General features: G+C 43.2%; 3 protein-coding genes and 1 long non-coding RNA gene across 6 annotated transcripts; 2 read left to right on the forward strand and 2 right to left on the reverse strand.

The window, feature by feature from the left end:
* The first annotated feature begins 3,432 nt into the window (after positions 1-3,432).
* On the forward strand, positions 3,433-7,192 carry rpe (ribulose-5-phosphate-3-epimerase). The gene is made up of 6 exons (XM_086221277.1): positions 3,433-3,655; positions 3,973-4,052; positions 4,169-4,308; positions 4,836-4,970; positions 6,367-6,453; positions 6,541-7,192. The coding sequence occupies exons 1-6, from the start codon at positions 3,534-3,536 to the stop codon at positions 6,661-6,663; spliced, it is 687 nt and encodes a 228-aa protein (XP_086077403.1). The 5' UTR covers positions 3,433-3,533; the 3' UTR covers positions 6,664-7,192.
* Positions 7,193-17,882: 10,690 nt separating this feature from the next.
* igsf3 (immunoglobulin superfamily, member 3) lies at positions 17,883-107,083 on the reverse strand. 2 transcript variants are annotated; one of them, XM_086220523.1, is made up of 9 exons: positions 106,261-107,083; positions 83,395-83,775; positions 55,066-55,485; positions 50,578-50,964; positions 46,925-47,332; positions 41,506-41,931; positions 25,459-25,869; positions 23,107-23,553; positions 17,883-22,093 (listed from the first exon to the last, which is right to left on the reverse strand). In XM_086220523.1, the coding sequence occupies exons 1-9, from the start codon at positions 106,295-106,297 to the stop codon at positions 21,843-21,845; spliced, it is 3,168 nt and encodes a 1,055-aa protein (XP_086076649.1). In that variant the 5' UTR covers positions 106,298-107,083; the 3' UTR covers positions 17,883-21,842. The 2 variants fall into 2 exon arrangements, with proteins under 2 accessions (XP_086076649.1, XP_086076650.1); XM_086220524.1 differs by lacking the exon at positions 106,261-107,083 and adding an exon at positions 84,504-84,602.
* A 26,173-nt stretch (positions 107,084-133,256) lies between these two features.
* LOC147252275 (immunoglobulin superfamily member 3-like) lies at positions 133,257-141,420 on the reverse strand. 2 transcript variants are annotated; one of them, XM_086220526.1, is made up of 10 exons: positions 141,240-141,420; positions 140,410-140,778; positions 139,912-140,322; positions 139,370-139,774; positions 138,436-138,801; positions 135,965-136,336; positions 135,481-135,882; positions 134,978-135,391; positions 133,713-134,105; positions 133,257-133,641 (listed from the first exon to the last, which is right to left on the reverse strand). In XM_086220526.1, exons 1-10 carry the CDS (start codon positions 141,307-141,309, stop codon positions 133,439-133,441), a joined length of 3,405 nt encoding a protein of 1,134 aa, XP_086076652.1. In that variant the 5' UTR covers positions 141,310-141,420; the 3' UTR covers positions 133,257-133,438. The 2 variants fall into 2 exon arrangements, with proteins under 2 accessions (XP_086076652.1, XP_086076651.1); XM_086220525.1 differs by having other exon boundaries at positions 140,410-140,781.
* Positions 140,362-141,778, forward strand: LOC147252276 (uncharacterized). Its single transcript, XR_015118738.1, has 3 exons — positions 140,362-140,543; positions 140,644-140,808; positions 141,245-141,778. It is a non-coding gene; the product is annotated as an uncharacterized LOC147252276 (long non-coding RNA).
* Positions 141,779-144,179: the final 2,401 nt, after the last annotated feature.

Genomic DNA, 144,179 nt, shown 5'->3' on the forward strand with positions numbered 1-144,179 from the left:
ATTTATACTTCACAAGTCAAGAAGAAGAATTTGGAACCAAATACACACACACACACGCGCGCGCGCACACACACGCGCGCGCGCACACACACGTCCAAATTCCAATCATCCAAGGTTACCCCTCATGATATGTGGACCCACCCTACCTCCAATGTGATATAAGATATAATTGTGTAACAGTGAGGAAATGCTTATTCCTCAATTAAAGGAAAATAAATCAGTAAACTAGAGGACACTTGGTGAACGCCCACCTCAGAACAAGCAGGGCCCTTGCGCACGCCGGGAGTGTGGTTGTTCTGTAGAGAGAGAGGAAGGTGAAGAAGCAGACTAATGAGGCACAGCGGGGGAGATGTCACTTCCTGTATCTACGAGGTGATGCAAGAAACAACACACAATACAGAAACAATGTGTGACGTTGCTGTACATCATGTGAAGACAACCCGGTGTTGTTTTGATGCACATCAAAAGATGTTTCTTTAACCAGGAGGTGGCGCTATGACTTCAATTCAGCTCGTTGATGTCGTCAGGCCAGGAATTTTACAAAGTTTTTGGAAAATATCTGACTTATGGAGTCTAGTCATGACAGTTCAGAGCGTGACGCCCCGCCCCTCTGTCCGTCTCCAGCTGCCTCCTGGATGTCATACTTCGCCGTGTGGGAGGCGGTGAGCAGAGGGGGGGTGGGTCATCAGTCCTATTTGCCTCACCTGTGTGCTGGCAGGCTGAGTTTTTTTTTTTTGTATGGCTAAATTGTCAGTCACGACCTCTCTTTTCTGCTCCGTGCTTGACTTGGTTTGGCCCTCCGCCTGCCACGTGGGGCTGAGTATTTGCTCCTCCTGCACTTACGTACCATCCAGCCACACACTGCACACCAGACTGACCTCCTATATCTATACATATCTACGTAAGTTTATTTACTTTAAAATGTTGATTGCTTTAAAAAAAATCTAACTTATAATATGAATTAGGATCTGTGGACTCCCTTTCTGCTGCTCTCCTCCTAAAATTCTCCACCTCACCACAGTAACAGGGGTTCTTCCTTCTAAACGTCTCCACTGCGTCGGGTGAAAATTGGCCCTTTAACTTTTATGTAATCCTGCCGAGAGCTAAAAAGACAGACTGACAATCGCCAACAAAAACATGACCTCTTTGGCAGCGATAACAATGAGTCGAAGTAGTTTGTATTCAGCTAGTGTATAATTCAAAGTTTATAAAAATGTGCCTGAGGGGCTCAATAATTCATCCATGAGTACTCTACATATCACAGGAAACTACTGATGTCAACAACAATGAGAACAGCTTAGTAGCATCCTGAAAATGAGTGTGCGCTCGCTCTCTCTCTCACACACACACACACGCACGCACGCACGCACGCACGCACGCACACAAGGTGTCTAGCAGGGAGGTCCTACAGTGTGCCTGGGGTTTACAGCTGTTTACAGTAAAAGTGAAGAATGTTATAAAAGTGTGTCAGCTGCAGAAAATAAAAAAATACTCAAAAGCAATCCCCCCCTCAAAAAAACCCCACTGACTCAAGATGATTGTGGCAAGGTGAGCGTGAATCATCATTGTTCCCTGTCTCTTATCAACGATGTTCCACAGTGTAACGTTCTACAGAGAAGCACAGAGGACCTTCATGGACAGGCTTATAAAACTGCTGCTCCGCTGTCAAATCCTGAAGTTTATTTACGAGCTCCTCCTCCTCCCAGACTCTGGGGGCCCCGCTCTTCTGTGACACCAACTTACTTCACCTGAACCCTGCTTCTAAAAGTCACATATATCATCTTCCTACGTGCATGGCGTGCCACCATGTGTTTCCATCACTGCAGCAGTAATGCAGGACACGGGCAAAAACTCATAAATGTCACGTTCTGTTTACTCAATCTGGGTAAATGTGAGTAAGGCTTCTTGTGGGCTGAGGCTCGGCAGAGAGCTGCAGAGAGGCTTTTTAGAAAACCTCAGTCCTCTGCTTCTTATGAACCACAACAGCTCTCTCTCTCTAGCTCTCTCTCTCTCTCTCTCTCTCACACACACACACACACACACACACACACACACACACACACACACACTTCTGAAATCTTCAAAACACAGTGAGAGATAGTGAAAGTTATCTCTGAGGGACACCCAACAGCAGATAACATTATTCTGGAAACATCAGGGGCGCTCATTAAAACATATCCTCATCAGGATGTTGCCCACGCGGACGATAGCTCTTCAAGCCGATCTGATCCGTCCATCCTGACTCACCTGTTTTTCTAGATTCAACTTCTTCAAAAACAAATAACCGGATCCACCAACTGTGAAAAATCTGTTTGTTTCTGAATCTATACTGACGTTTTACTTCTATTTGAGGCGATGGCACAACAGAATGACAAATAGATGTCAGCTCATGAGGGCATTGGAACGTGAAATTAATAAGCATATAGAACCAGGAAGCATATCAATGTGAGTTAAGATAGAATTTCAAAAATGTTTGTCGATTCATTGGCTTTTACATCATTTGAGCCATAAAACTGTCAAATAACTTTCCAACTATGTAAGTTAACAAGAAGTTTTAGGAGAACATGTTTACCACAATATAAGTGATACATTTCCAGCACGTCTCCAGTCCAGTGGATACAGTATGTCGAGGAAATGAGATGGACGTCCATCTCCAATATGAGCTGTGTCTCCATCAAGTGTCAAGGAACAGCTACTGAAGGCGGAAGTGAAGAGCCAGAGTGAGATTAAATTTGCGTCAAGTCACACCTGTTCACCACCAGTGCGGAGATAATCCTTTCAAAATAAAATTACGGTTCAGAATGCGAGAAGATATAAGAACTCCAGATGAGTGTTCACAACACACACACACACACACACACACACACACACACACACACACACACACACACACATACACACACACACACACACTAAAAGTCATTTGGCAGGCCGATCTAATCTAGACAGTATGTATTGACAAATACACAAATATTGTACAGTAGTGCTAAAATTTAGTTTGTTATTGAAATGGGAGATTGTTCCTGTTTTAGGGGGTTTGAATAAATTATTTATAAATAGTATTATTCACTCTCAAGTGTGTGTGTGTGTGTGTGTGTGTGTGTGTGTGTGTGTGTGTGTGTGTATCCATCCATCCGTTTTCTTCCGCTTATTCCTGTTAAGGGTCGCGGGGGGCCTATCTGTACCATTAATATTTCACATTAAAAAAAAAACAAATCAAAAAATAAAACAAAATCAAGTCAAAATTGTATTAAGAAAATAAAATAAAACAGTGGCTTGTTTTCTGTCCCAGTCATGGCAATTTTATGACTGCACCATATGGCAGGATTTCTTGAAAGCCTCGCTTAATTTTGGAGTCGTATTTAAATTTACAGTAAATTTAATGTGATTTTTTTATGAGAGAAATGCAGCCACGTGCATTTTATTTTGAAGGTGTTAAGCGGTAGCGGCACATTCTGCCGGGTGATTAGCCGGCTGCTGCAAGCTACCTAGCTGCACGCTGACAACAATTCTAGTGACAGACGTACAGCAACATGTCGTACAGTGCAAAGATCGGTCCGTCCATCCTGAGCAGCGACCTGTCCTGCCTGGGCAGCGAGTGTGTGAGGATGATGGAGTGCGGGGCGGATTACCTGCACCTGGACGTCATGGACGGGTCAGTTTCACTGGAGTTGGAGTAGCTAGCATGCTAGCGGAAGCTGGAAGTTCGGTGCTGGAGAGCTTAAGTTAGCAAACACCACCAACAGCAGCTAAGCTAGCGTGGGGGGAACCTAAGCTTTTTTACAAATAAATAAGCGTAGTTTAAGAGTGTAAGGGGGGAGGCTCTTGAACTAAGTGTGTTGAACATGATGCAGTGTTCTTGCTTTTAGCTTAGCCTTCTAATTTCCTATAAAGCCATGCAAGTTGCTGGTTTGCAACTCCTGAATTTAATCAAACTGACATGATAAATGTCTCGTTTGTTTTCTTCTCAAGTCATTTTGTGCCCAACATCACATTTGGACATCCCATGGTGGAGTGTTTACGGAAGTCAGTGGGCCAAGACCCTTTCTTTGGTAAAACGAGTGCACACATCCACACTCTCTCTCTCACACACACACACACACACACTCACAAACAACTTCAACTTTTTCGTTCGAGTTCAGAGTGCAGTGCTGTGACTGTGTTGCAGATATGCACATGATGGTGTCTCGGCCGGAGCAGTGGGTGAAGCCCATGGCTGCAGCAGGAGCCAACCAGTACACCTTCCACCTGGAGGCCACCACCAACCCTGGAAACCTCATCAAAGAGATCAGAGAGAGCAGGATGAAGGTGAGGAGGCCACGATGGAAACCAGGGAGAGACAGCAGCCATCGCAACGTTTACATGGACGACTTATCGTGTTCAGTGACTTGGCAATAGGCTTATAAATAATATCTTAATCTTTTAAAGCTGTTGCACTGAAACCGTTGTCTCTCTGACTCAGTTAAGAATGACAACAGTTAGCCATTTAAATGGATGAATAAGTCATGAAACTTGCTGTTAAGGTAAGTAGAACAAAAAAAAGTCATGCAAGTTTTTTTTGTCCAAGCCAACGTTGAGTTGTTCGCGATGGAATTTGGTGATGAATAAATCTGAATGCAGAAGGTCAGACCAGAGGGAGAAACCAGGCCCAAAAACTCACTGCTAGCTTGACTAGAGAGGGGGCGTCCTAAATACGCTTCTGCTTGGTATGCTTAAACAAATATGACAAGAAGTAAAAGAACCAAACACAAAAAAAGGGCAAAATCATGATAACAATGGGAGGAAAGCACAGAAATATGAGGTGACTGTTTCACGACAGGTGTAAATTCTCTCAGGTGGGTTTGGCCATCAAGCCTGGTACCAGCGTGGAGGACTTGGCACCGTGGGCAAACCACATAGACATGGCTCTGGTCATGACAGTGGAACCTGGCTTTGGAGGACAGAAGTTTATGGAGGACATGATGCCTAAGGTAGGTGCAAGTAGGGCGGTAACACAAACTAGAGCTTTAATCAGGCCCTAACAATCAAGCCTGTGCTCTCAAAAACTTTGGTTCAGCCCAAATCGGGTTTGGTCCAACAACCAAAGCTCTTAACTCAAACTAGATTCTCAGAGCTCACTGAAGAGTACAGCAGCTCCGTTCTGACACCTGCAAGTTTGACCTGCTTGGTCAATGAACAGTTGCTCTAAAAGCTGGACGTTTATTGTCATTACCACCCCTCAAAATGAAAGCCACAGATGAAGGAGGTAGAGCTAGAAAAGCGCTGGAGCTGTGCAGCACAGCGTCCCTCCAGTGACGGCCAGTTTTGACTGTTTGAAAAGCATTGATTTATTTTACAGGCCGTTTTTGCAGCTCCGTTATTGAACGGCTCTTCGTCACATGGCAGCTCGGTTATAGAAAAAAAAAATCATAATATGATGTTAAATTCTCTGATTAAGCAAATTGATTGATTTTCATTTAATGTGTTAATGTCAGATTTAATAGACACCAGGAACTGCGGCTGCACCACTCACTCTCAATAAGTCAGTCGAGCGTGACCACATCTCTCTCTCTCTCTCTCTCTCTCTCTCTCTCTCTCCCTCCCCTCCCCCTCTCCAGAAATCAGAAAGATCCTCTAAAATAAATCAGCACCAGTTCCCCCAATAGAATAAACGTAACTGAATGGGTGTGTTGGTTGACAAGTCCAACAGCAGAACATCAACAGGATCTGGATCTACCGTGTTTAATCTCTTCAGTGTCATACATGGGCGGGACTTTATTTTTTTTTTTACCTTAAGTTAAGGCGAGCGTATATGTGCAGGGAAGCCAGATCAGACCGCCAGCGGTCACAGGACACCCGTTTTAATGCGTGATTACATTAATCTGCCTTGCTTCTATGTAACAAGTCTTTACACTGTTGAAGTGGAACGTGTTTCCAGATGACTGGATCAGAACCTCGCCGCGCCCCCTCCTCCTTGGAGGAGAGCGCTCAGCAGTTCCAACACCAGACTAAACACAACACAGCTTCAGACACGATAAATCATTTAATTTCGCTTGTCTTGTTTTTGTGATCACGGGAAGCAGTGATTGAAATTCACAACCCAGGCCAACACCGTTGTGTTGAGAGGTGTTCCTAATATTTTGACTTTTTCAGTCAGGTGAGTTTGAGTTGGTTACTATTTTGGGAACCTCTCTCATAACCCAGTAACCAAGCACAGCAGCTTAACTGGGTTTAGTCTGAATTATGTGTGTGTGTTCTTGTTCAGGAGTGTGCAGCTCCACCCATACTTATTGCTTGGTTGCAGCAGTTGTGTCTGGCAGATTCTTAGCTTGTGTGTGTGTGTGTGTGTGTGCGTGTGTGTGTGTGTGCGTGCGCGCGTGCATCCAGGTGAGTTGGCTCAGGAGTCAGTTCCCCTCTCTAGACATCGAAGTCGACGGAGGCGTCGGCCCTGACAGCATCCACAGGTGTGCTGAGGTAAGGAGTAGAAACACAGTAGAATAACCTTCTACAGTGGAAACAGAATGGGAGTTGGTCTCATGGCGTTTGTGGTATTTGCTCCAGGCAGGCGCCAACATGATTGTGTCGGGCAGCGCCATCATGAGCAGCGCCGACCCTCGTTCTGTCATCGCTCTCCTGCGAACCGTCGTAGCCGAAGCAATCCAGAAGCGTTCACTAGACCGCTGAGACGCCCCCCCCCCCCCCCCCGCCGCCTCACTCCACCCGCCTGCCTGTCCCAGCAACACACCGCTGCACCCGGCGGCACAGACTCCCGTACAGACATTTCTGGGGTTTAGACGTGGAGGGACGGGTGGGAGGGGCTCTGCACAGGCGTGGCCTGATCACTTAAATGGGAGTGGAGCTGCAATGTGCCTCTTGAGAACAGTTTGAGCCTGAACCTGTCCTGCCACACTCATCTACACTCACTCAAACGAGTTCCACCGCTGTAGCAACCATGTAGAAGACGGGACTGGAGGTTTCTCACATCTCTAAACATTCCTGATTATTGCTCACTCTGTCGGTGAGTCTGATGAAGAACGGCGATAAAGCAGCCGGAGGAGCGCTGTGTGTATGTCTTTCGTGGTCATTAAATCCTGTCTCACGTCATAAAACAGTCTCGGCTCCTTCACCGTCTTACTGTAATGGACTTTTCTAATGAAAAGACAAATATTGTACTCTTCTGAGATGTGGTTTATGAATAAAAGCCTCAGTGTAATCTGGTGTGGATTCCTTGCAGTTTCGACCTTGACTTCATCTCATGAAACAACGTAACAGAAGTGTTGGCAGAGCTGCCAAGCTTATTAAACACAGCAAAGAGCCCAAATGAATCCTAGAGATCTTTGAGCCGAGGCAAAGAGAATGTCGTGTTCTTGAAAGGAAGCAGTAGAATATTTAAGAGGAGGTAAAACTGCATCAATAACATAAAATCATGATCAGTTTGGTATTCAGTATCTTCTACACATGAGTTTAGAAGGTTGTGATCAGGAGCTGCCTGTAGGGTAGAGACGCTACACTACACTGAGAAATATCTTGATTTTATTATCTAATGTCTCGAGAGGACCGTATTGTGCAGTGGGAACTGATTTTCTACGATATTGGCAATTTTCTTATGTATTATGTGCAAATGAAAGAGCTCAGTATCTCATTTGATTTTGTGAATGAGGAGCTCAGTGACCTTGTGGGATGTGTTGCTGCCGGCCTCTCTGATTGGCTGGATTGTTCCTGAGGGAAAACGTGTTTCATGCTGTTTGCCTGGTGACGGTTTCAGGACTGAAATGTACAGAGGGGCCGGGAGCGACACACTGATGTAACTTTATCCCACTATTTCATTTGTGGCCACGTGATTATCAACTTGTTGCCGTGCTTTGATTAATTTTTGACCATGGGACATAATGTTGTCCTTAAATGTGACGATTAGTGATCACAAGATATATCTGCACAATTTGTGGCAAATAGACATAACTTGCTCCTAAAAATCTGACATTTTAGGGCTCCAAGATAAGAACTTGTTCCCATGCTTTGGTTGATTTGCAGCAAATATATTTAACTTGTTTAGGCTCATTTGGTTAATTTGTGGCGTAGCGCGGTGGTGCAGTGGTCAGCATTGTCGCCTCACAGCAAGAAGGTTCCTGACTCCAGCACGGGATCTTTCTGTGTGAGTCTCCATGTTCTCCCTGTTCCTGTGTGGGTTCTCTCTGGTACTCCAGCTTCCTCCCACAGTCCAAAGACATCAAGAGGGGACGAGGCTGATTGATACTCTAAATTGACTGTAGGTGTGACTGTGAGTGTGAATGGTTGTCTGTCTCTATGTGTTGGTCCTGTGATGGACTGGTGACCTGTCCAGGGTGAACCCCGCCTCTCGCCCGTAGCCGCTGGGATAGGCTCCAGCTCCCGCCACCCTTAACAGGATAAACAGTGGAAAATGGATGGATGGTTAATTTGTGTTCATGTTCATCATGTTGTCCCACAATTTCTATCCTTCAGCTTCATGGCTCCACTGTGTTAAAAAGAAAAGATGAAATGAAGGAAACTAGCAACACCATGAGTGCTTGTATTATATACTGTAGGTATTTTAATGCTTTTTGAATGTAACTGACTTTTTCCTCTCTTTTTTTCTTCTCCCTCCATTACAAACAAATTTGGAAAACAGACAAAAAGCTGCATTTTATGAAACATTCAGAGGTCACAGAGTGAGAGCAGAAGTGAACATGGTTGTTCTTCCTGAATTCCTTCAGGAGAAACTTGTAGCAGCCAGACAGTACATTTAGAATTGATATTATTTTAACCCTGACATCAGTGGCGTCACTGACTCAAAGCAACATGCGTTCTCCAGGAAATCAATATGTAATACTGCATTTGTTGACTCAGACCTGAACGTGCAGCCTTTTTACCGAGGACACACACGTGGAGGCTAAAGACATGTCGACAGTATCTCTCATCTCTTTTGCTGAAAGAATCGCTCCTGTCAATGAGAATCACCGATGACATACTTCAAACTGCGAGCAGCACAACGCTCAATAATGCAGTACATGTCTGGGAGGCAAATCACAGACCTGTAAAATATTGATGTCAAAAATCTGTATTTTTATTTCCACGTCACACGCCATCAGGAGACAGGACCTTTGTATACATGCTGGTTTTTGTGACAGGGGAGTTTGTGTATGATACGTGCTGAGACGATCTCCTGTGACCGATTTCTTCTCTAATACAGGATGACAGGCCTTTTGTATGCCTGTGTCACCACCGCCTGGTAAACACAGTGACACAATATAGTGTGAGGGCGCAGGCAGCACCTACACAAACGCCACACTCATTACGCCATGTCGCACTCTCATCACCGGCGAGGCCTCCACATTATTTTGCGCTCCTTGTTTACCATCTGCTGATTCATTATGATTTTCAACATGCAGGAGAGGAAATGGATGCAGCGGTAGCAGCGGCAATGAGGATAAACTCACGTGCTTCGGTTCTGGCGCCATGACAGTCACATCTACAGGTTCGGGTATTTGTAGATGGAAGTGATAAAGAAAGAAATGTGACAGCATGACTTTTACTTCAAGTCACTGCTTACGTCTTTCACAGGATGTCGCTATACGTAAGAAAACACTGCACCTGAAAACACACACACACACACACGTACACACACACACACACACACACACACAGAGGAAGAAAAGAGGAAGATATCTAAAGTCCCGAAAAGAATTTACTCCTGAACTGAATCAGACAGCCATCATGGTTTTCATCTTCACAGCGCTGCTGTCAGGATCCAGCGTATGGAAACATCCCCCTATCGTAAGGACGGGCTGATCAGCAGCAGGCCGCTCCAAAAGCTGTGGAGTCCAACCGCAGCCTGTTTTGTTGGTGTAATATCGCCAGAGTCTAAAGCAATACCAACTTCTCCAGCCATATTCATGACCATGTGAAATGATGAAGAACCCTTGTATAAGTTGTCAAATATTCAGCAAGCTCATCCAGAGATACTGTTTGAAGTTTTCCTCCCAGGGGAACACGGTTTCCCTCTTCTTTTTTGTTCCTTGCTCTTTCTGCTGCCCTCCCTCCATGTCTTACCCTTTCCCCTACTTCTGGAATCATTATAAAGCAGTATTATATCGTTCTGCTTCCCTCCTCCTCATCCTCAGCACTAAAGGCACATTAGTGAACTCTCTTTGCCTGCTGCTCCTCATTCATAATTACTCGGCATCCCACAGGAGAACAAGATGCACATCCCTGATTAGCTCGCTGTTGTTACCACCCTTACTTATGCATAAAGGCCTCATCCGATTGAGTGTGTATAATCTTATTAACAATTAAAAAAAACAACTTGCTGAAGATTCATGAAAAAAGATTTCTGTGTTTTGCCCCGCAGCCAAGTGGACCACAGTACAGTATACTGTATATGATGGATAGTGGAGCTGCGTCTGCACTGAGGGTGTGAGGCGAAGCAGGGCAGCGACTGCCCTCGTTGCTTCTCGGCTTCTGTTCATTATACAGCTGTGTAAAATCCCTAAAGCCTTTCTCCTACTGTGGTGTTTGTATCCAGAGCCTCTCTTTTCTCAAAAATATGAATACCTCTATATGGAATTCCTATAGAAACATTTGCTTGACAGCTTTGAGATGGATTGAAGCAAAGCACAGTCAGCGCCTCATCTTAGCTGTACATATTTGTGTGGTTTTTTTTTAATTTCTTAAATAATTTCTTGCTGTGTTTGCCCAGAACTCATAGAATCTTGTGAATTGACAATGATGTGTTAACACTTAATTACACCACATTGGCTTTACATGGTGGGACACACAAAATCCCTGGTTCAACAACATGATAATTCTCCCGGGGAGCAGTTAATAGTTTTGCAGTTTAGAGAACTACTAACACGTCCTGAAAAGACATTCAGTGTTGAAAATTACTTCGGAACAATTCATCTGGTTACAGTTGGGAAGACATTGTGGGCCAAGTCAATGTTGTGAGTGTGTATGTCGTGTTATTAACAGGAATTCTCTCCGCAAAGTTTGACATATTTTACAGTCATCCCCCAGGCTAACCCTCCCCCTGATGCAGACATTTTATTTTAACAGCAGTCACTTGCATAATGTTGCTGTACCAGGAAATTTGTGTCTATCATACAAAAAGAAGAGAAAATGCATTTATATCGGCATTATTAATTTTGGTATCAAGAGATGATTATCTTTTTGGGAATTTTCTGTTTGATCACCCCAACAATTCCCCTCAGTGGGAGGTTAATACGGTTTTTAGTGAAACAATTTTGGAACGATTGCTTAAGAATCCAGCAACGGTATTCATGTTCCTCTCAGCTGTACAGCTTTGGTGATTCCTTATCTCCTCAAGTAGTGCTATTGTCAAACTCATCCAATAAAACCCCTATAATTCATGAAGTTGGACATGTAATCATAGTGTATTCATGAGCAATTAGGATGGTTTGACATCATGTGACATTCTAGCTAATTTAGAAGAATGTTCCCAACTTGCTCTCCACAAAGTTGCTAATTTACTTATTATTAATTCATTTTCTTCAGCAAGTTTTCATAGTTAATGTGACACTAGCTTATTGTCTCTCTATATAACTATTCCTGTCAGTACTATAACTGTTGACTGACTATAACTGACAGACATCAGCTTAAATTTTGAGCCCCTGAGCCTCATTTCGTCCCTGTTTGGGATATGTGCTTGATGTCACATTTCTGTATTTTGACAGCAGGAACACAACAGACTTTTAGAGGCCACCGTGTTGCTTCTTTGTTGTTGTGTGAACACTCGACCGGGAAGTGGATCATTTGCAAAGGAGAACTTTTCCTCTTCCTAGCTGTGCTTTGCGTTAATTCTTAGATGCTCGCATGCTAATGAGCTGAGCCAATGCAATAAGCACGGTTATCATTACACATACCAAACGGTAGCATCTGAGCGTTTTTATTGTTTGACATAGGTATTTAGCTCAAAGGCTCACAGAGCTAAAAGTGTAGCAGTGCTTGAATGACAAGAGCACCTTTACTTTTTGTCTTCCCCCATCTGCTAACTGCAGCTACCACTGGTAATTGCAGCTACTACCGCTAACTGCAGCTACCACTGCTAACTGCTGCTACCACTGCTAACTGCAGCTACCACCGCTAACTGCTCTCGGATGCTTTTAAAAGTCCTCCATGACAGCTGCTTTAGTAGAGTATAAGTAAAGACAAAATGGCCTTGAAAAATGTTTGGAATAAATCATACATTTTGCAAGGTCGTCCCATCTATCAGGTATTAAATGTTCATTTATGTTCTCAATAAACCAAAGAGAACAATGAATGTCTGGAACAGTTAATTAGCTCTACATCTGAATCTTCTCTGTGCCTGGGAGAATAGCAGGACTAAATGCAAAGCTCCCAGGGGAGTGTTTCTTTGGTAGCAACCTTAGCAGTTTAATCTGCCTAACACAGAGCCAGTTGAAGCACAGCATACACACACACACACACACACACACACACACACACACACACACACACACACACACACACACACACACACACACACACACACACACACATATTTCATTGTGTATCAATTATGAATGTGTGTGTGTGTTTGTAAATGTTGCATGTTTGTGCATGTTTTTAATCCATAATAGATGATGTGAGGCCGTCAGTGTTTTCATTGTTTGAATATCAGTTCAATCAGGAGAGACTCGACTGAAAATGAGGCTCAATGAAGACATTATGGGCACAACAGAGACAGAAAATATTTGAGCAGTCCTTGGCAATTTGTGATCGTCATTTTAAGCGGAGGGCCATGAAACGAGATGTGCAGGAGTATCACCAGATGGAGTCTTCACACTGGAAGTGGTGGAGAAGTCGGGGAAATCATTGGCTGCAGATATGAACAAGTAGATGTGGTGGAGAAGTGTGGTATTGATCTGATGTGAAAATGACAGCTTTGAGGACAGAATGGTTTTTACATTTTTACAGGTAAGAAATCAAGGGCGTAACTTTAGTTTGAGCATCAGGATGAAGCGAGATTTTCTGTGTAAATCTCCAAAGGTACATCATCCTGGAAATAACCCCCCCAAAAATTCCCTCAAATGTGTTCAGACACACCTCGTGGATTTGTTTAACCCTCATTTTAGCATTTTAGTCTTAAGGAGAGGAAGGGAAACCTGATGGCTACTGTGTAACTCCTTGCGTCTGAAAACTATCGGGTATTTCCTGTAACTGTCAATCACTCAGGCTTGCAAAGATTTTAATGCTAGTGCTGGTCCCCCTAAAAAAATGTCAGGAGCAAGGAGGCACAAGAGAGAGGATGGGGTAATCAGGAAGTACTGATAAACTACAATATTACTCACTACTCATCATGATGTATTACTTTAGTTGGGTGTTAAATAAAAAGATATGACGGTAATTGAGGAGTATACAGGAGCAAATTCCTTTATCATTTCCTGATGATTCATTAATAGAGAATCTAGCAAGTATCTGATTAGTATCTATTATCTACTAGATATTTCCTGATGGAGTGCTAACTAACGACTCCGCTCATTCCTCAATGTTCCCACTTCATTCCATAGAAACTATGCAGAATTTTGTCTGCCATATACAAAAGTGTTACCTTATTTTCATGGTTATTTGATATTTTTGAAAGTGTGTGTGTGTGTGTGTGTGTGTGTGTGTGTGTGTGTGTGTGTGTGTGTGTGTGTGTGCGTGCGTGCCTGCTTGTGAGGTGCTCACCCAGGTCGTGACCAAATCCGACCGTGTTACCTGACAAAACTCAGTGCCTCAGGCGGCTGTTTGTGGGAAAACAAAAAGAATAATTGTGTGTGTGTGTGTTCCAGGATGAACTCTCGCTGAGCTTCATCAAGTGTGTGTGTGTGTGTGTGTGTGTGTGTGTGTGTGTGTGTGTGTGTGTGTGTGTCAGCATTCCGTGTTTGCTTATTGTTTCCATTATAATTACCAGCAAACTTGACATTTTCCAATCGGTTGCCTTAATTAACAAACTCTTAGTACAACCATTGATTATTTTCTTCCAGCGGAATGCACTCAGATCATACCGCCTTGGAAATCAGCAACTGCAGCTGTTACATCAATAACACATTTCAGCACAGGTACTGCACATGTTCTCCCCTCCATTGCAGTTCTTCAGTTTTCTGTTAAAACCATGGCAAAGGAAGCCGTGTGCTACTTTTGTGGATGTTGCAGTTAGAGGTAACAGGATTTCTCCCTGTTATTGACTCACACTTACATCACTAAGTGAGTCATACCACACAAAACAGAGCGGTACCATACAGAGGTGAGGGTGCAGGCTTCGATGGACAAGTCACACTCTACGACCTGTTAATTTCCTAGCTGTGGCTCCCTGAAGTCCTCACCTTCTTGAACAGAACAACCTGTCCTCTTTCTGCTGGATGCTGCAGATTGTGAGTTTTTGCACAAGCAAATTCTCTCTATTGTGCTGCTGTTGATCTGGACCCAGATTTTAGGATTTGGCTCTTGTTATTCTGCATCCAAGCTCACCACAGCGAAGAGAGATGTTCCGTCTTTGCATTCTCTTCAGCACCTTCTTCCTCACTGGTAATAAATCATAATCTATTTGCCTGCCTGCTGCCCCGGCGCTCTGGATGGTTAAGTGCTGTCAGCCTATGTTAGCCCTCCGGTGTCCTCAGCAAGGACTATGGATTTGTGAGCCTTACTTACTTTTATGCAAAACAGAGCTTTCCTTACAGGGTGCCCGCTTGAGAAAATGGAGACGGAGAACAAAAATCAGGGAGAAAGTGGGACGAGGAGATAGAGCTCAAAGGGGGAGGATTCAGTGTTTTTTGCATCCTGTGAAGTTGCGGCAGAGCTGGCTCACAATAACATCAGTAACATCAGGGCGTCTGCTATCAGCGCGAGTGGATAGATCTTTTGAGTGTGGGGGCTTTTTTCAGTCAAGACAGATTGTTTTGTCAAGAGCCACCCAAAAATCTCTTGCAGGGGAACCCGCATGCATCACAGGGCCCAGAAAACGATCTAGCAACTCCACAAGCAAACACCAAACTATGATTTATCTTGCAGCGAATGCTATTTTCCCGTTGTGTCACTGTGATGTATGGAAAGGGTGGCGCAACATTTGTTCTTGGCTTTATTGGGTATGAGTGCATCAATATGAGTTCATATGAATTCATGGGAGAAGGCAGAGTCAGAGAGAAGTTTATGAATAGCACAAGCTGTTGAAAGGCTGCTGTTTACTGCACAGGAGTTATGTGAGCATTAAGAGAGAGAGAGAGAGAGAGAGAGAGAGAGAGGTGTGTGTGTGTGTGTGTGTGTGTGTGTGTGTGTGTGTGTGTGTGTGTGTGTGTGTGTGTGTGTGTGTGTTTGTGTGCTCCCATTTGCATTGGATGAGTTATGAATGGTGAGATGTGAAGTTGCCAACGAAGTGTTGGGTTAACTTGTAGGAAACCCTCTGAGCACCATTTATCCTCTGACATGCTTTCCTTTACTGCTCTCTCTATACACACACCGACGTACAGAAACAGTAAGTAAACACTCATGTTGCTGAGGGGCTCAGAGGTCAAAATCCCACGCAGACTCCACAACACCCTGCAGCCCACAGGGCCCTGACCTTGGTTTATACAGTTGAAGCTGCATGGTTAGGATGGCTGCTGCTGCTGCTGAAGGGAAAAAAAGGGACTGATACACTGTTTTGAGATTATCTTTTTAAAAGAGACACATTATGAAAAATTCACATTTCAGGGATTGCGCTTATATATTTGTTTCACTGATATGCCCACCAACACAGAAACTGTGAAATAAGAAATCCCAGTCATTTTGACGCGGGCTGGCTTGCTCTATTGTTTTGTGACTCAACGGGCCGTTCAGAATCGAGGCCCCATTAGGCATCACAAGGGGGCTTTAATGAAACTGTAACCACCCCTCTTTCTTTATGCATGCTCCACCCACAAGACTGCTTGCATGGCTGCAGGGGAGGTGTTGCCAATTGTGGTAAAGCGTGCAACCTTTCTAATAAACACCAAGCGGCGGGCCAATCACAACAGGCCAGACTTTTGGAGGAGGGCAGGAGCCCAGATAGCCTGTTTCTGACTGATTGATTCTGTAATTGAGAGCTTTTTGACTGTAAATGCATGCTAAGTTGGTCACTAAATCTCAAAAATGAAAACAATAAATTGAGGAAGAGTCATTATGTATCCCCTTTAAACTCTAATGGTGTCTCTTGAGGCACTATCTCTGAAACCCTGCACACTTTTAGTTAAGTGTGCCTAACTGAATCCATGTTTTTTTTTGGCTCTTAAGTTTAATGTGAAATTTGATATATTTTTGCAACACTTAAATGTTGTAAAATTTATTAACATACCTCTTGGAAAACTGTTATTTGCCACACTCTTTTTGGAGAATCGCCTTCTCACACTGAAACATGTGTAATACTTTCCATAATACTTTACTTATATGGTTTGTTTTTAACCTTATTGACGGAAACCCTCGTTTTTTTTAAGGGCTGGAAGAGTTTTCAAGAATTTTATTCTTCAGCAAGAAGATCTAAAATTTTGCTACTTAGGTGTAAGTTTTATGTTACGTTTGTTGACTTGGTCTATACTTTCAGAGACAGCACCTTAGCAATTAGAAGAAAAAAAAATTAAGGGAAACTTTGGCATTTTTTAAAATCTGGGCCATTTTTCCCTGTGCGTGTGTGAGAGTTGAAATCATCAATAGAGACAACAGATATTTGAACTGCTCCAAAACTGAGTGAGTACGGTATGAGAAACCAGCTGCAACATGATGATGTCAGGCATCCACCCGTGTCAAAGTCCATCCCCTAAACGTGTTTACTTTTGCCACTGACTCGTCATTTGCCATGTTTACTGGAGAAGTCATGCTGAAACATAGCAGAGCAGCAGCGTCAGTACCTGCTACGGAGAAACCACGATAAATGAATTTATTTCACAGTTGGAACATGGAAATCAGCTCAGCATTTAGCTGGTTTGAATCATGTGATGGTCGTGCGTCTATGAGCCAGAGCGTGGCAACTCGAGAGATGAGGCAGAAGCAGGTGGGGGTGTTTGAGTCATCCGTGAGGCCACGGTGCTGATGATGGTGTTGTGGGTGCTGTGATCTGACACCCACAGAGGAAGAATGCTGGTGTTTGAAAGAGTGGGACCTGTTATTATACTGTTGATCTGCATGAGTCCAGCAGTGATTAGGGAACTGGACACGACACTGTAGGAGGATATTCTTTCATGTTTCAGGAGAGTTTCACACACACACACACACACACACACACACACACACACACACACACACACACACACACACACACACCATTACTTTAATCAACAAATCAGACGTTTCAGACCATGGTGGATCTTCATTGATGGAAGCTGAAGAGTGACTGGAATGAGCTGCACCAGTGTCCAGTGACATGGGCAGGACAAGTAACATGGAAGGACTGAACAGCTTTGGGTTTTTTTTTTCCAAAATTTTTTTTTATTGACCCGAGATTATGTTGAGTTTTTTTTGTCTTCCTGTGGGAAGGACAATAAATATGAGTATTTCCCAAAAGGTTGCAGTATTCCTTTAAACCTGCACTCCGACGCGTATTGTAAATTCTTCAACATTCTTCCACATTCAAAATAAAGTTTAAGAGACAGTTGAGACAAGATCACGGGAAACTATCGAGTGTGTGAGACGGTTCGTCTGATGATGTTGTCAGACAACGACAAAACAAACTTTAGTGGACGGTTGTGTTTCTCCTGTATGCTAGCGGTGGCTGCTTGCCTTCAGCCAGTATTAGAAGCATTCAAATAATTTTTGTCCCATTTAATTATTCTAACACACACACACACACACACACACGCTTTGGTGCCAATTGGACCCCAGTTTGAAAAATACCAGCTTATCTCCTTAACTACTGAGAAATGCATGTGGAAAACATGGACTTGCTCGGTATGTATTTTATTGCAATAAACCAACAATAGCAAAGTGCCTTTTTAATGGTCACAATGGCAACTATTTGACAGAGTAACAGAAGAAAACCAAATCATAGTCATATAAAAATACATCACTGGGCATCACTGGCTGAACTGAAAACATCACCACAACCTATTTTACACTTAAATCTGGAGCCAGCACACAGTCGATACATGCAGCCCTCAAAACGCAGCTACAACACCATCAGGACGCCTGAAGGGATCTTGGGAGGCAGCTATGGATGATATTTTTATTATCATTATTATTATTATTATTATTACAAAAACACCGATCAGAGCACTTCTGTCTGTACAGCTCCGATAATGGTGGCGGCATTGTGAGACACACACACACACACACGCACACACACGCGCGCACACACACACACACACACACACACACACACACACACACACACACACACGCTCACACACACTGTACAACTGCACCCTCCACTCCCTGGCTCAAATCTAGAAAGATGAAATGGTGAATGAAAAAAATGATGTCCAGGAACATGAGAGTAAAGCTGCGATTAGTGGCACCAACCCGCATCTCTGGGAATGTTCACGATTTAGAAAAGGCAACAAACAAGCTTCTGAATTTTTATGAAAAAAATAATAATAAAAAAAGGCTACCTGTCAGTATTGGAAGTCAATACAAATGCATGACTAGACTGTTTATCATGGAATAAAAGAGGTAATCCACAGTCTGCTCACTGGATATTGCCGTTTGAGAAGGTGAGAGGAGATACAAGCTGTGCAGTGTGAACCACCTATAAATGCAAAGAGATGACAACTTCACCTTCATTTACATCACCATGCAAGAAAAAAACCCAGACTCAAAAAAAGATTTGCACATTTCTATAAACGTATTTGTCAAAAACATGCATCCCATAGTGTTTTTACCCTGCAAAGGTGTCATCTGTAGGAGAGTTGCCATGTGAACTTTCTATATGGTGAACACGGTTTTGTTGCTTTATGTATTTTTCCAATCGTGTGTGGGGTTGAGTCCACGGCGATGGAAACATCTGAACTAGGGCTGCACAATTAATCAAAATTGAAGGGAAATCACATTGTGGACTATTGCAATTTTTAAATTGCAGGAAGGTGCAGTATCTGCTAAAGGTTAATTACGTGTAGGAATACGACAATAAATGAAATATTGGGATTCTGCAGAGACGCCCTGCCTGTGGGTCATCCTCTACAGACTTCCGAAAACATTGTTTGATGACGGAAAAAAAAAAAAAAGTCACACCATGATCTTTTTTTTCCCCCCAAAAAACAGAATGATGTAAAACATTTGTGAACGTTTTTATTATGGAGATATTTTTATTGCACATCTTATCGCAGTTGCAATATCAGTCAAAAATAATAGCAATCAGACAATTTATTGAAAATTGTGCAGCCCCAGTCTTAACCTACAACAGCAATATTCAGTGTTAAGTACCTCTCCTTTTCCGCTGAATGCTGCTTTTGTGGTGCAGCGTGTACAGAAGCTGCAGCCGACCATTCATCTCCATCGATAGCTCTGCTAAAGACCCATGTAATGATGCCTCCTCAGACGTGTAATGAAAGGGATTTTCCTTTGACTGGATTGATCTGTGTCCTCAAACTCCTCGCTCGTGCATCAACATGTCGAACTTTCTTCGCTTAAAAGCACCAGCTGCGCTTCACACGTGAAAACAACAACAACAACAACAACAACAAAAAAACTGTAAAGGAAGTTGGAAAAAGACAGTTATTCAGCAAAAGAACAGCATTGAACGAGTTCACAGGTTCAAAGGGGCAGTATGGATTTGGCAGTCATAAATGACGAGGGTCTCGTGTCGTGTTGTGACTTAGTTTTTGGGCTCAGGATGTCGGGGGGCGGTGGGGTGGGGGTGTCGGGCACCACTCGGTCACACAAACACAATGCTCAAAGAGTTCAAAGTTTACAAAACATCAAAAATTCCTCCTGCGATATTGTCATGCAATATACATGTTGACACGATCGAGACAACAAAAGTGTTCATGTCCAGTCTGGCTGTGGAAGGGTCGATGATGTCACAGCTCGGCTTGGCTGCTGGATTCCAGTGATTTTACAACCCTTTTGCTGTGTGTTGGGGGGGACGGGGGGGGGGGGGGGCGTGGGACTGAGGCTTCCCTCAGTTAAGAAATATCCAAAACATTAGAGGACATTTTTAAGAGTTCAGCTGCAGACGTCTTCGATCAACCATCCTACCAAGGCGTTACGTCACATGTCACAAAATAAACGCGACTCAAGCAAAAAAGCATCAAGTGAATCCATTATTGTGATTTGTCTTTTTAACTATTGTACATGTAAAGCCACAGTTAAGTTTCATTATAGGTATAAGATATACAGTGTTTTGACACTGACCAAACTTGACAATCTGGTATGAAATGCTTTTAAAACTGCACTGCGCAGGACAAATCTAGCATTTCTACATCTACCACATTGCCGTCACACAGGCTATTGACATAATCTGCTTGGTGCAGTTGCCAGGCAACTCAAGCAGCACAGTTCTTGGAGAATTTCAAAAGCGAAAGAAAAAAAAAAAGAGAAAAAGAAAGTCAAACAAAGCGATGCAAAGTAGTATAAAAACAATAAATAGAAAAATCTTTAAAATAAACAAAAAAGTCAAACATCATCAATTATGTGATGTGTGTTTTCCTACATACTGTATATCTACACACTTGTAATCTTCAGCGTGGCTCTTCATAACTCGTCTTTTTTTTGTTGAAACCAATATGAAGCATTTCTGATATCTTTTAAAGACACGATGAAGTGGTCATACTGGGCGACTTAAAGAAATGTGCAAGAATTTAATTTCAGTCAGTAGCCCCCACTGTGTTATTTAAGCAGGACAATTCAACTGATTTAAACAGGAGTGGGAAAATGGCCATTTTTTTTTTTTTTGCCCGCAAGACCCCTAAAACCCTCAGCAGGAGGTAAGCAGACATATTTACAATCTGCCTCAGAACCAATCAGCTTTCCCAGACTATTTAGCATGGCAGCCGGTGACAGCCAGGAAATAAGCACTGAAAGAAATCCGTTATGTGAAAGTACGTATGTCCTCAGCAGGAGAGAGTATGTTCGTTTATTCTCCATCATTCCTGACCTCCCCTCCCTCCTCCCCTCCTCTCTCGCTGTGTTTGTGGAGAGGACGAGGAAAGCGGAGAAGTCTCTCACTAAGGCCAGAGTGTCTGGCAGTGTTGAAGTGGCGCACCAAGACCTCTTTCTGTCTGCCAAGGCAAATTCATTGTGGAGGCAGGTGGGCCAACACACACACACACACACACACACACACACACACACAGGACATAGATGAGTGTGTCCTATCCTTTGTCTCTATGCAGGCTAGCAACCAAGTCATCAGCTATGGAGTCAGTGGGCGCAGAGCATCACTATGGCAACCAACATAGTGGGCCAGGCTGTGGATGCTCTTGGATCATTGCAGAGACTTTTTTGGCATCCAATGAGTACCGGAGTTGATTATAGAGTTCCTTCTCTTAAATGTTCTTCCCGGGATTGGCCACTGATCTCATGTGCACTTGCTTTTCTTTTGAAAAATAGACAGATATCCAGGATAAAAAAAGGAAAAAAGCAGACATGAGAAGTTTCACTAAAAACAAAAAATGAGAGACTCATGATGCTCTCTTGCCCCTTTCAATTCTCACTGACCCAGTTAATTGTGCTAATGCTGCACGCACGCGCACACACACACGCGCGCGCACACACACACACACACACACACACACACACACACACACACACACTAAACAGGCAGCCATCAGGGGCTGCGTTTATAAACTGACTAATTCAACACAGCAGTGAACGACATAAGTTCTGAAGGTGGAGTCCAGATCCGCTCCCTGGCATTGTGTTGGCTGGATCCGTGATGCGCACGAGGCAGTAAGGTGGATTCTCGCTTAGTCAACAGATCCAGGGTGCAGGCTGAGCGCAGGTGGATCCAGACAGGTGGGAGAGTAGCTGAGGTGAGGCTCTTTAATCCACAGGAGCGGGGCGCCGTTCTTGCCTTCTTGGCTCTTGCTGTTGTTGCGGCTTTTGTAGCGCACCAGCAGCATGGCGATGAGGAGGATGCCAAAGATGGGGAAGGGGTAGAAGAAGACGAAGTAGAAGAGGGAGTCATTGGCACACACCACTGACTGAACAGTAGACGCTGTTGAGGGACAGGGGGAGGGAGGGGGGGAGAGGGGGAGAGAGAGAGAGAGAGAGAGAGAGAGTAAACCAAACAAATCAAAGTTTTTTCTCATGAAAGTATCTAAGGGTGCCTTCACATCTTCCTGGTTAAAGTTCAGCTGAATCAAAACCCTGGAGCGGTTTGTGTTCCTCGAGCGGTTTGTGTTCTTAGAGCGGTTTGTGGTCTTGGAGCGGATTGTTTTGAGCAGGTGTGAACACAGTAATCAGCTGGCACAAGCACCAAATCAACCACACCGAGGCCCGTTGAAAAGGGGGACTTGGTTCAGAAGGTGTTTCTTCATACAGTCCTCTATAAGACTACTGAACTCATATGGAACAAGATGGCTGGTGCTTTTGGGTTGTTGTTGTTTTTTTTTCTCCAGCACTAAGCTCCCTGGGTCATGTGATCTGTCTACAACAAACCTCAATGGCGACCACAAAGTGTTTGTGAACTGCTAACCACAACACGGACTGGGAAGAGGTCTGAGTCTGGCTCGCATCAGACGGGTCTGAATTTGTTTGGAGTATTCAAATATGCGCAAAGAAAGAATACTTACTCATCAGTCTGAATTCACTTTGAGGTCCGAAAAGGGACCAAGAAGGACACAAAATCCTATTTATGATGGGAATGTGATCAGTGCAACTAACCGACCAGGTGAGCATTGCTAGCTTGTTCTTAATGGCTCCTGTAAACAAGTGTGCTTTGATGTAGCATAACATCCAAACTGTAGATGAGAAGATGATGATTGCAAATGCAGTCATAGATCCTCTCTTGCTCCAGACACACCTGTAGTGACTTTTTTTTTCTCAGTGCAAGAACACTCTCTAGTTTACAAATTTGTGTGTAAGCACCCTTATAGCTCCATAACTGACCTGTTTATATTCAGCATTTTTTCATACAAACTTAAAGAGGGAAAATCTGAGATGAACCATTCAAAGAAGTTCATTAAAACTAGATTCCCACCAACATCCAAACAAGCTAAAGGGACAAACCTCGTTGCACGATATTGACGATAGTGAAGCCGGAGTTATTGGTGGCCAGCCGGTACCAGGCATTGCGAGGGTTAAGTAGCCACTCCTCTACGTGGCAGTAGTATCGGCCTGCATCTGTCGGCCGTGCCCCTTGGATGGTCAGGCTGTACTGGTCTGACGTCATCCTCTCAAACTGCAGCCGTGAATTAGGCCCCGCCTCCTCTCTGGGGCTGCAGTTTCCGTTCCCGAAGATGGCGTCGTGTCCAATGGAGAACACACACTCTCGCTCTCTCTCCTCTTCCCCTGGCTGCTCTTCATCGTCTTCGTCTTCCGAATGTTCCACATACCAGGAGACCGAGAAGCGGGAGTCTCGGGACGACTGTGAGGGAATGCTACAACCCAGTCGGATAGAACCAGACTCTGGCACCGTCACGTTTGACTCCTGCTCCTCCACCTGTAGTCGAACCTCTGCGGCCGCACAGGAGGAAGAAACAATAGATGCTTGAACAACAGCAAAAATGTTCAAATAAATAGTTTGATTTAAATGTAGTAACACCAAAGTAACAACAAAACCATGCAAAATTGAGAAGTGAGAAAACGTCTGACTGATGAAGTGGCTACACTGAGCTCTCCTCCTCATCATATTTATTACAACAGGTCATTAGCAATCATTCATACTCATCAACATCAACTGAAATAAAACACATTTCAGTTTTATTGCCCAGGCCATTTGAGGGACAGAAAAGAGTGGCTAAGTATACAGTAGTTTTGTGAATAGAGTTCTCACCAATAATTAGCAAATTAATTCATAATTCTGACTTTTATTTGGCAAGTCTGGCTCTTTTTTTGTCTCTCTTTTCATCTTGTCTTCTCTTTTATCCTGTATTTATTTCGCCTGTCAAAAAACTTTTAAAAAAATGATTGTGTCTTTTTAAAGGTGCAGTATAAATGCAGTTACTTTTTTTATCATGATGAAATTAATCATTAGTTGCTGCCCTAATTTGAACAAAAGCAGCAAAATATTCTTCAACAAGGGACAAAAAAAGAAAGGAAAAAGTTAAAAATGCAAACAAATGAGAAAATTTCAGAACACTGGCACTGACAGGCATCACCATCACACCCCCCCCCTCCCCCCAGCTCTTTTGGTACAGCCCTTCAGGAATAACGACTTCTAAGCACCTTAATAAATACCCATGATGTTTATCTTACACGATGTTGATCTATTATTAAAAGTACAAATCAATGTTGAATATACTACATACACCCTCCTGATGTAGTTCTTTATTATGAGTGAGTCCCGTGGTGGGCTTCCAAGCAAACAACCCTGTAACTCTCTGAATCAAAGGTTAAACTAGACCCATGCATGTGAATAAACAATTCCCATGTCTCTGCATTTTTATGAGTGCTGTATTAACATTTATGGTTGGAAGCAGAGTCGACTTCTCTGTCTACATAAATTAAGTATTTTCTTTGCCCTTCTGCCGTTTGATCTTCGCTTTCTTGTTGGACAAATGCCATATCAATGATTTCACTCTGCATTATAAACAAGACATCTCCCACGAAAGATAAAAAAAAACAAATTAAAAAAAGAGCACTTCATATAGAACAGACCTTCATCTGGTCCAGGGAATAGATTCATTGAAAAAAAAAAATAATAGCAAGAGGGTTAGAGGTTCTTATTATTTATTTGAGAGAACAGAGTTACTTTGTATGAGAGAGGAAGGACCTGTGTGGTAAGTGTGGACTGAGGACTTAGGGTAATTTAGAGAAAAACCATAGGAGGTTTAATTTACATCGTTTAATTTGCATCACTGTCTCAAGGTGCGATGCCTGGCTGTAGCGCTTTAAGAGCTTTTGTAATGAACAAGGTCACTCGTTTCCTTTCCTCTTTTGTGGCGTATGACAGCTGGTATGGTTTCAAACCGTGTTTTTGCCACCTGATCTCAGAGTGAGACAACCTTGAGGGCTTGAATGAAGTGTGTTGGACAGGGAGAAAGTATTCTAAAGGAGGGATTGGATTAACCATGTCCGACTGGACGAGGATGACGTGAGCTTTTGGATTCGGCTGCTTTTTCAAGGAAGGTAAACATTTTGGTAATTACTGTCCATCCTCCTCAGTCTCACATGAGATGAAAGATACTTTTCCCTCTTCTGGGTGTGCATCAGGGAGCTAAGACTCAGAGTTGACTGCTAGTTAGCTTAGTACAATGAATGGTAGTGGATAGGAAGTGTTGGCTTTTCAGCTCCTTGATACGCTCACAGAAATGGTATATATCTTCATGCCTGACTCCAGGGAGGATGACACTTAACCTTATTTCCCCAAAAGCTGCCATTTTCCTTTAAAGAGAGCTACAGTTGGACCCTGCTGCTCACCTGGCTGTCTCACCAGCACCTGTGTGAACCCAGATGACTCCCTGGAGAGTCGATACCAGGCTCCATCTGGATCACTCAGCCACTCCTCCACTAGGCAGTAGTACGTCCCAGAATCGCTGCTCTCGGCTCTGTTCAGCGTCAGCACATAGAGACGAGGTGACAACCTCTCTGCCTGCACACGCCGCCGCAGTCTCTCTTCATCCGCATAGGCGCCGTACTCAAAGGCCCCAGATCGTTCAATTCTCAGCAAAAGCTCATCGGCCTCTGATCCGGCGGCACGCCTCACATACCACAACACAGCGTACTGGGAATCCTGGCTGGGCTTGGAGGCAATGGAGCAATTGATCGTGACACGGCTGTCCTCCAGGTACACCTGAGATTGGTTGGTCTTTTGCACTCGTAGCTGGCTCTCTGCAAGGAATTAGGAGAGAGGAAGAAGAGAATAGGCAGTCATTCCTGTGGGTGCAGGAAATGTGGTAATAGGTGCACAATGCAATTTCTCTTTAGTGACACCCGACCCATAGCTTGGTTTATTTTGGGTGGCAGTAGGACAGTAGAAGATAGTGGTGTATGGATGGGTGAAGCAGGTGGCAAAAGAGAGGAAAAGAAATATGAAGGAGTAAGAAAGGAGAGGAAATCTCTGACAAATCAAAGCTGAGGGGATGTGAAGGTCTGTTGGTATCATTGTTGTAACGTAAGGCAGGATAAGATGTAGAACAGCACAAGAGACAAGAGTGAAGGAGACGTGCGGGGGATTGTAACAGAGGGCATGGATATTATTAGGAGACACATAAGACAAAAGCAGGGCAGGGGGTCTGTCAGTCTGCCAGAGTGAGGAGGAAGAAGGTATGCATTTATAAAGTTAGGCAAGGACAAGACAGGAGCAAACAGAGAGAGAGAGAGAGAGAGAGAGAGAGAGAGAGAGAGGGAGGGAGGGAGGAGAAGATGGAGCAGTGTGACTGAGATGTCAGGAAGAACCCGAGGCTGCCCCGCGTGCTGTGACAGGATTGGTTACACCGACATTGGTAGTGGTATGGGATTAGCTGCAGGTACATCAGGTGTGACCGCAACCAGAGCTCCGCAGACACATGCTTCAGGGAGGATTAGTTTGGCACAAAGCATGTACACACACACACACACACACACACACACACACACACACACTTCCCTGATACAAAATGATCAAAGACAGACAATGAAAATAATCTGAAAACTCTCAAGACTTTAATATCTTTAGTCATTTTTAAGAGATTATAAGGCACAGCCCAAATAACGAACGGTGGGTCCCCCCTCCAATAGGCTCACAACCCAGTAGGAGGGGCCAAAGGGGTCGGGTGCCATGTGGGATGGGTGGCAGCCGAGAGCGGAGACCTTGACGGTCTGATCCTTAGCTGCAGAAGCTGGCTCTGGGTACATGGATTGTCACCTTTCTAGTGGGGAAGGAGCCTTTGCTGTTGCGTGAGTTTGAGAAGTCCCGGCTAGACATAGTCGGACTCACCTCAACACATGTCAAAGGATCTGAAACTACTCCTCTTGAAAGGGTTTGTACTCTCTTCCATTCTGGTGTTGCCAGCAGTGAGAGGCGATGGGCAGGGGTGGGAATACTTGTTGCCCCTTGACTCAGTGTCTGTAGGTTGGAGTTTAACCCAGTGGTTAGTGGTAGTCTCCCTCTGCCTATGGGTGGGGGGACAGGTCCTGACTGTTGTTTGCGCTTATGCGCTAAATAGCAGTTTAGAATACCCCCTCTTTTTGGTGTCCCTAGAAGGAGCACTGGAGAGTGCTCCCTCTGGGGATTCCCTTGTTCTGCTGGGGGACATGTAATGCTGGCGATGACAGTGAGACTTGGGGAGGCATGACTTGCACCCACACTGTATATTTTGGACACTCAGGTGAAGAGAGGGGTGGAACTGTCAACCGATCACCATCAGGTGATAAGTTGGCTCTGATGGTGGGGGAGGATGCTGGCCAGACCTGGTAGGCCCAAATGTATTGTAAGGGTCTGCTGGGAACATCTGGCAGAGTCTCCTGTCAGAAGGAGTTTCAACAGCTTGTGTTGTGGAGCTGTTCCATGCCTCCATTTTTGAGGCGGCCGACGGGAGCTGTGGCCGTAAGGTCGTCAGTGCCTGTCACGGGGGTAATCCCAGTACCCCTTCTGGCGTTGAGGGATGCCATCAAGGTGAAGGAGGAGTCCTATTGGGCTTTTGTGGCCCATGGGACTCCAGAAACAGCTGACAGGTACCGCAGGCCAAAAGGTATGTGGCTTTGGCATTTGCCAAGGCAAAAACCCACACATGGAAGGAGTTCAGCGAGGCCATGGAGAACAACTTCTGGACGGATTGGAAGAGATACTGGACCACCATCTGCTGTCTTAGGAAGGGGACGCAGTGCACTGTCTGTATGATACAGACGGCATCCCGCTCAAGATGTGAACCGGTGGAGGTATTACTATGCAGACCTCCTCAATCCCACTGACACATCTTCCAGTGAGGAAGCAGTACCTAGGGACTCTTGAGTGGGCTCTCCTTTCTCTGGGGCTGAGGTTGCCAAGTTGGTCAAAAAGCTATTCAGTGGCAGGGCTCTGGGGTTGGATGAGAACTGCCTGGAGTTCCTCAAGGCCCTGGATGCTGCAGGGCTGTCTTGGTTGACCTGACTCTGCAGCATCACATGGGCATCGGGGGTGGTGCCTCTGGACTGGTAGACCAGGGTGATGGATCCCCTTTTCAAGAAGGGGGAACGGAGGGTGTGTTCCAACGATCATGGGATCACAGTCCTCAGCCTTTGCAGTAAGGTCTATTCAGGGTTTATGGAGAGGAGGGTGCGTTGGATAGTCAGACCTTGGATTCAGGAGGAGCAGTGTGTTTTTTTCCTCGTCATAGAACTGTGGACCAGCTCTACATTCTCAGCAGGGACCTTGAGGGTACATGGGAGTTTGCCCAACCAATCTACACGGGTTTTGTGGACTTGGAGAAGGCATTCGACTGTGTCCCTCAAGGAATCCTGTGGGCGTTGTTCAGGGGGTATGGGGTATCAGACTGCCTGATTCGGGTAGTTTGTAGTTGTATGACCGGTGCCAGAGCTTGGTCTGCATTGCTGGCAGAAAATTGGACTCATTTCCAGTGAGGATTGGACTCTGCCAGGGCTGCCCTTTGTCACTGTTTCTCTTTATAACTTTTATGGACAGAATCTCTCGGTGCAGCCAGGATGTTTAGGGGATCCAGTTTGGTGGCTGCAGGATTGGGTCTCTGCTTTTGGTGGACGATGTGGTCTTGCTGGCTTCATCTGGCCGTGACCTTGGTTCACAGCCGAGTGTGAAGCGGCTGGGATAGGAATCAACACCTCCAAGTCCAAGGTTCTCACTAAGAAAAGGGTGGAGTGCCATCTTCAAGTTGGGGGTGAGACCCTGCCTCAAGTGGAGGAGTTCAAAGTACCTCATGGTCTTGTTCACGAGTGAAGGAAAGATGGGTCGTGAGATAGACAGGCGGATTGGTGCGGCATCTACAGTAATACGGACTCTGCATTGGTCTGTCGTGGTGAAGACGGAGCTGAGCTGAAAGGCAAAGCTCTCAATTTACCAGTTGATCTATGTTCCTACCCTCACCTATGGTCATGAGCTTCGGTAACAACTGAAAGGACAAGATCGCGGGTACAAGAAATAAGTTTCCTCTGGAGGGTGGCTGGGCTGTCTCCTAGAGACAGAGTGAGAAGCTCCGCCTTCCGGGAGAAGCTTGGAGTAGAGCCGCTACTCCTGCACGTCAAGAGGAGTCAGATAAGGTGGCCTGGGCATCTGGTCAGGGTGCCTCCCAGACGCCTCCCTGTGGAGGTGTTCAGGGCAAATCTAAATGGAAAGAGGCCTCGGGGAAGACGCCGGACATGTTGGAGACAATGTCTCTCAACTGGCCTGGGAATGCCTCGGGATCCCTCATGAAGAGCTGGACAAAGTAGCCGGAAAGAGGGAAGTCTGGGGGTCTCTGCTTAGGCTGATGTCCCCATGACCCAACCCTGAATAAGTGGAGGAAGATGGATACGTAGATGGATGGATGGATGGATGGATGAATTGGCTGCTGATGATATAATTGGTATTATTAAATGCCCAAAATGCTCCTCACCTGCATGCAAACAAACACTACCCAACAATTCAACACGTTTATTCTGAAATTGAAACTTCTACTATCTTTCACTGTAAGGTTGGATTTGTTGCACTAGTTTTGACTAACAGACAGCGATTATGAGTTTTGTCATCGCTGGATTAGAGAAGTCATACCCGTTTGCCAGTAAACACATCAAACCACCCAAAACAGGTGTTCTTAAGACAACAAACATACATAAAAAATGTTTGCTTTCGTGGACAAATGCAGAAAAAGCCATTCACATATAGTTTTACTGAAATGTATAGCATGTAAATAAGGACAAACAAATTTCCAAAAGCTTGAAAATGAAAATGTTGACTTAAGATCATGCTTTTTGGTTTTTTTGGTAATTTCTCGAAGAAATGTAAGTTATGTATGAAATTTGTTAATAGAGTGTGGTACTGCTCTATACTGAATGATGTATAAAATCAATTCTAACAAAATGAAAAATACATTACTTCAAATCTTACAAATCAATTAAAATTTTTTTTTTAGCTCCCTGCATTTTTCTGACCAGAAACAATTTCCTGATCAAAAAATGATAAATTTATTGACCAAAATCTGGTTTGTCAATTTCAATTGTTTCCTCAGATTAGCATTTATCCACTCAAAGCTGTTTTACAAGATAAAAAAAAAACAACTGTAACTTGGGGATTTACTCGTCAGCTATCGAAGAATTTGGTCACGACAAGACATTTTTTGATACCTAATGAAGCTGAAGGAATTCATTTATTTCCATAAAAGTTTAACACCCAGTCGTAGTTTGGTTTTATGGTAAAACATGCACAAGTAAGCAAACTACATAAGCACGAGTCTGCATTCATAATTTTGGAAGGAACACCCCTCCATCCACACAAACTACCACCAATCAAAAATATACACGGTTCAGGTTTTTTTTGTTTTTTTTTTTAAATAAACTTGACATCCATTTAAAATGTCAAATCTGGGCTTGTGATGATTTTACTGACTCATCTGACCTCATATGAAACTCTACATTTCCATTTTCGGTCTGTGCCTCTGCAATCTTTACCAGCCCCCTCATTTCACATTTCATGAACTCTCCTCACTCTGACTGAGCTTTGCTATGAGTGACTGGCTGATTGACTGCCCAGGGTCATTGCCATCTGCCCGCACGTCACCCTCATCTACAGATTCGTGAGCATGCAGGAACCCGGTGCTGCTTTAGATGTATAGTATAATGCAGGAGGCGTAAATCTGGTTGCATTTAAAAAGACACATAACCGCGAGGCTTTGCCAGACCACCCTACTGGGTAACGGCATTTTAAGCAAGCATCTACAATTAGTCATCATGGTTGCCCGGGTGCCCATGAGAGATTTGGTAGGAAGCCTGAAAATCTCCCCCATCCGGAATTACCGCCGAGCCCTGCAGAATCCTGGCAGCCAGAGAGAATTACCTCCGAAACTCCGGAAGTGAAGCCATGCAAGATTGGATTGGCACAGGACAAAGCAATTCTCTTCCCATTTGAAGATGGAATCCACACCCAAGAGAAAAAAAAAACTGGGGGTTGAAAGCCTGTTGCCGTACATCAGTGGTTACAGAAATGCCTTTTCAAACATATGCTAATTATTCAAGCCCCTTTTAAAAGAAGCATCGTGAGTTTTTACAAGTTATTTTAATGGAGCATTCGCTCAAGCAGAGAGCGAAGGACAAATAAAACAGAAGAGCAAAAAGGCATGAGAGAAATGAAGGGAAGGAGAAAAAAAGCCATCTTTTCTGTCCCAAAACAACCTTTGAGTCTGTTCTCCCTCCAGAATACTCTCGCTGTGAAATGTCACATTAAGAGAACGACGACTTCACAGACCAGCATGTCACATCCTCTTGACACGTGTCCACAGAAAGAAACATTTCCTCCTTCAGCTACCAGCCATCGTACTGTACCACATCCATGCATCTGATGATGCAAGCAGGAGAAAAGACTCTCCAATTCTATATGATGCAAGTACAGTACATTTCCATGTTGTGGTATTAATAAGGGGTGCCTCAGCGTGTTGGAGAATAGACTCTGCATAGGCAGCCGCATCATAACAAGGCTGCTCATCATGTATGTGCATTCCCTTGACGGCCTGAGTGTCACATCTTGGCTACTCTTTCTTTAATGAGCCTCAAGGGTAAAAAAATCTGCAAAGTGAGATTGTAAATTGATTTCACTACTCTGCAGTAGGTGAGCACTTGAACTCCACATCAGTGTAAGCTTCAAAAACCGAAGTCACTGGGGGATTATTGAACTTGTAGTGAGCAAAACTAGAAATGTTGCCATGCGTGCCTGATCACTAATCTTTTTTTTTTTTCAATTCATCCAAGAGTCCCAGTGGACATTTGTGCCAATTCTTATGTAATTCGCTTTGAATATTTTCAAGCTATCGCGTTAAAAAGAATTGGTGGACCGACAGATAACACAGAAAAATAAACAGGAGGTTTTTTCTTTTTTTTGTTGTTGCTTGTAGTAATTGAAATAATGTTCCATATTCTTCTTATTCTTTTCTAGTGTTTTTTCTTGTAAATACATCTGAAGAAATTGGGTCATGATATATTCAATACGGTATCAAGTTTAATGAGATTATTTGAACAAGTAATTAGACAAATATATTTGTCAAGACTTTTGCAGTGGAAGTGAGTGACGCATTCATCCAACTTTGTTTCCAGTCGTCCTTATGTTCAGCTCATTTATTGTGGCAATTTTATTTCTCCACAGGGGGAACAGGCTTATAGAGAACTGTGGGGACTTGTAATTTTTAAGAGCAACATTTAATTCACAGCCAATCAGAAAGGAGACAGAAACTTAAATGTGGGGTTTACCTTGAATATTCATTTTGACACCCTGTCATTGATTTTACCTGCCGTTTCCAGGGTAACATTGTCACCATGAAGAACAGGGCATGACAAGGATTCCTCACTTATCTGATCTCCCAGCAAGACAGAACAGACTCAATTAAACTATGCCAGAACTTTTGTGTTGAGGCATGATTGAATTAAATTTAATTAAAAGTCTGATTCTTGCTCTTGTAAAAATGCATGAAAAATACTTTATTGGGGCGGAATGGAAATCTTATGATATAAGCTGTATCCCGATATTACCTCTTACCCCACAACAAGCTCAGCTCCACATGCGGTACTTGTGCTTCAGCGGTTTTCTGGGCATGTACAGTCATTACAGTGCACACAAACACTCACACACACAAATCCACACAATACAGCCTCTAATTGGCTCATTGAACCCTTATCTCAACCCTTTCCCATGTGTGCCCAATTTGTCTCGTTTAATAGCAACACAAAACTGCAGAGCTGAAACCAAGCTGTCTTTTTGTTGCCTTTTATTTTTCAGCTGAGGTTTGTACAAAACAGAAGCCCAGTTAAGATAAGAGAGGAAGATCGCAAATTGCACCCAAAAAGCTGCAGCACAAGAGTGTTGTTTATGAGGCTGGAAAGAAGAGCAGATGAAAATATCTTTGAGTCAGTCGAGAGATGTGCGCAGCTAAGGATGCTACTGTGGCACGTTGGCGTACATTGTCTGTTGCTCACACACACACACACACACACACACACACACACACACACACTCGAAAAAATTTAGGATAACTTCAAGGAAGCAAGAAAACAGCCCAGTCAAGTGTTAAAAAGCAAGAGGATGTGAATCAAAGTGTTGTGTTTACACATAACACTAAGCAAATTTTCAACTTGCTGTACTCGCGGGAGTTTGATTGCATTATCCCGTGTTTATTCACCCCTCAAGAAGGGGAATCTGCGGGTATTCTCTTCCGCAATAGAGGAGAAGATACTACTGCAGATGTTGTTGTAGGGATTCAAACCTTTAATCTGCTGTGGTTTTATCCAGATAAAACCTCATTCACCACCTTAAGTTGTGGCAGTCCTGGCTGTCATCCAAGTTCGCAGGAGTTTCACATGTAACCCATGTTACTTAATCTAACCGAGCAGTGAGGCACGCTAGTAAGCATGCCTTACTAACTAACTAGCTGTGTTCAGCTCATGTAGTCCCCTGCTGAAAACAGCTCCTTGCAGGGCCACTGAACCTGGCCCCTCATCACCAACTCGTACTGAAGGTCACCTCCAACTTAGGTGTCCCTGCAGGAGGTAAAGATTTATTTAGGTATTGCTTTTGCTATTGATTGGTTTTCAAAGATGTGAAACCAAAACCTTGTTGAGGTAACACTCTCGGCTAGCGTAGGTGCCTGCCAGCTGCTAACGACCAGGTGTCAGCACTCACGGTCCCACGGCAACAACAGCCGTGGGCAAATCATGTTGGAATCTGCTGCTAGCTCTGTCTCTGTGATGGTTAAACTTACCAGCTCTGAGAGTAGAGAGCATAAAGGACTTGCTTGTCCTTTATTCTCTGACACAACCTGATATATCATGGTGACTTTCACCGCACATCTTTCTGCAAATTTCTTGCTTGGCGAATATTTGTAAGTCCTGCGAGAGTCGCTATCAGGGGACCCTGTGAGAAATCTCTGGGGGACCTCAACTACAAAAAAAAAACTTTCACTCCAGGATTTGCCAGAGTGCATGCAGACATTACATCATCCAAAATGGCTGCCGAAAAGACCTTTCGCCTCATCTCTCACTCTTGTTACTGGCCTGTTGGTTGTTCTGGTTGGTACGTCAGTGATAGTATTGGATCTATCAGCAAATGTTTTTACAGCCAGAGGTCTTAGGGGTAACACCTGTATGTAACTGGCACATTAATAACATTTAAGTTCTGCCTAAATAATCAGCTGCTAACAATTAATGTGTCATTTCCTAAAGGTGTTCGTGTTAACTTGACTAGTTACGGATGGAAAAAAGGTGACGTTAGGGTGAGTTAAGGGGGGTAGAATTTAGTGACACATGGCCCCCTTCACAATAGGAGCATTGATAAATGATTAATTAGCCATAAGTAATGCTTATTCTGCATTATTATATATAAGAAATGCTTATTCAGTATTTTTAAACATAAATAAACATTAAAAATTATAAATATTCTCTTATTGTAAAGCATAAACTTCATAATAAAGCAAATCTGACCTGCAGACTGTTTGAGGTTTCTGTGTGTAACAAGCGGATGAAAGCTTCAGTGCGCGAAGGCCTCAAGAGGAAATCTCATGATTTTCCATCTGTTTTATGTCTCCATGTGAAGTTCACTCTTGACACTCCCTTAATTTTTGTTTTGACCAATTATCACCTTTTGTCCCCTCTGCGTCACTATGATTTATGTGTCTCCAGATCACATTGGGTCTAATCACCTGACACCAACCTGAATATTCAACAGCCTCACCTGCGTTCATTAATATTGATGGAGTCTAAATGAAGTACGCTCCCAGAGGTGCTGCTGGGTGTCTGCCTAACATTTAGGTTCTTTTTTTAAATATAGTCTTCCTAATGACCACTGACCTGACAACCTATCCACTTGGCCGTAGATGAAATGCTCCCACTTACTTGAAGGAGGGCGAGAGACTCAGAGGAAGAGACATTAAGAGATAAGAGGGATGAATAAAAGCATGGAGGCAGGCCGGGAGAGAGAGGGGTGAGTTTCTCTCTTCTTTTTTTTAATAAGACAGGATGAGAGAAAAGTAGGAAAGTTAAGGGATAAATCACCAAACTAAACAGATATTCAAGCACCTGCCAACAGAGAGCGGAGGAGTGTGAGCGAGTGCAGAGGGAGGGAGATGAGAGAGATGTAAAAGAGAGAAAGTGATAACATGCTCCTGGGGGGATTTGGGAAAGCAGCAGGCAGTCTCTCCAGCTCTGCTCCAGAGGACTTATAGTCTTAATGGCTGCCTGCTCCGCCTTTAGCATTAGCTTTAGCACAGCCCGGGGCTAATCCGTGGCCGGGACCCCGGGCATGTCAGGACTGAAGGCTTAGACACGTCCTGATCCCTTGCAGAACAGCTCATTTTGGCTTGCTGCTCCTCGCCACTTCATAAACAAACAAAATTCTCTACGCCCCGGCTCGCCTGGACCTCTGTCATTGATGAGAGCGGGGTGCTAGACAGCAGCAATGAGCGATGGGGTTCCCCTGACTCAAAAGTAGCTCCCTGACGAAGTGGGAGACTCATTGCTATGCTAATGACAGCAATGTATCTATGATCCCATTGTGTCAGAGGGATATTACTTCTCCTCAGCCCTCCCTTCTCCGACTCCCACTGTAAAATTATTAAGATTAGCTTATCAGGAGGACGTGTGCACGTAGCATCGGCCTTGAACACACCCACGCAACCTCCACCAATTCTACACACACACACACACACACACACACACACACACACACACACACACACACACACACACACACACACACACACAACACATAGTTAGCTGACTGTACTCTCCCTCTTCCTGCCTTCCTGTCGGAGTGAGTGATTGCTGGATGCAAGCAGAAAACGGATGCATTGGAAAGAGGTGAGACAGGGAGGTCAGGGCAGGGGAACTCTGGGAGATTAATGGCCCTCAAGACGCTGGCACAGACGGGAAAGCATAAAGACATATCAGTTTGAGGCGTGAGTGTGTGTGTGTGTGTGTGTGTGTGTGTGTTTGAACGGGGTCAGCCAATACACATAAAACACATTATGCTCATTAAACCACAGAGAATGTTGGTCATTCATTGGGTCCAGGCAGGAAGGAGGCTTGTGTGTTTGAGTGTGTGTGTGTGTGTGTGTGTGTATTCAGGAGGCAGTGAGCTTCTCTGACTATTAGCTACTGATTTACATGGCGAGCAGCAGCACTGTAGCTAGCTTTGAGTTACGACTTCAATTACAGAAGCAGGGCTTGCACATGCTCGGCACACAAACACACACACACACACACACACACACACATGCTCAGAACTACACACACACACACACACACACACACACACACGCATGCTTAAGAGAGATGGAGAAACACAATCTCATTGTGTCTGCAGAGTGGCCGAACACGGAAATGAGGCCTAGATTGGATTAGATTTGACAGAAAAATGTGCCCATGTCTTCGAGAGTGCAGGGTTTCGCTCTTGTGGAGGAGGACGACAAAGAGAAGGAGCTTGACCTTGAACGTCTGAAACAGACGTGATTAATTAAAAGCCTTTTATGAGATTATTTTCTGTTTCAGTGCTCCCCTCACAGGCTTGTCATTTATCACCCGTTATGACCCTGCGTGTTTGTGAGTGCGAAACGGGCAGAAAGATAAAAAACATAAAACTGCATAAGAAAGGGGCCTGCTGTGTGTGTGTGTGTGTGTCACATGGATACAGAGTCAAACCTCAGGTGAGCTCGTGGGAAACTATCTCAACCGCAGGTGAAGATGGTGCACAAAAAGATAAATAAATAAAACAAACATAGTAGGGTCTTCGCCTGAAGTACCTTCAGGCTCAGGCCCTAATAAAACCCTGTCACAAACAATCGCACAGCGATAAAAGCCACCATTGTGAGCAAAGAAGCACAGCAGCCGTGTCCTTATTATTCATGAAACACCGACAATGGCGAAGGAGCTATTTGGAGAAAAATGTAAACATAATGGAGAGAATTATGAGGAGGAGGAGGAAATCAGGGGATTATAAAATATTGAAAAATCGCAGGAGTGAGAAAGAGGCTGGGGGCGTGCACGGAGGAAAACATGCAGCTAAGTGAGAGCGAAGTGGTTGGATGACATTAAAAGAGACTTATGGTGAGAGTGAGAACAAAATGTAGATAGACAGAGATGGAGCGGGCTGGGCTCTAATGAAGATAGACAGCTCCATGGCCTGATAATCTCCATTCACTGGAGTCGCTATCAATAACCGCATGGTGGCGAGTACTTCGCATGTGGCATATGCTCGCCTACACTGGAAGCTAAAAGATGTCCTCTCTCAAGTTTTTGAGGTTGAGATAAAGTATCAGAAAGTAGATGCCATGAAATGCTCTAACTCAAAGTGCAACAACAAGATAGCAAAACAAGAGGATAAGAATGAAAAAAAAGAGGCATCAGTTCTGGCGCCATGAGGTTTGATCATGTGAGTGAAAGGTAGCTAAGCAAGCGTAGGTGTGTGTGTGAGGAAGAGATGAAGAGCAGCTCTAAGTGGGACAGTCCCCTTCCCTCCCCTCTCCCTCAACCACCCCCCGCTCATCATCACCACCATCATCCTTCAAGCTCAGCCAATAACCAGACGGTCTTAAACCCCCCCCCAACCCACCCACCCAGACACACGTGGGCAAACGTGCACATGCACACACTAAAATGATGAGAAAAACGTATTGAACTCCCCAAACCGTCATTAATCTAAACTGCAGCTCCATTAGGGAAGATACGGAATAATTAGTTTTGTGTGTTCTCTGTGTGTGCGTGTGTGTGTGTGTGTGTGTGTGTGTGCGCGTGTGCAGTTAAAGTTATGAGTAGACGATATTAGATTGCAGAGACAGAGGCTTCCCTGGTGATCTGCCATGCTGAACATGTGTTTGCTAGTATTGCATTTCAGAAAGACAAAAAGAGAAAACTCAATCAGGTGAAATTCAATATTACTGCTGCTGTATGTGTGTTTTTTGAAAGTGTGTGTGTGTGTGTGTGTGTGTGTGTGTGTGGAGATCCTCTGCTGTGCATGCTAATATTGAATCATATTTTGTCATAAGACAATTACACATCAGCTTTGGGAGGTAGCCCCCTCAGTATGTATGCGTACATAACATATGCGTGTTTGTTTGTGTGTGTGTGTGCGTGCGCACGTAAGCATGATAATGCCTGTGCATGAACTTGGATGATTCAAGCTGCCCTAACAATGAGCAAATACAGTGTGTATGTATGTGTGTGTGTTTGTCAAAATTGGCTCATCTTAAGGTTCTAGTTGGCCTGCAGGTCCAATTTTTTTAATAGCCCTGACACACACATACACACGCGCGCGCGCACACACACACACACACACACACACTAATAAAAATCTAATTATTATAATACCAGCCATATTTAAAAAATGAGAACGTGAGTCTCTGTTGATGCTGTTCTTTTTTCTTGTGGAGTAAAAAAACAAACATTCAACATGTTGGAATTTTATTCCTGGTGACCTTATTTGACCTCTAATGTAAATGCAAGCACCTTACCAGCAATTTTTTTTCATAACGGAAACGTGAATGGTTTAGCTTTGATTCTAATAAATAAAGCTAAAATACTATTTGATTCAGAGAACTTGGGATCCTAGTACCATTTTGAAATTCAACAACATTATATGCCTTTGATTTTGGCCCCTAGCCCGCCATTACGTTTCACTTTGGGCAGCTGTGGTGTGTATGGTGGTGAACTCCCCTGATATGACCCACAGGACCTGGGCATCATGTGTGCGCTGTAAATGTAATCTGGAACAGGAAGTAGGCCCGGGCTGGGCTTACAGGCACCTCGCTAGCCTGACCACCCGTCACACTCACTGTGCTTTTATCTACATCCAACTTTTGCTGATCTAAGATACATTTCATCAAGGCTGCCATTTCTGATGCTCTCCGCTTTTGAAGTTGTACAATAATTTGATGTGGAGTATCATTCGGTGTTTGCAGAGCCTTTCATGTCAGGCGCACACGCACGTGCGCACACACGCATATATATATATATATATATATATATATATATATCATCTGAATTTGAGATGGTGGTGTAACGGAGCATCAGAAAGCCGAGAGAAACAGCAAAATGCAAAGTAAGCATAGGAAAGCTCTCAAAGGCACATCGCAAGGAACACGGTCATGTGGTTGTTCATGCGAGTGTGTGCACACATGTATATGCACACAGTATGCTGAAGAGGCAGCTCATACATATTGAGCAGGTATGTCTGAAAGCATAATTTAGTTAGACTCTCTCAATTATGTATCTGGTCAGTCGCTGTGTTTGTTCACACCTCATTTCACACACACTCCCCTTCATCCTACTTCTTTGGAGAGAGCCAGCAGCTCATTTAGCCAGGATTGTTTAACATTTAGCCCAAAAAAAAGGGGGGGGGGGGGTGACTCATCAGTCTAAATGAAGGAGTAGAAGGTGAAGGAGGAAATATGACAGCAGAGCCTCGGTAAGTAACAATACATTCACTTGAGCCATCGTGTACTTATGTACACAATGATTACTCTGCTACGGTTACCAATAGGCTTTCACTTGACGACGTATCATGCCGTCACGGTTACGGATGGCATTACCAAGGTAGCTGATCACTTTATCATGGAGACGCCTTTAAAAGAGAGAGAGTGGGAGGAGGACCTAGTTTTTATTCCTCTGCAAAAATGTCTTTCAGTCTGTGTGTATGTGTATATCTGTATGTATGTGTGTGTGTCCTCAGATTCTGGTTAAGCAAAACTAAACAGCACATGGAAGGGAGGTAAATCAGCATTCGGGATGATAAGTCGATTTCTAAATAACTCCTGAAGGGCCAAGAGACGCTGTGAGTTCCACGTGAATAGTTAAGGTCACAGCGCAGACAGTCTAGCAGTGTCCGTCCTGTGTGTCGGCCTGTTTACATCTGGTTGTGTGTGTGTCTGAATCAATAGCAGCAATGAGAGACTGTCTATGCTTGGCGAGTGACCGTGTTCCACTGGCTCACATTGAAAGTGGTATTGATCACCGAAGTCTGTCTTTGAGAAGCGTCTTGGTTGGTTCTTCCTCAGCAGGACAGATAGTGCTGCACATACACAGCTGCACTCTACTCATGCATGCTAAGTTTACAGTCAGACATTTAGCATTTCAAATAGGTCTGGATAATCGCTGATGCAATGACCCGCTCATATTCCACCCACCAAATTCATGCAGTGTGGTCGCCGTGGATACTCTAGGTACCACGTTGCTGTGAACGCTGCTCTGCAACAGTGTTTTTAGCAACAGGAAGAGTATTTGACTCAGGTGCATTCGCCTGAATAATTGATGTTCTATGATGGTGAGGTGGAAAACACTGGGCTAAATTGTGCATTTTTGTGCATCTGTGTGTGTGTGTGTACAGAGATCTGTTGTTTTCATTCTGACACTGATTAGGCTGTGTGTGAATGTGTTCTTCTGTATATGTGTGCTTGTACAGCTATCTTTGAGAGGACCAGGGTGAGTTTTAAGCCATCTTAATTCCCATGAGTGCTTTTCAAGATTTTCTAAAACTTGGCTCTGTCTTCAAAACCGGCCAGAAATTTTCACCAGTTTTGCGGTGAGCTATTGCGCCATCAACAGAGGGCGTTGCAACACGCACAACAGTTGTCACACACCAATGCAGAACATCTAAACCAGGGTTAAAAACAGGTGGGTAAACAACTGCGCTCAGACAGACCGGATAATATGACACTAGAATATCTGAAACTGAATGAGAAACAAGATAAAGAGCAGGAAAGGCAGTTTGAAGGTTTAGACCTGGTTTTAAGTTTCGGTTAGAAATTGGTGCCACACACAATGTACGTCCTCACTAAGATAGCTATTCAAACCTGAGTGTGTGTGTGTGTGTGTGTGTGTGTGTGAGTGTGTGGCACCGAGCGCCGATGAGGAAGGTGTCGACAGTTTAATGCCTCCGCTGAGAAAAAAAAAAGTTCAAGGAGAGATCTTCAGTCTCTTCATCACACTCTGACTCGACTGTCTCAGTCCTTCGCTTCACTCTTCCCTACCTCTTCCACTCCGTTTCTCTTCCTGTGGGATACTTAGCGATCCATTCACTGCGCTCCATTAGGAGACTCCACCCTGCCTTCCTCAGATAGACACATACATTAATGCACACATGTTCTCACACACACACACACACACACACACACACACACACACACACACACTCCAATTAGAAGCTAAAACCGGAGACTAAGAGCAATTAGAGCAGGCTGGAATCCTCTAAGCTCTGCTGAATTCACTCTGCGTGGCCGTGTGTGTATGTGTGTGTGCATGTAGTGTGCTGCTCTATGTCTAGTCCAATTAGAAATGTGTGTGCTTTCCTGGCAGGCAGCCATGCAGCTTTACCTGGCTGTACCACACTGATGCCAAGCAGGTTGGAGGTGCGGTTGGCCACTCGGCTCCAGCTGTTATCGTAGTTCTTCCTCCACAGGACGGCAGTGCACTGGTACTTCCCGGCCTCACGACGTCCTGCGCGTGTCACCGACAGACGGAAGTTCGTGTTGGAGTGAGAGCGATCCACGATGGTGCGTGTGCCCAGTCCAAGCAGCTGCTCCCCCCACTGCAGCGTGCCCTCTCGAGTGAAAGTCACCAGGTCCTTAAACTCTCCCTGACCCTCGTCAGCCACTTCTGAGCCAGTCGGCATGAAGCTCCAGGTGACCGAGGTGGGGACGCGAGGGTTGTGACGTGGTTTGACCAGGCACAGGAGGTCAAAGGAATCTCCGAAGGTTACAGACGGCGTCCGTGACGAGGCAGACACCATGAAGGATGATTCTAGAAGGGAGGGGGAAGAAGAAGAGCGTGGGTGTCTGTTAATAAGGAACATAAAGCACTTGATCAATATAATATAAAGCATCATCGAAGCATCAAAGTCCCTTAATGGAACAAATTCAGAGGCTTTAGTGAAAGAGAGCAGAGTTCATACTGACAGTACAAGCACTTCCACAAGCATTTTCCTCCATCAGTAATAAGTGCAGCGAGGGCAAAGACAGCAATTTGCTGCATCTTGCGCACACGTCTGCATGTATACATACGCACAGCCTCGTGTGTCAGCAGCAGCTTCACTATTAAATTAATGGTGATGCGAAGAAAGGACAAGGGAGCGATTTCCTCTAAGCATCAGCGTCCGATCCCCGCCCCGCTCTTTGTCGAGTCTAAACTATCCTCATTAAACTAAAGACGTTCTCCCAACTCTGTGTATTTCTGCCAAGATACACCTACACTGAAATTCAAGGGAGACATGAGATAGACGAGATAGACGAGATAAAGAAAATCCCTCTGTGGTCCTCCGCCAATTTGGTGGCATTTCAATAAATGTGGAAGACTGAAGCTAAAAGATGAGATTAAAAAAAAAGATGGAGGAGGAAATGTGGAAATGCTGAGGAGGTCGGATTTTTATGCTTAATCAGTTAATTTATTTCCTTGACATTCCTCTATTATGTTCTTGTCAACAGGCCCATCGTGCCCCGCCCCCCCTCCTGTCCCTCATCCTGTCCTCCTCTGACAGCCATCATCCCCGGTGTCCTTCAGGGTGTGTAATCAATGGCTTTCTGTACAGACTCGGCTACTGCTGGAACACACGCCCGGGGTCATAATTCTCCTGGAGACAATAACTCTCCCCTGCTCACAGCATCTCTCATCTTCCCTCCGCTGCTCTTCCATCCATCCTTTTCCTTCTCTACCTGCTTGACAGATTTGTCCTTTCTCCAGTACAACTTTTTCTATCTTTTTTTTTAAGGTTAATTAATATGAATGCATGTGCTGTACACACTACTCCAGAGCGTCCCCGCTGCTAAGAGCCTCTCGATCCCAACGATAATCAGAGATGAGGTTTACTGATTTCCTGAACTAGCTGGGGATCCCAGTGTGTTTGTTATTAGGGCTGCAAAGTTTCTGGCTTTTTTATTAAATTTGGGAATTTACGTGAAGAGCTACAATATTTAGATGGGCGTTAACAGGAATAAACAACAAAAAAGTATACAATCAATATTTTTTTTCCCCTGTTTTCCTCCCTTTCTTGCTCATTCGCCCCTCAGCCACTCTGATGAGCATCAAAAACTATCAAAGTTACTCCGTCACACAGCAGCATCTTTTCACCGGACAGCGAGAAGCCCCACCCGGATGGATCACGCGATATTTAAAAGGGGAATTACACATATTTCCGTGCATATCTGCTTACAAGAATGCAAAATGTTCAGTGCATATCTGTACTTGACAAGGTAGATCGTTACTTACAGTTGATATAAAAACACCCTAAAAATGCCAGTCGATTCCTGTTGATTCACTTATTTTCCCATGAATTTCCAATTGTGAATATTCCCTGAATTTTGTAACTCAAGTCATTGTGACATTTCTCAAATCATCCTTAATGTTACACTCATGGTTATACAAGACACCAAAACAACAAAACTAACACAACGACAAAAAAAAACAACGCTGTTGCAGCAACCAAACCTATAATTCATAATTAATAAATCTGATGCAAAATCCCATTTTCAGTGTTCCTCTGCCTTCTCGCCCAGGCTTGACATATAAAATCTGCTATCAAGAAAGTTCTCGTCCTGAAACACATCCAAACTTTTTCATAGTTATCCATCTCCAAAAAAGGATCATAAATAGAGGACATTTTACCCAATAACAAACCCTTTAAGTCCTCATAAGCAGGACAGTAAAACAAAAAAATGAATTTCACCCACGACTTCACCCAGTTCCCACAGCAAATAAATTCTTTCCTCTTCCGGGATGGTCTTAAACCTACTGGTCTCAAGCGCTAACGCTAGTGCTCCTGAACATCTTTGACATTTGCTCCAATTATAATTCCTAAAGGAGTTTATGAACAGCCACAGTACAAAGTTTGTAATTTAGGTGTGTGTCACATTTCCATGGACCGACTTTCCTTATTCATAAGAAACAAGTTTAGTCCTGTACGTTAGAAATGAGCCTATTTTGAAAGAAACAAAAACAGACAGCAAACCATAAAACAAAGACTTCAGCTCATTAGCCCAGTGATGCTCTCACCATATGTCCAAAATAAATATCTTCTTAATCATTCTTATCATTGCAAATGGTTGCACAAGCAACTCATGCTCATGATCCTTATGGAATAAGGGTCATTTTTACAGGATTTGAAGAAGATAGACAGAACCATTTGGACTCGTGTAAACTAATTTCTAGGTTTTTGATGAAAAAAATGTAATAAAGAAGCGATAATTACTGTACTTCTCTCTCCTCCGACTGGCCATTGTGGGATCAGGATTTAGAACGCGGTCCACGATAGATTCGCTTCACTGCAGCAGTTTCGAGGTGTCATTGCAGGGTAAACACAGCTGCGATTAATCACATCAATTACGGCCCTGTTCCATTCAGGTGTGCCAGAGCACTGGTAGGCCTGTGCGCTGCCAACTGATCTACCGTTTCACACGTCCCTCTTCATTAGTCAAAGCAGAGGCTCACCTGATAGCGCTTCATCTATTCAGGACACATTAACAAAGAAAGTCAAACCAATAGAGACGGAAAATAAGCTTGACAGATGATTACGACTGGTTGCATGTGATGACTGGTAATGAACTAATGTCTACTGTAAATGTCTCGGGGTGTAAAACTATTCAACAGAGAGCCAGTGAAATACATTTTCATCAAAATGACATAAGCAATTGTTAATGTGGGAAATCATTGAGACAATTTACAATTTGTTCAAAAGAATGAGACGTTGCTTTTATGTCATGCCAGTGACTAGATGATGTGGAAGTTGTTTTGAGAATTTAAATTCTAAATGAGAAATGTATCAAAGCTGTCAACAACTGCCATTCCTGATTAAACTGACAAGGACGGGAATTAAAGCTTTATTAGCTCTGCCAGCCGTTTGTTTGTCAGCAGGATTGCACAAAAAAAAACATGGGGCCGATTCTTACCAAACTTGCTGGAGAGGTGTAGAATGGGCCCAAGCAGAACCCATTCAATTTTGGGTCAGATTAGTCACTGCGCCACCTGTTGGTAAAACTCTTGACATTTTAATGTACCCCTCCTAGTGGGTTGATGAGATCATTTCAAATTTGGTCAGAACCACCTCGGGAACTTGATGATGGGTGACTGAGAAGATTGAGAGTTTTAGTTAAAACAGAGTTATCATGACAAGGCGGATTACTGCTTGTTCTACGTCGCGTTTGTCCCTCCAAGCACCCTCTGGTTCACATTAAATTTAATCTCGTTTTTTCGCATTGTAATTTATAATGTGCTACGTGTAACATTAGCTATTTTAAAATCGATTAGTTAAGTTGCTGTTAGACAAGTCTCTTACCTGTATAGCTACAGTAGCTAACCTTGTGATGCTATTTTGCCCAAGGGAAGCTCAGCAGTGTTATCCTGAGGTAAAAAAAAAAAAAAAAATCCTTAACTATGTTCTGAAATTAGATTTTTGTACACATTAGCTTGGTGGAGGCTCAATGGAACACCAAATTGAAAAAAACAACAACATTATCTTGAAGAAATGTAGCTATTTCTCTGGATTTTACAAATGCTTAAAACATTTGAGACAACTCAACAAACACGTATGCTGTCATGACCGTAGCAAAACAGCTACAGCAAAAATGGCAGTTCTCGATCATTTCAATCATTTGTCCTCACCGTGGCAACAAAACAAGTCTTACAGAGGACGCCCCTCTCCCATCCTCCCGTTCTGATAAGCGAGCAGGAGCCCATTATAGAGGAAGCAATGACCTCAATTAGGGTTCAGTGATCATACATAATGTCTTGAGCATCAGGCTGTCGATCGGTTCACTCAGAGGACACGGGCAGTCTAGATCCTGATCTGAACTCTGAAAGCCATCGGAGGGAAGGACTTTTCCTTTTTTTTTTTGTGTATTTTGAAAGATGTAGAGAAGAATATAGCGAAGCAATGTGGATTTATCGGCATGGCAGGTTTAGATGTAGTAAAACTCCTGCTGGAAGCTAAACTCAGAAAAAAAAAAACATGGAACACAACAAATCTAAGCAGTAAAACATACAATGACCGTCACACAACAGCGCATTTAGAATATCCTTTGATCAACAAGCATGAAGGAAAGCGAGATGAGGTGTCAAGGAGCGTAACTGAAGAGAGACAAGCAGCCTCGGACTTCTTTTGCCTGATTTGCATAATGCGTCCCTTGTTCCTCAAACTAATGTTTCTGTTGTTGCTTGAACTTAACAAATGGCCACTTAAAAACTGACATCTCTTCTCTGCAGCACCGCTGTGCGCTGCTACTGGAAACTAATCCGCTGGCCGTGTGTGTGTGTTTGTGTGCGTGCGCGTGTGTGTATAAGGAGCCCGTTGCTCCTGGCCTGCCAGCTCCTCGCCGCTCCGCTCCACTGGTTTCTTCAGCCTGTACCGAGGATGTTCTGCTCAACTCCGCACTGACAGAGGAGACCTGCAGAACTGTGAAACACATTTCCGCTGCATTTCCATTCTAATAATTCTAGCTAATCCATGGGTGTGTGTGCGTATGATGGGTGTCACTGAAGCATGTGACACTTGACGTGTGGCAGGTGGTGTGTGAGTGTGTGTGTCATAATAGTGCTTTCCCCAGGGCAGTGCATGAATAAACCATGGTGTATTCTACTATGTGGACCGCATGCTGCCTGGGCCATTCATCAGTCTTTAGTAAATCACAACCATATGCCTTGCTTTCATTTGATCTGCACGCTTGGAGACACGCTGCCTTGAAAGAGTTTACACGCTTTGCTGACCCGAAGATAAAAATTGGGTTGGATTAGGCCACAGAAGACTTACCAACAGTCCTGACAGTGATCGTCTTGGTGGCCGGCTTCTCTCCGATCTTCTCCCAGTTTAGCTCCGGTTCAGTGCCGGTCTGAAGCCACTCTGTGACTGTGCAGCTGTATCGGCCCTCGTCTCCAGGTAAAGAATTGTACAGGGACAGAGAGAACTTGTCGGGCCGAAGCTTCTCAATGCGTATCTCACCGTAGCTGGCGCGCTCAGTGTATGCAGGGCTGTGCCATACAGTGCCGTCCCGATCAAGAGAGGCTATCTCCTGGGCCGGCCCGGTTGCCTGCTTATCTGTCCACTGCCAAACAACAGATAGAGGACCGGAGGTGGACTGGACCGAGCAGGTCAGCTGCATCGCGTCACCTTCTAGGACCTCTGAGGTGTTGCTGGATAGCAGCACTGTGATGTTGCTCTCTGAGAGAAAGAAAGAGATGTGCATGTTAGAAAGAAGCGTGTAACTTAAGTTTATGTAGTAAATACTGATAGAAATCAACTGGAGCATTGATTGTGCACGACAACACGGTCCTCCAGGTGTTTAAAGTGACTCGGCCTGCAGGGTGTCCAGAATTAACAGAGCCAGTGTGGCTGGTTAAAAACTTGCTGTTGATGGAACTGCGCACGTCTCTGGCGTGTTTCAGGTGTAAAACAAGAGAGAGGCGGGGGAAAAGAGTTAGAGAAAGTTTCTCTGAATTAGTTCTCCTCCTCACACTGACTCCCAAAGACAACAAGAATCACAATTTTTGTGTTAAAACATTCAAGAGAACAGGAGGCCAGGGGCAATAAAACAAATCGCTGAGGCTGTCCCCAGGAGTCTCACACAATCCTGTGTGAGTGCAGTGTGTGTGTGTGTGTGTGTGTGTGTTTGCATGCTTGTATCTCTGTGTGTTTGTGTGTGAGGATGATAGTGAGCTTGTAATTGGCCTGAGGCAGATCAGAGTGACAGCCAGAGAAGAGGCCCTGGTGGGTTTGTGTATGTGGGTTGAGTCTCTCTCTGAACCCTCTGTAGCTTGTTGACCAAGTCCACGTGGGCACAGGAAAGCAGGCTTAGATCACAAAGCTGAGCAGCACCTCAGAAGAGGAGGAGAAAAATCTGGTTCTCTTGCTCGTTTTTTTCTGCTTTATTTCAACACTTCGATGTCCATCAAACACCATGGAGCTCTGGTCAACCTAAAAGTAGAGGATGCAGCTAAAGGTTTCTCCTTTTTTTCCCCCCTCAGGCCAAACTCTGCTGCTTCCCCCTTAATAAGCAGGAGCTGTCTATGAATATGGAATAAACTCGCTTATTAACTTCTATCAAACTCAACGGAATGAAGGAAAAGCCCTTCATCATTTTCTTCTTTTTTCCCCTCATTGGAACGGTTTCATATCTGTTTTCAAAGCTGGGATGACACCTAAAACCTTAGGTAGCAGACTCATAAATTCTTCTTCTTTTAAAGTGGTTTGTGGACAGTCTCTCTAACTTTCCTTTCCCCCTTCCCTGTGAATATTATCTTTTAAATGTTTACATTTTCCACCAGTTCTTTTGACTCATTTCTGTATTTCAGAAATTAAGTGTGGCAATCTCTCTCTTTTCTTCCTGAAAAGGTAAACTCAGTCATCAGCACTGATCTGTAAGAGGTTTTTACCTCCATCCTCAGTGACCTTTAACCTCCCGCATGTGAGTAAGAATTCACACTCAATTTTCCCAATTTGAGAGACGAGGCATGATTGGAAACCATGCAGGTGAGAAGGTAACGGTACAGTTTATACATGAAATATCTGCTATTGCTGTATTTCAGGGAAGTTCTTCTCCAATAACCACGGCTATTATCTTGTGTAAACCCCATAAACATCATTTATAGGGCATTAAGGTCTTTTGTTGGAAAAACAAAACCTCCCATAAAGGGAGTTTCCCTGGAGACAGCCGCAGGCTTGGGGCCATTGTTTTGGGCTGATTTAGCAGGAGGCGCTGAAAGGTCAGTATAAGGTAGCGCTGGCTGCTTGAGAGGAGATACTACTTTGTGGCTATTATGTTTTATTATGTTGGTAGCAGCTGGCTACACACACCAACCTAGTCCTAAGAGACCTGGTGGTATGGAGAGAAGTGGGGACTGAGCTAATGACCCAAGCTGGAGGAAGAGGGTGTTTTCCTGCTGCCGCTTCCGACATTTACATGAACTAAAATAAGACATTTGTGTTTCCTTTAGCTGCTCATTCCATTCTTCGATGTGCTGTGTGCCTTCCATTAAGTTTCCCCACTGGAAAACCTAAAAATATTGGAATTCTTATCACAATACAGCCATAGTTGGCAAAAACTGACCCAAAGAAGAAACCGTTGCTTGTTTCATTATTGAAGCAAGATGTAAACACCTTTTCACCTTACAGAGCTTGAAAATATTTGTTTATAGTAAATTTCCATGATTTTCCAGGACCATACAGTCTCCGAAAAGTCTGCTTACACATGAAATTATAACAGAGAAATCAAAGTCTACATGTGCAATATACCAGTATGTTTAACTCATTAACTGATGCGACATAAAGTGTGTTAAAGTACATTAATATTTTATCAAAAGAACCACACGGACTCCAGTATTCAGGGCTATGTGAAGCAAATTTTCATGACTTTTACAAAATTGTCAGGGTTCATTTACTTTTCATTAAAAAAAAAGCCCAGAAATTGCTATTATTGAAATCCGTGACTTTTCCGTGTTTTAATGACCCTCATCTTAATTGCACAGTGAAATCCTGCAAAATGTTTGTGACGTTTGCGAGAGCAAACTGAGATGTAGAACATGGTGATGTAACATGTAACGTGTGCTTTCGGTCATTAGTCCAACTCTAACATGTAAATGGAAACATAAATAGAATATTCGATAAGCAGCTGCTGAAAACACCTTAATAAAAATACTGTCTCGATTAGAATGATTTCAATCATCTACCTAATCCAGTCTATGAGGATCAGTAGTCACTGAGAGAAATAGAAATCCCAGTGAAGAGCAGGGGTCGTGACTGTAGATTTACGTTGATCAGCTGCTACATCCACAAAAGCAGCCGTGCTGAACCTGTGTGACAAGGTCTGGCCCGGCAGAACACGCCCATTTAGCCCGGGGAACCTCTCAGAACACCCTGGAGACATAAACATCTCTGTATGCTTCTATTCTTTCTCCACACTTTTATTTCATGGCTGTTAGTTCAGCTTCTATGAGTCTGGACTCTTCAGTTCTCCATTATCAGGGTGTCATAGTGTAGTAGTGTAACCCCCCCATCCCTCCCCATCCTCCCTCCCTCCCAGCTAAACCAAGGAAATGGGAAGGACCATAATTCTGCATTACCAATCCACTCAAACAGAAAATGCATCAGGAATAAGAGCAGCATTATCCTTCCCCTACTTACTCACAGCTAACAATAGAGGCTGAGCGGCTATCTGTTATAGGCCACCTTGGAGAGGAGGAGAGAGAGAGAGAGAAAGAGAGAGAGAGAGAGAGAGAGCGAGAGGGAGACAGAGAGAGAGAGAGACAGAGAGAGAGAGAGAGAGAGGGAGACAGAGAGAGAGGCCATTCCATACTGCCTATATGAAGATAAAACTGCTACTATGAGTAGCTCATCATTCTTACTGTAATTGACAGCTAAGGACAGGACAACTAAGCCAGTGGCCTCGTCATGAACACATTATTACTCACTGAGCGGCTGGACTGTGATCTGAACGTTGCGGGACCTCTTGCTGCGGTCGATGAAGTCTCCCGTGGGTGTCTTTTCCCGCTCTGTCACACGGCAGATGTACTTCCCAGCATCCTCGGGGCGCAGGTGCTGCAGTTTGAGCAGGTGCACATTGGCACTCTCTTTGCGTACAGTCATGTGACCAGCAGCCTCGCGGGTGATATAATCGGGGCCCAGGACAGGCACAGCACTGGGGCCCACCACGGCCACCGGTGAGCTGCTGAAGACCCACGACACCGAAAAGAAACGTTCGGGCACATTTTGGGCCTCAATGGTGCAGCGAAGCTCCAGCGGCTCACCGGCTGTGAAGGACCGTCGCTCCGTGCTGACCTGGATGCTGAAGTCCCGATCTGATTGGAAGAGACGGGGAAAAGAGAGGGTTAACATTTTCACTTGACTGAAAAAAAACAGGAAATAGCAGATAGGAATTAGATCAGATATGAGTGAATACAAACCCTCGGATGTTCAAGTGGATTCTAAATAAAGCAGCTCGATGGAAAGAGAGTGGGTGTGATATTTGTTAAATTCACAACTCGTTTATGAGGTCTAAATGATAGCTGCATATGAAATGCATAACACTGCTGAGTTTTCTTAATATCCACAGTTTGGGTTACTGCCTGAATACTAAAATAGAAAACTAGAAGATGGATGTGTATGTGTGAGTGTGTGTGTGTGTGTGTGTGTGTGTGTGCTTGTGCGCGCGCGTGCATGTGTGTGTGTGTGTGAGGTGGCACTAAAATGAGGCCAGTTGCTGCCAAAGAGAGACACAGAGAGAATAGAAAGGAGAGAGAAGGTTGAGGTCACACAGAGCAGCACTCGGCTAAAACGCTGATGTTTCAGAGTGCTCTGCTCGCTCTCCTCCCCGGGTTTCACCTCTGCAATAAAAACAAATCTAATTAAAATTCTCTCCAGCAAGTCTCAAACAGAGTCAGGCGCTTTCTCTCTCCCTCTCTGTCTGTCTGTCTGTCTGTCTGTCCCTCTCTCTCTTCGTCGTCGTCCTCCTGCACGGTCTAACGAGTAAACACAACCAGTGCTAGCTCTTCCACTTAGTCGAATTACGCTCATGGTCTACGCATGTGCAAGTCAGTGTGTGTGTATCTGTGTGTTCAGTTTTATTTGCTGTATTAATTTCCAGATGATGAGCAGGGTCGGGTATGCATCAAAGACGGCTGCTTTGCCTCTCTGTGAGGTGGTAGCCTGGAGCTGTAATTACAAAGACTTTAAACAGACTTCCTGAGACACACGCTCATGTGGAAACGTTCAAAGCCCGCCGTTGGTATATACTGGTTATGCAGGCGAACATGATGATGGGTGGGAAGGAGGGAGGGGGACTTTGTTAACACACACAAACATGTATGAAATATTGACACAGAAACACATATCCTAATGTATATTTTGAAATATGAACTCAAGGGCTGAGCACAACTGAAGACCAAAAGCATATCACTTATAATGTGGCACAGGAGGATTGTGTTACTCAGACTGAAAACCACTCAACCAATCAAATTAACTGATTGAAAATTTTGTAATAATAACATAAAAACGACATTGTAAATCAGCAGCAAAGAGATTTTTTTTTGACTGAATGGCTTTACTTTTTTTGTTGTTGTTTTTTTTACATCTTGTGAACAAAATAGATATAATTATTGAAGGTTACGACCCGCAGATGCACTGACAGACGTAAATTGCAACAGTGAGAGCCACCAATCAGCATCAAGCTGTTATAGAGGAATTCATTCCAATGCTGCGTTCAAGACAACTTGTACATCAGACGCGCGTTTCATCGTTGCTCTCTTGACATGTCAAGAGCACATCAAGAACTGAGGAGACACCATCAAGATGAGTGCACATTCTAGATAATTCAAACAGTTTAGATAGCTGAATAAACTTGCTGTTGCTAAGTAACAACAAAGTTGATTACTGTTGATAGAAATTAGTTGGTTTTCAGTCTGGGTAACACATTCCTCCTGTGCTACATTATAACTGATGTGCTTTTAACCTTCAAAAAAAATGTGCTGTACCCTTGAGTTCATATCTTAAAATATACATTGGGATATACCAAGTGATTTAGTCCCCTCATCAATACCCCTTTACCTTCTGACCACAATGGCCAGTTTTTTTGGGCTGTTACATTTTATTCCGTGTTTAGTTCAACAGTAGGGTAAAAAGTTCCCATTCAAACTCAGAACCATTTAAAGGGTGAACGATAAGAGCTCATTAAGCCATTATGGATTAGCTCCCTTGTTATCCAGCAGAGGGCGATCTAAAACTTCCATCAGTTTGACCTGTTGGAGTCCTTTGACCTGTCGGAAAGGTAAGCTAATCTGGCTTTGTTACACAGAATGGGGACAATATCAAGCAGAGCGAACAATCATAGTACCAAAAAAACATCTGAGGAACAGCGTGTGGAGGTTCTTTTGGTTCTACGTCGCATGAGAAACGGTGATGTCAAAATAACAGCAGAGACTGCAGGATTCCTCAATGTTTGATAGGGTAGAAAGTAGCAAGAGGGTAGCGCCGGTGTTTCTGTAGTTGCTGTTTTATCTTTTGGTTTTTGGTTTTCAATCTCAATCCTGACTGACCGAAGACCACTTGTCATATGAGGGTCTGAGACTGGAATTAGCAGACGTAGGGGTGAAGTGGGCTGAAGTGGGCCACAAACTGCCGCATTCGGCTGGGTTTTGTGTGAACAGTGCTAATTGGAGTCGCAGTATCATTTGACGCACAAGTGAATGCTGATTAAGCAGTGACACGGCCAGATGTTAGCAGGTGTAGGCAGTTTTTTTTTGGCCAAACTGCTGACATCAAGTTGGAGAAGTCAGAGTTCTTTAGTGATACCTGATAATTTCAGAATTTGATACCGTTCAATTAATTTTTCCGAATTCTGTATATCAGAGTTGTCTTGAATACAGCAAGAGACCTGAGATGAAAAAAACAACAATCAAAACAAACAAACAAAAAATAGAAGTCACAAACAGCAGATTGAGGGTGAGGGAAAAGGACAGCATACTAACTGAGGGAGTAGAGAGAAAAAAACAGTGAGACATTTTGACTGCAGTAAATTAGAGTGACGAGAGTGCAGGGGACAGGGTGGGTGGGGGTTGGGGGCTGAGAAGATGGTAAAAACTAGGAGCGAAAGGTACATTAGGATTCTGCCGGTGGCTTGTGTCTTTGATGCCAGCTGTGGGTGATTAGCTAGTGATGGCTGCCTTCTCCAGATCCCCTCCATCTTTTATGATGGGAGCCTAATGGAGGAGCTGCCCCCTCTTCTTCCAATCTTCTCTCTGTCTCTCTCTAAATATGCATATAGACAAGTGACAAGCGCAACACTTAATACACGAGTTCCCTATGAAATGACTAAGCACACAAAGGGGACACAAAATAAAACCACACATGCAGGCCTACGTCAACTTAAGGCAGGCACGCCCACATGTAACTGCTATATTCTCTTTGTCACGCAACAACACTTCCATCCATTATAGATCACAGGGACGACCGAGAGTGACGAGGGGTGCTTAGAGGGGAGCTGTTTGTGCCTCTTGTCTCCTCCCTGAAGTAGCAGGAACTCATCTGACAAATATGCTTTACATCCACTCTCCTTCCCATCCAGCCAGCCGCTTTCAGTAGTCCCATCAAGTCTTCCTGGGCAAGAACTCAATACGATGCTTAATGGAGAACGGCAAAACGAGTCTAATTCAAAGTGATGTACTGACACAAGACCCTCCGCGCTGCGTCCTGCTGAGCTAATGTCATCGTTTATCACACGTGTCCGAGACTGTTTTTTTGGAAGTGTATGTGGAATACAAACCAGTGCGTCTGATAGGGTGGACGAAGTACATGGGAAGAGTCATAAAGCTGTCTTTCTCTCTGATCCATCAAGTCTGGAGGTTGACAGCTTATTAGATCCTTATCATGACGCATATCCACCCCAACACAATCTTTTGTTTCTCCCACACACTCCCATCAAGCACCCCTTGTTACTTGACCCCACATCTCACTGCCCTTCCATTAGACAATCAGACAATTAGACGATCAGAGTTGCCAAATGCAGCGTGCGTCTCCCACTCACCTGCTCTCCAGCACAAACTAGACGGCTATAATTGTTGGCGAAATATGTGTCACATCAGCCTGGGGTGATGGAATATATGGCAACCTTTGGTTTCTTGTGGTGTTTAGAGGTACCGTAGTTACAAGATTCTTGGATGTGCTTGTAATGTTACCCATCAAGCAGACATAAATACAAAAGTGGGGAATCTGTGGAGGTTGAATTAAGCCCTTTTTAGTCAGCTAATGAGCTTAGTGTGAGATAGTGATCAGCAATCAGAAGAAGCCGGCCCACACGTTTGTGTCAGTGCGCCTGTCTAAAGGACAGGGGAGACTTAAGAATATACCCACCATCCCTCGCCTCACCCCCTCTTTTTTCTGACAAAATCCTTTCCCCTGTCACTCACCAGTGGGCTGAATGCGAAGCTGAGTCTTGTCACTCTGTTTGCGAGTCATGGCAAACCAGCTGCCGTCCGGATCCTGTATCCACTCTGCAGCTTGGCAGTAGAGCAGGCCTTGGTCCACCGGCTGCAGCTTGTGAATGGTCAACCTATAGGATGTAGCGCTGGTTTTGTCCAGCCTCAGGTCCCCCGCTGCCATCCTCTGACGATACGGCCCTCCGGAGCGAAGAACAAAGTCCCTCGATAGGGTGACCAGCTCTTGAGGTGGGGCGGCTGCATCCTCTGGGGCCCGCAGGTACCAACCGACTGACAGGTGAGTGTGTTGTATTGTGGTGCGAGACACCTCGCAGGCAAGTTGCAGTGTGTCACCCTCCACTTTGGACAGAGTCTGGGCTGGAGCCGTTACTGTCAGTGAGTCAACGATAACTGAAAGAAGAAGAAAACACAAAATTAGAACTTTTTTTCAACCACCATTTTTTTTTCTTTCCCCTGTTTTTCTCCTAGATTATGCAAATTCATCCAACCAAGCTGCAATGGCCATTACTCCACCTACTCAGCTGCTAAGAGATTAGAAGAGAAGACATGATACAAGGACATGATTCCTGCGTCATATGTGAAATCATTGGCTGCATCTTTTCACTGGAGTTTCACAAGGAGGACATATTGTATGGGAGTATCATGGTATTCCCCCCCAGTTCCCCTCCCCCCTGACCAAAGGACGCAGTGCATTCATGTAAGTGTGTAACAACTTATGTCCACCAAAAAAAATCATGACATTCAACTGTCAATCTTCAATTTGGATACATGCCTATGAGCTTTCTTTTCCCCCCAAACATCATATTTATGGGTCTATTAGCGTGACTGTGGGGAAAGTGTGAGTGGTTGAAGCTCCAGATTATGCACAAGTCATTCTACAGAGGATGGCTTCAGCAGCTACATGGAGCACAAGAGAGTCTTTGTTGCATCCCGCCTTTCTGACATTATTCACTCAGAAATAAGTCACAACAGCAGTTAGACACTCTTGGAATGGTGTTTCGGTTAGACTTAAAAGACACAATAAGTGTTGCAGAGGTTATGTAGGAGGGGATGTTAGAATATTTCATTTTGGGAAAGTGACTTATGCTCCTTGTCCATAAAAATATCTCAAATAGTGTGTATACTTTAGCTCTTAAATGTGAAGGACTAGCTTCAATAATGCAGACCGGTTTGGTTTATGCCTCCAGTTATGGAAATAAACAGGCAAACTACTGTAAGCGCCTCAGGTTCTGATTTAGTATGAGGAAGAGTTGTTAATGCAACTACACAATTTTTCTCCCTGAGGTAACCGCCATCTATATTTCATACATGACTTTCGCATGTTACTGTGCGTTAATGGAACTTTCTCTGCCTCACTCAGCCAGATCCCGCCACTCGATTAGATGACATGTGGTTTGTTGTAACTAACACAACAGCTCATTGTTGGCATCTCAGGGCTGCACTCCCTCTCGCTGAACTTCTCAGACATTTCTCGATCACACGTACTAAATATACAAACAGCAAGTTAAACTGCCGTAATAAACAATCAGCCCCATCTATACGGGTGAGAACGGAGGACTTGGAGCCAGATGGTCGAGAGCAGAGGAGATGAGAGTGAGGGACAGAGAAGTGCAAGGAAAGAACAGAGGCATCAAAGTTTTACATGATGTGATAAATTCAGAGAGCAGGCAGGAAGCACTGCCTTCAGAAATAAACATGTGTAGCGTTTAAAAGGAGCAACAGGAGTTTTTTTTTACGGATGGTGCAATAATGTCATAATAAAAAGAAGTATATAAAAAGTATTTTCAGCATTACTTTGTTTGCAACAGGGTGGTGTTTATGAAAAGGGTGATTTCACTGAGGCTACAGGCATCCATCAGGCACATCAATAGAAATGCACATGCGTGCAGACAATGGCCGAGAAAGCAGGGAATACACAACAATATTGATGTTCAGCACTCACAATGGATCGCAGTCAACCATTTAAGATAGGATGGGGGGGAAAAAATGAATTAATGCAGAGAAAAGCTTTCTCGCACTGCTGTGTGGCAACTTCTTAGAAAGCAGAAAATGGAAGTGCTTTGTGTGGGTTAATGCTAGTCAAGTGCTTTGTCAAGATGTTTGGCTATGCAGGCTCTTAAGGGATTCTCATTGTGGGGACTATAAATCAGCATGTTTGAGGTCTGCTCTTCTCCTCAAGTCACCTTCTATGACGAGTCAAGCATTCATTCATGTTCTAAGCCAATTAACCCATTAATGACTATGTTAAGTTTGTTAAGGAGAAACAACTGATAGGTGTAAAGTCTTGATATTTGGTATGGAAATACACTCCAACCTAGACAATGATGAAATTACTTATACTTTTATTTTGGAGGTATGCCAGAGTATGATGCCTTTCCCTTGGGATCCCTCTACTCACTATATGCCGCAAGATATACAAAATGAAAAGATACAATTTCGCTGTTGGGAATATCATGTAACAGAGTCATTAAACTTGTCAGTAAAACTTTCAAAATATAGAAACTGATACATGTATTCAAGTACAATTGTTACTGGAGGTTTCTGACTCAAAAGTGTTGTGGGCAAAAAATAATTTAGGCAAAGAAAATTTACGAAATAGTTGCGCAAAGCTCATACAAAAACAACTCTAAGAACATACAAAAAATCTTCTGTCTGAATACACCAGTAGTAATTTAAATTATGTCCTATTTTTAGTTTGCCGATATGAAGTTCGACAGCGACTCAGCACAAGACCTCGGGCCGACAGTGTGAAGACGAAAACAGCAGAGCTATGCTGGCACCGCTGTGATTTGTCAGCGCACAAGATGACATGAAAGACAGAGGCCTGAGCTTTCAGCTGACAGACGGATGAACACTCAGCATTTAGGGTTTTTATTTTCAGTGCATTAAAAAAATGTAATTTAATCTAATGTCGCCTGGTTAGCACAGACACTGGGCAGAGCTTGCCTGAAAAGAGCAGCTGGATCCCGACAGGAACACTGTAGGATATCATGTTAATATTAATAACCCTACACGTGATATGATTTTTCTGTGCAATTTTGATTCTATTTGTGCAATATAAACATGATTTACAATTTTCAAGAGGAAGAAAATATTGGGACCACATTTCCATTTTTTGGGTTTAGATTATGGAGGAGGAGGAGAAAGGAATGGATAAATGAATTTCCAATAGTAGTTTGGTTTGTTAGTAGTTGTTATTCAAAAATTTCACTATTTACTCATCGCTTATTGTATTGTGTGCTGTATCTTAGAACACGTTTAAACTAAAAACAAAACACAGAGTGACATAAAAAACAGATTTGATATCAGGCAGCCCAGCACAACACCAGCAATGTTAAATATGAAGTAAGCAGGCATCAATGAGCTAATCCGCTATTTTGATGTATGCAAATACACAACCAGTCGAGAGTTTGGATGCACCTTCTCATTTAATGGTTTTTCTTTATTTTCGTAACTATTTACATTGTAGATTCTCATTGGAGGAATCAAAACAATGAATGAACACATATGGAGTTATGTAGTAAACAAAAAGTGTTAAATAACTCAAATATGTTTTATAATTTAGATTCTTCAAAATAGCCACCCTTTGCTTTGCACATTCTTGGCGTCCTCTCGATGAGCTTCCAGAGGACTTCACCTGAAATGGTTTCCCAGCAGTCTTGAAGGAGTTCCCAGACAAGCTGAGCACCTGTTGGCCCTTTTGCCTTCACTCTGTGGTCCATCTCATCCTAAAATGTCTCGATTGGGTTTAGGTCAGGTGACTGTGGAGGCCAGGTCATCGTCCTGTTGAAAAAACTGGATGGGACAGCGTGTGGCTGCAGGATGCTGTGGTGTGGCCATGCTGGTTCAGTGTGCCTTCAGTTTTGAATAAATCCCCAACAGCAAAGCAACCCCACACCATCACATCTCCTCCTCTATGCTTCACAGTGGGAACCATGCATGTAGAGACCATCCGTTCACCTTTTCTGCATCGCACAAAGACACAGCAGGGGAACCAAAGATCTCAAATTTGGACTCATCAGACCAAAGCCCAGATTACCACTGGTCTGATGTTCATTCCTTGTGTTTCTTTGCCCAAACAAATCTCTTCTGCTTATTGCTTTTCCTTAGTAGTGGTTTCAACGCAGGCATTTGACCATGAAGGCCTGGTTGGCCCAGTCTCCTCTGAACAGTTGATGTAGAGATGTGTCCGCCACTAGGATTCTGTGTGGCATTTATCTGGGCTCTAATCTGAGGTGCTGTTAACTTGTGATGTCTGAGACTGGGGACTCGGATGAACTCAGCAGAGGTGACTCCTGGTCTTCTTTTCTCGAGGCGGTCCTCATGTGTGCCAGTTCCACTGTTGCGATTGATGGTTTTAGCGACTGCACTTGGGGACACATTCAAAGTTTTTGCAATTTTCCAGACTGACTGACCTTCAGTTCTTAAAGTAATGATCGACTGTCATTTCTCTTTACTTAGCTGGTTGGTTCTTGCCATAATATGAATTCTAACAGTTGTCAAATAGGGCTGTCAGCTGTGTACCAACCTGACTTCTGCACAATGCAACTCTTGACACCAACTTCATTAAGAGGGGAAGAAATTCGACAAATGACCCCTAAGAAGGCAAACCTGTGAGGTGAGAACCACTTCAGGTGATGACATCATGACGCTCATTGAGAGAAAGCCAAAGGTCTGCAGCGCTGTCAACAAAGCAAAGGGTGGCTACTTTGAGGAATCTAAAATATAAAACATATTAATGGCTATTTAACAATTATTTCTTTGCTACATGATTCCATACATCTTGCTTCATATATTTGATGTCTTCAGTATGTATCTACAATGAGGAAAGTGTGCAAAATAAAGAAGAAACATGGAATGAGAATGTGTCAAACTTTTGACTGGTAGTGTACATATTAGACATATAATACACATGAAGTAAGCAAGCATGTGTTTGATTGATTACCCCCCCCCCCCCCCCCCACACACACACACACAAAATCAATCAACAGCAGACAGGAAGGCAGATCAGAGAAAAAGATTGGCAAGAAGAAGAGAAGAGAGGCCATGTAGTCACTGGAGTGGAACATGACACTCAAAGAAAGAAATAAAGATAAAATACAAGTGTCAGGACAGAAAAGGGAGCAATAAGGTGGGTCAAAGCCTGCAGCACCCTAACGAGGTCCAGACAAGAACTCCGGCAGAGGACTTGAGAATACCGACCAGGAACAAAAATGTCTCCTAAAGCAGTTCTCAATTATCTGGACTGCTTGATAAACAGTTTTGCTGGAATGTTAGTCATGGGTCCAATAAAAGGTTTCTGCTGATATATTTGTTTGTTGGTTGTATGGTCAAATGACCAATATGGGAATTTAAGTCGGCCTGTTCATGTGTTTATATTAAAACGCTTTATTTATAACAGTTTTAGTCCGAGCGATCTGGCTCTACTAATGTTCCTACTGTTGTGCGCTAATTCTTCAGTATAATCATTCCGTTACTTTCAGTGGAACCATATCATGATGGAATGTTCTGTTTGTTTCATGAAGTTGTGTTTTCCAAATTAATAACTTGAAGTAATTAAGAAGTCAGTGAAGTTTGGAAAGAATCAAACTCTTGTGATGTGCACCAGTTCAGACACTGATTATTGTGATCAAGATTGTGAGACAAGAGTCCTCTCACTTTGACTCTTCAGACAACAGAGTGAGTGGCATAGACATACTGTTACCACAACAACACACCTACGCTACAACCTGTCGTTACCATAGCAACCCTCCCACATAATGCAATAGGCCTCTGAGAAATGCAAGGAGTTACTATAAAAACTGTCCCCCCCCCCAACATCATTCAACCCAAACTCCTGTCCCCTCTTGAGACCCAAACTGAAAATATCCCTTAGTACCCTTCCTATAAAGATATTTAATACTTTGACTTCAGCTCAAGACATCTGGGCCAATCGGATCCCTACGCACGGATATGTCCAGGAGAAAGAACCAATCAGAAAGCGCCACCCAATCTCAGCATTTCTAAGAGTCAGGCTGAGGTTGTAAACACACTGAGATCTTCCAATAGCCCCACTGACCTCAATCTGGGAGAGGATTAAGAACAGAATGAGAGGGCATTCTCGGCCACAAACACACAATCTTGTCACTTGAACACTGTATCGTCTTACCTTGACCATAACTGCAATTCGCCTGATTCAAAAGAAAACGGCATCATCACTGTTTAAAAATAGCTTCACAGAGACCAACTTTTTGTCCCGAATAACAGGTCAGTCCCCACAACGTAGGAAACAGGCAGACGTCCCTGCAATGTCATAACTATAAGAGTACACACAAACAGTACTTAAGGAGATGCCTGATATTTTCAGAATGCCTTACTTTGATTGTATTTTAACGCGTTTTAAAACATTAGGCTGTTTCATCATAAAACTGTTTGTGTTTTGAGTAACTAAGCCATAAAGCCAACATTTATACCCAAATGTTCAAAATTAATTTGATTCCTCATTTATATAATACTCTCAAATCTGCAGGAGTTTCCAAGTACTCATGATTAAACCTTTTTTTTAACCAATGAATCGGATAATCTTTATGCATGTTCTCATGTGTGAATGTGAAGAGAATTATGATCTGTATATTTCTACCTTTTTGACTGACACAGATACTGTCAATCCCTTATAAAGCTTTAAAACTACTTTCCTGCTGCTCTACCTCATCTACAATTTTTACTTTCATCTCTCTGCGTACCCGATCTTTCCTACTCTGTCGGTGCTCTGAAGTGAGCGATGGTTGTCATCCCTCAAGCTGGCCTTTTAAGTCCAGTCACACAGGGATAGAAATGCGGGGGACACGAGGACACACACAAAAAAAAAAAAAAACAGTGAGGAGGAGATTTTGTTAAGATGAGAGAAAAAGTGTGATCTGTACATTTTGCATGCATCAAAAAAATTTAACATCTCTTTGCACTGTGTGAAAAAGTCTTTTTAAGTTGTGGCGGGAGAAAAGGTTCCTCGGAGGAAATGGAAACAACAGGAACTCAAACCAGGTTTGTGTTATATATATTGTGCATGAAGGTAAAGGCGATGTAAAGAGCGTTTGATTTTGTTTTGCTTAACATTAAAATAATATTTTAAAGTTTATTACTTTGAAATTGTAATACTTTTTGCCTGTCTTTGTCTGCTATATAATATATTTATGTCTATAAGCAGCAGAGGGAGATGTTCCTTAAGAAACTCCTGTGAGAGCTACTGACTTGCTAAACTAACTAAACATTTTCTTTTTTTGGGGGGGCTTCAAACTTCTAAAGTCTAAGAATATTCTACTCTCAACAAGGCAGACCTTGCTTGGCAAGGGAATATGCTGGTAATGAAAAGACAATGTGCATACAGTGTGTACTCTGACTCACCTCTATGAGATAGTTAGCTGAATTGCTAGCTTGCTAGCTATCAAGCTAAGCTAAGATAAGCTAACAAGTACGCCAACCCCTAAACAAAAAAATAAATACACTGGAGAGAAAAAAAACAACATTTGCTCTCTGCTGCATATTTTAAACACGCTCTGTAATTGTATCTGTTTTACTTCTTTTCTATCTTTTTAATAATTTTACTGCCATCTTATTTTCCATGTAATAATGTGCGTTCTGGTTTTGTTCTCTTTTCAAAACTGTCTTGTAACATGATTTTAATGTTAACATTTTGTTCCGTCTCTGTTGTAAAGTACTTTGAGTCCAAGAAGCTATATAAATAAAGCTTACTGTCACTATTAATCATTATTTGACTAGTCTTATTCATACGATAATAATGGCAATAAACATTCAAGTCTGTAACTTGTAGGTTATGTTGTTTTACTTTAATTTCTTTAAAAAATCTTTTTCATAGTTAACATATGCCACTCAAACACATGTGAGCTAAAAGTCAAAGCTGACACCTAAATAAGTGTAGTTTCATACATCCTCTGTATACACAATGAAAAATAATAAATCTCACCTCAGTATTTTTCAATACAATAAATGACGAGCTATGTGGTTTCAACCAAAATTAACATTTATTATTAGTAGCTAATGGACTTGAAGCAACACAGACTATTCTTAGCCAACATTTACTGAACCATATATACTCAAATATATTATTTGTGAAGAAAATGTCCATTACTTTTCCACACTTTGTCTTTACTTACTCTTTCAAAATGTCTCCAGGCCAGGAAATGATTTCAGAATACCACTTCTTTTCCAAGTTTTCATGACTGAATAAACCCTGTTATGATATTCACAACACAACTGTCTGGGATTACAGATGTTCAGCCCCAGCTGAAGTGGTCACCGTTTATGGGTTATAATGGCCTCAAGTGTCTGTGTGTGTGTTGCTGTAAAGCAAATGGCCATTTGGCAATGCCAGTGCGGTAATTATTGTTAATTACTCTGTGAAATTGAGAGCGCAGCTTAGAGGAAAAACAGTGAGTGGGCGATCTTCAGCACTACTTCATAAGAGTCCGGACTCACTGAGCAGACGTCACTTACTGACCCAGGATGCCTGCAACACATGCAGGCGTATTGGGTCAGGAAGTAATAGAAATAGAGATAAATACAGAAACTGTGCCCACACATGTCTCTCTCATACTTGTTATCCATTACCCTGCCCATTCAAATCCTCCACTTCTTTGTTCTTCTCTTTGAGAGCTGTTGATGAGTTAGAATGAGGGATGAAGAGGTTTAACTGGGACATTAGGAGACAGAAGAAATGAGGGTAAAAAAGGAGGAAGAGGAATGACATGAAAGAGGAAGTACAAAGAGGTAGTGCCACTTTGCTTGATGCATCCAACACAACACAGCCTGACTTCTATACAGGAAATGGAAAATGGCTTCAGATAGATTATTATTATCCTGTTTGTATCCTATAAATAGGGAGTGTACTTGTCACTCTGACTTCAATAACTTACATTCATGCACACACACACACACACACACATACACACACCCCACATACACACACGCACACATACACCAATCTGTGGAACAACACACTGCAAACACTTCCCCAGGAGACGGGGAAATCAAGCAGGTCTTCAAACAAAGCATTGTGAGCAACAAGTAAAGCAAACTCTGACAAACTGAGGTCTGCAAACCATCCCAAGAGCCAGCAAGGACAGATGTGGAGTAAATAACGAGATAAAAGGGCAGAGGAAGGAGCACGCAAAAAGAGACAAGTGGGATCTCTGTGTAGCAGAGAGGAAAGGGAGGTTTTTCTTTTTTTTAAAAAGGAGTTGAAGGCTGCAGTGTGGGATCTGGAACCTCAGCGGGGGTTACATCCATAATACAACACACGCACATGATCAGAGGAGCACGGCAACGTATTGAGTCTTAGATACAGAGCACCACTCCATCTGTTTCTCAGCATTAACATATTTCCGTGTTATGTAATACGAGCATAATAGATGTGAAACGCATTGACCCAATGAAATAATTTTGTATAATGTGTAATTATGTACAGTAGGTTTTTTTTTTTTTTTTTAAAGGATGTCATATTTGCCTATGAATTAATCTGTTGCCACGGTGTCCCCGGCAGAAAGCCAGCCTACACAGCAGCTACTGATAAATAGGAGCATTTACATTATTGTCCTGCAAGCATGTTAGGATTAGTATCACATGTATGAGCAGAAAATCAAAGATGAGGCTCTCGTGCCATTGTAGCCTCATAGCCGTGCATAGCTTACAGTGCATTCAGGCAGCTGGGAATGGATCACTTCTCATGTGGAAAGATTACCAGTAGGAAACGTTCAGATAATGACAACTCTGATGTGTTTCTGCTGTTAAATTAATGACAAGTAACAAACCCACTTACAATCAGGAGGTTATTTCAGATGATTTAACAGTATTGACAGTTTGGAAAGAGAAGTGGCTCACGAGAAGGTTAACATTACCGATCGGTTAATCAAGACCTAACTACACGCCAAAGACCAAATTACAGAAGGAAAATATTGAATATCGCCCGACATCACTAAACAGTCCACTAATGAGCGCAATGCTCATTAACAAAAGGGAGATTTACTTGCGTTTGGGACTAGTGTTAATGAGTAATTTTGTCTTCGTCTAAAGTCAAATCTCCTTGTTAGATATTATCAAATTTAATAATCTTCTTCCTGCTTTTATTTAGTCAAGTTTCACAGGACGAAGTCAGAGCATTTGATCTTAAACTGTTCTGGTCTAATCTCAATCGATGAAAACTTTGATGTCTCTGTTCTGTGTCTGCCCGTTCAATGAGGTCTCTCATGTTAGTAACAAAGAAGATGCTTTTAATGTTTGCATATACACACACACACATGCACTGAATCATCCATCCATCCAGCATCATCTTCCGCTTATTCCTTACTAGTAAGGCTCGCGGGGGGGCTGGAGTCTATCCCAGCATCAACGGGCGAGAGGCGGGGTTCACCCTGGACAGGTTGCCAGTCCATCACAGGGCCAACATACAGAGACGAACAACCATTCACACTCACAGTCACACCTACAGTCAATTTAGAGTATCAATCAGCCTCGTCCCCTCTTGATGTCTTTGGACTGTGGGAGGAAGCTGGAGTACCAGAGAGAACCCACACAGGAACAGGGAGAACATGCAAACTCCACACAGAGAGATCCCGCGCCCGAGCCGGGACTCGAACCCGGAACCTTCTTGCTGTGAGGCCACAGTGCTGACCACTGCACCACCGTGCAGCTGCACTGAATCATATTCATATAAATAAAATTACATTTTATTTGTATGAAAAGTGCTACATAAAATAAAGTCTGATTCACTGACTGAGGCCGGGGCTTTTGGGCGCCTGATTTTGTTTCTTTATTAGCTGCTTGACTAAAATGCAATGTTCTTGTCAAGTCTTAATCAGCGTTTAATTTAATCTCATGTTTGTGTAGTTTCCACTAATTTACCACCACTTAGAGCAATTTCATTCCTCATATTTCACCACAAGTACTGCGAGGTCAAGTGAAGTCAATTTCGTTCCTCGGAGCTCTTGAAAACTCCCGTGTTCCTGGAGGGACATTCCAAGTTTGACAGTTGTTTGCGGTCTTCTCCCACATCAGACCATGGAACTTTCCCACTTCCCAGCTGTACGACTGCGCTTCCCTGTTATTTTTTTTTTTTATTTCTAATGACAGGAATGTGCTTGGCCAGAGTAAATCTCTCTCTTTAATAAGGTCGGTGTTGTTCAGGGTGATGACGTGGTGGCAAATCTGGTTTGTAATATTCAAAACAAATGCCAGTGATTTCAAAACAACCTTTATTTAAAAAAAAAAAAGAAAAAGGCTGAAACCGTAAGCTCATTAGTACCTTTGTCTGTTTTGGGTTTTTTTTAAACTCATCTCAGGGGCGATGTTAGATCTTTTTGGGATATTAAATTCAATCAAATTAAATTAACAGAGTTGGATAGTTCCGAGGTCGTACTGCGTAGGAAAATGGCAAAATCATTCATTGGACTGCATGAGAACGATACTGTGTGCAATTATTTGTGACAGGCTCTGTTTGCAAAGACGTCAAATATTTGACATTGACAAAGCGAAGGTCTCAGGTCAGAGGCATTAATGATTTCCACATTGTAGAACACATTTGGGTATAACAAGTAAATGTTACATTAACACATCAGATTCATCCATGTGACAAAATCAACAGGATTCAGGACCTTTTCACAACCACATAATGACTATCTGCAGAATGTGCGACTGGCCTTGATTACATAAACCTTGAGTCGGTGTGCAAACTGTATAATGACTTTCAGGGGGCGCTTCCTATTCTGTGGTCAAAAATGACAAATCGCTTATAAAGTATTTACTTTAGCTTCTGCCTTTAGTAAGAAACACAATAAGAAAGAGACATGGAATGAAAAGTCACTGCTGCTTGCCGTGCATCAGTCAGCACAGGGGAATCGTGGAGACAGAGCGAGACGCTGTTTATTGTAGTTATTTTACAAACCCAACCTTCTGTGAGGAGCAAGTACACCTATATAATCCTGAGTGTAACCACACATACATTAGTTACCTTCTTCACTTTCTGTTTGACAGAAACAAGGGGGGGGGGGGGGGGAGTAATTTTCCACAGAGACCTGACTTTGACTCTTGCATGGAAAATGCATGAAGAAAAAAAAAAAAAAAAAGAAGATTAAATATTTTTAGAGACCACCAAAAATTCACAAATCTTCTACGGAAGAAGTTCTCTGGCTCACTCTGACTCCCCTTCAGTTCTCTTAGCTCATTTACAGCCATGGAATTTTTTTTTTTTTTTTTTTAGCACAATCACTGCGTTGTCATAAATTACATCCGTAAATGTTAGTCATACCAGAAATCTCACTTGAGATGGACTGGCAGTGCGAATAGTTAAGATGTTTTTTTTTTTATACCCGGTTAGACCTTAAAACACACAGAAAAAAACCTAAAGAACTTCTGAATTGTTCTGAAAAAATGATGATAAATGTCAACACCCACTAAAAACCTTATTTCTCCACCTTTGTAGCAGGTGGAAAGTAAAACCAAAGAAAAGGTTACCGTTCCTAAAAGTTTAAAAAAAAAATCAATGACCAACACCTAATATTACATGGATTTTGCATCTTGTCATAAAAAGAGAATCATACTAATGTGTCCTTGGGTCCTCAGGCACCCTCATACTTTGCTCGGCTGCCTTAAACCACGGCAAAGCACGACTGGCTCTCCTCTCCTCACTCTGATATCAGAAAGCTGAGTCTGATCTGAGTCAGGAAGCTTGACGGACAAAATTATGTTTTACCACAGGAGCGGGACAGTACTGGAGTGACCTTGCAGGGGCGCGGAATCACACTTTGTAGCAAGATATACAAAGTTTGCTACCCAACCTGTTCATTTCTATTTAGCTTTGCATTCAGCGAAAAAAAAAAAAACAAACCCCAAAAAAACAACCTAGCTTGGTATATATCTGGAGAATCTTCCTCAATCTCCTGGGATACGCATATTCCGCGATTCCAAATATTAGCGGTCTGGATCGATCATATTAGTCAAACAAGCTATATCTGGAGGGACAAACGTGCTTGGGCGCAGTACGAAGCACCCACTGTGACAAGGCCCTTAAAGTTAGAAAAACTACATGAAGCATTATGGCTACATTTTCATCCAAATGTAATCAAAAAGGCCTAAAAAAAAAACAAAAAAAAAACTTGCAAGCTTCTCTGTTCTCAGCTCAGTGTGTGCAAACTACAGGCAACGATGAATTATCAAGATGACCGAAACAGCAACAACAATTGTCTGTCCCTCGTAACTGCTTTTGTAAAACTGATGCAAATGAAAACAAATGATGTTGCTTAGTAAATGAAGCGCTGTGAGCTGAAGGCCTCATATGCCGGCTGATTAAAGAGGTTTCCACAGTCCTATCATAACACACCAAATGCAATCTTCTAAAAATGTGAGGAGATGAAATAGAAAAGGAAGGGGGGGGGGCAGAAGAAAGGGGCGAGGGGATATGAGAGATCTTACAGATGCGGTTATGAGATTTTCAGCTAGGAGCTGCGAGGTCCCCTGCTAATGGAACCTGACTCTCAGTAGGCGAGTGTGTGTCCTGCGCTGTAACACAGAGGTCACAATGACTGAAAGGGAAAAGGTCTTTTCATTTCATAAAAGGGTCTCTGAAGCATTATTTCCTGTGTCATCACACCGTTATTCTTCTTCAGGCCCTGTCCCATTTCTCTCCTGGATCGGGGGTTCTTTCATCGATGCAACCCCTGAAATCCCATCCCCCCCATTCATGCACCCTTTCTCGACCACATTATCGTGCAAGTTTCTTTTTCATTTGACAAGTTGCTTGTCAGCACCCAATTATCACTTTCTCCTCTTTTTTCTCAGCCGTCTTCCTTCACCCGCTTGTCCTCTTTAAGACTTTCTTAGAAACACAGAACCCCACATTTGATTGAGCCCTCTCGGACAAATGGATTGTACAAAAACATCAGCCTTTGTTTTGTTTTGTTTTTTTCAATCACTGGGTCATAAAACTATTAAAGGGAGTAAAATCCCCTGAGTGTGTGTGAGAGGGAGTGAGCTCATTATACCTAAAGCCAGAAGGAGAGGCCGATCAAAATCAAGCCTGACTCCCCTCTTACATTTCCATCCAACACAGATAGTCAGGCCTGAGGGGACAGCTGCTCTCTGACACACACCGAGTGGTATAAATGACTGAGGTACTCCTCTTTTACTTGGCCAAACATTTCCTCCAGAGTCGTGACTCAGCCGTACTGGGTCACTGAATCGCATGCAGTTTTAGGAGATGAGCTGCTTATTGTCATTATTTTTCCCCAGTATGTTCATGACAAAGTCACGAGATGTTTTTTTTCTCACACGTCACCAACTTCAAAATGCATGCTTTTAAAAGGCTAAGAATTGCAATTTTACGATTTCCTGCAGGTTTTGAAAGTGTCCCCTTTAAAGTGCCCATGGAAACCTTCTTTTGCTTGAACTTATCGTGTTATAAAAGTCTACAGAATAATGACACCCTCTGCATGTGGTATGTTCTCTTCAAGCCTTGCATTTACTAGGCATTTTGTCCATCACAGACCTGGTAAATAGCTCTGCTTGTACCCAGACAGAAACAAGCACCTGGCTGCTTGTAGCAGTAGCCATGTTGCTATCCTTCCATCCTGAATGCCCATTCATGACAAAGGCAATAACATATTTCTGGGCAACCTGCAAAGGAAGCCATCGCTTGCATTAACATTGCATTTCGGAGCAGGCTATAACTCAAGTCTTCCAACCACTGGGTCAGATAGACTAGCAGAGAGCAAACACTTTTAGGGAACCACAACTAAAATAGACTTGGAGATCAAGAATCTATTCTTTTTTATTTCAATAAGAAATATCCAACAATCTCACACCTTCCACATTTGATGGAGCTCTTCCTTCAATCTTTGGTACTTCTTGAGCTGCCCAAGCTCTTTCCTTGTGATATTGCAGATGCTTGTGATGTCTAAATCAATCACTGCTTCTCCCTTCAGCTCCTTGTCCATCACCACAATTTCTGATTTCGCAGCCAGCACTCGCTTTTCAGCCTGGGACCACAAGTCCCACATGGAGAGTAGCTTTGCCATTCTCAAACGCCTTCGGCACCGTCTCCCTTTCAGACTTGGGGACTTCCAGTGTGCATTAGCTAGCATCCTCCTACTTTAAACTAAGTGCTGGACAATTCTCAGGAGTGTACTTGTCTTTAATTTGGTGTGGTAGAGTTATACATCAGCTGACCTGGAGTTGAGTGCCACTTTCTGCACCGTCCTTCAGCTTTTTCTAGGATTTCTCGATATCAGCCAAATCTGTCTGTCCATAGTACATCCCACGGAAAGGCTTAGTCCTGCATGATACCTCTGCTTCTCCCTCACCATCTTCTGCACTCCCTGAATAGTTCATCCTCAGAGGCCCCGTTTCTAACCTCTTTGTGGATGTTCTTCCTGGAAAGTGGCTTGAATACTAACCCTCAATTGCTCTTTTCACTGATCTCAGTCTCAGGTTGCTGGACTTCAGATGGAAGTGTGTGTGAGAAGTCTGAGAAGTTTCTGGAATCAGCTATCGTCTCCTTGGCCGGGCCAATTATCCAAGCCAGGTCTTTGACAACTGTTACAGCATGTGTGTTAATGGTTTGGAGCTTATTCACCGAAAGGTAACAATAGTAACGTCCTAGGTGTTGACCATTTATCAACTAATGACACAGACAGCATCATCTGAAAACAAAACCTATTTGCTATGATGTTCACCATCAACTGCCCCCATGTGGAGAAAAAAAATGATCGTCCTGTGTGTGATAGCGCTCGGTTCATGGCGTGCATGTATAACACTCACCCCGCAAGATTCACTGGTTTATTTTCTCGAACTGTGCATGTGTCCAGGTTTTCTAACTGGACGGCACAAACAGAGAGGGAGAGGTGTAACAAAAGAATAAAGTGGGAGAGGAAAGAACAGAGAGATGGGCAAACAGTGAAAGAGTGGGCTTTGTTATTGTCACAGGAGAATGGTGACGTGGATTTAAAAGGCTGAATGTTGCGATAAGAGAGGGATCCGTGGTGAGAAGAAGCTTTCAAATATGAGACGCTGTACACAAAGGCGAAGAGGAGGATTTAACACCAACTAAGACACACACAAACACACATCGGCAAGCACACATTCATACACACATATGACACTACCTCTCACTGAGGCCCAGCCAGGAAATGAGCCTGAGTGAGTGTAGGGAAGATGGAGAGTAAGCGGCAGATTAAAAGGCAAGGCATGAGAGGAGGGGTAGTCTGAAGAGAGGTGGGAGTATGAAAGACAAATCTTACTAAAAGAGCTCCAGAAGAGCTATGTGCAAAGCTATCGTTGACTGAAATCCTTCAGAGCATCAGAGATTTATTCATCATGTTTAAACACACATGGGATAACCCCCCCCCACACTCCCCTGTTTAGTATCACCTTTCTTGTTTTCCCTTTCCGTGCATATTCTCCCCATCTATACAAGCTATACAGACCCGCTTCCTCCAGTGTTTCATCTGTCACACACTTCTCTTAGCATCTGCGACCTGCTCATGTATCCAAATGACATGAATTACACCAAACACCCGGTGCTCAAGAGGAGAGACATACACACAGCCAGACCTGTGCGTGTCTGTTTTTCTTCCCCATTTCTGCAGGCCTGGAGGTTGTTGGGACATGTGCAGGGTTTTGCTCCATCTGCCAACAGCCCACTCTTGTTGCCACCTCTAAACACACACACACACACACACACACACACACACACACACACACACACCATAGCTATAACCTGTCTACCTACAGGCAACCATCAGACACAAGAACAGTGTGTTTCAACACATCTTCATATGCACACTATGAACACATATACATATATATATACATACATATATATATATACATATATATATATATATATATATATATATATATATATATATGTGTGTGTGTGTGTGTAATTAGCAGAAGTCCAACTATTAAAACTAATAGGTTTCATCCTTCCCCTCTACTCCCTCCCTCTTTATTCTCTCTATACCCCTTATAGGGGCTCCAACCCTCCTCTCTCATCCCTCCCTCCGTCCATCACTCCAGCCCCAGATGGTAAAGCACTGTGACCAATTAAAGACTTCCCTGAGGACAGAACCAGTTATAGCCTCAGCCATCTGACCATTTCGGTGCGCAAGTTTGTGTGTGTGTGTGTGTGTGTGTGTGTGTGTTTGTGTATGTGTGTAAATCTTGAAAAAACATATCCATGTGTTTAATCAGTGTACAAAGACTTGTCTTCTGCCAGTTCCACACCCCTTCCCCCTGAAAATGGGGAACATTAGCATGTGTAATACCTTTTTGTTTTGTGCACCAACACAACGAAAAGATACAAATGAGTTGAGACAGACTTGATCCAATATCTGTATCAAATGCCACAGATGTATTGATTGATGTAATTAACTCAGATTGACATCTCTAATCCACATTCCGATCAAACAAAGCAGCCGACTTCGCCATGAGAGACTGTCAGGGATTGGTATCACGAGTCAGAATCATCAACTGAGACAATCAACACCTGACATCCTGAGTACATTGATACATTTAAATAATGTCAGCATGCTTTTCTGACAGTTGCTCATTGCATAACAATGATGTCACGAGTCTACGCCAACACAAAGAATGATGTCATTTATGTTGACGGTGTTTCTACACTGTGTTCAGGCACAACATAGGAAACCCAGTGCATACCCTCTCTTTTTTCTCATGGATAATTGATCAGAAATCAGTAAGAGAAGTAATAAAGAATCAGACCAATAAGCAGAATCGATAATAGCATCAATATCGATAAACTTTGATCAGTTCTCATCCCTACAGACTGTTTTTCACTCCCACCTGTGAGTTTCACATTTTCAAATGCAAGTTAAGTCCGTCTTTTAAAAAAAATCCCAACATTCGCTGCCCTTTACCAGCTAGTTATTATAGTAACCGTGACAATGAAAGCCCACTGCCCCGATGACAGAGTTGACATTTTCCTATTGCACTCTTTGAAAATTTCCCCTAAATTTGAAACTCACTTGTAACGAGAGGGCAAGTGGGGAGTTCATACCTCTGCCAGGATGGAATGAGTATGAGTATGAATGAATATTCCACTCCCTTTGAGGGGGGGGGGGGGGGGCTGAATTGTGAACAGCTCGAGTAATGGGATGAATTTTATAGCAGGGGTGTAATGGTACATGTTTGAGTACTGATGTTAATTTGGTACAGGTTTGGGAAATACATGTACTCAACAACTACAGTATTGTTTTAGGCACTCGAGGTCCCCTCTTGCCAACCAGTAAATCCTGAAGGCCACTTTTACTTACTTACAATCTTATTAAGTTACAACATTACTGACTCCATCATTCTTCTGGTATCCGAATGTAGGTGTCAAAGTCGGACCTGAAGCGATAGGAAAGACATTTCTAATACAGAAGACACAGTGAGCTATGGCGGCCTGCCAGATGTGCAACAGAAGTGGAGGAGTATTAGCAGGTGCATACAGTGTTGGTGAGTGATAAGAAGAAACAAGAGAACGGCTAAAGGAAGTGGCCTGTGCTCAATCACTTGGCGCCCACTAAGCAGGGCAACAGATGAGCTAGCAACTGTCTGTCTGAGCTGCCAACTCTGAGGGGAATTAGACATATGCCAACCCTACCGCACACAAACCCCCACACAGACCCACACCCATCTCCACATCCCAATGTGGCTGCCTGGCACGGGGGCAGAGGTGACAGCATATGTCTGCTATCCACTCCTGAGCCAACAGAGACACCAGTCAGTCCTGATCTGTTTGTGTGCACAAGTGTTTGTAGTATGTCTTTATTTTTTATTTAAAAAAGTCCAAATGAAAGCTTTAAGACACATGGTTTTCTTGATTTGGCTTGATTTACTATGATTTTCCAAACGGAGGCAAACTGAATATACAACTACCATGACCTCATATAAAATGGGGGTTAACTCAGCATTAACGTAAGTCTGAGTGCAAGCAGACATTGTCTCATGAATGAGAAAAGTTTGGGCTAATAGACAATAAAATATCAGTGGCAGTGCCATGATGAACTGTCTTAAGGTCCACCTTAGCGACAGGCTGAGGAACCCAAGACATCTGAAGAATTCTTTATGGGCATGTAATGAATGATGCCAGACTAAGGGGAGCAATCTTTGTGCAAATGCCGTGGTCAGGAGTTTTAATCTAACATGCATGTTTTTGATGGTAGAGGTTCTCCATACACATGGGGGGACATGCAAACTCCATGAAGAAAGGACCTGGGTTGACTGGGACTCGAATCCCTCTTGCTCTGAGGCAGCGATACAAACCACTGAGCCTCCTGGATGGAGCTAAAACTGGAGCCGCTACAGCTTGCGATCCTTGACCTACAAACATGATGTTATGAGAAGGGGCAAACTTGAACAAGTTAGGTTTTTTTGTTTGTTTGTTTGTTTGTTTTTGTTCCAATATTATGGACAGTACGTTTAATATCTTCTCTTTTAATTTTTTCTTCACTTTTACACAAGCACTCAAAAACAGCTCCCGGCTGGCTCAACCACCCACGCTCAAATCCATTACCTCAGATGTTTTAAGTAAACCTCTGTTTCTCATTGCAAATAATGAGGCTGGGATTAGCATGGTAATGTGGTGAGTGTTATGCTAATCTATAAACTGGTATCAGCATTCCTGACAGAACCAGAATTGTTACTCCACACTGGAGTTGGTAGCTCTGTGGGTTGAGAGGTTGAGCCTCTGACTGCATCCATAATCATAACGAGGTGTGATCAAATTATGTCTACGTGTGCATTTCAAGATTTGCACCAGTTTGTACCTAGCATACGAATGTTAGCTCAAATGGCTTGATGATGAAATTGATGCTGTACTATGTCCTAAAAGCTTAAAAGTATAATATTCAACTTCATCATTATGCCTGTTGGCTTATAGTTTCAACACGCAGTATATAAAGTCATCAAAACATGCTGCAGCAAATCTATGAGGTGCCATGTGCACAAAACTAAATCGCTAACCAATGGTTAGCATAGCACTTTTAGCCTGCTTGCAGTTAAACAACCTCTTCACACATGTGATTCATCCCTCTCGGCATCTCTAACGTGTCAAGTGTTTAACATTTGAGATAGGTTTATACCTGTGTATGATCTCATGAATATGTTTAAATGCATTTTCTGTGTATGTATTTGTGTCGAGGGGGGTTATCAGATGTTTAATGTGAACCTCCTGACCCCCTAGTGCTGAGATGGGACTTCAAAGCCGTTGCGAGTATCAAACAATGCGGAAACAGCCTGTCCTGGACCACACTCACAACCACATGAATCCCGCAGGCTATTATACTGCAAGTACCACTCTTTTCTAACACACATTTTAAAGACATGAATACAAATACTCGTTAGCACATCCATTCACATCCATATTCATGCTGTATTCATATTCAAACTGTGGCTGTGTTCTGTTAATCTCACAGAGAAGAGGCAGCAGGCCCCTGAGGGTTAGCGCTTAGCTAAACTAATCAAATCAACTACAGGAACAGTAGCGCATCTTTAGCCCATTATATAAACATTAATAAACAAATAGACATATACAGTATACTCAGCACACACACCAACATGTACACACATGTATTAAATCCTTTCTCATTAGCAGGGCTTGCTAGCGTGGGCGTTGAACTAAGCTAAATGCAGAGAATTTCCGACATCATTTATATTTTCATGTGGGTAACAGCCAAAATTTAAAAGGAGGTGTTTGTTTCAAAGTGTGTCTCTAGGCTATGACAATAGCATTTAGAGTATATCATGTTGAACAGCTTCTGAATGGGTGTGCAAGACTGACCTTATAACTAGTGAGAGAACGGCACATTGCAGCACTTGAACGGCGAGATGCAGCACTGCTTTTGCTTTGCCAAGTCAGTTGGACATTAAAACAATACAGACTGGGTCTATTCCCTGGCTTGTTCCAGGCAACTCGCCCAAGATGTTTGCCATAGTTGTAATATATCTCGATGGGATTTCTGAAATCAAATGTTGTGTAATAATAGTATCAAAATAATCATATGCTGCCATTGGCATGTGAATGAGTCCCTCCATCAGACAGGGAACATCAGTTGAAATGGTCCTTCGATGTTGTCCAGACTGCCTCCAAATGTGGTTTGAGTGATCTGATCTCAATGCATCTGCACTTAGAGCTTTCCACACTCGTTATTATCAAGTCTGAGCTAAGCCTTGGAGGCAGACAACCATTCACACCTGTCACCAATTAACCAAACTGGCATGCTTTTGGTCTATGGTAGGGCCCCTGAGAACCATACAGTACCCATTCCGCACGAGAGGTGCGAGCTTGCTGGCAGGTGGTTTCATGGCAAACCAGAGAGCTAACATTGTGTCATGCAGCCACTTGCTAATTAGTGGCATATCATGCTGCAGCAAGCATTGCTGTTCTCAATGTGGGTCAACTTGGTCAAGGGATTGGTCCTGTGAAGGACTGGGTCCAGTTTGACCTCCCACCACTGCGATTCCCTAAAAACTTGGGAAAGTAAAAGATAAATATGTACAATTTTACTGCTCTTGACTGACTGTGTCTGTTAGGGATAGAATTTTTCAAGTCACTGAAAAGAACAAGTAGTACCTGAGAGAAAACCTCATAGCCAGATGACATTTGAACACCAAAAGTCTACATTTCTAATCCCACTGCAGCAGCAGCTTTTTGAGGCCTTTAGACTGGTGTAGAAGGTTGGTCTTCAAAGATCCCTACGCTACTACAGTATGTGCATACGGAACATAGCCCTGTGAGACTAGAGAGTATCAAGGTGTCTGTTGCCAAATTCAACAGCTAGTTTCATCAGCACTTCTATTGTCTCACAAAGTGATCTGCTGGGTTGTTCGAGCCCTCTTCAGTGATCAGTGGAAAGCATGAATTCTGGACCAGTGGGAGCATTACAGCATCGTCTCTCTCCAACTCAATTATGGCTATGACATCTGTCCTGACTGACAGCTTGCTACAGAGTGTGACTGCAATTGTATTTTTATGCGCGTATATGCATGAGCCTGTGTACGCTGGGACAGCATGACAGTAAAAGTTACAGAGTAGGAATCCTTGGCCGCTAAAGTAGATGAGATGCGCAAGGAAATGGCGAGCCAGACATAGTGATAAAATCTCTTTCCATTTGGAGTGCTGCCTGGTCTGCAGCTTAGAGCCACTATGTACAAAAGACAGAGACGGGAATGTAATTGTAAATTAAACTGAGGGGTGATGTTAAGGCCAGAATGAGGGAGGGGGAGGGGTCACGCCAAGGAGAGGCGAGAGAGATAAAATATAAAATGGGCCAGTCAAACATAGGCCTCTGGTCCCAATCAATACCAACAGACACAGAGATACAACTTTCCTTGTCTATTCATCTCCGCTTTCTGTCCTCTATCCACCGTTTTGCGTATCCTTGAACGACTATATCTCTCTTTGTCAACACAAGGCTTCACCCATAAGTTTGTCCCTGCAAAGATGCTTATCCTCATTTTTCTCCCCATCTTTCCTCCTTTGTGTCTATTCAATCACTGGCTCCCTCCACTACCTTATACTGCATGCTTCAATCACCCGTGTACCCTTCTACTGTGCTGAAGCTCAATGAACAGCTGTATTGACTAAACCATACACCTGCACGACCAAACACCAGCTTGAGGCTGAGGCAGGGGCCAAATGAAATTGACTCTGGAGCTTTGGATTGATAGAGAAAGTGGGATTCAGATGCGAAGGGAAATGGGGTGTGGGGTCTCAGTGTCACCCGCTGTAAAAGGCAGAATGTGGATGACATCTTGCCCCTTCGGTCTAGCTCATTAAAAGAAGTATAGGAGTGCAGTTTGGAAACGCAGGATCCCTTATGAAAGGCAGGCAAGAGGAACGACACAATTCGCACACATGCACATGCGCGCACACACAAACACACACCAAGCTCAGTATAACTATGCTTCAGCCACTTTCACAAAAAAGCCCATTTATTGTTTTGCTCCCACTAAAACTGGACTTATTCGACTGTCATTGTACAAAGCTGAACTTTTTTTTAAGTCAGACCACCATACCTACATAAAGTTGTTGGGAATGGATTAACATGCTTTAATTAGGCCCAGAATAAGTTCCACTGCACTACTTTTCCCACAATTCAAAGAGCTCACTGTCAAGGAGGTATCAAGACAGTGCAAGGACAAACAGATGAGGACAAATGTATAGTGCAATGAAGTTGTCCATTTTTCTTTAACAGTCTTTGAATTTTAGTCAATTGTCACTTTCTACCTTGTTTGATAAAAGGTGAAGTGGAAGAAAGTCTGATTGCCACCCACTGACAGAGGATATACCAATAGGTACCGATGCAAAGTTATATATACTTTCAATAATAAATGGTTCTTACTCAGTCTATACTGATCAAGGAGAAGGGTTGCACCCTACTCAGAAACATACCCAAAAACACATTTAAACATTGGGTAGGCATGTCCTCACTACAAAAACAGATTTATAACTTACGGAAGACTCCGTTTTATCAAGTTAAGATCATTTCCACTATTGAGGGTAAAGAAAAGAATTACAGGACACAAATATAATGAAAAAGAAAAGTGGGTCTGAAGAAATGTGGCATTAAAATGTTCGTGCTGTGCTCTGAAAATTATTCGCCCATCAGCTTTCATTTGTCTCAATTGAAACTCCTCGGTTTCATTTCTACTCTTTTCCTTCTTTCTTTTTCAGTCTCCTCAATTTGTGCTGGCCAATTGCATTTAGAACTTGTATGGTGGTTAGAAACGGCATTAACCTTCCCAGTCGCATCAGACAGACACTATTTAAAACGCACCCCCAGAGCGCCAGTTGTATTGTGGGTAATGCCTGGGGGACGTGTGACCAATCACACTGGAGTTGAGAGGAAGAGCTCATCATTTATTGGTCACACACTATTCAGCGCAAGCCATTTCCAACAGTAGTACTTCCATCCCTATTCCTCTATTTCCTAATCTCTGCCCTTTTTTTGCACGACCTGGCTCACATTCTTTTCTTCCAAACTGCTCACTGCATGACACATCTGAAGATAGACATTTTCTTTCTTTCTCTAATCAAATGGTGGTGAATAACAGAAATAAACAAGAATGCTTCTGTCAGAGAATTCACAGAGGCTTTGGTTTTCCAGCTCTGTACTACATTACTACGAGCCTGGGAATACATGATGCTTCCAAGTGCGGAGGCTGGATTTTGTACATCTGCCAGCATGGTGACTCCTGTGGTGCTTTCTACGACAGTGAGGGTATATGGAGGATGCATAAGTAAGAGCAGCGCGGTGCTTGTCTCAGCAAGGGTTTGTTGTTGGGCTGGCTGTTGGACTTGCTCACGCACAGGATGGTGCGTAGGATAAGGACAACCACGATGGCCATGTCAGGCTGTTGTCCTTTTCTTTTGAAATCTGATGTGTAGGAGGAAGTCACACACAAACACACACTCCAATGCAACAGACGGAGCTTAGTCAATCTCTTGCGACCCAACCTCTTCAGAAATTTGCAAGATCAGAGAACCGAAGTGTGCATGGTGGAACTAGAGGCAACATTTGTCCTCAAAGATCTTCACAACGGCCAGGTTAATTGTGTTTTTAACACTGAGAATGAATAACAAATGAGAGACTCATAAGAGATGATAAAGTCACAAAACAGAAAATTAAACCTTTGAAAATATGTAACATTTTTATTTCGGAGGGTCATAACCAGTTGGTCTGTATTATAAGAAAGATTTATCCAAATAACTGAGGATAGCCTCTGTAGCAAAGGTACAGCTTTCATACATCCTTGCTTTGAAAGTATATCCACTATACAGAATACTATTTTTTTTTTAATTGCTGTGATTTATTCCTCAAAACTCTTCATGTTCAAAACAATTTGCAACAAATTACTGGACATGTACAGAACCAGAAGCCTTCATCAAGGCACAAACATTGAGATTCATCCCACCCAGGTCGCCACCTTTTTACTCTGCTGCCCTCAGGAAGACGCACCAGAGCATTTCCAGATTTTGGAAAGGTTTTATTATTTATTAATATAATTAATTCATTGTTTATCCAAATAAAAGCTCTAAAATCTGTGATTATTTCAAAAAAAAATTCCTTCTTAAAATATCTATTTACAGTTGAATACTCTTATTTGTTGTTTTGAATGTGTCTGCATGTTCGTGACATTTTTGCATGAAGCACTAGAGACACCAAATTTCGTTGTACAGATGTGCACTGACTACAGGAGGCACTGAATTGAATTGATATGGACAGGTGCGGCCGGCAAAAGCCACCAAATGCAATCTCAAAGTCATTAACAAATAAATGTTTGCTACACAGACAATAACTTGGTCGTATTAATTCAAACGTAACCTTCTCCTTTATTACAGAAAGGTGATGTTCCTGCATCTCAATGTCCTTCCGTGATTTAGTGGAAATAATCCTGTGTTTGTGCCGTGATAGCCAATTACTTCGTTCTCATGCGAATTACTGCAGCGCCCAAGGCGGTATTGGTATTTGGGGCCTGAGCGGAGCTGCATTTTTATTTGATTGATCTAAGTTTAGCATCACAGAGAGTATAAAAGATACTCTCACACACAGACTAACTGCTCACAACCTTCAAAAACGCTCTTGGACACCAAAGCCAATCAACCGCACCCACAGATGAGGTTTCTGATTCTTATGTGACACACAATACAACACACGCAATAACTGAATAGCTTCCTGTTCTTTGCACAAAAAGTGGATGAAGCACATCCCTGTGAGTCAGCCTTAGAGCAGCACTCAGGGCACAGATTACTGCATGACCTTCCAGCTGTACAATTACCCCAACACCCCCCCCCCCCCCCCCCACACACACACACACACACACACACAAAAACCCCTTTTGTCTCATGTATTACTCCCTGTGTTCCCTCCATAATGCTTTCCTGTTGGTGCCTTTGTAAAACATAGCCTTAAAAGGCAGCATTATCAAAAGAGCCTTGGCAAATTAGACGAAGTGTCAAGGACTGATGAATGGAGGCAGGGAGATGACAATATGAATGATAGAGGGAGAAGGAGGGGAGGCAAGAGGTATTGTTCACCCACAATGGTACAAAAAGCCGTACAGCTACTCAAGATTCAGAAAAGACAGGAGAGACCCTGGATCCTGTGCCCCTTACTCCCCAAACTAGGTTAACAGGTTAGAGATACCAAAGCAGGACCAGATAACAAATCCCCCAACACCTCCACTCCAATCCTGCATCTCGTTCACTTTAACGCAGACCTATAAATACTGTGTCCTATCAGCGGTAGCTGTGCCTAAGCCCTGCCCCACATTCACATCATTCTGCTCATTCCACAAATGCAACTGGTGAGATTCCAACAATAATGCAGAACAATAACACTTATTACATGAAAACCCAGCCAATTGATTTGTTACAAACACATTTTCTTCTTTATTGATCAAGCTGGCCTGATGCAGCCTCAAAAAGAAACAATGCCAGTTATTTCTTAGCCTGGACACAAACAAAACTAGAGTTTACAGCCAAAAAGCATTTAATTTGCACTTTGAACCTGAGAGGAAGGTCAGCCAAGTATCACATAACAGAATGAGGTTCTGAAGGGACGGGAATTCCCAGGGATGACAGCTGTGTCCTCAGCGCTGTAGGGCTGTATGTCTCAGGGAGGGAGGCTGCTAGGGAATAGAAAAAGGGGATCCTCATCCTGCTGTTTGAAACTCTTACACATCATGCCAACACACCGGGTGTTTTGAGACAGCTCTGGGAGGAAACAATAGGTATGTGAATGGGTAGGTGAGTGAGTCAGTGCAAAGACCATCATATTCCCTGGTCAGAACAGGTGGGACTGCAGAGCAACACCACCTGGCACCTCTTTCTATAATGTACCTCATCACAGCTAGTTTTTGGAAGGTCTGTGGTTATTGATTTATTTATATATGATGATTAGCCTGGCTGCTACTGATTGACTGTGAGACAAATCATCCCTTGTTGGGTAATGGACTAAACCATTAACGACATGGCATTCAGTTCAAGTTCACTGCAAATGCAACCGTGGAATTACAGGACGGGTGGGAAACATCATCCATAAATCTCTGATTCTAGAAGTTGAAATAAAAGAAATTGGTCACAAAACAGTTAAAGAAGAGAGCACACTCAGACAGGGCAGCTGCCTGAGGCTCAGGAACCCTCACAGATCCTTCAGGCCTTATGTCAGAACGCTGAACCTGCATTAACTCCTACTTTCTATACCTTTTCAGTTCTGCTGATTCTGTGTCTATGGTGCATGTATCCAAGTAAATGTTACGTAAAATTAAACCCAGGGCAGCCTATTAATCCGGATTAAGTATACTGATTGGTTTCTGGGGTTGGTGACAACATATTAAAGCTGGAATGAGTAAACTACCTCATACGCTATAGCTGATGGGTACTTGGGCCCTGGTTCTACTCCAATCTCTCCCCGGGGTTTGTCACCTGGCTACAGTGAGTCACTATAGTGTGATGAAGCATCTGCGGCTGTACCAGAGGACTGCGACTTATTTTCATGGAGTTAACTATCTCTCTCAGGAGCTCTTCACATGCCAATGGCAGGGATATTGGGACAATACACAAGTCCTAGCACATCGCAGTGTGAGGGAGTAGCCATCCTCAAGTAACATAAATCTTGTGACTATGGAAGAGTATTGGAATATAAATCAACTAGTAAATTGAGATCATTGCGTGAGGTTTCCTTATTTTTACTACAGGGGTTACTCTTTGGTACTCCTCTGCCCCCTCTTGATTTTGTGTATGTGATATGAACTGCAAGCTGTTCGGATTAGAAAATATATTTTACTCAATGCAAAGAATATGTGAGGCTTTCCATCTTAATTATGTCCCTGGAGCCCCTACCGGGTAAATCCATCTCCAAAATAGCTCCCTGTGGAGCTTCTGCGTTTGAAAAGTGCATCCCAACTAACTAGCCGGGCCAAGGTCGCTCGATATCTAAAAATTCCTATCATGTTTGTGTGCTTAGCGTGCTCCTGTATGACATACTTTGTGTCCTTGTGCGTTTGAAAGTACAGCACAAGACAATAGAGAAAAATATAGACAGCAGAGAGAAATATGATGTATTGAGGCAGTTGGAGAGGCATTTGAGTGGCCATTACTTATTTGTTAATGCTTTTTTATGAGTGATGGCAGAACAGTCAATATTGGATTCAGCTATTCAGCAACTTTCAAGTCGTGCTGGTGTTGTGTCTGCCAGCTCTCTCAGTTACAATACATCTGAAGAGCAATAGTTTTCCATTAAAACTCACCTGTGAGGTTGGTGCGTGCACTGTAGGACCCCAGGTACCGCCCGTCTGTGTTGGGGGTGTAACACTCAAACAGACCCTGGTCCTTGGCCTGCACTTTGGTCATATGAAGCAAAGCTGAGTCTCGGCTCAGCCTCTCCACGTAGATCTCTTTACTATTCACTCTCTGGGCATAAACGGCGTAGGCATAGTTTGGCTGAGCTGTGCTCACGATACGGATCTCCCGGTCTGGGGCTGATGCCAGGTACATGGACCACTCAAAGTCCTGTTCCACGCCCTCTTTGTAGCCTGTCACATTGCACCAGATGGTCACGTGGGAGCCTTCAGTCCGTACCAGCGGTCCACTCTGCACCGTTACCACTCTCTGAGCCACGGCAACACCAGCTACAAGGTAGCAAAAGGTAGGGAAGAGGGTGGTAAGTGAGGGGGAAAAAAAGGGAGGGAGGAAAGAGAGAACATGGGTTACAAAACTGCAGTTTAAATATTCAGCACCAACAGAGCTTATGCACCGCACATCTCCCAGGAAATAAGAGAAACAGTGCAACATGTTTAAAAGCATTTAGTCAGGTTGAGGTGAGCACAAACACACACCAAACCCTCACAGTAGTTCCTCTTTCACACATCAGTGATCCAGTCGTGCTCAGTGCTAGTTGTATCCCTTTGGTTGATGTGGTCGCATTAATGATACAGTGGTAAGAGTGCGGTGGGAGATATATCCCTAAAATGACCAGATGTAAGACTCTAATACAGACGAACGATATTTCATGATACAAAATGATACAGAGCTGAAATTGTGAATATGTTTTAACCAGTTCATTTACTTAAACTCTGCTGTAAGAGGTCACAACTAAAAAAAAAGATACATTTAGATTTTTCAGTTGACAAAACAACTTGTCTCTTTTGCCTTCAGACTCAGACATAAAATACACTGTTTTCTGTATTTAAACAGATTTCATGGCTAAGTTTTGTATTTTCAGGGAAATTAGTCCAACTACACAACTGGGACGGCATGGCTCGGCGGTAGAGTGGCCGTCTAGCAACCGAAGGGTTGACGGTTCGATCCTCACTTCCCCTGGTGACCATGTCCAAGTATCCTTGAGCAAGATACTGACCCCTAAATGTTCCCGATGGCCCTGCGGCGGACTGGAGGGTGAACCCCGCCTCTCACCCAATGTCAGCTGGGATAGGCTCCAGCCCCCCACCATGACCCCTAATGGATAAGCGGTATAGAAAATGGATGGATGGATTTAGATGACTGCTTCTTATACCTTTACAATAGAAAACATATACAGTGGTCCCTCGCTATAACGCGGTTCACCTATCACGGCCTCACTGTTTCGCGGATTTTTTTAGTGTAATTTTGCATGCTTTTTTTTTTTTTACAGCGTACAGTATGAATGCGCATTGTGTTCTGCATCCTGATTGGCTAAGGGAGAACCGCACATGTGTTCTGCGTCCTGATTAGCTAAGGGAGTACAGAATGTGTTCGGCTAGCCAGATTTACATAAATGTTCAATCGCTAGCAGTGTGACTTTGAAGTGATGTATGTTTGCAAGTTTTCTACTTAAAACTTAAAAGCTTAAAACTTGGTTTCGGGTAGAAAACTTGCACCAAGGCCTTCAGAGGAAAAAGACGTTACAGCGGAGCAGCGCCAGGACAAAGAAGTACCGTCAGAGGAACAGTGAAATACGCGTGAGTTACTGGTAATAATTTCGTATGTGTCAAACCTCGTAGATTGATCATTAAAATTAAATTTGTGAAAAATGTTTGGGCTTGAAAACAGGTTTTGATCTTTGGTTTCATTTACTAATATTGTATTTATTTTTTTTAAATCTGCAAAAGTTTGAACTTTGAGAGTGTTTAAATAAGAGAGAACTGTGAGAAAATGTTAATGCCCGTCTGAGAAAAGTGTATAAAAGTGTGTGGTTAGGGGTTTTACGGCCTTAAAACATGTATAATAATTGTAAAAAATAAAGCTGATTACTTTGCGGATTTAGTCTATTGCGGGTTATTTTTAGAACGTATCCCCCGCGATAAACGAGGGACCACTGTACAATACAAATCCAATAAAAATGGATTTTGATTCAACTTCAGTCATAGCTTTAGCGTTCCAACTCACTGTTTGATATATGTACATATGTTTATATTTGTTTCTCTAAAATCTTTTTAGATTGCTTTACATTTCAAATACATCAAATAGCAACAGCACACTTAATTCTATTGTATGCAGATCTATAATATGACAATAAAAGCTTTCTAGAAGAAAAGAAGCTCTTCACAATGTTTCATTTGATGAAATATATAATCAGTGTATTGCATTCCTAATTGTATGAAATTGAGGTCTACATGTAGCTTTAATAGCCAGTGAAGACTGATGATTAGTAACCATTTGGACAGATAAAATGTGAATCTTGCCTCTGTCTTTTGCATGGACAAATACACACACACACACACACACACACACACACACAGCATTCACCATTCAGGGAACAGCTACAAACATCTCTCTCATTTGGGTCCGACAACAGAGCACTTACACAAAATCCAGACTGAGCGACAAGTACGCTGTTTCCTGTCTGCACAAACAACTGGGGATTGCAGCTGTGTGTGTGTGTGTGTGTGTGTGTGTGTGTGTGTGTGTGTGAGAGAGAGAGGGAGAGAGTGAGAGAGTGAGTGAGTGAGAGAGAGGGAGAGAGAATCTGTAAGAGGTTGTGACTAAGGACACAATGCCTGGCATTAATAATTCACCAGACAGCTTTTTAACATCAGCATTCTGCCTCTTCTCAATGTAACTTTCTCTTACACTTAAAGTATATGGCACCCACAACCTTTCATTCCCTCTTATTAGTCCATTCATTTACACCCTGTGTGTGTGTGTGTAGATTGGATGCATGTTCAATGTTGAGTCTCGACTGTAAGACAAGCATATCTCTTTGAAAAGTGAAGACACCTTTGTGCACAGGGAGTCTGCAAAACAGAGGGAAAAGGGGAGGAAGGTCCACACTTGTTATGCTTTGTATGCATACATGGGCGTGTGTGTGTGTGTGTGTGTGTATGTGTGTTTGTGTGTGAACATCATACATTGTTGTTCCTTCCTGTGCTTGGAGCTTCAGGTCTTATGTCAATTGCTTGCGCTTTGCAGCCCATTCCACCGTGAGCGAATACAATCTTTACAAATCTGGGATTTCCTTTGGAGCCTCATCCTTGATTGGGATTTATATTCCGTCACTGGGGTGAACCAAATTGAAAACTGATTAGAGTAACCATGCCTTATGGCTTGATTTCTCTCAAAGGACCCTCACTGAACTAATCAGGATATAAATTCTGAATGTACTCATGAAGGCATCAACTTTAAAATTGAAACTTGTTAACTCTGCGCAGAGGAAGTGGGAAGTAGAAAAGGGAAGAATTTTATTTGGCCAAGGGACACAACTATCTGCATATCGGCAAGACTGAGAGAATATCTTAAAATATGATGTGGATGTTGTCGATACTGTTATGCTCACTGTACAATCAATCCCTACCTGACATCTTCACTGATATATCTTTAGGAAATACTTGAGAAATATCTCCCAGAGCTGTAGTGCTTTGTAATTATTCATTGCTTCCTAATAGCTTTTCCCATTTGTACACTGCAGTCCTGCTGAATAATATAATACATCTCCAGATGATGTCTTGACACAAATATTATCACCATAACTCAGCAAAGTTCACATACGGGGTAAAGACTAGTTTTTATTCACACACACACACACACACACACACACACACACACACACACACACGAAAGTAAACAAGCCACCAAAGAAATTAATTACATGAGTGCTTATCTAAAATCTTTATGTTTAAACTGTTTACATTTATGATACCTTTAATGGCAGCTGCACAGACACAGCTAATTATCTCGCATTAGTACAATTTTGTCAGCAGCTTTGCACTTATCTCCCGCTCTGTGGGCCGAGCAGCAAAACAACCTGCAGCTGATATGTGACGAGACTGTCGGTCAAAACCTGGTATAGATGTGTCTCAATAGACTTGTTGGAAAATGTGGCCAATTTGTCACAGAGGTGGTGGCCAGTGTTGTCTATAATGAGAATCCCTGGATATTTACTGCATCTGCAACTTTTGGCAGTGAACTCAGTAAATTCAACGTTGTTGTTGTTTTTTTAAAAAGGTACAGTCATCACTGACCCTCAAATGAGGAATACATTGGCTGCCATTTGTTTTTTTAATCATCATCTTATTCAATTGACCAAACCCTTCAGCAACAAACAGCTACATACTAGCAGCATCAAACTCTCCGCGGATCAACAAATTCGCTCTAATCTGACTCCTCTGGAACTTTGCGGAGGACAATGTTGGCTGGACGAGCAGTTTATTTTGCCTCGCTGCTGCACAGGTCCCCGCTGCATGTCACATCTCTGATGGGGGAACAGGTTCTGTTCATGACATGAAGCTCACCACCTGCTCCCGGCGCTGCTGGGGCCGGTGGACGGCAGCTTCTGGGCAGAGTCTGGGCTAACCTCACGGGTCAGTCTCTAAACACTTCCCTTGTCAAGACTGAGGACATTTGGAGAGGTTTTGCTGTGAGAGACGATTGGAGACAATTAGTCTGAAGAAGCTTGCACTGCAGAACTAATGTGAAGTCTTGAGTGCAGCATTTGTGTACCTGTAAACACTGTCCTAGCAGTGGCAGTCGTAAAAAACTTTGACGCCTTGTTTGTTGATACAGTGAAGCGTATTAAATCGGTTCAAAACAAAGTACTAACAATGCTCCGGACACCAATTTTCCCTCATTCTAAAAAGCTCTTTCAGCTATAAAGTTCTTTGTTACACCTACACAGTGTGGCGTGAGCACCGTTTACGGTAGAATACAAAGGGTTTGGGTTTGTAAGCAGCCCTTCACAACAGCCTGTAGGACCCCTGCTGCGGTAAATCACTGATGTTCCAAACAGGGTCTGGACTGGACTAAGTCTGCAGGGGACCTGAGCTGATGTCTTCACACTGAGGTATTCTGATGACTGATGTGTCACTTGTCTTACTGACACAACTGTTTGTCAGCTGTTGAGGACGTAGTAGAGAACAGGTTCCTACACGTCCCGATGAGAAGACAGGTTGAATTTTGAAAGAGCAACATCAAATGGAAAACTACAACTCTTGACCTCCACATCAACGGTGCAACTAGGTCAGGTCAAACCCTTTCTCGTGCTGGACTTAGGGGTCTGCTCAAAAAAAAAAAAAAATCCTTGAAGTTAAAAACTGACGCCATCAAGCGTCCTGACTGAATGTGTCCGGAAACATTATGGCCCTATAAGGTAAGAGAATCAGCCGTCTCTTCTGACTCAGATCTTAGTTCCCGTTCCTGGTCGCTGTGATGTCAGTGTGCTAATCAGGTGGCATCCGTTCTACTGGCATCCAGCTCAGCAGCTTAGAGTTTGACTGCTGCACCACTGCTTCTCATGTTACAGCCACTCATCTAAAAACTGCTACATATTACTCATACAGCCCCCCCCCCCAAAAAAAACCCCGCATACCAGTCACGTTGTGCTTGGGTACTAAGAGCCTTCCATCGCTTGCCTGTCTCCCGTTGAAACAAGCTGCCTCTTTACTCTCACTTACTCTGATAACTCTCCTTCCTGTCCTCAATGCTTCAGCCATAATCAGTCCGTCCCTTTGTCTTGTCCCTCCAGTCTCTTTCTCCCTCTCTGTCTCTTCACTTTGCCTTATGGTTGTCTGTGTCTTTCCAGGCAGGATTTAAACAGCTCTATGTAACTTCAAAGTGCCCATCGCTCTGTGGGCTGTTTAGAAAGGCTGACAATGACAATGACATACCAAACCCTGCAGACCTTCAACTGATGGCTCTACTTCACTGCCACCCATCCACAATAATCCTGTGCCTGCAATCTCCCCACACTTCTTCACCTCTAGCTGTGCTGCTGCCGCAATCACCAAGTGTCCATATTTGCTTAACGGGGCCTCAGATTTTCTATTATTAACACTCATCTCCATCTTTAAGCACAGATGTAGGCCTACTACTCTCCTCTTCCGCCAGCCCTCACTCTCTCTGGGTTCCCTCTCCTGTGTCTCATCTTTGTTGCCAGTTCCTTCCCACACTGCTTGTTGGACGAACAGAGGAAACACGTGTCCCCTGTCAGATGATGGTGGATGTCCATGGACAAGTACTCTAACAGACCTTGGACTGGAGCATAGAGCAATGGAAGCATTTGACTCAAACACACACACACACACACACACACACACACACACACACACAAACACATACACGGAAAGCTGCAAAGAGGATTATGCTAAGTGGAAGGGGGGAAACACTAATCCAATCATTTGTGGCCAGTGTCTTATTCTCACTGGAAACAGCAGTGAGGCTACTAGCATTGAGGCCTACTCACATCATCACTCTTCTAGGACACGTAATAATTATACACCTCTTGAGGTGTATATTAAAAACGCCACAGGGTGTCAATCATAAGAGGACACTCAGAGCAGTGTAGGGAAGTGCTAATGCGGAGTTTCGAGGTGTCGCATAAATACAGAAGAACCCAAGGTAGCGTATGGCACACCAGCTTGGAGCGGACTGACACCTCAACAACATTTCGACACAAACAAAGTCATGTTTTTATAATTCATATGTGGTGTCTGCACTTTAATTGAGAGTAGAGAAGCTTGCCTCTCCACCGTCACCTTCTGATCACCACCGTGTTATTTTGGAAAATTGAAGTGGATAAAAGAAGGGTATGATTTAGAGTTGCTCCAGGAGCATGTGACCGCATCATAGATAGTGAAAATAAATGTTGGTGGCAGTGGACACATATTCATTAGTGGCTAAATGATGCATTCACCTCATAAACCATGCCATGACAGTTATGGGTCACTGTCCCCTTAAAAAGGCTGTTGTCAATTATGAGTGATGAGGTGCTATATGGGGGGGGGGGGGGGGGGGGAGAAACGATCTGCCAAGGTTAAATCCATTTTGGTTATTTCACATGAGGGATTTCTATATTTGTTGTTCTTTGTGTTCTTCCTCTCTGCCATTGTACCTCTGTTAGGGTAAACAATGACTATTACAAGTTTGTTTGTTTCAACATCTGAAGACACTTAATGGTCGTGTCAACACACAGAGACACGGACAAACTGACACTTGCCATAACCACTACTTGGCTAAATCGTTGACCTAAACCCATACCATTAAGACTAACCTTAACCAGTGGCTCGGTCTTGCCCTTTCTTGGTCTTTGTCTCGCCCTGTCTTACTCTCAATCTTGGTTTGGCCTCGCACTTGTTCTGTCTCTGGCTCAGCCTCATGCTGCCTTGGTCTTGGTCTTGGATTCTAAAAGTCCAGGTCTCGTCTTGGTCTCTGTGCACTCTGGTCTTAGTACGACTTCGCTCGGTTTAGGTGATTTAAACACCAGGACCATTTGTATTGACTTTTGAATGTTTTTTTTAAAGCTGTAACTACTGCTTATTTGGTCTTGAATGTTTCATTTACTGGTAAAAAAAAAAAAAAAATTGAACAAGCAGTTCTAAAGGCAAATATTGTGGTATCAACTCACCCCTGATGGTGTGAAAAAGCAGAATTCCCTCACCCATAAACTTTTCAGGGAAAAGTTGAAGAGAGAGGGGAACTGAAGAAACTCTGACCAGTGACATGAATTAAGTATGAACTTGCTTGCTAGACATTTTTAAAAAAAATGAACCCAGTCAATGTCCCATCATCCCAAGGGAGGCTTAGACTCATCCCAGAGATCTGAAATCTTATGAAGATTCTCAGACAGCGAGGTAGAAACGAAGAGAGGGAGAGAGAAATGAGGAAACGGAGGGAAACTAAAAAAGGAACGACAGCTGCCTCAAGGGTGCTGAATACCCCCCCCCCCCACACACACACACACACACACACACACAAAAGAAAAAAATGCACAGAACTAGTGTATGTGCAGCACATATGTGTGACAGAAAGAAATAAAACGCTGGAGAAAGATGAAGAACATCAGAGCGATTTCCTCTCCACACTTCTCAGCACTGTTTAACCATTTTTCTAAATCACTCCGCATCTTTCTCCCTCTAGGCCTCAGAGAGCATTTGACCCGTTAACATCATTACCAGAGAGCAAAAGTGTGAGAGATTCCAGGAGGAGGAAGAACTGGAGGGAGAGAAGCTGCAGAAAGAGCAGCCATTTTCATGTCCTAGGCAAAGCTTTAGAGAGGAATTATCAGACCTGCTACAAAATAAACCAGTGTGCTCTTCCTTTTCATATTTCTTTTCTTTCATTGCCTCGCATCTTCAAATTGTAGGGAAGTGAATTTGTGGCTGGTGTGACGGGGATAGCCGTATGAGAAATATTAAAATCTCACTCATTGTTCATAGCACCGGTAGGCATGGTAACCTGGTATAAACCGTGTAATGGAGCAACTCACTCTTGTTCCCTCATCGCTTTCTTGAAATTGATACATTGATTGCAGCATCAAATGTTACATTTCAAGTGCTCTTTTGCCAGTTATGACTCCCTGTCCTTCCCCCTGTGATAATCATCCCCACCACCCCCCCACCCGCCCCCATCAGAGGGTAAGAATCAGTGTAGCAGAGCTGCCGTGACCAAACTCTGACCTTCACAACCCTCAGCCAATCCACTGCCTGATTTATTAGCTAGCATGTTTTAAGTAAAGATTTCTGCTACACAATGGAATGGGGGGGGGGGGTGGAAGAGAAGAAGAAAGAAGCCGTTCCTTCGTTCAAGGAAAGTCATTCTAGCCGCTGGAGGCTCCGTCAGCTGGGAGACAGGTGTGTGTGAGAGTGTGACATGAAGAAGCACGCACAGAAAGAGAGACATAAAGGGCCAGTTAGACAAACCAGCAGGCCGCTCCAACAGCTGACAAACAGTTCCAGCAACTGCCCATTACGCCCACGCAGCTTTAATCAGAGCAAGAACAAGAGAGAACAGGAGTGTTTAGCGAGTGGGAGGATGAAGTGGGTACACTGTAGGTTACTATGTCATCTTTGTAAAGGAAGGAGAGGCAGCCGGGCGGCGTTCAGGCCGTAGATGTGAGGATTACAAGATAAAGACATGAAAGGTAGAATGCTGTTGTAAGCAGCGTATCAAGAAGCAATTTCCATAAGGCTTCGAGGACATGGTAAAATTTTCCAACCTGTTACCGTCAACCAAAGAACTTGTAATTGCTACAGGGGTGTGTGTGTGTGCGTGTGTATGCGCGCACACGCACATACGTACAGGGAGCAGTCTACGCACTCCATTTTTCACAAGAGCAACAGTGGAAGATTGCATTCTAATGGTAAAAGAAGGATGTAAAAATGAAATATTCTTGGTACTACCGTCAAATCGAAGGTCCAACATGAGGCAATTTGGCATCTTTGCAAACTTGTGGTACCGACTGAATAGCTGTTCGACACTATTCAACAAAGTCAAATGATAAGGACGCCTTCGCATGCAGCCTCTGAAGGAACCAACTATTAAATGATCGAGTCCGACTGCCTCAAATAGTTTTTGGTTTTGTTATCAGTGCAACAAGAAATGTGGGAAAAAAAATAATATCAACCTTTATGAGATAGAAATAGTAAATGTGTTGCATTCAATCTAACACACTCTTCTAGCAAGGAGACCTGCAGCATTTCGACAAACCATGTAACTGCAATTAATTTGATTAATATTGCGCTTGAGATATGGTTTGCGATATGAGGTGTATTGTTCATTTTTCCATCATTATTCTCACTGTCGCTGAAAAACTAAAATGACTATGGTGTGATTTTTGTGCATCAAACCAAGACCTCAAGTCTACGGACTATGAAGCACAAGAGGGACGTCTCTGCAGCAGTGCAGTATGTAATTTAAAATATTTCCACACACAATCAGCCTTTGACAAGTAATGCATATTCCTGCCATTTGAAAATTGCAGTAGGCCCCGGTGAGGTGCAAAAGCGCCGCTATATCTCTGACTTTGAACAGCCTGAGAAAAACAGGTCTCAGACGACCGAGAGTACACATGTAAATCTCTCAATTTGTTTTTTTCTTTTCCGTGTATCTTTCATAATTGATACAGAGCTAGTTTTAAGAAAATTGTTTTTGGAAAATACATTAATTCACTTACTGGCTGAGAGACATAGATGACAGGACTGTTGGGAGTTTCATGTCTAAAGACTGGAAAGAGGGAACCAGCCTGGCTCACTCCAAGGTTACGAGATCTGTCTCCAAGTACCCCTGAAGATCAGTAAAAACCCGGTATCTTGTTTGCTAATCCTGGCAGTTGAGTTGGACTATTTTCAGAAGTTTCTACTGTTTACATAGCAACCTGATGTCAACACTTCAGGGAGTTGGTGCTCATGGCCAGCAACCTCTTTTACTATCGCTGGACAGAGCCAGACAGTCAGTTTTATGCTACGCTAAGCTAAGCTAAGCTAATGTAGCGTGTAAATTCATGAATCTTTCCGCTGTCAAGTATGACGTAAAACTCATGTAGTCAGGGATTTGGAACTGGGACTCCTGTTGATACACGTGTGTGAAGTTGTGCGTGCCCCGTTACCACCTCTCCTCCTCAGCTAACTACTCTTAAATTATGGGCCCCCTGGGCTACAACAGCCATGACCCCACCTGCTTCACTGCTTAGAGCAGCTGGTGGGACCAGGATGAGAAGGGGGGGCTGCTCATGGTTGACTCACACTTTTAAGTCACTGTGTTGCTGTAAGCCGTAGGAGTTTACTCTTGACTTCACTTTAAATGAAGCAAAGTGTATGGGGGCTAAACGTATGACTATGATTGGTCCACTCAGGTCCATTCATCTCTCCTGTTCATTTCTGCTGCAAATAGACGTTGTCAAGCGTAAACAGCAACGAGCTGTCTCTCCACTTTCTTCCTCCTACACCCTCAGCTGATTGGCCTCCTCCTGTTGGTTTCATGCCCGTGCGAAACAGATAATCAGCTCTCAGTCACACTTCTCAACTCCTTATAATGACATTTTCAAAGAATTCCAGTCACATTTCTCATCAAGAAATCACCAAAACCTATCAAGTTCCTCCTCTTCCAGAAATACGACTGTTAATCAAATGCTGCATGTCTTCGACTGCTCAATAAGAAGGTGAGAACATCTAAATATGATGTGCATCAAGAGCAACAACATGTTAGGGAATGATTACATGACTGCGCTAATGAGATGGGCTGTGCAGAGCAAGAGGCGACACCAGAGTCACATATGGCAAAGCTTCATCAAAAGCTTGATGTATAAATAAAATTGAGTTTGTGTGCAGACTGTTCTATACTAACCTTTTTATGTGTAAATAATTTTAAAGGACGGACAGAAGGAAACAGCAGCTGCGTAGCTGTGGTTCATAAAGAGTAACAATGTTAAAAAACTGCTCACTGAACCAAAGAACACCTCCACTCACAGGCGAACCCGTTCACATCCAAACACTGAAAGATTATGACTACACTACCATTCCAAGACTTTCATTCAGCCTAGAAGTGACAAGGACAAATCAATCAAAAGCTGCACAAAGAAAAATCAAGCACGATTGTCACGACAAATACAAAACGTATGATTATTATTCCTCCAATCACCCCTGTCAAGCACTAAAAATTTCACTTTAAACATTGGTAAGAGTCATGGAAAATGGGAGTTTGTAGAAGGTGTAGGTGCTTTATTCATCGCATAAACACATAATACCATCCATCCATCCATTTTCTACTGCTTATCCTGTTAAGGGTTGCAGGGGCTGGAGCCTATCCCAGCAGCCTTCAGGTGAGAGGCAGGGTTCACCCAGGGCAGTTCACCAGTCCATCACAGGACCAACACATAGAGACAGACAACCATTCACACTCACAGTCACACCTACGGTCAATTTAGAGTATCAATCAGCCTCGTCCCCTCTTGATGTCTTTGGACTGTGGGAGGAAGCTGGAGTACCAGAGAGAACCCATGCAGGAACAGGGAGAACATGGAGACTCACACAGAAAGATCCTGTGCTGGAGCCGGGACTGGAACCAGGAACCTTCTTGCTGTGAGGTGGCAGTGCTGACCACTGCACCACCGAGCCGCCTAACATAATATGATCGCAATCTTTTTTTCCCATGATAACAAAACAAAGCAGCCACTTGATACATTTGTAAGACAGTCCAGATAGATCTCTTTATTTGTGTAACTGAAGAACAAATGCACGTGAAAAGGTCCATGACATTGAAATTTCCCGAATCAAATAATGCACAACAAAGGGCGAAGTCTTTTGCAAGCATCAAAACAACACAAAACATATTATTACTGTGAAGGTTGAAATTTAAAGTCAGAATGTTGACAGGGGAATCTACAGGGAAAGGGAACGTTGAGAGGAAAAGAACCGCGAAAGAGGAAAATTACAATCAAGTACTTTTGTGAGATTCAACAAAGACTCACTTTTTTTGATCCGACTACCTTTTTTTTTTTTTTTTTCTTCCATAGAAACATCTTGACAATAGCAAATGCTTTCATAAAAGTATCACAGAATTATCAGCATTTGATACAAGTGTAATAAGTAAGTATAACATTTTAATTTTGCTACGGGGCTGCGCAATTACTTATTCATTCTCCAAACGTGAGATGAAGAGACGATCACTCGTGAGTGACATAGTACAGAACAACTGCAGCATCAGGTAATAATAATCGCAGTTGAATATTATCTTATTATCCATCTTTGAGCCTTAAGTCAAAAGTACCATTTTGTTCCGCAGCTTCTTGCTAATAAGGGTTCTCTTGGCAGATCAGCACATTGACAGAACTTGCCAGTGAACTATCGGGACAGAGTAAGAAAGTGTATAAAATAACTGTGCTATTGATTTGCAATCAAATCACCCGACTGAGTATTGACTGCAGAGAGAATACAAAGTCCCTTCAAATGTACGATTCTGAGTGGGGTAAAGCTGAGTAACGCGTGACAGGTGATGCCAGTTAGCTCAGGGCTGCAGTGACTAAAGAAACCAGATGTGGAAGTGTTTAGTTAGTCACTGTTAACCACAGCAGTCATTCCTCAATGGCACGTAAGATGTTGGTTTAATTGTGTAAGAGACAAAAGGACCAACAGAGGGGATGGAGGGAAGTCTTGTCATAAGGGTGTGCACGCACGCACGCACCCGCACACACACGCACACACAGTACATTTAAGTGCCCCACCAACAAATCCATTAACTCCATATGAACACCTGCTACCCCATAAACCTCATATCCACCAACCCCCACCCGACCCAACCCCCATCCTGTCTGAATGACAAAGCACTGGGGTCTCAAATCTATAGACATTACAGATTATGGAGAAAACAACAACAACAACAACTAAACCCAATTCATAAAATCCTGTCATGGGTGAGTGTTGGAGCACAGCGAGCGTTTGCGGTAATTTTTGGAAATGTATGCGAGGCTATGAAAACACTTTGCTATCTTGCCTCATTATCCATCTTCTGTTCATGCAAAATTAAGCCTGACAGCTGTATCTACTTTATGTACAGTGGTTAGTTTTTGTGTGTGACTGGCAGCTTGCAATCAGTCCTCACGTTTGTGCATTAAGCTGCAGATTGGAAAGAAAACTAATTAACTATTAATTAGTCGACTTCAAACAGACTTTTTCTGCCATTGTCAGTCATTTTGCCTTTCAGGCAGTAAAAGACATGCGCTTGTAAATTCATGCATTTATGCATAAGCAATTTGATGCACAAACACACACGCAACCCTTTGGTTTTAGGTGTAAAGCAGGAAGAAAGCATATTAAGTGAGCATAATGGCAGGGTGAGAGAAATGTTCTTCGTTTTCACACAAGCACATTTCAAAAAAGAAAAGCATGTGTGTTTGCATGTTTTCATGAGCACACACAATATTGCACTCTGGAAAGCATGAGTTGCTAAATATGGATCAGCGGTGTGCAGGTGGGGAGCGGTCACCATAGTTACAACACCTGGTGTGTATCCCACCAGCGTGGGATCTACTTGGGTGGAGGATCAAGCAGGAAGCAAGTGCATGTGGCTGCAGTGAACGGCAGCAGCTCACAGCACTGTGGGCTCTGGTGTGTGTATGTGCATGTGTGTGTGTGTGTGTGGAGGTGTAAAGCGGTATCCTCTGGCCGCGCTGTCATCAACACTTTTAACACAAGCCAGCAAAGGGGGGAGGAGCTGAGAGAATTCTAAGGGGAACAGTGCTGGCTCCAAGTGAGCAAGGAAGGTGCTTGTATACAGTGGAAGGGAGACGAGGCTGCGAAAGACAGATTCTCCCTCTGACCCTCGAAAACTGAGCCAATTTTTAGAAAAAAAAAAAAACACATCCACACAAGTACTGGTTTAGAAAAAGAATCCCAGGCCAAATGCAAATACACAAACAACAGAAGGTAAAACAACTCTGACCCAGAAGACATGCTGGACAATCGGAAGCCTGAAAGAAGAAAAAGCTACCCTGGTGGCTACAAATGACACGTGAGGGAAAGGTGGAAAGGTGTGCGGACTGTGGACTTTGTCATGGTTGTTGTTCAAGAACAGCATCGGCTAAGACATCCCAAGAGTTTCCGAATGCAGGTCAATTAAGTCGTGACCATCATCACTACTGAGCTGGGGGATCCTGGGGAATTTTGGCAAGTGGAGGACAAAAGAAGTGGTTGTGGTTCTGACAGCGTTAAACTCCATTTTTTCCCTGTCTGCGTGTTCACTGCAAATTAAAATGTCTTTCCTCGACACGCAGCGTGTTTCAGGTCCTAGAAAATGGCCCTTTCAGAAAACTACGTATTGACTGAAGGCAAAAACCACTTTAAAAGTATCTGTGTTTGGTGCAGACAAGGCCTCGGGCTGGCAAGAACAAGCCAGCGTCACGGTGTCTCTTAGGTCGGGGTAATGATCTTGATATTGGCCGTATTGCGATATCAATAAAATACTGATCGTTAAGCTCTTTTTTTTTGGTTGAACTTCAAAGTGAGTTAGCAAGCAGAGGGAAAGCTTTGGCAGGGACGAGCCACCTCCCGACGGAAGAAATTATTTCTATAGTTCTTTCACTCACTAACCACAGCCAGTAACCACAGATGGGATGGAACTGAATTCACCAGGTGAACTGAGAGTTTTCCATGTGTCTTAACAAAGACGTGTCCTGCTGACAACACTGAGACGCATGGAAACGCCGCAGAGCGACCTCGAGTTTGTTTTTTAATCTGGACGGGAAGGACAGGAGACTTTTCGAAACAATGAGACAGACACACACACAGTGTCATGATGGGGTTTTATCAGTCACATGTCACTCGTGACCCATTTCCAGGGGGAAAAAAACCATCAGCCGGTGACCACCGGTGTTTACTTCCATAAATTACAGGCATTAAAGACCTGGTTGTGCATGTTACCATCCCTTAAAAACAATAGCAGCAATTTTACCTGTTATTCACGCGAATACATGCAACATAGAAAACATATGTTACGACATGTAGACCACATGTGTAAAAATTTAACACGGGTTATAACATGTAGTAACATTTCACCACATGTTGTAAAATGTGACACACACATTTTCAACAAGCGTAGTCAGGTGACACGGAAGCCTTCTCAGGTCAGTGTGGATGGAGAAAATTCCCAGGATTGTGCCCATCTGGAAGAAGATTCTTATTTTAAACATCATATGAAAAAGGATTCATGTCGAACTAATCTACTGGAGATGGAAATTTCTCTTTTGTTCACACTTGAGGGCAGTTTCTAATGAGTGGTCTTTGAAGAGGCGGTGGGCCGAGCTGTGTATTGTTTAGGAGCGAGTGGGGGAGGGAGGTCAGAGGCTATTCACTGAAGGAGGAGGAGGAAGAGACAGCTGCAGGACCAGTCGTGTGTGTGTGTGTGTGTGTGTGTGTGTGTGTGTGTGTGTGTGTGTGTGTGTGTGAGGGAAATCAGCTGCAAACAGCAACTTCCAACAGTTTACAAATGACTTCAGGCTTATCATTGGGTTGTGATCACAAAACAATAGATATCATCTCAGGCGAGAGGAGATGGCCCAGTGAGGCTGAGTGTGTGTGTGTGTGTGTGTGTGTGCGTGCGTGATGAAGGGGTGATCAGACACAAAGCAGACGCTGCCTCTTCTTTGGCCTCAGCCACTCTCCTGATCCACAGACAGGAAGCCTCCCTCCAGAACTTTCTGTCACTTATCTCTCCATGTGAACTGAAGAGACACTACTGCTCAGATCTGGGTCACGGGGGAGGATTACTTAAAAAAAAAAAAAACACAAAAAAAAAAAACAGACACTGTATGAGAAGATTAGCAGTGATTATCCACAACTAACTTCCTTTTTTTGATTTATTGCTCTGGTGGCAATAAAGTTCAGTCTGTTCAATATCAAACGTTTAATCTCTTCTGAGAAGTACATTGTAGGGAAGTGTTGAAGGGGAACTTGGAAAGGGCATGGAGAGAGGGGGAGGAGAAGCAGAACTGCAGTAGTTGGGTGCGAGTTTCCATAGCTGGCCGTGAGTTACTATTACAGGGCAATTACTAGCCCAGTGGCGATGAGACTACGACTTGAAGTTGCCTCTAGCTGAAGTCTGCAGTCCAAAAAACAAGCCCATGCTGGTAGAATCACAACCCGCTCTTCTATCGATCCCAACGAATAAGACATCTCAGCTAACAGCAGAACACTAGCCTTCAAACACGCACGTGAACTTTAATGATTATTTACTGGAAACTAGCATGCAGCTGGTGCATGATAGCCAAGCTGATAGTCCCGTTTCAGCTGCTCTATTGTTTGCTTTTGTCACTTGAGTCAAGAATGTTATGATGTGTAAAAACAATAGCACAAAAGGCATCTTGTCATGGGTATACACAAAGACGTGCTTATGATGTAAACAAGCACGCATGCAACTACAGCAGGAAGAGAAATAACAAGGAGAATGTTGGAATCAAACAGACAGACAAGCCTACATTTCCCCTAACGGACTGAAGCTACTGGTAGACACCCCTCCAACCCGTCCACCCCCCCCCAAAATAAAAAAAACCTCTTGTGCAGTGAACATATAGTGATGTAACAGCTACAGAAACGGCAAGACAGTTAGTTAACGCATTTACCTCACAGTCTAGACAGCGCTCTCGCTTGTGTCAGCTGACAAACACATGGAAAACATTCCCGCTGTAGGAGCAGCTGAGTCGAGACGCATAGCTTGACCACACACACACACACACCTAAAAATCCCATGTCAGTTTGGGGCTTGGGGCCTCCAGCTGTCACTCTTATTTGGGACAAGGGTGGGCGTCAGGGAGCGGCCCTGCAAACACTGAAAGTTTGACATGCCTCTGAGAGGACCTCTGCATTCCCACAGAATAAATAATGACGCCACATATTCTTCTTCTGGCACTGCCTGGTTTCCACTTCAAGTTAAAGAAACATGACAACTTTTTAGGAAATTCCCTGATGTGCCAATACAAGATCAATACCCTTCTCTCCTCTGTTAAGCATTAGGGGCGACCCATAGTAAGTGGCAGGCCTCTAGTTAGCTTAGCACAATGAATGGTAGCGGGTGGGAAGTGTTAGCGGTCCTCTGACAATTGCCATTAAAGAGTAGAAGTTCAAGGTTTTGGTTCGTCAAAGTCGGCCATGATATCAGCTCTTCTAGTTGCCACTAACGTCAACAACAGTCATGCAAACACTTCCAATCCATTACCATTCACTGTGCTAAGCTAACTAGCGTTCAGCTGGTCTCTATGGTTCTCAGCTCACGATGCCACAAACGGATGAGAGAAGGGTTTCTATCTTCTTTGCTATCCCGAGAGGGAGAGAGAGAGAGAGAGAGAATTTCCTAAAAAAAAGTTGGTTCCTTTAAAAGTACCTTAATGTTTCACTCATCTTTGTGCAACCATGGAGTCGTCTTTCTCCATCATTTTTCGTTCTGATATTGACAAAATAAATGGCAATTACTGAAGTAGAAACTATCAGTTCCACATTCCAGATTTTAATTTAATTCCTAATTATAAATGCGTTTCGTATAATGACATGCACATTTTTTAATGAGTATGACAGAAATAGAAGAAAAAAAATTGATTGCCTACTTTTATGGATTTGTAACAATAGCCTCAGCGCCACATCAATGTAAACATAAGTGGCTTTAAATGCCTTCGTTTGGGGGGGGGGGCAAGAGTAGTTATGGAAACAGAAATGAGCACTTTCATGTTGATTGTTTGGGCCAATTATAGAGGGCCGACTTCATACTCGTGTCTGCTGATGAGCTTAATTGTATTTCTGAGGCTTCAAACTTTTCTCTTTTCAATCAATAGCGTTGTGTCGCGCCAGTCTAACGAGCTGTTGCTCCCGTTTCTTCGACTGACATGAAACCACCGAACCAAAATAGCACCACCAACACCAACTTGCCTCCATTAGCATATAAAACAGGTTTATCTGACGATTACCACCTTTGAAAGCCCGCAGCAGATCTTTCACTTTCAGAAGTATGAGATGTCAGTTGAGATTAAACTACCTTAAGACTACGTGTGATTTGGGACTTCAAGATGATTAATTAAACTGTACTTGAAACCACAAGATCCAAATGTGTTCCTCAAGAGACGAAATAAAGAACAGAGCAAACTTCATTGTCTACATTTGACATGCAATTTGTCTCGTTACATGCGCAGAAAACTGTACAAATATACTAAAAACACAACCTAACCTTTTACTTGTAAGCAGCAGACGAAGAAAACACATTTCCATGAAGGTCAAAATAAAAGCAGCAACAAAAAAAAGAGAGACCACTGATTGAGGAACTAAGGATTTTCTATAGTTTTCTGTTCAGTCTAAGCACCCTGGTCCTGAGGGCAAGAGTTCAAAAAAGACGCTTGAAGGCATGAGGCCACGTAAGATTTTGTCTTCAGGGGGATGGACTGTTTATCTGTTGATCTAAAAGAAGGTTTAATTAGAAGTTATTTCTGTAAACGTGTGCACAGAAAGGATGCATCGATCGTAAAGTATTCGGCAGGTAGTCGATACCATTTTTTTTTGTGGCTAATACCGATGTTTTGTTTTGTTCAGTGTTTTTTTTTTTTTTGCAAATAAGCATTTGTTTGAGTTGCGTTCGTTGATCTTTATTCCATCTGTTGTGTTAGGGAAACTAAAATGAAAACGATTCTTTTCCAAACCTTTGAAAGTCTTCATCGTGGCCATCTTTCAGGTGTAGGTGACTGTATCGTACCTGTAGGTCTATTTGTTCTGCTGCAAAATAGAGGAGGCTACTCCATATTTATAGATATTAAACGATGAAAACAGATGCAACTTAATACACGACTAAGCTGCCCTCTGAGGAGAAACGCTGCCCTACGCATTTCTGTGATGACATTTAAGACAACCTCTCACATCAACACATAAACATCGGCCATCTCATCCCACCTGGTAGCCATGGAGACAAACACTGACAGATACTGACGCTTCCTATCTGAAAGAATTAAAGCAAGGTCGCTATTTTATAGTGATTTTTTTGTTTGTTTGTTTGTTTCCCCCCTGGAACAAGAGATTATAGTTGGAAACAGAAATAAAAGATGAAGATGACACACACAAAAATAATAGAATCAGCACAATTTTTACTTGGAATATCAGCATCTGTATCAGCGAGGGTAATATGAAGTTATATTTGATCGTTATCCCGACAAAGACGGATGTTCCGCTGCTGTTAGTGTGCAGCTGTTCGCAAGTTTTGTCCTTTCTGAATAAGAGTTCACACCCCCATCCCCTCCAAGCCAAGCAACATGAAAAATGCATGACGCTGCCCACCCCCACAATCACCGTCCCAACTAAGATTTGTGCAAATGTATTCATAACGTGCTCAGACAGTATGTGACGAGGCAGAGTCTGGTGACAACTGACTTGGCAGCGCTAATCAAAATTAATCTAAAAGCGGCCGAAAATGACAGTGAGAGAAACAGCAGGTGGCTGGATGCACACTTTGGCTAACGGAGGCTTTAGAAGACTTATCTGGATGCTGAGAGTTTGCGCTGAGGCCAGCTGATAACCAGGACCAGCGTCTGAACCCGCCCTGCTGTCAGCCCGCTAAACAGAAACCACTCGGCCATTTCGCAGTTAAAACCAGCCAGCCCCCTCACATGTAGGACACTCTCACTTTAGCTCCGTCAACTGAGACGTCTTGGGTGCTTTGGACTCGGTTCCGCATTTCAGACATCACACTGAGTCACACGGCACAAAAATCTTCTCACTCCGTATGTGTGATGCTTATCATCATCACCATCATCACCATCATCATCATCACACAAACCTGGTCACCATAAATAGCCACTCACACCTCTGTTACAAAAACAAAAACATAGCGGCTAAGACCGGCTTTCTAAAAACAAGTGTTTGGGTCTATCAATGATGGCAGTCACGTAGATTTTTTTTGAAGACGTTTTCCGCAAATTAAAACAGCAACAAACGTGTGCCAGATGACACATTTGGCAAAAAAATCTCACAGCTGATCACTCATCGCCAGACACAAGCACATCTCACTTAGAAATGCACACTAGTGATGTCATAAACAAGCGCTACGTGTTGTGAACACACCAGCAGCAGCGCTGCAGCCAGCTGACTGACGCACCTGAAACGCGCTCGGATTTCCGCAGGATCAGCCTTCAGTGCGTGGAAAGCCTCAGCGACGACATCGGCAATTTCGGTCTTCCTCTGACATATCAGAATCTATCTTTATTCAAGTTTCTTTTTTTTTAGATTGCAATGTAGAAAAAGAGGCTTAAGTAGTCACAGAGTTTTTTCCGACTCCAGCTCTGCAGCATCTTCGGGGTGTACTGCTAACGAGCCTAGCAAGTGTGCTGGTGGAGTGGTGACAGTAGATGAGTGTTGGCTTCACACAGCGATTTTTAGGTCGCTGGTGAAATGCAACTCTTCTGGGACAGCCGACCTGTAACTCATGCTTCTGATTACTGCGTTAGCTCGCCTGCAACAACCTTGACAGCTGCGTGAAAGCTAGGTTAGCATTTCGAAGGTAAGAAAAAAAAAATGATGGGAAAAATTCAAATCGGACACCATTCTATTTACACGCGTTCAAACAGAAAAGTGTGATCATCTTTCACTTGACACTTGGGATATTTCGCCGATTGCGGGAGATAGATCGGTCTTAGCGCCACCTGGTGGAAACAAGAAATGACCGAAGTGTTTTTTTTTTCCCTACATTTTGAAGTACATCTCACGGGTCCACCAGATCCATCTCAAATTTGGTCAGGAACACCTTTAGAACATGGTGATGAGTTACTGTGAGGACAGAGTTTTCATTAAACTGTCACCGTGGCGACGGGTCCAATTCTGATATTTCACCATGGAGCAGGAACCAGTTGTAACTGGACTCCAAGTGGTGAGATCTGTTCCGAGCTTCACATGTTCAGTGAGTCTCTGACAACATCTACAAGCTGAATATCATAGCGCCGCCTGGTGATGACGTGTTTTCTAGCGCCGTCTAGTGGACACAGGAAGTAACATCTGCACACATTAGTCTGCCCCTTTGTGCAAAATCCAGATATCTGGTGTCACCTCCCTCTCACTCTAATGAGCGGTCACACACTCACTAGTGTGCGAGGTGTGAAGGCCTGTATTGTGTTTGGCTCACCCCGGTGAAGGCATGCGCTGCACATAGTTTACACAGCTCATCAGCCAGGCTCTACAATGTACGATCAATCAATAATGATTAGAAAAAGCAGTCAGCGATGGATTTCATGATCAACTTGATGACCGCCTATAAAATGTGAGCATATAATATGCACTGTATCACAAGCAGGCAGAGACTGATGTGATTTTTTCCTCAGCTGTTTAGTGCAGCCAACATTCCAGTGTTGAAGATCTTTAAGTCCCCAACTAGGAAGATATTCACATGCAGCCAGACTCCCATCATAACCACATACATGTCAACCAAACTGGTATTAAATAGGGTTTCTTTAGTAACGTGTTAGTTTAATCTTCTAAAAAAGCAACATGTTGCCATATTATCAGCTAACAGGATCACCCAGCATCACATCATGATAGCACGTGAGAATATCATGAATTGTGATTTGTGTCCATGAGCCGCAAAACACATTACAGCTTCCCCACACCTGAAATGTTCCTCGCCCACTCAGAGCACTTCCTATTTCAACATATGATTCACGTTTATTATGTAATATCAAAAGCCTGCCTTATCTCTCCTGCGCTGTAGATTAGATCTGTATCGTGCTCTCACACTTAGGGAACAAACACCTCTAATAAAAATAACACTCTCCTTCAAAGTGAGAGTGACTGAATGAAGGCGAAGCCAGGCACTGACTGGTAATCCTCTTGGCCAAGTGGGGCCCTTCAGTGGGCCTCCTTCCACACACACACACCCCCCCCCCCCCCCCCCACACACACACACACACCCAGTCGCCTCCTATCCAGGACCAGAAAAGCCATCTGGTGTTTGTTTGGGACAGTTCACGGCCAGAATGTGCCAGTAATCGTGCCTGCATGTGTACATGTCACTTCTGCTGCTTGAACTCCCATTTGACTGCGAAATTCAATAAACTGTCAAAAGCTGAGTGACTTCATCTCCTCCATCCAGGTGTTTTTAATGGCTGTGAATGGATTCATTACAGACAATAGCAGGTCATTGCACACAGGAGGTCAGACTGTAGCTAAAGGGTTAATCTGTGACTGTAAGTCCAAATATCACATTAACCTAGTTCACCACACACACACACACACACACACACACTCCCTCACTCACACACAGATGTTCACATGCATCTGTTAGTGTTGCAGTGATTATCGATGTCGCCTGTTTGCACCTGACTCATGATGACCAGTACTTACTCTCCAAACTAACCCCTTTCTATGTCTCATACAGGTGGGACTACTGACGGTGGAACAGCACCCGCCTCTAAGCTGACTTACCAAGCAGGGAACAGAAGAGAAGAACACCGGTTGCCATTGTTTGTTGCCCCGCAGATTCACTCCAAATATTCCCTTAAATGAGGATGCTTTGTCAGTGCGGTTCCGATGTTCCACCGAGGCGACAGCAGCCGGGGCAAATCCACAGACACAAGCCCCCTCCGTGTCCGGCTCACCTCGCCTCCTGCTTGGTCGTCGCTTCCCCCTTGCTTTTTCCCCACCTCACCTTTCTGCTTTTGTCGCCGAGGACGTGCGTCTGCCAGGCGCCCGGGCGACCCAACCCACTCCCCGTTTACAACTACGCATCCGAGACTGCGGAAGCAGGCGGTTCAGCAACAGCAGCGGCGGCGGCAGCGGCAGAAGCCTCCCTCCCTGGCCAAGTCCTGCGTGACTTGCAGGTATCTAGACACCCGGGGAAGTAAGTTTACGAGGACAGGATTCAGTCAAGCTGGTGTAAGTCCTCGCCGATGATCCGAGAGCTCTTCCACTGATGAGAGACCATCGCACTCCGAGCAGGCTCCACCGGCGTCCTCCTCCACGGCGAATCCCGGAGACTAGAATCAATCTCTCACTATCGCTCCGCAGAAAGCCCAATGGGCGGGCGCTCCAGATGAGGCTTTGTGCTCTGGCACACCGGATAAATCAATGACTATTTGTCTCCAATTGGTTCTCAATTATGTCAATTCTCATTCATAACAAATATATTTTAACTAAAAGTCACATAGGTCTACTCATATCTCCAAAGTGCCGTTGCTGTTTTATTAGCTCCCAGAAAGTCTCAAGCGTCTCCACCTCCAAGGTTATCTCCCAGCTTCCTGCTTGCCAAAGCACTTTGTTTGAAAACTTAACCAGCGTGCTGCCGGGCAGCTCCCACCCCCCTCACGGAGACCACGCCCCGGCCGGCCGTGTGGGACACCCGCCGCCGCTGCCTCCAGCACCACCGTGAGAGACCACGCCACATTTTTCAGAATTTAAATTCCAGGCTTGAACAAGGGTTGAATAGGTTAAACGAAGTGGAGGATAATTAAGCTTCTGTAGCTGACAATTTTCTTAGCGTTTTATTTTCAGGCGAGAGTTTAACCACCTTTTGAAGCTGGTGGCACAAAATCACATTATACTGTATAATAAGAGTATAATGATAGGGTCTTTCTGAGGAAATACACCAATCCAGGGTTTTCTGTTATGGCGCCCACTCACTTGGGTGATTTATCAGTGTGGTATAGAAAGATATTTTATACCCCCCCCCCCCCACACACACACACACACAATAACTGGCAATCAGCATAATGAGCTGCCACTCTGTTTGGAAACTGTAGGAAATATCACGGCAAACTCTTTCTTTCTCTTTGTGTTGGAGATACATTTCACCGCTGGGGGAGGTGCAAATTTCTTTCATCTGTAATTGAGATCATATGTTAAACCAAGTATTACCTTGACACATGATTCATTGAGTACGCTCCATTATTAGTGAGGATCTCCGAATATACAGCAGCACAGAAAATAGCACAATGATATGACACTGCTTTGGTGTGAAGCTGCGATGGAAAGCTGCTTTGGTTAGAGGATTGAAATATAAAAATCCCCAAAAGCTCTAACTTGGTGAAACCCCAAACCTCCTCCTGTGTAATACATAAATAAATGAGCAGGCCTTTGCATGTGCCTGCAAAAAAAAAAAAAAAAAAAACAGTTGCAATGGCACCATCTGATATTCAGCATCAATTGGGAATTGCGAGTTCCAAACACTGTGCGAATGTTACATGAATGTGATTTTTTTTTTTTTTTTTTTGGAAGCAGTAAAAATGATTCGTCTCTGTTTGCTGTGCTCTTGGATTTCAGTGCAGATAAAAGTTCCTGAAATGGTGTCTGGGCCCCCAAGGCACCAGGAGAAATATTTACCGAATGAAGTATGTTAATAAACTGTAAGTTCACATTTTAATTACCGTTTTCCAGGTTGTTGTTTTTTTTCCTCTTTCTGTGTCATTAACAGAAAAAGACTGTATTTGCTATGTTTGATTTGTTCACTATGTGAGATTTAGTGCATATTGTCGCCAACAAAATCCAAACTGGTCCGGAGCAAGTTGGCTTTTGGTTCGGCCTCTGCACCAAATGTATATCCAGGTCCAGAGCTGCTGAATTAACACACAGCTAAACAGAGCCGGCGACCTAGGTAGGCCATGTGCTCTACACCTGGTCTACATAATGCTACACACCTAAATTTAGCTCTATTCTCCACAGATTGCATGGCTGAGTGATGGCACAGTTTGCACAAGCAGGCCGCTCAAAGGCCAGTAGAACATTGTTAGAGCGATCAAATCACCTTTGACTACTCCAGTCAGTTCTGGCAACTATCCACAAATATGTTTGCTTGGAGGGGAAAAAGAAGGATTCAGAGGAATGTTTGCAAATGGGTGCTGGGGATCATAATGGGTCTCCATGGAAACACAGGAGTCTGCTTTGTGTGCACTTCATGCCAGGGTCCTGGTTGTGTTTGAGACTTGTGCAGACCCAGTTCACCGTTTGAAATATTTTAGTAGCCTTACATCACTAGCTGTTCAGCTAGTGTCCGCCGGGTTACACAGGAGGCCAGAGAGAAGCCGATGTGGAGATTTATTCACTTATTTCATCATTCACATATTTTTATACTGTTGGAGAAACCACCTACAATTTAATACAATGACTCAAGGAGGTTAAAAAAAGTGGGCCGAATAGATGATACAGTGATTTCTGTTACATAAATGACTTCTGAAACAAATGAGAAATGGTATAAATAAGTGAATAAAAGATCAGTGTTTTCATGGAGCCAGAAAGGAAAAACCCAAAACTGCGTGTAGCCAGAGGCTTCCCTAACAGGAGCAAAACATGGAGGGATGGGGAAATAATCCAGATGGTGTAGATGGAGGGAAGATAAACAGAGAGCAGGAAAACATAACATGTCATTGTCAAACTAGAGCACAAACCTCAGCCAAGGCGCCACAGTTCTCTAATTTAATAAGAACTCTCCATAAAACTATCCATAACTCAGTTGTTGACGTGGAAACTGGTGATTGTCCCTCCAAGAAACATCTTCCTTCAATTTAAATTTTGTGTTTTTTATAACTTTGACATTGATGTAACAGAACCGAACAACGTCTGGCGGTTGCCATGGTGATGCTTAAATTCTACCGAGTGAGATTCAGCTTACAGGCACCTCTTTAGCGATTGACTTATTAAAGACTGTAAACAATTATAAGTCTCATAGACCCCTCCCCTTTGACCCCCTCCCCCAAAATTCAAGTCTCTTACTTAAACATACTATCTGTAAGATTTCTAAGCAGTTAGCACTTATCCCAGTTCATAATACCAGTACCAGTCACAACAGTAAAATGCACATAACCCCAGTTGCACAGAAGACATATTGCACACTCAGTGGAAAATCACAATGAAGAGACACTGCACAATCCTCGCTGCCTCGAGCAGCATTGTTAGGAAGCTTGGGAGCGGTACGCGGGAACTGGGGCTCGACTGATTAATCGATTTAATTGGCCAATTATAGCCATTAGGGCATAATCAGTAATCAGGCGAAAGTTGGCCTATTGACACCAATTTTAAAGAGTAATTTTCAGCAATAAAATGCGATTAATATGGAGTTTTTGGGGTTTTTTTTTTAGAAATTGTGTCCTTTGTATTTCCAGTAGAGGGTGCTGCGACTCCTCACATCACACTCAAAAGCAAAGTGAGAGTGAAGTTGTTGAAAAAAGCCATATTGGTCGGGCCCTGGTAGGAACAATGAGTTCTAAAAACATGTGCATACATTACATCTCCCGTATTTTTTAATTCAAAACCATTAGATGGAAACACTGCACATTTCCTTTCATGACGTAGCTGCAGTTTGCTAAGAATTTGCTTGACAAATAGCGAAACTCAACTTTGGCTGTTTGTGTACACTGAGAGCCCCGCCTGCCCACGCTACAGAAGCTAGCATTTCTTTTATTTTACAGTACATACGGGAACATCACATCACATTCTCTCGACTTGCTGCCCCCTATCAGTTTGGAGTGTGAAGTGTAATAGCAAACTTACATATAGTGCCTTTAATATCCGAGGCTGTAACACCTGTCACTTGGTGTCCATCCATCCATCCATCCATTTTCTATACCACTTATCCATAGAGGGTGGCGGGGGGGCTGGAGCCTATCCCAGCTAACATTAGGGGAGAGGTGGGGTTCACCCTGGACTGGTCGCCAGTCTGTCACAGGGCCATCAGGAGCAATTAGGGGCTCAGTGTCTTGCTTCATGGACTGGGGAAGTGAGGATCGAACCAGCAACCCTTAGGTTGCTAGACAGCCACTCTACCACTGAGCCATGCCACCCCTTCTGGAATCTTTTTGCCTTTATTGCTAAAGAATGAGAGACATTTGTCTTTAGTCTGGGAAAAAGTCATGCGTGGAAAGGGAAATTTGTGGTCAAGATGATGAGTCGATGAGGATGATGATGATGATGCGGCATGTTTGAAAACAGTGTCAATAACTTCTCCCACTTGCGCTTCTGTCAAATAAATCGTCAGGGTTAACAAAGCTGAAAAAGCACCCGGTGATTCAGATTTAATTCGTTTTTCCTGGACACGTACCACCAAGTGTCTTTGAATTCAGTGCAGTTGTTTTTGCGCAATCCAGGTAACATTACAGACACACGTGTGAGAACATGACCCACTTGGCAACAGTAACAAAGCAGTGTTGCAACATGTAGCTCCTCGAGTATAAAGATGAGCACGAGTGACGTGTATACAGATAATAAGGGGCTGGGCATTTGAAACCCAGCAACAATTGAGGACACACTCATAACCAAAACTAACATTGCTCCTACCCAACACCTGCGACAGGTTAATTTAGTAGCCATGTAGAGCGCATAACGACAGGCACCAAATGGACATGCAGGTTATAAAAGGCAAACACTGCAGCTGGAAACAACCAGATTTAACAATGCCATTCTCTCTAGATTTAATGTGAGCTGAATCTCTAACTCAGTCAAAGTAATACAGTCCAATTTCTTACGCTACACTTCAACTCAGCTCTGAATATGACACATTGAATTGCCAGGTAACCTGTGATTATATACTGCAGCGATGGTGATTCAGAGATGTTGTTTTATCCTCATGATTGAAACCCAAGGCCATTCACAAGTTGTTGTACTGTTTTTTCAACTAAAAATCAAGTGCAGTTCTTGAAACTAATTGTGCTGCACAGCAGAGGTCCGCTGTATACATTCATTCTCACTGTGCTGTATTTTCACATCGCATTAGCCTGCAAGAGCACAAATCACTTACATTTTCCAGCTGATTAATAATTCATCATAGGGGCTCTTAATGTAGACTATTAATATGAAAAGACTGTCAAGCCACCAATTTTTTGCCTTCTTTAAGTCCGTCTCTTTTTCCATCTCTCACCTCTGAGAAGCTTTTTACTCCACTTTCTTTGCCATCTGGTGTCACATGTTACTCAGATGTTATGTCTCCTTGTCTCTTTTCTTTCTACAGTCTGAACATTCTGATTGCCGTGATTACATGATGATGATAATGGTGATGATGATGGTGTGCTTGTGTGTGTTCTTGTACTTGCTACATATTGAGGGCTAAAATACGTCTTTAACCAACAGAGTGAGGACATTTTTGGAAAGTGAGGACATTTTAGCCGGTCTTCACATCTTCAAAGGGCTGTTGGAAGGTCAAGACTTGGTTTTAGGGTCGAGGTTAAAATTAGGTTCTGGTTAGGTTGAGGGTCAAGGTTAGGATCAGGCAGTCAGTTGAGATGGTTAGGTTCAGGGTGAGGGGCTAGGGCATGCATTATGTCATTGGAAGTCCTCACAAACATATAAGTACAAGGATGTGTGTGTGTGTGTGTGTGTGTGTGGGTGCGTGTGTGTGTGTGTGTGTGTGTGTGTGTGTGTGTGTTCGCGCAAGCGCACCATTTTCAGGCACAGAATCCAGACTTGAGACGGCATGTTCAGTTAGGGAGTGGATGGTTTAGTGTTAATCAAAAGATGGTAAAGAGTGTGCAGTGTATCACTATATGGGCCATTTGTGTGACATATGCTGTAAACTGTAACCCCCCCCCCCCCCCCAATCCAGAATCCAGGTGGCAGTAATAAGCACCTAAAAGCAGGTCAGTAAATGTGATCAAACAATAACTGAAAGGAAGAAGATTCTTCCAGGGGTTAATTTGAGCCGGAACAAGATCCGGCACCTCTGAATTTTGGCTTCCCTGTGTTCCGGTACTTATTTGGGCAGATCCGGTACCTCTTGTATTAAAAGAAAATATGAAAACGTTTTAAAAATGTTAAGAATACAACAATATGCGCATAGATAAATTTACAGACCAAATCCTTTGAATGTCATGTTGTTTATTAAGATTCAACGTCATTTGAAAGAGTCGGAGATCTGTTGATGCACTGATGCCAACAGACCACGCCCCCGACACAAACAAATTACCTTTCGAAATTCGCCGCCTCTGAGGAGCAAGCAGAAAGGAAATAAACAGTTACTATTTCAACGCCAACGTGTCAAAAAGACAGTTAAATTTGCTGTTTTTTTTTCAAAAAGAAGGAAGAGTCGCATGACTCTTAAAACGAGTCAGAAAAGCCTCCACAAGCGGCGACGAGGGCAGCTGCAGCGGTCATGTTGACGATCAAAACCGGCTGCAGCAGGAGGCTAGCGCCGCCACAGCTAGCCAGGCTGACCCCCAGCTAGCCTAGCCGGGTCTAACGTGATGTGGGGTGTCTTGGACAACTAAATGGTGAGCATACCGTCTAATAATAGGCCGCCGTTCCAATCTTTAAATACCGTAATAATAATAATAATGGAAGATTTGTGTGATTTATTGTGAGCTCTTTTTTGTTTGTTTTACAAGTTAGATCTGTTGAGAAAAGAATTGCTGACTGTAGACTAAGTCCCACCTGTGGTGATGTGGGCATTCACCTGTGCTGCGCAGAGGAGGCTAAATAACTGTGAATTATCGTCATAACATTGATACTATGGATATTATTTGAAATGGCGGCTTGTAAGTCCCACATCATGGCAAGTGGGCATTTGTATGTTGTTTTCTGTGTACGTTCCGAGACCTGTGCCCCTCTCTCACCCCTGAGCTGTCATATGTACTGTACTTAGCGTTCTGGCACCTTATGATTTACAAATTAAGCAATGGTTTTACATGTTGTTTTTCTGTGCGTTCCGGGACCTGTGTCCATCTCGTCACCGCTGGGGTGTCATATGTACTTTGCGTTCCGGTACCTTAAGATTTACAAATTAAGCACTGTTCTTAACCCTGGACATTTTAATGCGATTGCCCACAAATTTACATCTCCCTCAGGGCAGGGGTGTACAGCTTTGGAAAGGGCATCGCAATGGTCATCGGTCTCTTGTCCATGTTCTCTGTTGCTCTGGAAACAGCAGAATGCTGCAGTGTTACATGGCAAACCAAAATGAATCGCTTCTTCTTGTGGGCATCATCGGTCTGATCTCTGGCTTACATGTTTGGCAGCGTGACGTTACACTGCAGATGTCTGATTGTTGACTCAGGTTCGACTTTTCTCTACCCTGAACCTGGAACCTGTGTCTTCGCTGTCGAGCCAGATTTTGAGTGAAACAAGCCTCGGTCTCTGGGAAATAAATGTAAGTCTGTGTCATGACTGAAACAGTGGCTTTAGTAAACTGATGTGTGTGTAAATGGCGGTGACTGAATCTGCTCTTACATTGCAGGGATATTTGATCCTGTAACTGACGCAACCCCTTGGCCTTCACTGTTTGTATCGGTGTATTAGCTCGAGAACATTTGTGTGTATTTCTGGGTGAACCGCAGGAAGAATAGAGGTTACCTTGGGCAATAGCTAAGGGGGTATAATTAACAAAAGTGAATTCATCTACTCTTAATTTTACTAAACTAAAGTAAGCTCAACTAAAACCGAATCCTATGAAAAATTACACATGAATCCAAAATGGTCTAAACTCCCTTTGGTTTTGCTCGCTGTTGCAAACTTTCTGTGCCAGCCATGTTGAGAATATTTTTTACCGAATTTCAAATATATCTCTTATATGCTTGTATTAAAAGAATTCGTTGCATATTATAGTTACTTGCACAACAAGCTAAAATGCTTCAGTTGAAAAATGCTTCCTGTCTGGGATCTTACGTGTTTGCTGCTCTGCTGCTATTTGTCACCAGCACCACTTGCTCTTCGTGCCTGCGCTGCTACTCAAGAACAGTCTAATTTTCAGTTTCAGCTTTACATGTTTTCAGTGTGTCTATAAGTTGGAACTCTTTTTTTTTTTTTCCATTTGGTTGCCGTCCTGTGACGCCTGTGAGGACAACCGTCCAACATTTGGTGGATTCTGTATCTGCATCCGTTGCAGGGAGCTGACTGCATCTAGTTTCTCTATCTGCATGTCATTGGTATTTTTTTTTTTTACATCACATGTTTACATTTTTTTGAATCAATTTATACTTACGTGCGTTTAAAAACCTTCACATGCTCTCAGACACACAAGTCCTGCAGTCATTGCAAAGCAAACGGGAAAACATTTAGTGTTTTCCAGGTGGCTGCAATGAAATTAATACATGTTTAGTTACACGTGATTCGCCTTCAAATTACAGCCAAGCTGACACTGCGATAGCGCCACACACCACATGCAATTTTCATAATCATTGGTTGACAGGTGGTTGCATGAAATATCCTACATTTATTACATTGCAGGTAACAATTAGAGGCTTTTGAATGTAGTGAAGAAATAGCCGAACATCTGAGCAACCGCAGATCCTTTAACCCTCTTCGGCTCACTCTCGGTATTATTATACCGTGTTTAACCAGATGTTCATACACACTCATTGTATTGTAGCAGCAGAGCCACTAGGCCTCACGGAATAACAGAGCGACACCCAATTATCTAAAGTTAAGGAAATTATTCTGTTGTATTCTGCGTCTCATTCATCTGCTGTCCTCTCTCTGATTGTCTGTCTTTGTCTTCCCTTCTCATCTTGATTATGTGGGTGTTGCCCAATGTGCAAAGACAGCTGAATGTCATACATTATTCATAGAATATATATACACACACACACACACACACACACACGCATACACGCACGCACAGCTCATAACAGCAAGCTACACGCTGTGTAGATTGTTTGACTTAACGCCTCTAAAACATCAACAGTATTACACAACAAACACACACACACACACCTCATCATCGTCACTAACAGGTACAGGCTTGTCCTTTGCTGTTGGGCAAGAACAACAAAGCAGATGCTATCAATCAACTCCAGGCTGAGACACATAATTTGCTCTTCATGGTCACACTTACTGGAGGTTTTAATTTGTGTGTGCAGTGCAAGGTTTTTAAAATTAAAAATAAGCCTAGATTACGGCCTCATGGTTGTAAGCCTCAGGCAATCAGTCAAGATGCAGTTTCATATGCATGTCTGTCCATAATATATTGAGCGTCCGCCTTCTGTTCCTGAGTTATGGCGTTGATAACAGCCAAAAAAGTGTTTTTTATGAAATGGTATGATGTCACAATGAAGTTGACTTTTGACCTTTAACCGTTGGATAGACAGTTGCCATCACTTCATCAACTTGTGTAAAATGTTGTCGTGATTTGAAAGTCCCCAGTGACCTTAACTTTTGACCTTTGACCATCAAATTCTAATCTTTCCAAGTGCTGTTTTTGCCAAATTTGACAAATTTTCTCCTCAAGGCGTTCCTGAGCATTTGCAAAAAAAAGGACAGATGGACGGACGTATGGACAGGCAGACAGACAGACAACCCCAGAGACATAACGCCTCGGGCTACGCCTGTTGCCTGTGTAGAGGCATAAAATCTAACATGAATAATGGCTGGAAGGTATGTAAGCAGCAAACACTTTTAGAAACAGTTGAGATCTACCAGATAACTGAAATGGAGCGTTAACTAAGCTAGTTGCTAAAGAGGGTCACTGCAGTTTAACCAGTTCTAGTAGGTGATCTGAAGGTTTCAACTCATGTTATTCTGGAAGATGCCGACATTATCAATCATTTGCTGAGTTCAAGGCACAGGAGACTATACTTTTCCTCTCAAGGCCAAAACCTAGAAGAGGAATCGGAGCGTGCATATACTGCACCTCTGCCAAGGTCCACGTCTTATTTCCTGAGAAATGGATGAAAACGTCCAGACACGTTCTATTTTTTTTTTTAATGTTTTTATGAAATTAAAACTCACCACCACTTTTACCGAGACACATTCTGTATGTTTTGCCATAAGTGAAAACAGCAGCAAGGTTGTGGTGCTCAGGGTAGACCAGTCCCATCATTGACTGCAGCTCATTTCTAAAAGTAGAGCTTGATCAAAGAACGTGTTTGGACATTCACATGATTTCAAATAGAAGTTCGATTGACAGTCAAATGGCGGTAGGTCTAAATCAACGGGTAGTTTTACAACTGCAAACATCAGCTCCTTGGTGGAAGTAAATGAACTCTCACCTTCATACGAGCGGACAAGGCTGGGAAGTGATGTTGTGTTTTGTGATTCAGAGATGCTGGTGTAAACTAGGTATGGAAACATATCTGAATGCTAACTTTGAAGCCAAATGTAAAAAAACCAAACAAACAGACAAAAAAAAACAAGAGAATATGGAGAAGAAAACCCTTATAAATCATTCTCATTGAGCTTTACCGGGAGATCGATATTGATCGCCCCACCTCTCCAACAACAACAACAACAAAAAAGCGAAAAAGCATTTTTCCAGTCTTTTTAATCTTTTCATGAGCACAGACAATGTTTGTCATTGAGCCTCTGTGTTGCTTTCAGTCAAATTCACATACAAAATTACATATTGGATTCCAGACAATCGAATTACCAACCAAAACAAACCACTTACAGAATCCTTAATAGAAAAAAAGATGTAAGATTGTGGTTGTATGACACATACGATCCTCCAAACAATCAGTCGTCTGCTGAACGGTGAAACTGTGTGGTTTTGCTTATTAGAGGCTGAAAATGGTTTTATCTGCAGGCAGAAATGGGCAGGTAGATGTCAGCTTCACAAAAAAAAACAACCCGTAATGCTTGGCGAAATCCAACCACAACATTTTATTTCAACACATACAAGGCGAACATCACCTGGATCAAGTTTGGAAAGACACTTGTGTCATGAAACCTTGCACTTGTTGTAGAAGTATAACCTTGAAAAAAAGGCATTTTAAACTATTTTGTGGCAAAAAGTCTCCTTCAAAATTTTTAAACACTGTTTCACCAGTTATTCTTGGTAATTCTATACATTAAGTTCTTCTGTGCCAGTTCATTTATATTGGAGCTTGGTCTTGTTAAAGTGATTGCCAGGAGATGTCAGCTCACGGCTGAGACTTGTGGTTACCAAAAAGTGTCCCTGACTGAGTTTTTTAACTTTTTAACATTTCATTCTTGTGCTAGATTGTTCTAGCCCTCTATCTATCTTGAACTCTAACAAACACATTGACAGACAAGATATAGCATGATTGTGATTTAGACTGAGGAAATCTGTTTACTGATATTTAATCGCATCACACGGGAGTTGAGAGTTAACAGATACGGATTTGGGAGCCGGTTTTGTGTGTGTGTGAGAGAGAGAGTCTTGTTTGGCAGAGGTAGAGCCCAGGGCTTCTCAAATGATCGGGTCAGTACGATCTTATCTCTCCTGCCTGCCAAGCAGAAAAACATGAGCTGCCTGCCTACCACGGGCTGAGTCATGCACTTCACTCTCTTAAACAAACACACTTGCATATTCATCTCTGTGGACACACTCGTACACACACACACACACACTCACATAAAAAAACCACCTCACATGCACAGTTTAGGATTCACCTGCTATGATGGAAAACGCTATCTCACGCTTGCAGTGAGCCGGCTGTTTTTTTTACCATCTTGACAGCTTTCATCAGCCACATTCATGTACACTTTAGTCTGTCGAGAAGAGCTATATCTGTTCTTTAGAAGTTGCAAAATATCAACATGTCATAGAAATGTCAGCTTGCAAAGGTAATCGACATGAACGGACTTGCCATGCAGATACACACACGCTCACATGTGTATACACACACAAAACTCTGTCCCCTCACACTGTGATTCCCTGAGTGACAGAGGATCCTGAATCATATGGATCATAACATGCACTCAGCAAGCCTTGACATTCTCAACTTACATCATGAAGACAGAAATAATTCCTCTTGGTTTTGGATTCAACCATTGGCACAGAGAGATGTTGAAGATACTGCATGTTTGCTTTTTTTATTATCAGATTAGTAAATATGATCATGAAGTAACTGTTATCTATGTTCAGGCATATTCCAGGTGGTTAGTTCACAAATTTACCGATTAAATTCAAAAAGAGGTTCAGATTTTCACCGACACGCTTGTATTCTAAGGTCCAATGCAACAGGTATCAGCAGTTGGACTTTTCTCCCTCCCCATATATCAAGTGGTTGCTATCTAAGGTCCCTCCCACTACTTACTAAAGGAGCAAAACGTTTGGTCCGCCTCTGCATTCGGAATGTCTGTTGACATTAATTATCGAGTCATGTTTTCCCCAACAAAGACAATAACTAGTCACTGGAAAGAAAACAAACAAGAAAGCAAATGATTATTGTAAACAGCATCATAAGTGTGATCGTTTTCAGGAGGAATGCCCAAAACCTGTCAGGAAATAAATAATCATTTGCAAGCAATTTATTGGGTCCTCAGGTGAAATCATCCCGCCACTGTTTACCACCTACTTGCTGTATTGCAGATGGAGGTGAGGTTGAAATTTGAGGTTTTACAACAGGTTTAGGGTTTAAATGCATCCACAATCCTTTTCTAATTAATTTTTCAATGTTCAAATATTTAAAAACTACTCAGACGGATGTAAAAGGTGAATTAGTTAATAACAAACAGAAAAATAAATAATTAAATATTTAAACGGGGACGGCACGGTGGTGTAGTGGTTAGCACTTGAAGGTTCCAGGTTCCAGTCCCGGCTCCAGCACAGGGTCTTTCTGTGTGAGTCTGCATGTTCTCCCTGTTCCTGCATGGGTTCTCTCTGGTACTCCAGCTTCCTCCCACAGTCCAAAGACATCAAGAGAGGACGAGGCTGATTGATACTCTAAATTGACTGTAGGTGTGACTGTGAGAGTGAATGGTTGTCTGTCTGTATGTGTTGGTCCTGTGATGGACTGGTGACCTGTCCAGGGTGAACCCTGCCTCTCACCTGAAAGCTGCTGGGATAGGCTCCAGCCCCCCATGACCCTTAACAGGATAAGTGGAAGAAGATGGATGGATGAATATTTAAACCGATGAAAATGTAGACATCTTCATGTTTCTGCCTGATAACAACGTCATAATTACCATGTAAATTTTAACACAAGCAAATTCATGCTTCTCTATTTTCAGAAACAATGATATGATACAACACCCAACAATATGACATGACGCGACACAATACGCTATGATATAATATCATTCAATGCCATATGATACAAAACAGTATGATTCCATTGACCTGGTGGAGACATTTGTCTCAGACTTGAATGCGGTGAACATGAATGCCTCCACAGTTAATAAAGTCACAGCACAAGCTGTACCAGTTACAACAGTAAAATTCACATAATCTGCATTACCTACTACATGTTGTACACGAACTTGTTACCAAGGACATGAGAGGAAGTTGAGTTCATCAAGTGGTTACGTTATTACAAGCACTGACATTGAAGTTTCTCAGACCTTGTAGTAAAGACTATGAGGTCCCCTGGTATCAGCTTAAAAAAAAAAAAAACTAAAAAATATAAAATAAAGTATAGGAGATGTGAAAATCTGTACACGTAGCTTAACAAATCTGTGTGCGCAGATTTCAGCTGATGGGGGGTCTCTATAAAAGACAGTTATATATTTTGGAGCAATAATTATTGCCTCTTTTCCATTGAGCTGGCATGACATGTTGGATCTCAACTGATTCTTTGCAATTACGAGACAGACACCACCTGCTTTTTATTACTGTTGGCTCAAGTCTATGGTAAAAATAGGAAAAAATGCACGAGAGGCATGGATCGAGAGAGGAAGGGGGCCCACAGCCCCCTTACTCATAAAGCCTATCTGGGCAGCAGAATTTTGTGCTACGCTCCTCATAGCTACACTATTATTCAAAGCAATCAAAGCAAACTTTAATAAAGGCTTTTTATTTGTACAATAACTTATACCCTTTAGCTTTGTCCTAGAAAATATTTGCTAACACTGCAAATACTGTCGAGAGTAAGTTGGGCCTATTTACTTTATCTGTGCAGTGAGCTGTGCACATGAAGTATCGCTAGAGCTGAGCTTTGTGAATCCAGGACTTACTCCTGCAGCAAACCCTCTCTCTGCTCCTCTCGGTCCACATTCTTCAGATGGCTGTGAGAGAGAATTAACTCTTATGAACCGGGCAGGGCTGTTAGCAAAAAAAGAAAGAGGTTTAATTCATTCTGATACAGTAGCTGTTGGGAATGCCTCTTACTGCTAAAACATGCTTCACACATGGAAATCAAAACAGCCTATTACCACATCAAAGGGGCAGCCACCATCTCTCCATTTGTATAAACTGAAGCGCCAGTTTTGATGACTCGCAGCATTTAAGAGAGATGCTAATTTATTTCGTTGTGTTAGGGTCATCCCAGTGAGTACGCTTAAGATATGCAGCTATCCGTTTATCCATGTTGCTTCGCGCATCTCCAGAGAGGTGGAAGAGGAGCCAAACTGAATCCCTTCCAGTGAAATGTACAAGGAAGTTTGCCAGTAAAGAATTTGTTCATCCTCGGAGGTGTTTATCAGAGTGAGTTGTCACTCGACGCGCAGGTTCAGTCATGTGTTCTCTGCAGCTCTTGGTAACAGTCTCCAGCACAGCACGAGACTAGATAAAGAAGCTGCTCGCCAACAGAAACACCAAATATTGCACACTGCATCATGAAGCTTTGATGGGCCTGCTGTGTCAGAGACATGCTCAGGATGAAAGACAACCTGTCTCAGCTCTCAGCAGCTTACTGTCCCGCCGTCAAAACGCTACTCTTTTAAAGAACCTAATGATCCTTTGAATCCTTTTCTTGTTCAGTTTATGTTAGATTTACTATACGGTTCATTGAAAGAGCGGCATCTGCCCTTCGGTGACTGTAAACCAGGTTTCACCAAACATTTTCACAGAGAATGCGAGCATGACAAACATGAATCCATAATTGTCCCTTGCTTGAAGTTAGCCAGGGGTTGAGCCTTTCATGTTAACTGTAGCCGATTTGTTTATCTTGACCATAAACTGTTATTGAAGCAAGAGAGAAATGAGCAGCTTCACCAGTTCTAAGCTGAGAATTCATGAAAGGGCTATATATGTTCTGAGCACCATATTGAGCCCTCATTAGTTCTGTTTATGTGTGTGAAGTGAAATGTACTGAAATTTAAAAAAAAAACAACCTATGAAATGATGATATGGGAGGTGATTGGATTGATTCCAGTTAAAAAAAAAAAAAGAGAGAGAGGATGAAATAGTTTTGAGGGTGATTCTGGGGTTACACTTTATAATCCAGCTTGTGGTTTACAGTCTATCTCCCTGACAGCACCATGGAATTTCCAGAATTCACCATGTGACTTTTTTGTGTAAATCTGTAGACACAAGTTATGCATCAGTTCTTCAGTTTTTGAAAGCATCTTCTGGTGCACGTGCTTGGACACGTCATCACTGTTGTTTCCTGAAATCATTGGACGTTTGAGGTCTCGCATCAGAAATCCAGGCGGCACGACCCAGGCTGATTGATCAGACTCAGCCGCTCCTCCGGCCGCGGAGGACAAACCAGCAGAGCCATCCTTTGGACTTTTCTTTGCTCTCCGTCCCTCATGGACAAAGTAAAAGGCCCTGGCTGTGGTGTATCTGCTGCCCTTGATCCCTTTTCTGATTGTCTCAGCAATGGATTTGAGGACCTGGTCGTGCCTCCATCAGTGCTGTCTATTGTCTAGTTCCTCGAGGCAGCTGTGTGAAAAAGCATGTTCCTTTTTTTTGGAACACATGCGGTGTGCAGGCCAGGTCACTTTGGTCAGATAGACTGTGGAGGTCTTCATCCTGAATCAAGAACAAGATCCTCTGAGGGTTCCAATTCAGTACCTCCCTTTCACCACACTCACAAAGATGGCGCTGTGCTTCAGCTGAGGACAAATGTCTACCTGCAGCGAGACACACCTTTACCAATTGTTCTTTTGCACTCAAACTTTTACAACAGAGAGAACTGAGAAACGTTTTATCCCATAATAACTTACAGAAATGTGACAGGATGGTGATGTGTGGAGTGGTTTAGTTGTTTCCCACTAAACCCTGAAGGAGCCGAGTATTTACGGTTGTTACTCATTTGTACGACTGCACGTGGAGCGAGGAATTTTGTACAGGTTTATGGAGAAATGCACACGTCACAAAGTTACAAATCAAAATGTAATTTGTTCTAGAAAATCCATCTTTGAATGTCATCCGTTTGAAATGCTCACGTTGGCAATTTAACCAGCAACGTTATCCTTTGGTGTGGTGAATAAAAACTACCAAGAGCAAAACAACAAAAGCTGGTTACTATGGCGCAAAAAAAAAAAAAAAAAAATGTGTGCGTTGATTTGGGATCTTTTCTTTTATGGGCCCTGGCTGTTTTGTGAGGGGACCTTGAGGTAGAAAAGGTTGACAAACCCTGCTTTACAAAATGGTTAACCATTACCGATCTGTTTACTTAAAAGAATGAATCAAGAGGATAAACCTGAACTCTGCATACAGTAACTCTGCATTTCTGATGAAGTGATTCACGTCTCACACCCTCAAATGGTTTCCATCAACTCCGTGTCTGGTGATCAATTCGGTGCAACCTAATTCAAACTTATGTGAAAGCAAAGACTAGTTTATCATAGTTTTCACAACAATATATCATCCCCTTCCCCTAACTAACTTACTGCATGTAATTAGGCAGCGACTGGCACAAGGCGAATCAAAGAACACATCACATTTAAGTATCGTGGGACCTCTCGTTACCTACAGTTTAACTTTGTGCCTTGCTGCTCTCCGGAGCGGAAAAATATATAAACCTGCATGTAGACGTAGACCAGACCATGTCTTTGCCCTGGAGGCTTGTGTGTCACACTCTAAGACCCTAATGATGTGCGACAGGCTTGCCTGCCTCACTGTCACATCAACCAGCTGCTCAGAAAAAGAGGAGCTGTGAGAGAGTGAGAGAGGCACTGACAGATTTAAATTTTATGTTTTTTCTCTCACTCGCTCTCACTCCCGTCCATATCTCTGCATGAACTTACCTGATTTGACCAGAGACGGTGCAATTATAGATGGCACCGAAAAATGCACTCACAGAAATAAAGAATTAAATAAAGTAGAGATTAATGTCACTCGTGATTATTACGAGCACATTTCTTTTTTCACTTTTACCGTTAATACTCGTAAGGAATGGGTTGCCATGGTAGCAGTGGGTGATTTGAGGAGGAGGGTAATCACATCTTCTATTTTAGTTGAAATAATTATGAACCCATAAAGCATCAATGCTAATGTATGAGGTTTAGAATGCTATCTTAAGAGCATTTCTACTGTATTCCTGGGTCACGTAGGTTCAGAAATGTAAATGAGAGCTCAGCACACAAAAATAGACACATTTAGGGAAAAGTGTTCATGTGTAACTTTTAGGGCTTTATGAATACTAATGTTCAATATGTATGTGTCTGTGTGTGTGTGGTTAAAGATGTATACAAACATGAGTGTTGTAAATGTACAATCATTGCTTGAACTACACAGTGTTTGTCAGCTAATTAGGAACATATGTAAGCATGACAGCAGTTGTGGGACACACATACGCGCACACACGCACACACACACACACACACACACACACATGCACAGAAAGGCTGATGGAAGCTGACGGGCCCAGCAGAGCATCGAAGCTAGTTACTGAGGAAGAGGAGGTGATATGACAGCATCTAAACCACTGCTAATGAAGACAGCAACTCACTAGCATCCCCATGTTAGTCACAAGCATCAAAACTGGCATTATGGCATGGAGAAGATGATCAGAAATACTTGCACATGCCTACAGGGATAAAAAAAAAAAAGAAAAGAAAAGTGCCTGTCAACATGCAATCATCCCCCTGCGGCAGCAACCATGGTGGCTCTGTACAGCTAGTCAAATGTGCAGAACGTAAGTTAAGAAAACAGCAAACACTATCAGATTGGCTGTGTTTGTTTGGAGGATCTGTCTAATTTGACTTGCATTCATCTCAGTCCTTCGGTACAGTGTGTGCCTGTGTGTTCAGGGTACAAAGGCAAAGACAGTAATCCAGAACAGCTGGAATAGGGTGGCCGAGCAGCAGCCAAGGTAATCGAAAGTTTTTATTCATTTTCATTTCTGTCAGTGCTCATGATGGCACCATGGCCGTAAGGGTGGCAGCACTGGAAAGCAGCAATACCAGTATTAATAACTCCAGCAGAAGAACAGATAATTATGTAAAAGAAGATTGCTAAAAGTAAAAGTACTGATTCAAAAGTGTCCCTGACTTGTCTCTTCTCTGTAAATATGTTGTTGCGGACGGATGGCCTCCCCTTCTTCTTTTACTGTGTATGTTTTAGAAAGTGGAAACCAGCGTTTATGTGCATTACTGCCACCTACAGTTTGTTGGACGGACAACCAGTTATCGGCCCCCTTAAATAAAAGTCTCGTCCTTTTTTAATTTGATCAATAATTTATTAGTCCACATTAGACAAAAGAGGGAAAAGAGCTTAGAAACAAGTACATCATGATGACCGGCGGCACACAAAACAAGCACACACTCAGGAAAAAATGAAGGACCGCAACAACACAAAACGAGCAAACAGCAGCAGGACACAAAAAAAGTACTTATTCAGTAGACGCACACACACACACACACACACACACACACGCATAGAATTTATTTGTATCACTCATTATGTGTTTTACATTGTTTTTGTCTGTTGTGCATCAAAACTTAAGTGCAAAAACCTGTTTTTTTTTTAATTGCAAAGGATTATAAAGCACAGATATCTGTGTTTAAGTTGAACAGTTGTTGTAACAAATAAAATGTACAAATACTTGAATAATCTACAGGTACAATATGTACTTCTCACTTTTGGAGGACGCATCTTTTTAAAGTTTTGTAAGAGAATCATACAGTGATTTTTTTGGAGTGAAAATAGAGAAACACAAAATTGGTAAAACTGAAGGTAAAATGGGGAGATAAAAGGCTACAGAGATGAAAGCAACATCATGCAAGTGTGGAGGAAGATGCAGAGATGCTGCAGAAACTTTCAAACAAAAACAACACCGCTTTATCTTCTACCCCCACACAATATAGGCTGTGTAAAAAAACTGCTTAATGTCTTACTGACCCTGACATTTTCCCTCTTTACCTTTCACAAAAACATTTAGGTTGATAGGAAAGCTTCAAGTGCTGCTAACTGATATATTGGCTGATACGCTTCTGGCACGGCCTCTGATGATAAACTTCTCTAATAGCTGCAGAGCTATATTTGTTCCCCGGCTCTGATACACCAATGATTGAATGTTTTTGGAAGCAGCTGACATTTTCCTCTGCTCTCATCCCCCTGGTAAGAGGCCTCTTCTCTGCAGGAGCTCTGTCAGTATCAAAATCAGATAACGTCAAGCTGCACGCGGACAGTGTTGAGCCAGCTAAGTGCTGTTTTCACGTTTGGTCTCCTGGGAAAAACAAGACTTCATGTCTCCGGGAGTAATTCCAGATACGCTTAAAATTCTTCTCTTGTAAGTCCAAGTCAAGTCCCAATTCCTGGATCTCAAGCCAAAGTCAAGTCTAAAATTTCTTGCTCTTTTCCCCTCATTTTCTCCAAATATAGTAGTATGCTAGTTCTCTAGGTGATGTCTTTGTCTCGGTTTAGGAGCAGGAAGCGGCAGCGTGGACTAAGGATGTGTTATAGACGTCGTATCAAGTCCAGCTCTGGAAAGCGTTCCTCTTTAATCAAGTTAACGTCCCACAAAGCGAGTTGCAAGCGAACATGTAGCTGATGCAGCTATGCTAAAGATGTTTGCTATCCTTCCAGCTATTCAAATAGGTTTTAAGGTGCCTGATAAAGTTCGGTGCGGTCAATCCAGCATCCTTTATTTTGACATCACAAACGTAGCAAAAAAAATTATGATAAATGGCGTTTTCGCTGCAGTTCGTGCCCCCCAGCACCGCCACCACCTGTTTTCTCCCCATTTTTACATCGCCAATTCACCCAAACAGGTAATCCTGGTCATTTCTCCATCCTCTCACAACACAATAGATTAATGCAGCACCTGGGTCCCCCTTATCATGGTTTCGGTGTTGCAGGATGATGTGGGGGAATGACTTTGACATCAGCTCTACCATTAGCCACAGCAAAAGGTGCATATGGTCCGGCAGGGAAGCTTTAAAAGTATTTAACACCAAAACACAACCAACTTCTTGTTTGTCAGCGGGATGGAAAATGTCTTGGCCGTCTTGTTAAACGGCGTGGTCTCTGGAGAGCAGGAGAGATGGAATGAGAAAGAAGACATATGGTAAATCAAGAGTAAGTTAAAATTCTGTTTTATTCATGAGCCTACCGATGCAATATTCTCTTCCAAAAAAAAAAGAGAGAGAGAGAGAGAGAGAGAGAGAGAGAAACGAAAAGGCCGATTTCATTTTGTCACATGAATCAATAAAAGCTTCATGATGCCTTTAAAATGAACTTGTCATCTTCATCTTGTCCACAGGGAGAAGCTGTATACCACAAACATGATTAAAAGCTGCGTGGAGAGCATGCAGTCATACATGCATTTTATCTGTGCAGCGTGTGTGAGTGATGCTGTGAGAGAAAAGCTTGGAGCTCAGATTCTTGAGAGCTCTCTCGTCAGGGAGCACAACAGGCTATTACTTCATATTGCACCATTTAAGTTGTTTTTATTTTGGACTCCCCAGCTCCTTCTACCAGCCGACGCTGTCTCGGGGGATAATAATCAGGCCTCAACAAGAAAAGGCAGACAGCTCTTAACAGTGCAGAGTTGTATATTTGTGCGCAGGGATGAGGCTGCTGGATAAATGAGGTAATCCCCTCGCTGTGTTTGCATGAAGACATCTCGGCTTTGCTTCTACTTTTCTAAAATTCTTCTCGGTGACGTGTGAGGTGTCACCATGACACCTTGAGACCTCACGCTCTCTCCCTGTCTCAACTTTTGGAGGAATTTTTCCTCCGTTCTCTCAGTGAAGGCAGAAAAAGAATTCAACTCTTCAGGTAGCAGACTGAGTGACAGGCTCTCTCACTTTTCCATGCTGACCTGCTGACTTCTATATGGCTTTATCCTTTTAGGTTGTAATAGCTCCCTCTAGTGCTGACAGATCATAAGATTAATCAGGGGAAATTACAACCATGGAGCTTCTGCTTTAAACAGGAAGAGAAGGCAGTTCTGTCAGGCTGATGTCCTTTCCTTGTGGGAAAAGTGAATATCAAAGGCAAAAACTAGACCACAAAGGTGCACAGAGGAATCAAGAGTTTAAGCAACGAGATTAAGTGAGTTGAAGTGAGAGGAGGTGAGACGTGCTTCAGAGAAAGCTTTCAGGTTCCAGGGGAGGCGTTCGTATCCCTCTCCCCGTGTCATCCCATCTTCTGCCAGGACATATTATCTTCCTGTTGAAGAGGGAGTTTCAGGGCCAACTTTGTTGTGCTGAATTGTGTGTGTGTGTGTGTGCGCGCGCATGTGTGTTTATGTCTGTGTGTGTGTGTCTGCGTCAGAGAGATAAAGAGAGAGAGTTGAAATAAGTTTTTACACTTTATATTTTAGTGACAATAATTCCAACCATCAGAATTACAGAGACGTGCGGTTTGGTCTCTGCTGCTGCAGCACTATAATGTTGGATTTCCACAAGGGACAACTGATACATTTACTTAAGTGCTGATATTGATAATCAGTAATTACAGCGACTGAAACCGGCATTCATTTGAAATTAAAATGCCAAATATTTTTGTCAAAAACTTCAACTCAACAATTCACGGAAGTGCTTTTAAACACAGGTTTATTTACAGGAGAACTTCTCAACTTGCTCTGAAAGCACCAAGTTTTGAAGAAACTCCTAGCAGCATTTCCTAGAAGGTGAACTGGAGATTTGAACAAATAAATGAAAAGGTGGCTAAATAAAATTGCTCCCTGAGGTTTTATAAAACAGGGAGGAACTAAAAACCTTACATTTTTACTTAATTTTGAGTCTCAATTAGTTCCAAATCAGCAGCACCAGGTTAGGATGACAGTTGCTTAGTATCTTCTGAGAAAACTGCAAAACCTTCAATGGAAATGGCTTCATGTGGAACACACAACTTTCTAGCAGCAGCTGAAAGCACTCATCACTTTGTCTGCACCGCTGGAGTTGACCCCTTTTTTATTAGCAATAAGATTAAATTGATAATATTTCTTGAAGTACTGAATATGGAGCCAATAATTAGCCTGGTAATTGCCTCGATACCTGATCTCTCTCACTTTCAGTGAAACACACACACACACACACACACACACACACACACACCAGAATAAAAATAAAATGCATTCAAGTTTTGTAGGTTTCAAACAGGCTGTATTTGGCATCAGAGGCTCTTTTATAGATATTTGGAAAAATGGCACATGGTGTGAAAACTAATTAAAACCATGTATCAAAATAAGCGGTGTGAAATCAAACATAGGAAAAAGAACCACTTACTTCATACAACGTGATCCCGACTCTGCTCAATATTCATAAGACTAAATTAAGAGAACAATTGCAAAAAATTCACAGCCCCTGGTGCTATTTTGCAGAAACAGATCTGACATTCGCTGATGATGGTTCCCATTGCAAAGCCTTGACATCCTCTTGAAGTTCACTCAAATGGTTTCAACTGTGAATATGGAAGGAAAAACACTATTCAACTCTTAAAAATCAATTCCCATTTGCAAATACAGAAAATGAGGATAATGTATAAAAAAATAAAAAATTGGGCTGGAAAAGAAGTCTTATGACAAAACAGTGTAATCTGAATACTGACCCGGCACAAACTTCTCAATGGAATTAAAGTAAGTGAAGTGTGAGGTCAACTTACTTGTCGAGAGCTCCCACAATGAGGGAAATAACTTTTCTCTATAAACCCAGAATGGAGAGTCATTTAAAAACCTAGAATTCACAGTCCCACAGCCAACAATAGGCCACTTGAGTTAAACGCAGCGAGGAACCGGGCATCTGGAGAAACCTGGTAATATTTGGGTTTGACATGAAGGACTGACCAAATGCAGCACTATGGTGCAAAAATCACTTCCTACCCCCAGTAGGTGGTACTAGAGCACACACACACACACACACACACACACACGCACACATACATATCTAGGCAATAATTCAATAATTCAGCGTAAGCTTGGTGTAAATCAAATTTCCTTTCCATCGGGCATACTTCCTGTAACCACAAGGTGGCAATATGTCTATGAATTCAACATGTATGTGTCTGCAGGGACGCTGACTGAACAATGAACAGTTTCCTGTTCCATGGTGAAATGTCAAAGTCGGCCGCCCTCTCAGTGACTCATCACCAGGTTCTTCAGGTGTTTATGGTCTCATTTGCGAGGAATCTGCTCAAACCAGCACAAGGATTCCATCAAAATGTAAAAAGACATGTCATTTCCTTTTGCCACCTAATCATATGACTAATCCACTTCCTTGGTCATTGTGACAGATGGCCATCACCACGGTTAAATAAGCAGTCTCGTTGCCATGCCAACGGGCCTGGCTCTGTGGCACTGTGGTCAGTGAGTAGGTTTGGTACCCCATAGAACACCTGCAAGGTTCGATACCAGGGGGGTGATGACTAACCTCTACCTCTGCTACGTATGATGTCAGATGTGGGATGCTTTGCTGTGAGGTCACTGGAAGTGTACCCAGAATGTGAGCTGTACGAAGGGCCCCCTGGTTAGGTGGCCCCAGTGTGTGGGTCCCCGCCCTGGGAGCTGGAGTATTGCATTGGAGGATGTGTGACGCTTCCCTAAAGGAGGGGTAGTGCGAAGGATGAACTTACCAGTGAGCCTGGTGCTTTGGCGGTGCAGTTAGTGAGCACGTATGGCACCCTGAGACCAGGGTGGGGTGAGCTACAGTCCATGCTACACCTATCCATGTTTGCTGATAAATCGTCTATATAGATTTAGCTTTGTTGTGCTGACAGACAAACAAACACAATCGTTTAAGGCCAAATATGAACCACAAAGAACTGTGGGGTACATTTGGGCCAGATATTTATTGCACTCTGGGCAGGTCTGCAAACTCTCTTTCAGTTTCATTAACCATAAAAGAGTACCAGTAAACAAAGTAATATATCACCGATGTCCTTTCAGTGTTGTGCACTGTGTGTGTGTGCGCTGAAGGCAACCTGTAAACTTCTGCATGTGGTCACTGTAGTTCAAAGAAGTTTTGGAACAATGACCGCACAGTTTTCCTAAATCCATGGCAGAGGATGGCAAATGAAGGACGGAGCATCAAGCTAATGCCAAATCAATTCTGGAATGAGATCATAGTCACAGAGATAACCAGCTTAAAGCTTTTCCAGCTACACGCTGGGAATCTGGGATCCAAAATGTCAGCCGGTTTGGATATTATGAAGTAGAAGTACATTACAGCTGTAGAGCTAGAAATCCCAGTTTGCACTTCAAACAAGAACTGATTGATCGACTAATGTTCAGACGCGCTGCGACAGGAAGCACGGGGATGTCACAGCGCCAGTTAAATTTCAGGGTTTTGCAGTCAGACGTCGTATTTACTTCCTGTTTTACTGTCCTCATGTTTTACCACCTGTGATTGACTCCGCAGTCCAGTTGTATTTTAGTCCTGGTGTGTCTTTCAGTTCTCTTTTCCTTGCTTGTTTTTTTTCCTCCCCTTTTTGTGTCGTACAAGCTGATCTGTCACTTTCATTGCCTACCTTGCTCGGATTGTTCTTTTTTTTTTTTTCCTCTCTCTCTGCAATAAATCTGTCTCCAACAGCTGCTCACCTACAGCTGATTTCCACATTCCCCCTGCCTCCGCCATCATGACAGAGCCGGGAGATGTCAGCTGTCATTATACATGCAACTTTGTCCCTGTTACACTGAGTCTTTGCTGCGTAGACGCAGGCATTGATTTGCCTCCCAAATTCAATGTTTCTTTGTTTGTTCTGACAGGCATCGCCATGGAAACACAAGGTAGTGGAATTACCGTTAAGAGGGAGCCAGTCCAGCACATTGTGAGGAGCTGGTATAATTCAAGAGCTAAGACGGTGCTGCCTCGTGTCTCAGGGGGTGATCGTCGGTCTTCCTCTGTGTACTTTTAGTCTGACATCTTTTAGAAAAGCACTGTTGGTTTTACCTTCAGTTGTACATCCACTCATCGGACAAGAGCCTTTCTCTGTATTGGAGTCATCTCGTGTCTGAGCCTGTTTTGGCAAAAAAATGAGAAGGAGAAATGGATTCTATTCTAGTCTCTTACACAGATGGGGTGTTAAACATTGATAGGGCTGATGCAGGGGAGGAGAGAGAGAGAGAGAGAGAGAGAGACTACTCTACTCTTCCTTAGATTTGATTTGATTACTTTGTGCTCAACTTTTACTGAATAAGAACATCTGTTAAAATGCAGAACCGACATTGCGTCGAGGTTCAAAACAGCAGCAGCAGCTAGCGAGTATTTAGACTGTGATTTAACAGGTTGCAGGGAATTAATTTAATGTTTATTTTAAAGCCATTTGCAGCCAACTAAGTTCAATTTATATGCAGTCCAACAATTTTAGCTAAACAAAAATTGAACAGGACAGATAAGAATTATCAACTTTCCACTGAACCTCCATTCTCTGGGTTCCAACGTGACCCACATTATCATCGCACAGTCAGAGGACGAAGTTTACCAGGCGACTCATAGGCGTGAAAACTCTTAACCACCTTGAAGCTCAAAGTGAGACAGACATCTCATCTCCCACTTCCGGTTTCATTTCTGATTTAACGTACAGGAGACAGCCAGGATGATGGAAAATGTTTCACCATTATTACTCACAGGACGGAGACACAAATACGCATTCAGCAAGGACAAACACATTGAAACACACCAACACCCCACAATCAAATATGAAAGTAAAGAACAGCGGCTTGGCAACAGAGAGAAGAAAATACACGTTTCGACCAAAAGGTACAACTTGTTCCCACAGTTTGTTTAAATTGTGATCGCTAGATGGAATTTGTTCACAAAATCTTATTAATGTTTGGAATAATTAGTTGCCAAAAGATATTCATTCTTCCCACAAGTGGATTCATTTGGCCATGAGGTACAACTCTCCTGTATGACTGGATCTGAGGTAGGTTCCCACACGTTCACTGACTTGTGCCCACCAGAAGTACCATTCACGATTTAATCAATTTGTGAGAACAAATTACATTTCATAAAGGCATACAACTTTTTTTTTTCTATTAGCTACATGATTGATGTTTAGCCATGAGATAAAAGTGATAAACTTCATACGGGCATAAAAGATATTTCTCTCTCTCTCTGGTCAGTATGGTCTCTGTATGACACAAAAGCACATATCATGAACAACAAGCGCAAAAACAGAAATCTTCTTCCCCTTTGTGTGTGTGACTTTGTATAACCTCTATAAGAAAATTGTGACTTCCATATGAATGCTGCAACGCCCTGTACAAACATCAGTCACGCTCCCATTTCAGCGCGCTGCCTGGACCACACAGTCAGCTCTTGCAGAACCACAGCACACTTCCTGCTAGGCCATCTTCTTACCGCAGCTGCTCTACGACACACGGAATGCGTCTCCTCATCAAAACCATAAGATCTCGCTTCTCTGCGTTGAAAAACTCATCAACTGCCAGTCAGAGTGCGGATTTCACAGTTGACCGGCTTCTTAACTTGACTGCGACAGTAAGAAGCTGGTTATTATGCATAAATGCGAAGGTGCAATGTTTGGTTCGGTGTAAAGGTTTTTATTCATTTAGAGAAACATTCATTTACAAAAATGGAGAGGTTCTGAATAACTGAGCATTGCTGCAGTTATCAAATATGATTTATGCAGCTTTTCAAGTTATAAAAAGTACCTGTATGTAATACTTGATACATAAACTAACTTTTTTTTTCATTTCTCTCCAGTATTTGAGGTTCAGTCCTCTGCACTTGGCTTGGTATTCAGAGGGTGTTGCTCTACCCACAGAGATTGACCCGAACTCTTGTGTGAGATCTTGGCCTGGCGTATCTTCAGCAGCAGCAGACATATAACCAACAGTGAGAAGATGATAATACAGACGAGAATCCCGATCCAGACACCTGAGTTGCATCCCGACTCAGAGACGGCTTCGGCATCTCCTGTGAAGACGGCGAAGAATCACATATCCACTCTCAGTAATAGGAGATTTCACAGCGTGCACCGTGCTCACCTGCAGAATAGACCCTGACTGTCAGATATCCTGACGTCTCCGCAGCAACCCTCCTCCATCCACGGGACACAGATGGGAGCCACTCCTCCACCTCACAGAAATAAACTCCACTATCCTGAGGAACTGGTTTCGAAAACGTAAGTTGGAACTGGTTGGGCGAAGGGTGGACAAATCTAAGCAGACCACCCTTCCCCAACCTGTCTTGAAGGGTGGCGTTCCGGTAAACTGTGAATACGGGCCTAGGTTTAGTTTCTGTCCTCTCCTGCCAAAACCATGTGACCTGCAATCCAGATTCAGGTCTGGATGTTTTGATGATATTACAGGAAATACTAAAATCCTGGGATCTGCTCACGTTTAAATCCAAGTCCTCCTTCGCGATGGTCAGGCTGCTCTCTGGTGAATAGCACAAAGACACATGCAACTTTAGTTGAGTCAGGCAAATGAAATCAATAACCATTATATTTCCAGACAGGGCTACTAGAGACTGAATTTGAAGGGTTTTTATGAAGCAAAATTAATTCAGTTCCTTAATATTAAATTCAGTTTCAACTCTATTGCGAGGCAGTTCCAAATAATAAATTACATTCCAAATTATGCAATTCAAATCCTGGTTTTTAATGCAATGATTCAAGTTGCCCAGTTCAAATTCAGTTTCTGGTGGAACATTTTTCAGCCCGCAGAGAAGTTGAGGAAAGGATAAAAAAAAGAAAAGATTAGGAGGATTTAGCGTATAAACCGAAAAGCAAACAAATAACCTGAAAGCAGAACATTAAAAAAAAAAAAAAAAAAACGCCTCTAGAGCCAAACATGACAGCACCGTCAGAGGTGTAAATTCGTATTTGCTGCACTGACAGGAGAACCTCCTTCTGGTTGGCACGAAACCACGCGGCCCGTGACATGCTGCAAGAATTAAACTGCTGGGGTTTAGTAGGTCAACAATCAAGGAAGGACTGATGCAGCTCTGCGCTCCTGTTTGTTGTGCGGTGACATTTATCGTACGTGACAACATCTGAACCCTTGTTTAACTGCTTCGACACAACCACTGTTTTTAAGATGCATGAAAAGCTAATAAATTCCAGGTGTAGTATTTTCTGATGTATTTTATTTTGTAGAACAAAATGTATTCGTGTCTTAAATGAGTATTCCAATCATTTTAAGAGCAGGGGATTTAAACAATTTACTTCTGAGTTTTGGGACTCATTTTCCAAGTTATTTCTGAAGGAAACTCACACATTCTTAAAAGGTAGCGCTTTAAATGATCATACCTGTAGCCTTTACAGACAACATGACTGGACCAGCACTGACGGAAGCTTTCTGCTGCCAGAGACCTTCGTGATCTAACTCATACTGCTCCACCTGACACTGGTAGGACCCGCTGTCTCCCTCGTGGACCGTCTGAATTTCAAGACTGAACCTGCTCTGAGTGGGTCTAGAGAGACGAAGCCTTTCCTGCAGGCCACGGGGCGCCTGGTTCTCAGGGTACGTTAGCAGGCCCGTGTGATCAAGCTCCACCAGGGGGAGCCTCACGGTGGGAGAACCATGTCCAGTGTAGAGCCAAGTGACTTTGTAGAAAACAGAAGGACTGGATGCCGCTGACATGAGGCTGCAATTGAAGTGCACCTCTTCCCCCTCGCTGGCAAGGACCTGCTGCTCTCTTTGATCCAACTGAAGGTCATTGGCTGGAAAATCAAAGCGTACAGTGAGAGAAGCCAAAGTTAAATGATGAATAATATCAAGATTTTTCAGAGGGTGTTACAGATGAACTAACCAGGTTCAGTGAGTGTTAGACTGGTCGTCGTGGAGACCGGGGGAAGCTGGTACCATTCACCACTAGGATCCTGCAGCAACTCCACTACCTCACAAACGTACAATCCCGCGTCTGAGATCCGAGCTTGCCGAAGCATCAACTCAAATCTGGGTTGATGAATCCCTCTCGTGCGCTTCGTGCTGATTCGCTGTATATGGCTCACCTCCATATGGGGTCCAAATGTTACCAAAGCAAACTGGTCCGAGGTTAGGATCGTTGTATTTTGTGCTGGTTGCTGGAGTATCCAAGTGACAGCATAGCGAGACGACAAAGACGAGGCTGAGCTAACGGAGCATTGGAGTTCTACGTCGGTGTTGATACTTCCTGTCAAAGCCCGGGTGGAGGTCAGTATGAGGTGGCTAGCTGAGAAAACGAGACAAGTGAACGTATGAGAAACAGAATACACATCCATCATGATATAAAGCCTCAGAAAAGTCAGACGCACCTGGGTTCTGCACTATCAGAGTTAGCTTGTTGGATGCCTGCAGCTTCTTGTGTACGCTCTCCTGGAAGATGGACACCCTACACTGGTAGCTCCCTGCCTCCCTGTGACTCACACCATTAATGAGCAGATAGTGAATTGTCTGACCTTGTTGTTTTGCCACTTTTAGCTGGTAGCGGTGCTGCTCTCCAGACCAGCTGATAGAACCGTCTGAGTACAGCGTCAGGATGTTATCTATGGCTGTGGAGTCACGCTGAAGGCTCCACGTCACAGTTACTGGAAGACGCATCCCTCTGATGCGGCACATCAGTTCCACGTTCTCTCCCATAGTTGCCATGTTGTTGCGACTAAACAGACTCACTTCGACAAAGGACTCTGTGAAGAAAAGAGAAAGGGTGGACGGGTGTTCAAAATGTTGTTTATGCATCTTCTTTCAGCTGCGCTCACTTTTGCACATAATCTTTAATGTCATCTGCTTCTAAAAAACAACGAAGGGCGACTAACCTCACCATCTGTAAGGTAATTAAGTTTCATGCATTAAAATTAGGGATGAGTAAGGACACCATTATCTGGATCTGGATCTGCACTATCAAAAAAATGATCTGGATCTGGAGCTGCACTTGGAGGGGGCGGGGCTTAATCAGAAACGGGTGGGACTTAAACCAAAAGTTGTTCCGGCTAGACTGTGAAGAGCGTGTTATTTGTTAAATTGGTTTCCAGAATAAATAGGGATTGATCAGAAGTTGCTACATTTATCATTGATTTGAAAAAGGCCCAGATTAAGATTTAGATGTCATTGATCAGAGGACCAAATGAACCCAGACTGAGCTTCTACTGCCGCTGACTTGATGCTGGCTGCTGGTTGAGTGTCGCTGTCAGACAGATGACAATCTGTGTCCCTCATCGTCCTGAGTATATGAGTGTGTGTAACAGAAAAGATATTAAATAAATTAAGTGAGAAAGTGTGTGTGTGTGTGTGTGTGTGTGTGAGTGTGTCCATGATTTATTTACTTGCAGGCCAGATGATTGAGTTTTGTTTGTTAGTGTTTAAATGAACTGACGGCGGGACTGTGGACCTGGTGATGATGCGGAGTAACTGGTTTTTAATAAAAGCACCTGGTCTACTTTTCTGTCAATCTGCACAAACACGGCGTCATGGAGGAATAAATCCTTAACTATGAACAAACAGCAATTACAGAAGTGAATCCTGGACTCTCTTAAGAAGTTGCGTCTGCACTTGCCGATGAGGAAACACGTCTATCTTCGGTGTGATGACGGCAGCAGCCGCAGTGAGCTGTGCTTCTCAGCTGTGTGTGTGTGTGTGTATGTTTGCTTGTCAGGAAATGTGTAAACACCGCTGCATAATTACACACTGTTACTGGTTAGTTAGTTGGCCTCGTCACAACCGCAATATCGGTACCGATACTTGTTTCATACGAGTGTCCGACTAATCTCTATGAAACACGAGCATCTACGAAACCCCTCAGACAACAATAACTTTGAGGAATGAGCAGCTGATTTATTTCTCTATCCGGCCAAACTTAAGTTTATACTCCTGTATGATTTGTTGAAATCATATTAAATTGGGTACAGGTTTATCATCTTTAGACCATGAATATGACTGTTATCCTGCTGCTGCTGCTGCTGCTAGAAGATTGGGGTGTCAACAAAACATTAGGAATTAGGATTATTGGGATTTTCCTTTTTGAATTTGGTGTCCAGCAGCTGACCGAGGTCTTTTTTCTTTTTTTTTTCCCCCTGGATGAAACTACCTGGTTGAGATGCGCTTGAGAGCACTTTGGAGACAGTTTAGTTGCTATGATACGGGATCTCAGCAGAAGTAAAAATGTCGGCACAAGGAAAAGTGTTTCCGCGGGTCTCTGCTCTGGATTAAATAAAAGCCTGAATCACACAGAGAGAGGACTGCTGATCAGGATTCGTGATGTTTTGTGGATGAGGAAATGTTCTTGCGGGTACAATCATCCTGTTCAAGAGCTCCTTTATTGTTCAGGCTGTAGTCTTTGAGGAGAATGAGCTAAAAAGTAACACTGAAAGTGAGTTTTACCTGAAAAGATCTCAACTCGCTGGCCCCCCATTTCTCAAAGCAACGTACCACAGGAAACGGGGGGCCATAAACGGTGATCTCGATCTAAACTGCATGTTCCGACTCCTGTTTATTCCCACAGTTTAGTCCTACAGTCAATAAAACCAGATGGTTCAGCTGATCAGCTGGAAGCTTTCAATCTCCAGGTCTGAGCCCGTTCTCCTCTGAGCTGGATTGTGTTTCTCCATGTCTTAAACCCGAGGGACGAGGCTTCAAAAACCCAAATATATTGGAGCGTAAAATTTAAATGGTTTGTTTTATGCGCTCGTTTGATTAACGAGGGCCACTGTGACGACAAACAATTTCACCCGACTCTCCAAGACTGATAGATTAGTACCAGAATGTGTCCGCATGGACGAACATATCTCACCTGTGGGAGCCACTGTCACGATAGCAGCCTGTGATTGGCTGTTGGTCCTGCTGTTGATTTTCCATTCAGATACATCACACTGGTAAACCCCGGTATCCGCGGACGTGACCTCATCAAGCTCCAGGGTGAAGGTGTCGCCCGCCGGACGCGTCGCCCTTATTTTGCGACCCCTGAACTCCGTACCATCCTCGATAACACCCTCCTGACTCAGACTGATGACGCCGGTGAACATGGCCGCTGATGATAATTTGCGCTGCCAGGTGATGGAGAGCTGACCTTTGACCCCATGCACTTTACAAGTGAGCTTCAGAGCGTCACCTTCGTTAACGCTCACATTGTTTGGCATTTCAACGGAGAACCCACTTCCTGTGATGAGAGAAGGCTGAGAGTGAACGTACGTATCCAGTAAAATATAACAGCCTCATTTTAAAGAATAAGATAGCCTTAATTAACTGTGATTTTTTTAATAATCAGTATGATAATCAGTCATCACAGGAGATCACGTTAACAACTGACTAGAAGGGCACAGACCTCCTCTGAGGTCCATCTAATGTTCCACAAGAAATGAATTAAAATGTCTAGAAAAAACAGAACATGTTTAAAGAAAATGAACAAATTAACATGAGCCACTTTTTGACTGGTGTGTCAATAAATATTCTATATTATGAATGAGAGCAGCAGCAGCAGCATGTACACTGACGAAGCAACGAGACAGCAACTGCAGTTGGAGGTTGCCACGGTGATGCTAACTGCTTACGCTGACTCTCCAGTGACATTCCGCCCATGAAAGGCCACACTATGTCAAAACAATGTGTAGATTTTTGTTGAACTAGAGGGAACCACCTTCTGGTGGGAAGTGTCAATTCTAGGCCTACAGGTCAGAAAATGAAACCAACCCTGTCAATGTTGGTATCAGGCGTCTTTGCTGACTGACCTGCAGTGGTGATGCTGATCAGTAAGGGCCTGGAGTCCTGAGCTGCTCCCTGGGTGAAGGCACCATCCTGACCGCGGTCCTCTGGCCATGCCCTGCACGTGTACTCTCCCTGCTCTTCGGTTCTGACAGTCTGGAGTATCAGTCGGTAATCTCTATCCCCGATCCTGGCGGCCCTGAACTCCCCATCTTTCTCTCGGCCCCGGTAATCAGGTCCCACAGTCAGAATGCCTGTGGGTCCGATTCGGGCCAGCTCAATGCTGCTCCGGAACCAAGCCACGGAGAAGAACTTCACCTCCAGGTTCTCTGTGTCGATGTTGCAGGACAACAGCAGGTCCCGCCCCTCCTGCACAGCCGCCTGCTGTGCAGACACTCTCACTGACAGAGATGCGGAGTCTGGTCTCAACTCTACCCAGAAAATAAGCAGGGTGAGAGACTGTCAGGAAACTGCATGAGCTGAGGAGTATAAATCAATGAGCATCCTCACTTGAGATGGACTTTTTAAAATAACTTCTTTTTTTGAATAACAAATGCATTTGTCTCACCTCTGGCTTTGACATTCAGGTTAGTTTCCCCCGCATTCTTCTGTACAATAACGTACCAAGTCAGATCAGGATCCTGGATCCATTCATGAGCCTGACAGTAGAGCCTGCCTCCGTCCGACGGCTCCAGCTGAGCCATCGTCAGCGTGTACGTGACCTCTCCTGTTTTATCCAACCTGATGAGCCCAGCTCGGAAGCGGCCTTCAAATCCCGGACCTGGTCTCAGAGTGAAATCTCGGTCCAGAGACATGATCAGCTGCGTCTTGATGTCTTTGTCGAGATACCAGGCCAGAGACAGATGGGTGTGCTGGATGGTGTTGCTGGAGGCCTGGCATGTTACAGTCAGAGCGTCACCCTCATTGTAGCTCAGCGAGGGGGCGACGGGAGACGAGACGCTCAGCGAGTTGTCAATCACTGAGGCACCGCAGTAGAAACAGAGACAAGGACATTTACTGGAACACCAGCACGACACACGTCAACACTCCAGAGTCCCGGGATTACCTTTAACTGTAGTTGTAGCACTGTAGGTTTCACGGTAAACGCTCTCTGAGTTGACCACCGCGCAGGTATACTCCCCTTCGTCGTCCCTCTGGAGGCTCAGAATCTCGAACAGGACGGAGTTTGGGGTCACGTGCGTCAGTACAATTTCTCGCTTTCTCACACGCGTCAAGAATTTTGCGTAAGCAAAGCTTTGGTCACCGGTGCTGATGATGTTCATGTTTGTTTGTTTGCCAGGCTTCTTGTACTGGAACTGGAACTCTTTGACGGCGCTGTCGCTGATGAAGCCGCTCGCATTGCAGGAGATGGAGAGCGGAGCGCCCTCCACACGGTACAGGGGCCCGGCCTGCACCTCGATCTGCACCCCGGCTTCTGCTGCCGAGGATAAAAACCCATGAAGAGGTGAGCTCAGTGACGTCAGCCATGTTATGCAGGTGCTCCGGTGTTGGTGCACATGCCATCTACCTCTAGACTTTTCAGTTGTGATGGTCAGGGTGAGAAGGATTATTATTTCTAGGAGAATGTAGCCGAAGTTTTTAACAAAAGGTCAGCAAAAAAAAAAAAAAAAACCCACAATAATTATGGCTAAAAAATACAAATATATATATTTATATTTATATTTACACACTGTTAATGGGCATATATTCTGGAGACATTAAAAATGAATATTTATTACCGAGAAGAAATAGTTTTTTAAAAAGCTAGGATATGTCAATTTTCTTATTGGAATCAACTTATATTGTAAGTGAAGGTCTATAACACAGTCAGTTATTTCTGTCAGATTTCTGTCACCTTAGTTGGAGGCAAACTCAAGAAGGCCATGTTCTACTCACCACAGTGCGACAGCAGATCCAGAACGAAAAGCACAGAAGTTCCCCAGAGGAATCTTAGGGAGAACTGCATCCTGAACTTTGGAAGCAGCTGAATGTTCACACCATCACACCTAACCGTCGGGCTCTTTGACTGCTTCCCTGTGTGAAAGGGTGTGTGTGTGTGTGTGTGTGTGTGTGTGTGTGTGTGTGTGTGTGTGTGTGTGTGTGTGTGTGCTGTGAGAGACATTACAGTGGTTTCTGCAAGGGGGAAGTACAAGCGGAAGTCTGACATATTGCCTGCAAAATAATATGCATTCTATTGGTCTCATAACACAGACTTAACATTTACGGATGTGTACAGTCACTTGGTTGTGGTTGTCTACTGCAGCTTCTGCTGTCTACTTTTTTTTTTAACACAGCCGCCAATCAGGGTCATTAACAATTGAAATAGGTCATCTTGAACCTGTTTTTAATGCCATGTGAATTCAAACGTGTCATTTGTTTCATTTTTATACATTTCAATAAATAACAATTAAATCATGATTCATGTTTTTGTTCATATTTTCTTCTTTGTCCCATTATTCATTTTTTCCTTATTAATATTCCATCGATTGTTATTTTTAAGACTAGTCAACTGTTTGGTTTCCTAAAACTGAAAATAAAAGTCAATCAACTTTAAACAATTAAAAGTGAGTCTCTTTTAACCAAAGCCAATTAAATGATGAATAATGTGGTTTGCTCACTTTGCCTCGAAAAAAACTGAAGTGATGATTGTTACCCACTGGGAGAAGCAACACTATGCTTTCATAGTTTATTTCAGTTTCTGGATTCAGGTTTATTCCTCCGGCATCATTAACTTGATCAACACCTTCGTAATCTGAAAGATAAAGAGTCTGTGGTTGAACTCTGTTGCTAGGTAACAGCATGGGTCCTGCAGACTGAGGTGGGCCCCGATTTAAATTTGAAACAATTTTGGAGCTAAAATGATGCAATAGCGCCACTTAGTGGAGACGCTGATGCAGCACAGACAGTCCCACTTCACTTTGCAGCGTCCAAACTAAACTGTGGCTCTGCTTTGCAAAGGTAAATCAAGAAAAAATAAATGTAGAAAAACAGAAGTGTTGTTTCTTCTTTATTTATTCTTTGGGGAATGAACCTGGGGCCATCTGGTTTTTATCTTACTCACTTTATCCTTTAACTCCCACATTAAGCAAATTTCTAGGACTGCTTTCTTTCATTTACGTAGCATCGCTAAGATCAGGGACATTCCGTCTCTTCCGAAAAGATGCAGAAAAACTTGTCAGTCTGCACCAATAAGTCCCTAAAGACTCTCCAGCTGGTCCAGAACGCTGCTGCCCGCGTGTTGACTAGAACTGGTAGAAGAGACCATGTCTCTCCTGTACTGGCTTCTCTATATTGGCTCTCTGTCAAATTCAGAATAGAATTCAAAATTCTCCTTCTAACAAACAAACCCCTCAACAGTCAGGCACCTTCATATTTGACAGAGCTCATAGTCCTCTATTATCCAGCTAGAACCCTTGGCTCCAGGATGCAGGGTTACTTGTGGTTCCTAGAGTGTCTAAAAGTAGAACGGGAGCCAGAGGCTTCAGCTATCAGGCTCCCCTCCACCTCCCAGGTTCAGGGCGGGATCCAGACACCCTCTTCATTTAAGGGCAGACTTCAGACCTTCCTTTTTGATAAAGCTTTATGTTAGGTCTGCCTTAGGCTAGTCTTTAGGTATGTAGGCTCAGACTGCTGGGGGATCTCCCATGGTGCACTAGGCTTCTCTCTACTCCTCTCTGTCCTCCTATATTTGTCATACATAAATCATACTCACACATATTACTAACTCATCTTCTTCTCCGGAGCCTTTGGGCTCCCCTCATCCCAGATCCCGGGTGCTGCTGGAGGAGGCTGCAGACCTGAAGAGGCTCAAGCTGCCACCCGTAGCTCCACCTGCTCACATCCCCATCTGTCCATCAGTCTCTTCCCTTTCCCTCTTCATCTCTGTCCCACTCTTTCCTTCTGTATATCTGTCTTCCTCCATGATCTGTCTTTGTCCCTGTCCTGCTCTCCTGCTCTCTTTCCCCCCAACCGGTCAAAGCAGAAGGCCGTCCCCATTGAGCCTGGGTCTGCTCGACGTTCCTGCCTGTTAAAAGGAAGGTTTTCGTCACCGCTGTTGCAGGATGTGCTGCTGATGGAGAACTGTTGGGTGTAAATTCATTGAAGGAGTGTGGTACTGGACCTGCTCTACCTGTAAAGTGTCATGAGATAACTTTTGTTGTGATTTGGCGCGATACAAATAAAATTGACTTGACTGACTTGACTTTAGTACCATAAATTGTTGTTTTGACCTCCACATCATGAACTGTGAAATAAGACAGAGCACAACACATTTTTACATCGTCTGACAGCCTGGAGGAAGAGGAGGATCGTTTCTTACTTCCATCTCTCTCTTTTCTGAGCAACCACATGGTCTGTCACAAAATTACAGCAGAAATGTGAAACTGATAATTCCTACAGTGTTCAGCCTTGCCTCAAAAACCTTTCACCATTTTTCAGAAAATCCTTGAATAGCCCATTTGTTAGTGGACTGACAACTGGGCAATACAAGTTTTAGATCTTCAGGGTTTTATTTTGAAGGATAAAACAAAGATAGTTACAGGATTTGACCAAGATATCCATTGTGTTTTGCTGTTGTTATGAATTGTTTTGAGAGATACACATTAAAGAAGACACATGCCACAGACACATTATAGCCACTCTTCATGCACGTGATACTCACCCTGAGGTTTCTCAAATTTTTCCCTGTTAAAAGGGTTTTCTATGGAGTTTTTCCTCAGTCGATGTGAGGGTCTAAGGGCAGAGGATGTTGTTATGATGCCATGTGAAGCCCTTTGAGACAAATAAAATTGCCTTGCCTTGCCTTGCCGTGCCTTGCCGTGATAGAACCACATAAAC

Source organism: Aulostomus chinensis, chromosome 12, assembly GCF_037954235.1.
Source record: "Aulostomus chinensis isolate RoL2024-O1b breed Wild chromosome 12, RoL_Achi_v1.0, whole genome shotgun sequence".
In the NCBI taxonomy this organism is placed as follows: domain Eukaryota; kingdom Metazoa; phylum Chordata; class Actinopteri; order Syngnathiformes; family Aulostomidae; genus Aulostomus; species Aulostomus chinensis.

Coding starts and splice junctions, on each gene's coding strand:
- igsf3 (XM_086220523.1), bottom strand. CDS start 106,297: ATGGCAACCGGTGTTCTTCTCTTCTGTTCCCTGCTTG. Junction 47,333..50,577: donor GATCACAGTCCAGCCGCTCA/GTGAGTAATAAT, acceptor TCTTTCTCTCAG/AGAGCAACATCACAGTGCTG. Junction 22,094..23,106: donor CGTCAATATCGTGCAACGAG/GTTTGTCCCTTT, acceptor GTCCCTCAACAG/CGTCTACTGTTCAGTCAGTG.
- rpe (XM_086221277.1), top strand. CDS start 3,534: ATGTCGTACAGTGCAAAGATCGGTCCGTCCATCCTGAGCAGCGACCTG. Junction 4,309..4,835: donor TCAGAGAGAGCAGGATGAAG/GTGAGGAGGCCA, acceptor AAATTCTCTCAG/GTGGGTTTGGCCATCAAGCC. Junction 4,971..6,366: donor TGGAGGACATGATGCCTAAG/GTAGGTGCAAGT, acceptor GCGTGCATCCAG/GTGAGTTGGCTCAGGAGTCA.
- LOC147252275 (XM_086220525.1), bottom strand. CDS start 141,309: ATGCAGTTCTCCCTAAGATTCCTCTGGGGAACTTCTGTGCTTTTCGTT. Junction 136,337..138,435: donor CGTGACAGTGGCTCCCACAG/GTGAGATATGTT, acceptor TTTTCTTCACAG/AGTCCTTTGTCGAAGTGAGT. Junction 135,392..135,480: donor TCTAACACTCACTGAACCTG/GTTAGTTCATCT, acceptor TTGATTTTCCAG/CCAATGACCTTCAGTTGGAT.